The 144,179-nt window shown below is 43.0% G+C and overlaps 3 protein-coding genes across 5 annotated transcripts; all 3 read right to left on the reverse strand.

Annotated features, from left to right (window-relative positions):
- Positions 1–13,156: 13,156 nt before the first annotated feature.
- C3H3orf52 (chromosome 3 C3orf52 homolog) lies at positions 13,157–36,156 on the reverse strand. Of its 3 annotated transcripts, none has more exons than XR_008596676.1 (7): positions 35,747–36,156; positions 33,450–33,570; positions 28,258–28,415; positions 24,305–24,375; positions 21,648–21,847; positions 19,917–20,122; positions 13,157–16,461 (listed from the first exon to the last, which is right to left on the reverse strand). XR_008596676.1 is itself a non-coding variant. In XM_054973710.1 (6 exons), exons 1-6 carry the CDS (start codon positions 35,873–35,875, stop codon positions 20,094–20,096), a joined length of 708 nt encoding a protein of 235 aa, XP_054829685.1. In that variant the 5' UTR covers positions 35,876–36,156; the 3' UTR covers positions 19,244–20,093. The 3 variants fall into 3 exon arrangements, 1 of the variants encoding a protein (XP_054829685.1); XR_008596675.1 differs by having other exon boundaries at positions 13,157–18,411; XM_054973710.1 differs by lacking the exon at positions 13,157–16,461 and having other exon boundaries at positions 19,244–20,122.
- Positions 36,157–46,982: 10,826 nt separating this feature from the next.
- Positions 46,983–83,756, reverse strand: LOC129326272 (suppressor of tumorigenicity 14 protein-like). Its single transcript, XM_054974429.1, has 15 exons — positions 83,673–83,756; positions 81,264–81,331; positions 78,512–78,708; positions 71,192–71,438; positions 70,114–70,256; positions 68,261–68,358; positions 64,517–64,629; positions 62,741–62,874; positions 58,754–58,858; positions 54,484–54,591; positions 51,828–51,947; positions 51,333–51,516; positions 49,087–49,361; positions 48,452–48,588; positions 46,983–47,141 (listed from the first exon to the last, which is right to left on the reverse strand). Exons 1-15 carry the CDS (start codon positions 83,754–83,756, stop codon positions 46,983–46,985), a joined length of 2,172 nt encoding a protein of 723 aa, XP_054830404.1.
- A 9,715-nt stretch (positions 83,757–93,471) lies between these two features.
- Positions 93,472–143,871, reverse strand: LOC129326274 (transmembrane protease serine 7-like). Its single transcript, XM_054974430.1, has 18 exons — positions 143,479–143,871; positions 128,674–128,872; positions 125,748–125,878; positions 120,883–120,950; positions 120,425–120,618; positions 119,722–119,760; positions 118,870–119,098; positions 117,676–117,806; positions 116,222–116,334; positions 109,347–109,453; positions 107,093–107,229; positions 104,738–104,845; positions 104,509–104,619; positions 103,787–103,903; positions 98,345–98,522; positions 96,790–97,058; positions 95,036–95,172; positions 93,472–93,642 (listed from the first exon to the last, which is right to left on the reverse strand). Exons 1-18 carry the CDS (start codon positions 143,869–143,871, stop codon positions 93,472–93,474), a joined length of 2,832 nt encoding a protein of 943 aa, XP_054830405.1.
- Positions 143,872–144,179: the final 308 nt, after the last annotated feature.

Raw genomic sequence — 144,179 nt, forward strand, 5'->3', positions numbered from 1 at the left:
GCATGCTGCTGCTGATCTTTCTTCATTATTTCCTATGGGGAAAAAATGAAGAGGCAGGCTTCCTTTGCCAGGGGTGGCATTTTGCATGCAAAATGCCCCCCAGCCCTCAGGGGCCCTTCTCCCACCCCTCCTCCCACCCCCCACCAAGGCTCAGCCTGCTCCCACTTGGGGGGGCCATTTCATGGCCTCCCCAAGTAGGTGCTCTAATCTCTACCACTGACAGCTGGGGGAGGCTTGTGTTGCCAGGGGTGGCATTTTGCATGCAAAATGCCCCCCCCAACCCTCTGGGGCCCTTCTCCCACCCCTCCTCCCACCCCCCACCAAGGCTCAGCCTGCTCCCACTTGGGGGGGCCATTTCATGGCCTCCCCAAGTAGGTGCTCTCAGCCCCTAAAGTCCACCCCTCACAGCCCCACACAAACCCAATTCCCCCCCAGCTGCCACACACAGACCCAAATCCCCCCAGTAGCCCCTCACAGACCCAAATCAACCCCCACCTGCCCCACACCCACCATAACCCCAGGAACAGGCTGGCCTGCCCTCCCCTTTTGGGAACCCCTAAACTCTCTTTCCCAGGGCAGTTCTGCACAGACAAGGGGTGCCACAATGGTGGCAGTGCCAAATCGTCCCTGGGAAAGAGCACCTGCCCTGGCACACAGACAACCACCCCCCTGACCCCCCCACCACCCGCAGAGAAGGCTGGCCAGCCTGCCCCATTGTTCCCTATGCTGGGAACCAACCTCCCATCAAAGAAGGGAACACAGACACACAATCATTAAGTTTAAAAAACCTTTATTTTCTCATTTTCAAATTACAAGTGGTCAACAAATCACAACATATTACACTTATTGTCCCTCATAGCACAACACAACACAATTAACTACACATCAGAGAATCTTAAACACAATTTTTTTTTTGAAATGGACAAACAGTAAAGTTTTGAACATTACAACAGGTTACATAGTGAGCGGGCACAACAGGGCATGGAAACAGAAGATGATCATAATAACTACCAGCCTAATACAACTCTCCCTCCATAACATGACTTAATGGGGGGGAACCACTGCAACAAAATCCCCCCCCAACCCTCTGGGGCCCTTCTCCCACCCTTCCTCCCATCCCCCCACCAAGGCTCAGCCTGCTCCCACTTGGGGGGGCCATTTCATGGCCTCCCCAAGTGGGTGCTCTGCTCTCATCTCTACCACTGACAGCTGGGAGAGGCTTGTCTTGCCAGGGGTGGCATTTTGCATGCCAAATGCCACCCTCACCCTCAGGGGCCCTTCTCCCACCCTTCCCCCCACCCCCCACCACATGCATTCCTTGACAATCAAGAAATCTGGAGTTAAATATAATGTGCATGTAAGTCCCTCAAAGACAGAAGCAATATGGAGGTAATGACCCATTTGATTTCCACAACCTCAGACACAATTAGGGATCCGTTTCCCCTTGGTGGGGGATCCCCCACTCTCACCTATCACCCCGAAGGGGGAAAGTCAGTGAATGAGCCTTCAAGGTACGCTCCAGGGGCTGCTGCCGTGATGTCACTGATGTCATCTGGCTGCCCTGAGAGTATGCCTGTGCTTTGCAGTGGGCTGATTTGGGCCCTACAGGCCAAAGCAGGATCCCTTGTGGCCCAAATCTGCCTGCTGTGAATTGTGCGTGCTCCCCAGCCTTGTGTGATGATCACATCACTTCCTAGAACAGACATCATCATGCCAGAGCATTGCCATTAAATGATCATACGTGTGTGAACAGACCCTAAGTATCCTGTAGGCTTCAGTGATGGTATAGTAATGTTTTCACTCACATTATAGAGAGAGAGAGAGACAGAGAAGGGGGGGAGGCACTGAACCTAGATTATTTCTTCTATTTTACTGTCCCCTTCCAAAGCCAGGGTGGCATTGGCACAATGCCCCCCTCCCCCCGGCCAGAGCCTTAGTACCAGTATGCATTGACAGGCCCATGCATCATAGTCCTTTTTGAGACCCAGCCAAGTTGTGTGCCTTTTGGAGAAAAATGTTCAAGTTGCTGGTGGGGGTATGAACAATTTTTAGATATCCACTGTAGTGCAATGGCTAGAGAGTTGGTCTAGAATCTGGCAGACTCTGATTCTGTGCCTTGTAGGCTTGATGGATGTTCTTGGCTCAGCCTAAGTAAACAATTGTGTTGTGTTTTCCAGAAGCAGTCTAGGTGATTTTGGGGCCCTGGACAAATGTTCTGGACGGGGCCCCAGAACCAGTGCCGCCCCACCACTGGCTCCTTGCCAAGGCCAAGCAATTTGGTCACCTAGGCCCCAGATAGAGTGGGCAGGAGTGCGTTGTTTCCTTCCTCCCCCCCTCCCCCCCCTCATACAACTAAGAAGGCCATCGGTGGAGTCACTCCAATGTGAGGCATGGAGCAGCTGTCTATTGTTAGCCTGGTTGTGATGAAGGTGAAACAAATCAAGGGAGAACAGCAATGTGTAAACCACTCTAGGTTCCCATGGGGGAGAAAACCGGGGCATAAGATAAACCTTTAATTTGGTGGGGAGGGGGTATATACATTTTATGTGTATGTTTCTGTATGTTTTATGCATTCAAATCACTTGTGGTGTACTTTAGAATTATATTGAGCTCCACAGTATCCCAAAAACCTTGTCCATGTATTGCAAACCGAAGTCAATCTACCACAACTAGGGTATTCTTCTTTTCCCTACTGCCTTCAATTTTTCTTAGCATTATTGTCTTTTCTAGTGAACCTTGTCTTCTCATGATGTGACATAAGCACTATCATCAATTGATATCTTCAAGGGAGAAAGCAGGCCTGATTTGGTCTGGATGCCACTTACATGTCTTTTTCGGAGTCCATGGTACATGTAAATTGAAACTTTCTTCCCACTTCACAGTGTGAATGCTTTTTCCTCCTATGAGCTTTGTCTAAATTTTACTGTACTGATACTGCTCATTTGGCCAAAAGGCCTGCCCTTGATCAATGCCACATTAAATACTTCATAATAAAAATATGTTTTTAGAACCATTTAAAAGTGTCCTTAAGTGCCATACGCTGATTTAAAAAAACATAATCTAAATGTTTGGGAACACAACCAGATATGTGAATGACTGAAATGCAGCCCAATCCCACTGCTACTTAAAATCCATTTTTGATGGAGGTCTGGATTGTCTTACATTGGTGTCATTGGGCTTGGAATCAGGAACCTGGAAGCGTTCCATGGGGGCTACAACTTTCATGCCAAGGCTAAGAGGGTGGGAACGGGATCTCTCTGGGGTGGCAAACTCTGGCCTTGGAAGTTACTGGCAATTTGGGGGTGGGACTTGTGGAAAGGAAAATCTGAGTAGGGATCTCCCCCAGAATCCATGGTCCGCATTTGCCCTCTAAAGAGATTGCCCTTGGAAGCAGCCAGTTTCTCTGTAGGGAACTACTCTCTCTAACCTGAACTCAAGCCCAACCAGGAGTTTGGCAGCCCTAGGAAAATTTCAGAAAAAGATGGCAAAGGAGGGCCAGCAACTGATAGAGGCATGGAAGCCCACACCAGGACAGTAGCAGGGGCCTACTTGGGCACAAGGGACGACCAGTGCTCTCATCCCCCATAGTCCACTCCTTACAGCCCCACACAAACCCAGTTCCCCCACCCCAGCTGCCACACACAGACCCAAATCCTCCACTCAGCCCCTCTCAGAACCAAAACCACCCTCAGCTGCCCCACACCGAGTACCCCAGGAACAGGCTGGCCAGCCTGCCCCATTGTTCCCTATGCTGGGAACCAACCTCCCATCAAAGAAGGGAACACAGACACACAATCATTAAGTTTAAAAAACCTTTATTTTCTCATTTTCAAATTACAAGTGGTCAACAAATCACAACATATCACACTTATTGTCCCTCATAGCACAACACAACACAATTAACTACACATCAGAGAATCTTAAACACAATTTTTCTTTTGAAATGGACAAACAGTAAAGTTTTGAACATTACAACAGGTTACATAGTGAGCGGGCACAACAGGGCATGGAAACAGAAGATGATCATAACTACCAGCCTAATACAACTCTCCCTCCATTAAACGACTTAATGGGGGGGAACCACTGCAACAGGGTCCAGCAGAACCTATGTCATTTCCTGTGGCTGTGCTTTCAGTTCAGACACACAAAGCTGAACTGGGCACTTCCAAGGCACTGGACAATGGTATTTCTGGAGCAGTTCTGCAGAGGTCTCCCCCCACCCCCACACCAGCCTCAGAATTTACCTGGGAACGTCTGCGAGAGATCATCATTGGCCGGTGCCCATCCACCACTCTTCCCGCATCCCCCAACCATGCAAACCCAACATTAACATCAATTTTTTTTTTTAAACATGAACATTCAATCAACTTTTAAAAAACATAATCACAACATTTTTTTTTGGTTTTTTTTCCTTTTTTTTACATGAACAGAACATCAACTTTTAAAAAACATAATCACAACATTTTTTTGGGTTTTTTTTTTTTACATGAACATTCAATCAACTTTTAAAAAACATAATCACAACATTTTTTTTTGGTTTTTTTTCCTTTTTTTTACATGAACAGAACATCAACTTTCAAAAAACAGTACAACAATTCTTCCACAATTTTTTTTAACAAGGATTTCATCTGATAAAAACACCTAAGCAATCCCTATCTAACCTGTTTCTCCCTCCAGTAGCAATCCATGTTTCTGGGGCATTATTTTTCATAATAAATTTGGTCCCACAGGGTATGTCTCAGTGATGGGAGATGTTTTGAATACCCTGGGGGGGGGCTTTCAAATTGCTGGGTGTTTTCCCTTTGCCACTGGTTCCTAACCACCCTCCCTCTACTGGCCGGTTTTAACTGTATATACAGGGTTTTATACAGGGGAGAGCGCGATTCCAAAGGATTGGACTCATAGAGGATGCAGGCCACAAGTTGGGCTCACCTCAGTCACTCTCGAAGTCCAGTCCTGAGAAATCGAAGAGGCGAGAGTTGACCTTCAGGAAGGTCAACTGCTCGACTCTCCATGGGAGAAGGCGAGTGCGATGTGGGCCGACAATGTCGCCCGCATGTGAAAAGACGCGCTCGCTCTCCACGCTCGTCGGAGGGCATGAGAGCAGCCGCTGCGCCTCGAGGGAGAGGTCCGGCCAGACCGACTCCTTCCTGGCCCAGTAGCTGAGCGGATCGGTGGAGAGCGACTCGCAGGGCTCCGCGAGGTAGTCCCTGACCATCGCCTCCGCCGGATCCTCTCTCACGGTCCTCACGACCCCAGAGGGGACGAGGGCCCACCGGAGCATCTCCATCTCCATCGGCACTCCGGTGGTGGCCTCGGGGGGGGCCTGCGCAGAGGGGGCGTCAGAGGGACCCGCACGGCAGGGCCCCTCTTGCGTCCCCCCTGTCGACAGGCGTCCCCTCTTGGCCTGCCTGCGCCTCACCCAAGAGCAGAGCCCGTCTCTGGCTTGGGTGAGGTTCCCGTCCCGCTCGGCGAAAGTGCCCTTTATGCGCGGGTCACACATGGTCGTCAACATGTATGACTCTTCCTTAGTGAGAGGAGTTAGCCTGGCAGCTATGCCCTGCTGCAGCCTTCTCACTAATGCGCGCACCGCTGGAACAAGGTCAGCACGGGGCGCGACCCGGTCTGCAAGGGTGGCCAGATTCCTCTGGAGCGTGTGCACCAGGGGAATGACCAGACCGAGGGTCGCCGTGTCTGACGAGACCGCCACAGTGAAGTCCTTGAAGGGCTTCAGGACCTCCACTGTCTGGGTGATGGTGAGCCAATCCTCCCGGTTGAACTCACCCACCTGACTCGCACCGCGGTTCTCGGAGAGCCACGCGTGGAGTGCGGCCTGCTGCTCCACCAAGCGCTCAAGCATGGCGCAGGTGGAGTTCCAGCGAGTGCTGACGTCAGTGATCAGAGCGTGCTCTGGCACACCTGTCCTGACCTGTGTCTGGCGCAGTTCGTGCGTGGCCTTCACGCTGCGCGAGAAGTGACCCGTGAGCCTCCGACATTTCTGGACAAGTAACTGGAGTTCACGGGTCCGGGTATCCACGGGTTCCTTCGAGGAGCCCAACCCCAGCGCATCTCTCACCACTAGGTGAAGCTTGTGAGCAGCACAGTAGACGCTCTCTCGGCTCACTAGATGCGCCGCTGCCCTCATGTTCTTGCCACCGTCCGTCACCATGCATCCCACGGTGGCGGGTCCCTGGCCTATCCACTCGTCCAACTGTCTCCTTAAGGTGGCAGCGATGTTCTCCGCCGTGTGGGACACGTCGAGCACCTCGGCGTGAAGCAAGGCCTTGCAGTAGCCGGCCTGGCGGTCTCGCATCCTTCCCTGTCTAGCTGTGCTAGGCACCTCCCCCCGGCCCCCACCCAGAACCGACTCGGGTTCCCACCAGTGAGCAGTAAGCGAGAGGTACGCTTGCTGCACACTTGGGCAGGTCCAGATGTCCGATGTGAAGTGCACAGTTCTCCCGGCAACCCGGGACAGCTGTGCCTTCACATGATCCCTGGCAGCCCTGTAAAACGAGGGCACCACCGATCTGCTCAACGACGTGCGAGCAGGGACGGCGTACCAGGGAAAGCAATCTTGGAGCAGCCCTGAGAAGCCGAAGTCTTCAACTACGGAATACGGTTGCCCATCCACTGCTATCATGTTGACGATGTGGCGCGTGATGCGCCTGCTCGCCCTCCGGATCCCCTCTCTGGGCACACTAGCGCCCTGCATACCAAGCATCTCCGGGAGAGAGGCTTGGCGTCCCTTTCCTGCAGGTACCCTTGGGGGGAGAGCACCAGAGGAGCCTGCCTCCTTCTGGCTAGCTGGCGGCCGTGCGGCGCCACTCGAACCCTCCTCCCGAAGAAGCACCGCCTGGTGGTGCCTCTTCATATGGTACCTCATCCCAGACGTGGAGAGATGCCACACATCTTTGCCACGGCTGACGCGCTGCCTACAATGCAGGCACAGGGCTGCTCGGGGATCCTCCGTTGCCTGGAAGTGCTTCCAGATTTCGGAGGAAAAGGGCATCCCACGCTTCCCAGGAGAAGCGTGTTCGGGACCACCCTGCGGCACCTCCTGTGAGGTGCTCTGGCCGGACACACCGTGTCCCACTCTCGGCCGGGCAAGTGGGGATGGACGAGGCTGAAGGGGCAGAGATGTGGGCTCTTCCACCACAGTCTCTGCCTCTTCCTCCCGCGTCCTCTCCTCCTGCACAGCCGCGAGAGGCCTGCTGCTGGCCTCAGAGGAAACTGGGGTGGACCGCCCCAGGGGGGGTCTCACGGGCAGTTCCTCCAACATCCTCCGGGTTCCTGGGGTGAGCGGGAGCGCAGGGAAAGTCATGTGCTCCGCGCCCATCCCAGGAGACACCACATGCTGCCCCTCCTCCAGCAGCTGGCTCGCAACCACTGGAGGAGGAGGAGCCTCAGCAGCAGGCCCCTGCCCAGTGCCAGCCCCTGCCTCACGCACCCGGGTTGGGGGTGGCCCTCCAGCAGCTGCCTCAGGAAAGAGAGTCTTGCGAACCCTCTTCCTGTCACCAGAAGCCAGGCTGGTGAACGGCAGCAGCGCAGGGGAGGGCCTCCTCCGCTCAGATGGAGGGGCTGCCGCAGCAGTCCCCCTCCCCCTCCCCTCCTCCCCTCTAGATTTCTCCCTAGCCTTTCCCCCGGGGCCCCTCTCTGCTTTCCTCTCCGACATACTTTCCCCTCCCAAATTCAACCCTAACTAATCAGAAAAGATTTAGAAAACAAAGGTCAACTTTGTTTTCAAGACCTAACTAACCTGCTCTAAATCTGTGCTTCTAGTGGCTCTGTGACTTGGAGATGAACAATCAAGTGCCTTTTTAAGCAACCCTATTTATGTCAGGGAACCTGAGCCTGCCAATCAGCTGAATTCCTCTGGAATTGAGCTGGCCCTAAACCCCAATAACAGGTGACAAAGCCTTAAACACTCACACACTAGTATGCCCGGGCCGGCCTGGCACCACCACGGGTGCCAGAGATGGGCGGTGGAACCCTAGTTATGGGGGCACTAATGGGAAGCCTATTGACAGCTATTACAAATTTTTATATATATATATATATATATATATATATATATAGAATTCAAACCTAACACTCACTCACTAATGCTTTCCCTGCTGAGTCCCTATTTAGTTTTTTAAAAAAAACTAGGCTCGGTTTCCCTAATAATTATGTTGAGGGCAATTATCCACTGATCACCTACCAACTGGCCTACCTACCTAAGAGACACTATTTAGCGGGACCGATGTATCTGTGGTATGTCGGTGTGGGGTGTGGATGTGGTGTTTTGAAGATGAGCCTCCCCCCTCCCAAGCTAGCAAGAACCCACCCCCAAGGCCACCCAAATGTGAACCCGGACTCGCTCACAGTAACACCAGTCCTGCAGTCCAGCGATGTTCAGGCGGTCTTGCAGCTGGTCCTCCTCTCCTCCACGATGCTGTCAAGAAAATTGGAAATGTTAGCAGAGTCAACACCACACGCCGCACACGCAACCCCCAAAATTCAAGGCCCCGTTGCACAAGCCAAGTCAGCCCCCCCCCCTTAAAGGCTAGGGCCAACCAGCAGCAAAACAAAACACATCCACCCAGCAGAGCTTCTGGCCTGTGCAGGCCAAAAGCTGGCACACTCATTTTTTAGTCCTGTGAAACAGTAGTTCAAGCCCACCCCACACTCAAACTTGAAAAATGAAACATGAAAGAAAGCAGGCACTGCGATCAATGCTGGCCCCCCTAACCCCCAAACAATATCCTCTTGCCCAACCAGAAAATGCTCCCCCCAGCCCAAGCCATAAAGACAGAGCCAAAGCATATGCTCGCAGGTAGCCACAGCAGCAGACATAAGCTCAAAAACCAAATTTAACAACAACCCTACCAGTCCACCAGTGCAGATGTCCAGCAATGTTGATCCTCCACGCAGAGATCTGCAGGCCGATGTCCACCAACTGCAGTCCAGTCCAGAAGAGGTCCACCAACGATAAACAACCTGAATGTGAAGCAAAACAGTGAGTGCCAGGCCAGCAAACGGGAAGGGTTACCAAAGCCGGAGCAGCAGGCCTGTGTGTGGGCTGAAGGCTGGCACAGTTGATCAGGACGGAGCCTGTTGGGAATCCTTGCAAGCAGGGGACCAGACACAGAAAAGCAAGCCACACCATTCCAGATTGTGGAGCACAACTGTGAGTGCCAGGCCAGCAACCAAAAAGGGTTACCTTGGCCAAAGCAGCATACCTGTGTGTGGCCCACAGGCTGGCACAGTTGATCAGGACGGAGCCTGTTGGGAATCCTTGCAAGCAGGGGACCAGACACAGAAAAGCAAGCCACACCATTCCAGATTGTGGAGCACAACTGTGAGAGCCAGCCAGAAGAAAGGCTTCTGGCCTGTGTAGGCCCAAAGCTGGCACACTCTGGTTTTAATCTTAAAACAGTGGATCAAGCTTAAAGAAGGCAAGCACAACAACCAATGCTGAACCCCCCCCCCCACCATCAAACATTGTCTGCCCAACCTGTCCCCCAGGCCATACCTGTGTGTGGCCCACAGGCTGGCACAGTTGATCAGGACGGAGCCTGTTGGGAATCCTTGCAAGCAGGGGACCAGACACAGAAAAGCAAGCCACACCATTCCAGATTGTGAAGCACAACTGTGAGAGCCAGCCAGAAGAAAGGCTTCTGGCCTGTGTAGGCCCAAAGCTAGCACACTCTTGTTTTAATCTTAAAACAGTGGATCAAGCTTAAAGAAGGCAAGCACAACAACCAATGCTGAACCCCCCCCCCCCACCATCAAACATTGTCTGCCCAACCTGTCCCCCAGGCCATACCTGTGTGTGGCCCACAGGCTGGCACAGTTGATCAGGGCGGAGCCTGTTGGGAATCCTTGCAAGCAGGGGACCAGACACAGAAAAGCAAGCCACACCATTCCAGATTGTGAAGCACAACTGTGAGAGCCAGCCAGAAGAAAGGCTTCTGGCCTGTGTAGGCCCAAAGCTAGCACACTCTTGTTTTAATCTTAAAACAGTGGATCAAGCTTAAAGAAGGCAAGCACAACAACCAATGCTGAACCCCCCCCCCCACCATCAAACATTGTCTGCCCAACCTGTCCCCCAGGCCATACCTGTGTGTGGCCCACAGGCTGGCACAGTTGATCAGGACGGAGCCTGTTGGGAATCCTTGCAAGCAGGGGACCAGACACAGAAAAGCAAGCCACACCATTCCAGATTGTGGAGCACAACTGTGAGAGCCAGCCAGAAGAAAGGCTTCTGGCCTGTGTAGGCCCAAAGCTGGCACACTCTGGTTTTAATCTTAAAACAGTGGATCAAGCTTAAAGAAGGCAAGCACAACAACCAATGCTGAACCCCCCCCCCCACCATCAAACATTGTCTGCCCAACCTGTCCCCCAGGCCATACCTGTGTGTGGCCCACAGGCTGGCACAGTTGATCAGGACGGAGCCTGTTGGGAATCCTTGCAAGCAGGGGACCAGACACAGAAAAGCAAGCCACACCATTCCAGATTGTGAAGCACAACTGTGAGAGCCAGCCAGAAGAAAGGCTTCTGGCCTGTGTAGGCCCAAAGCTAGCACACTCTTGTTTTAATCTTAAAACAGTGGATCAAGCTTAAAGAAGGCAAGCACAACAACCAATGCTGAACCCCCCCCCCCCACCATCAAACATTGTCTGCCCAACCTGTCCCCCAGGCCATACCTGTGTGTGGCCCACAGGCTGGCACAGTTGATCAGGACGGAGCCTGTTGGGAATCCTTGCAAGCAGGGGACCAGACACAGAAAAGCAAGCCACACCATTCCAGATTGTGAAGCACAACTGTGAGAGCCAGCCAGAAGAAAGGCTTCTGGCCTGTGTAGGCCCAAAGCTGGCACACTCTTGTTTTAATCTTAAAACAGTGGATCAAGCTTAAAGAAGGCAAGCACAACCACCAATGCTGAACCCCCCCCCCCCACCATCAAACATTGTCTGCCCAACCTGTCCCCCAGGCCATACCTGTGTGTGGCCCACAGGCTGGCACAGTTGATCAGGACGGAGCCTGTTGGGAATCCTTGCAAGCAGGGGACCAGACACAGAAAAGCAAGCCACACCATTCCAGATTGTGGAGCACAACTGTGAGTGCCAGGCCAGCAACCAAAAAGGGTTACCTTGGCCAAAGCAGCATACCTGTGTGTGGCCCACAGGCTGGCACAGTTGATCAGGACGGAGCCTGTTGGGAATCCTTGCAAGCAGGGGACCAGACACAGAAAAGCAAGCCACACCATTCCAGATTGAGAAGCACAACTGTGAGAGCCAGCCAGAAGAAAGGCTTCTGGCCTGTGTAGGTCCAAAGCTGGCACACTCTTGTTTTAATCTTAAAACAGTGGATCAAGCTTAAAGAAGGCAAGCACAACAACCAATGCTGAACCCCCCCCCCCCCCACCATCAAACATTGTCTGCCCAACCTGTCCCCCAGGCCATACCTGTGTGTGGCCCACAGGCTGGCACAGTTGATCAGGACGGAGCCTGTTGGGAATCCTTGCAAGCAGGGGACCAGACACAGAAAAGCAAGCCACACCATTCCAGATTGTGAAGCACAACTGTGAGAGCCAGCCAGAAGAAAGGCTTCTGGCCTGTGTAGGCCCAAAGCTGGCACACTCTTGTTTTAATCTTAAAACAGTGGATCAAGCTTAAAGAAGGCAAGCACAACAACCAATGCTGAACCCCCCCCCCCCCACCATCAAACATTGTCTGCCCAACCTGTCCCCCAGGCCATACCTGTGTGTGGCCCACAGGCTGGCACAGTTGATCAGGACGGAGCCTGTTGGGAATCCTTGCAAGCAGGGGACCAGACACAGAAAAGCAAGCCACACCATTCCAGATTGTGAAGCACAACTGTGAGAGCCAGCCAGAAGAAAGGCTTCTGGCCTGTGTAGGCCCAAAGCTAGCACACTCTTGTTTTAATCTTAAAACAGTGGATCAAGCTTAAAGAAGGCAAGCACAACAACCAATGCTGAACCCCCCCCCCCCACCATCAAACATTGTCTGCCCAACCTGTCCCCCAGGCCATACCTGTGTGTGGCCCACAGGCTGGCACAGTTGATCAGGACGGAGCCTGTTGGGAATCCTTGCAAGCAGGGGACCAGACACAGAAAAGCAAGCCACACCATTCCAGATTGTGAAGCACAACTGTGAGAGCCAGCCAGAAGAAAGGCTTCTGGCCTGTGTAGGCCCAAAGCTGGCACACTCTTGTTTTAATCTTAAAACAGTGGATCAAGCTTAAAGAAGGCAAGCACAACAACCAATGCTGAAACCCCCACCCCACCATTAAACATTGTCTGCCCAACCTGTCCCCCAGGCCATGCCAAGAATAAACTGCAACACCTTTTTGCAGAGGCAGGCCACAGCAGCACATTGCCCAGCATCAAAAAAATTTACAAAAATTTTAAAAAGGCCTACCAGGTGTCCTCTCAGGATGTCCAGCACAGTTGATCCTCCAGGCAGATGTCCTCCAGGCTCCAGGTGCAGTCTCTCTTCTTCTCCTCTCTCGGTCACAGCTCAGCAGCAGCAGCAACAGAAGTGTTCCAGACAGTCTTGCTCCAAATTTAAATCCCCTGCTGCAGCCTCAGCCAAAGATTTAAATCTATTGGCTGGCATGAGAATGCAGCAGTGGGATTGGTGACTCCTAAAGTCCCCACTCCCCTGCCTTTCCCCACCCACACTCCAAGAGCCACCCTCCTCCTGCTCCCCCCCCCTACCTGTTAGTTTTGGCGGGAATCTCTGCTGCTTTGCAAATGCAAAGTGCAATGCAATGCTTGCACCTTGCATTTGCAAGGCAAAGCAGGATTCCCTATCCTCCTTTGCAAGAGGGGTGGGGGGTGACAGAAGGAGTGAGTGATTCACTCCTTCTCCCCCCTCCCCTCTTCTAAGAGCCTGCAGGAAGCCTTTGCTTCCAGCAGGATTTTGCTAGCCGCTTGCTAAGGCAAACGGCTAGCAAAAACAAAATGGCGATTCTCGAATGCCGAAAGAATGCCGAAAGAATCCCGAAACGTTTCGGGTTTTTCTTTCGGCAATCCCGAAACGTTTCGGCATTCCCCGAAACGTTTCGGGATTCCTGAAGAATGCCGAAACACTTTTGTTTCGGCATTCTTTCGGCATTCTGAATGCCGAAACGCACATCCCTATTCATCAGTAAAATGGCTGAAAGCAAATTGAAACTGAACCCAGACAGGACAGAAGTGATGCTGGTTGGGAAGGCAGAGATCTTGAAGGAGAGTTTGTGGTGCATTCTGCAGTAATTCCATTGGCAACCCAGTTACTGAGCTCAATTCAAAGTTTTGACTATGACATACAAAGCCCTTCATGGCCTTGGTTCCTCATATGTGCAGGATGGCCTCTCTATGCTCCACCATGGCAGCTTCACTCATCTGAGCAGGGCCTTCTGCAAGTACCACATGGGCAAAATCAATAGCTGCCCATACACATACTTTCTCTGTGATAGCCCCCACCTTATGGAATGGCCTGTCTGAAGAGGTCAGAAAAGCTTCCACTCTCCTGACTTCCTGCAAACTATGCAAGACTGAATTATTCAGGAGGGGTTTTTTTTAGATAAGGGTGTCCTGTAAGACAATGACTCAGAAAAATTCTTTGGAAAAGGGACAGGGATCATATTTCCTGCCGCTGTAAGTATACTCCTACTGGGTATTTCCTGTTGCTGCAAGTATACTCCTACTGGGTAGTTTCCATGTTGTTTAATATGTCATATCAAATTACTAATGTTTTGTTTTAGCATTGTTTGCAGCTCTGGATTCAGATGTATGCTTGTTTTTCAAATGTCTGCAATCCATACCCTTTTATATTTTTTATTGAATGTCCCAGCCACTAATTGTATTAACTTATACTGTGTAATTCACCTTGAATCTCATTGAGAAAGTAGAATGTGTGTGTATGTATATATGCATGTATAAACAAACAAACAAATGAACAAACAAATAAACAAATAAATCCTATACAGAATTACTCCAGTCTTGAAATTAATGGATTCAGATTGAAATAACTCTGCAAATGGTTGCATTTTACGGGACATGAAGATTTGTAACTGACAACTTAAACCACATTGCCAAGATAATGGAGGTTTTAGTTTAAACTTGTATTTTAAAACAATTACCTCCTGCCTTACCTGCTAAGCGCTCAGGATGACTAACAACATATGTGTAAAAACATCTTTCTTTCAAAATCCATTAACCCAAAGAACACAGCAATCAAATAGAACGATTAAAAAAAAAATCCTGTGAAACATAGAGCTCATGTCTACAGCAGTGGAACTCCTACAGAAAAAGCAAGGGAGCAGGTAAGGGCTAGTTACATTCTCAAGGAAGGCACAGTTAGCAGGTTTGAGCCTGAAGAGCACAGTTTATGTCCTTCAACTGAATTACATGTTTCGTTATTAATAAAGCAGCTACATTACTGCTTCAGCGTTTGCTGAACCATAATACATAGATACACTTAACCCACATTCTTAATAAGATAATCTGATGATATGAATTTAACCAAGTCTCATCAGTTTCAATTTTCTTTAGAGATATTTGCAATACACAAAGTCAGACTGATTAACAGGAAGGAGGAATCAGTCAAATATATTCAATGGTGCATTTTACATTCTCTACTGTCTTACACCATCTTTTTCCTCTTTAAAATGTTAGGCAGAATCATGTTTGGAGGTTGAAGAAGTAGGAGTATAAACAGAAGTTTGAGGTTGTCTTGATGACTCATGAATTCTATGTAACCTTAAGATTCTCCATTCCAAAAAGAAACTTCACAGTATAAGGAAGAGACAACCCCTGTTCATTGGCCCATTACAAGAATTTACAGCAAATGTTGCCTATTTTGAGAATTATGTAAACATCCGTGTCGGTTCATGAAGTTCTGCTGCTCTTCAGTGCCTAGCAACTTCAAGAGACTTTCCTTGAATGAAGGCTGTGTAAGAGAGTTCTGAACAGATTACATGTTTAGTGCACATAAGGCCAGCCACAACTGCCACAAAAGCACATAAATTAGGATGGTAAGATGGCTGTGCTTTGCTTGTGAATGTGTTGATTACAATTCATTGTGATATCATTGCAGTGCTGGAAACTTACTTGCAATTTTTTTTGTCTCAAAGTGCATAAATGTTAGCGGTTGATTTCTTTCTTACCAGGACGACACAGAGGACAAAGCCTCTACCTACCCCACTGAAATATGCTATGCCACCATTGACCACACCTACAAAGGAAGCATCCCCAGGATAAAGAAAAGCACTGAGACTGAGTATGCAAGTATTGTCATTTCTCCCAGAACTACAGCTTCTCCCAGCCTTCAGGACAACAGTGACCATGATTATGTGTTCATAAATTAAGAACTGCTTTCCTTCACCACTTTTGTTTTCAGGCCCAGGATGCTAAATGCCCACCATTTCAAATAAACTCGGAATTGTCTCGCTCAGACAAGAAAAACGGTATATTTTTAATATAATAAAATCATTGTACACATAGTTCCCAAATGGCTGCAGCTTTTCCAGAAGTATGCTAGCAAGTTCTTTGTGGGTGTGTGTGGCAATTTCATGTGTGCGTGTTCAAAAACACTTTATGGCCCACAGCCATAGAGCCTTGCACAAAGTGCTAGTTTAAATTAGTGTTAGTGCAGCTCGCAGGGAGCGGCTAGGAAGCAGACACTTGCTGTAGTGATGGTCGCAATATAATCCTGTCAGTAGACTGTAAATCAGGAGAATTAGGCTATTAGTCATTGCTATCTGCTGCAATGGTTCTCAGGGATTATCTCCCTAACAGAGCATATTTGTCCTACATAATTCACATTGTGGGATAAATAATGAGTGAGTAATCTCAAGCAGGTCTGCTCCAAAGATCCCATTTTGTTCAATGAGTCTTATTCCCGGGAAAGTATTCTTAGGATTGCACCTGAAGCATCACAATAACCAATAAATAGCTAAATAGAGCATATCATTTTTAGTAATTTTTTTGTATATAAGATACTAAACATAATGCATTGGATGTCATGTTTGAAAAGTCCATTTCCAACAATACATCTGCATCTTTTAAAAGAATTTTTTAGTATGTTCTCAGTCAGAAGTACACAATTCAGCTATAATAATACCCCATAATAACTACAAACCAAGTTGTCACCAACACGCTGATGACGCCCAGCTTTGTATCTCATTATCCAGGCCTCCAGAATAGGGTTGCTAGCTCCAGTTTAGGAAACTCTCACTGTCAGGGGTTGGAGTTTGGGAAAGAGAGGGAGCTCAGCAGAGCTTATGATGCTATAGATTCCACCCACCCAAGTGGCCATTTCCTCCAGGGGAATCAGTATCTGTAGCCTGGTGATAAGTTTTAATTCTTGGAGAACTCCAGGCTCCCCCTGGAGGTTGCTGCCCACACGGAGAAGCTCCAGGCCATTGTCTCAAGTCTTGATCAAGTAGCTGAGGGTAAACAAATTGAATCTAGAGGCAAGACAAAGGTGATGCTGGTTAGAAAGGCAGAATGTTTGGCTTGTTTCCATGGAGGATCATGAGGAGATTGAACCCAGCCTTGTTAAAGGACAAGCCCATCAGTGCTATTGCTAGGAGTACCTTTTATCAATCACATCTAGCTCATATGGTGGCCCCTTCTCTAAATTCTGCTGGCCTGGCTTCACTGATCTGTGCTACATCCAGATCAGACTATTGTGCATGCTCTACATTTGGCTGCCGTTGAAGATGTCTTAGGGCCAAGCATGTTAGTGCAGGTTTTTAAAGAGTTCCCTGCAGCTAGACAGGAACTTTAGAGAATAGCTGTTAAAAAAATAAAGGAGAGTACAAACAGCCTCAGCCTCAGAATGCCTCAAGCTGTTTCCCCATGTCAAAATAGCAGGGGAGGGAAGTTTTTTTCCCTATTCTGTGCATGTGGAGCAGTAAAAACAGGCAGGGGGCAGGGGCTTCCCTCATGCTATTGTAACTCAGGGAAATGGCTTTGAGAGTGGAGGAGGAGCCTCTCCTCCCCCTTTGGAGGCATTCTGAGGCCATTTGTGCTCTCCTATATTTTTTAACAGCCATTTACTGTGGAAAACCTGCATGTCCAGAGAGACCCTTAGAAGCATCAATTGATACAAAATACTGCAGCGAGGCTTGTCTTTGGGTTAACTGCTCAGAACACTGAACACTGAACTCCAGGGCTGTGGCAATGACACTGGCTAGTAGGGTTGCTAACTCTGGTCTGGAAAATTCCTGGAGATTTGGGAGCAGAGACTGTGAGGACAGAGTACGAGGAAGGACAGGGAGCTCAGCAGGGACATGATGCCATAAAGTCCATCCTCTGAAGCTGCCACTTCCTCCAGGGAATTAATCTCTGTATTCTGAAGATTCCCAAAAAATTCCAGGTCTCACTTGGAGGTTGGCAATCCTACTGACTACTTATTTGCCTCTAGGGCCAATTCAAAGAGCAGTTTATTACCCTTAGAGCCTTTGGCTCCTCATACTTACCAACATGAATCACCTATTAACTTGCATGCTCAAGTTAAGCTTCCTCCTTAAGGGTTGCCTCTGCCAGCTGCTGCCAGCCACCACCTCTTGCCACAGCTCACCTGGCTGGTGGGGGGAGGGTCAGGAACCTGGACAACTCTGTGCGCTCTGCCTGAGATTTACACAGCCCAATTGTGTGCACATGCTCCTGTGTTGCCAGAAAATGATGTCATTTCTTGCACAATGCAGAAGCAGCAGGTTATGTTGGGAGCCAATTTTCTAAAAATCAACTCCAAACACTAAGTTTGGGGCTGATTTTTGAGAATTTGCCCCTGGCACAACCCATCAGAAATGACATTACATTAGATATTACATCATTTTCATTTGCGTGGGAGTGTGCCGTAAATGCCCACCACCACCTTCAATCCCCTGGATTTGCCCCCAGAAGACCTGGCAACCCTGGTAACCTCCCGTATGACTGTCCGCATGGCTACAGGAAGAACTATGGTTGCATTCCTTCAGATGGGGTTTAGAGAATTCTCTTTGGAGAAAATGGCTACTTTAGAGGGTGGGCTCTATGGCATTATACCCCTTTGAGGTCCTTCCCCTCCCCAAATCCTGCTCTTCCAAGGCTTTACCTCCAAATCTCCAGGAATTTCTCAGTTTGGAGCTGGCAACTCTTGCTATTGCCCATGGTGGGCCCAGTGCTTTGAAATGGCCTGCCAGCATGAGGGAGGTGGTTGCCTTCACTTGCTACATTAGGAAGGCATGTGAAGCAGTCTTGTTCCAGAGATCATTCGGTGGAGGATCATCATCAGTTCAGGCTGTGAGTATACTGTTCCTTGCATGTTTTAAATTAGTAATTAGTGAGTTTTAATCTATTTTAATTTTGTTCATTGGCCTTTATAGTTTGTGTCCTTGAAACTTGGTTGCTGATTATTAGCTGCCTTGAGTCTGAGGAGATAAGGCAGAATAGAAATGCTTTAAATCAATAAATAATATCTTGTAAAAAAATTTTAAAATTCTGTCAAGGTATAACAGTAGTTAAGATTGTGAAAGAGTCAGACCTCTAGAAAGTTGCTGCCAGTTAAAATAGATATTGCTGGGCTAAATTAATAGTATTATTATCACTACTCACATTTTTATCCCATTCTTTCTCACCTTTTCACATTTTATGTAACTACTACCCTGTGATGTAGATTAGGCTGAGGTCCAAACTACACATTTGGGTTTTTAATAAGATGGGTCCAGGTTCCCTGCAGCCACACAGCAGCTGTGGAGAAAAGATTTTTTTTTAAATTAAGAAGAGCCTAAAGGGGTTCAGAACACTTGAGGGAGGAAGGGCTCTTGCCTCCTCCCCCAAGCTGTTTTCTCACATAGAAACAACCCTGGGAGGGGGGTATTGCCTTATTTTTGATATTCTATGTATAATACTCCACTTGGAGCAGCAAAAAGAGGAAATAACTCCCCCCCCCCAGCACTTTTTCTGCATGGCAGGAAACCTTCCTTCCCCTGAAGTGGTGTTCTGAGTCCATTCCCAGCAGCTGTAGGAAACTTGAGTTGGATACGGGGAATCAGATCCAACTCATTAAAAGCCTGAACATGTAGTTTGGCCCTCAGATATGATAACTTGCCCAGTATTTTACAGTGTGTTTCCTGGCAGAATGGTCAGATCTCCCAGTCCTAGTAAGGCACTCTACTACGCTGTTACTACCAATAGTCTGACAGAAAATTACTGCATGCTCCATTAGTTATATATAATCATATAAAAACAGTGACATTCAAGAACTTTCTGCATAAACATTTTACTATGCAACAGGTACACATCTTTTTCTTATATACTCTACACTGTTTAGCAGCACAGTGAAAAACTTTGAAACAGCCGATTAACTGAAGCACTAAAAAAGTTCCAATGTATGGACTTTCATTCAGAATAGGCCTCACAGTACTAAGTAATATCTTGACTCTTGTCTGTTTCCTAGAATTCTCCTCTCGTAAAGGTATTGCAAAGATCTTCTAATATCTTTTAGAGTGTAACAAATAACCAGCATTAATTGTGGACTAATAGTTGTACAATGATTCTCTGCACTTAAAGTGATGTCTACCTTGGCAGAATAGCCAAAATGATGGGACCTCAGCTTTTGTTCAGGATGGGAAACAGGAAATACCTCTATACACAGCACATCGTTCATTTATGGAATTCACTGATTCACTGATAATTCATGGCTAGTAGCTTAGATGGTTTTAAAGGAGAATTAAGTTCAAGGAAGAGAAGTATAGGTAAGTACAACATCCATGATAAGAAGCACTATGCCACCAAACACCAGCTAGAGGGTGAGGGCTATTGCTTCTATTTGTTTTACAGGGACATCTAGTTGGCCACTTAATGAAACAGGATTCTGGACTAAATGGGCCATTGATCTGTTCAACCAATGTTCTTCTTAAGTTCTTATTCATACCAGTGACAGCTTGAATTTTCTTTCACATGGCTACCACAGCAGTTTACAGAAAGAGGACTGAGTGCATTTTGTAAATCAGTCAGATGGAACTGTTTCTTAGCATGAAACATTTCAGGCTCCATAGCTGGACATTCTTCCTAGGCTATTCTAGAGTGCCGTAGTTAGTCCATGTACAATTCACCCGTCTGTATTGATAGCCTGTATTGCTTTAGAAACAAATTGGGGGTGGGGGGAAGAAGAGAAAAAGAAAAGTTTATTAAACTAATTAGAATGATTTAAACAAATTCATACTAACAAATTCATACTTAACTAGTAATGAGTTCCTTAAAGATACAAGTGTGTTGTGTTGTGTTGTGTTGTGTGTATATATTGCAATGTGCATAATGCCACAGATTAGGAGAATGTAGGTTCTGCACCATGGAACTGAAATCAACAATTTCTTGTTCATATACAGGATTATGAGGTTTATAGACTTCAATATTTGAGCAAGTTAAATGAGTGATTACTAAGGGCCAAGCTACGAATGACACTTGAACGGCAAGTGTATTTCTCCCTGTTCACTTGCTCTCCACTAAATCCACTTGCTGTTCAAGTGTTATTCGTCACTTGTAGCTTGGCCCTAATTCCATTAAATAACATGAATAAAATTACTGTTGTTCTATTATAGAACAGAAAAGAACCATAATATTCCAAGGATCTACATACAGAAATGAAGTATTTTTAACAGCAAGGGCTTCGTTATATTTCAGTAAATACACTAACGTTTCTTTAAACATGGCTCTTTAACCTTGTCAGGTTCTGCCTTTGGCATCGCCCTGTGAGGCACCTGCATGCTTGACTTTGGACCAAGGGTGCTATCAGGGATTATGCAGGCTCCCACTCTGTGGAAGGAGGGGGGTATACCTCACCCTCGCACTCTCTCAATCCTCTTGCAGGCCTGCTCAATCTGACAGAGTCCTGGCTGCCTTCCATGACAGCTGGCCCCTTCCCTGCTCCAAACTTACTCTTCCTTCTCCCCCTTCATCTTCCTTCTACTGTTCCTCCCTAAACTGCTACACAACCCACCCCGCCCTTTTCTTCCTTCACCCATTCCCTGCTCCACCTGTCAGACACGCCCCCCTCCTGCACCCTAGCCACGTTCCTGGCTGACTCAGGCAGCCACACCTGGTTTTGCTCTGCTGACTGCCCTGGGCAGTCACACCTGTGCCTCCTTGGCTGTCTGCCAAGCTTTTCCTGTAGAGTGCCTCAGGCAGCCCCACCTGGGGTTGTTTTGCTCCCTGCTTCACCTGGACCAGGCTACTGCCTTCTAGCTGGCCTGCAGGCTGGGGTGTGGCTCTGTGCTGCTTTGGCTGCCTCTCTTCCCTGGCTGGTAAGACTGCTGGCTGACTGCTCTTGCTTCCTGCACCTCATCAGGTCTACTCCCCTCCTGGGGGTCCTCACTTTCCCTGCCTGGCTCCCTGGCACTCCACCAGAGGGTGAGGCTAGCTGGCTTCCACCTGCCTCACCTGACTCTCTGAGGCTTGGGTGCTTCTCTGCCCTCCTGTGGCTGGGATGCCTCCTTCCCCCCTTCAGTTGTTGGTCTGTTCTGATCCTGAGTGCCCATTAGGGTGGCTGGGTGACTGTCCCCCAACTGCCTCCCGTCCCCTCCTCCTGTAAGTCCGAGGGCTGAGCCTCAGATCCCGCACAAATCTATTTAAAAATGTTTAATTATTCATTGAATGTGGCACTTACATGAAACTGAAAGAGAAGTTGGATCAAGTGTCAAATGAGTACATCCAGTTACATCTACTCCATAAATTTCCTCCTGGTCATAAATATTTTGCCTTAAAACGTCCTTCACAAATGTCTCACTCATCACATACTTCATGAACTCTTCAGTTTCAGGTGGTACTGAGAACTCCAGCTCAAAGGACACAGTTTTGTTTTCATCACTGAAAGGAAGAATTGAGCATAGCAGCCAAATACAGAGATCCCCCCTTTAAAACTAATGGACTATTTACAGATTTATATATAAATATTTATGTAAGATCTTTTTAAAACATGCACCTAAAATAAGGCTGCAAAGCCATGCCTGGTAACTAATGGGAGGGTTTGGGGGTGAAGGCATGGTGGGGACATCAGCTGCATTTCTATGTCATTTATGAGGAAAACTTAGAAGTGTCTTATGGCAGCTCTAGGAATTGAGGGGAACTCTATGGTATAACCCATAGTTTCTAGAGATTCTTAGAGATACCCTATGGCACTTCTGGGTTTCCCTAAGAAGTCATGTAGAAATGCAGCCAACATTGTTGCCACCACTCAGAGTGGTGCCACCACTCAGAGGTGTGGCAGGCAATGAGGGCTGCAAGTAGAAGGCCTCCTGCTATAATGGGAGGCCTGGCAGCCCTAAATCTAAACTTTGGATATGAAGTTTGGACATGATAAATGTGTTTCTTTGTACAGTTCTGCTTTACTGGGGAACACACATCACATTCAGCAAAGAGGGAATGGGGATTACTTGCTCCAACATCTGGATTGGAAGGAGCAAAAAAGTGGTTCAGAGGAAGCAGGGGGTGGGTAGACAAGAGGTGGAAGAGATGGTGACATTGATGGGAGGGCAGGACAAGAAGTTCTTGCCTCCAAAATCTGCTGCATGAGGCTACACAAGGCTACTGCCTCAGTAGATCTCATTATAGAACCAGCCCCGGTTATTCTGCATACAAGGCAGAGGCTTGAATACTACCACTCCTTTTTTTTCCCTTCCTCTTACAGAAGAAGTTCTTCCATAGTGGAAAGGTCCATAGTGGGAAACTAGATGCCGCTAGGAGAGCTACATGCATGGCAGGAAGAGAGCAGCCTCCTTTGCTGTTATCTGCAGCAAATCATATTCTGAAGTACATGAAGATTATATCATCTTATAGTTCTCTGGGTCTGAAAAGGCAGAGATTCTACGTGCATAAGAAAGATTAGATATATGATCTGAGGCAGCTATTATCTTTCTTCCTAAATGACTTTTTAAGAAATCACTCACATCACATCTCAAATATATTTTAATCAATGCATGGTTCTCCAGCAAAGGACATTTCATAAACAAAGGTTGATTTTCTACAATTTCTTGAAAAAATTTCCTGTACTACTCCCATGTAGGACCTGTGCACCAGGGGGATGTCTGCTAGCATACTGAAGCAACTTTTAAAAAATAAATATTCCACCAGCAGTGTGCTTTCACAGCTGAGATGTGCAGGCAACTAAGCAACCTTAACAGCAATAATTTTGAAAATGTTTAGAAAGGGTCAGGATATGATTATACAAACTAAACAAATAATAATAACAACAACATTTGATTTATATACCGCCCTTCAGGATGTCTTAACACCCACTCAGAGTGGTTTACAAAGTATGTTATTATTATCCCCACAACAAAACACCCTGTGAAGTGGGTGAGGCTGAAAGAGCTCCAAGAAGCTGTGACTGACCCAAGGTCACTCAGCTGGCTTCAAGTGGAGGAGTGGGGAATCAAACCCAGTTCTCCAGATTAGAGTCCCACGCTCTTAACCACTACTCCAAACCACTACACCAAACTGTGACTGAGTGGATGGAACAGGTACCATACCGGGAGAGGGACTGCCTCTCCCCATATGTACCCCAGAGAGCCCTTAGATCTGCAGGCAAATACCTACTGGTGGTCCCTGGCCCCAGGGAGGCTCGGCTGGCCTCGACCAGGGCCAGAATGTTTTCCATCCTGGCCCCAACTTGGTGGAACTCTCAGTTCCACCACTCAGGCCCACCAAGATCTTATATCTTTTTGGCAGGCCTGTAAGACAAAGATGTTCCACCAGGCATATGGCTGAGGCCAGCACTGGATCCATCTAAGTAACCTTCCTGCTGGTCTCCTACCAGTAGGGGGTCTATATGGTCCACCTGCCCCTCCCATGTGTTGGGGAGTTAGACTTCACCAACCCACACCTCTGCCCTCTTTCCCCTTGTGTATGGTGTGCAGGGAAAGGGGTAAGAGCCCCCATCCAGGATACTGAAATTTATGCTCCTATGTCAAGATATGATTTTATTGTCCTACTGTTTTATCTGTTGTAATTTATCCATTGCTGTACCCCGCCCCGAGGCCGCTTTGTGTGGGGGGCAGGCTATAAGTGTAATCAATCAATCAACCAACCGCTGTCACTGCAATCTTAAGAACACTTTTCTGGGAGTAAGCTCTGTTGAGTAAACATAAGTAGAATTCTGAGTACACCCGCTTAGGATTGCTCATAATGACAACTACTGTCCAGTGACAAATTATAGCAACATTTTCTCTGCAAGACTACCAAAATGCAGTTTCTTCCTTTAATATTTTATGTGAGCCAAGTATTCTAAATTACATAAAAAAGCATGAAGCTATTTTCTGTTCTTACCTGAAGGAAATAACTTCAGCAGAAATAAAATAGCGCCTAAGAGCAGGTGAATAATTGTATACATCTGTGAGCTTGAGGGGAAAAAAACACAATTATTCCCACATATTTCACAGCATGAAAACAGCTATCTAGTACACACCGTAGTTATTGTTATAGAAGTTTTACCCTATAGAATTAATTCTAAGCACATCCCAGCCTGCACAAGTGGACCTTTAGTACCTGATATACTGTGCAATTGGCTCCAGTGTTTTATCTTCTTTGGCTGGGATGTTCAAACTATTTTAGCAGAAATTCAAAGCCTTATATACATCAGAGTTTCTTCATAGGTTTTATTGCTGACTGCAAGTCCTTATCTTAAACTACTTCTCAGAAGACAAAAATAGGACTACCCAAGAATCATCTTGTATCCTGCATCAAAATATCAGCTTTTTTCAAAGAGAGAGAGGGAGGGAGGAGAAAGAGAGAGAGATTGGTTTACATCCAGAGAGGGAGCTGTGTCAGTTTATCGCAGCAGAAAGTCCAGTGGCATCTTAAAGATTAACACTGTTTATTCTAGCGCTGGCTTTCGTGAGTCAGAGCTAAGTTCATCAGAAGAAGTTATGAAGAGAGCTCTAAATTACAAAAGCTTTATGCTGAAACATTCTTTATTAGTCTTTAACGTGGTACTATTGGACTTCTGTTTTAAAAGATTGTTTTGTAATATATTTTGTCTAACTAGGGAGAATGGAGTTTTTTCACATGAGTTCCTCCCCCCCACCCCCCCATTGCTTCTAGTCCCATACTGTTTTGGTTTATTCCTTGATTTCCATACACTTTGTTGTGCCTTTAGTTTTTGTTTCATTTTTGGTTTTATTTTTTCCCTGTTTGCCCCTTCCCTGTTTCTTTTGAGACCATTTTACCCCAGTCTTTTTCTGGAAGCTGAGTCTGTCATCTTTGTTCTTCAAGTGTAACGTTTCTTCCAGTTTTCTTTGTCTCACCCATTCCCACCCGCCTCCAATTCATTTTTCAATGTTTTGACTCTCATCATGGTCAAACCACTCTCTCTCCTCCCCACTGCATCCTGAAGATGGGTGGTTCCATTTTTGATTTTTTTAAAAAAAACAACCTTTATATTGATATGGAAATATAAACAGGGACAAAAATTGTTTAGCAGGTTCTCTGAATTCCCAGCTTTCCTTTTTTTCCAAAGTAAGTCTTTAGCACCTTCTCTTGCAGAGATATGCCTTTTTCCTTATATCTCTGTGAGGGAAAGTGTTAGAGACTTTTTAAAAAAATGAAAACTGGGGATGCAAATAACCTGCTAAACATATAATTACAACAGTATGTTGACATAGTAACACTGAAGTGCCTATTTAAATAAAAATGGAAAAGCCCTGGTGACCCAGGAGAGGAGGGTGGCCACTTCTGGCACCAGAAGAACAGTTTGAAAGGGGCATAACTCTTCACATATGGTTCTTAAAGTGATGGGTGTCAGAGTTGCTCCTCTTTTAGGCTTCACTATACAAAGATAGGTAGGCATGAGGGGCTCACATCAACCCTCCCCAACAGCCAGCTGCTGCCCACTGCCTTGAAATGCTATCCTCCCCTCCACACACACCCAGCTGCCTTGTGTGTTTTAATGGCCCTCTTTCTCTCTTTCCCTGATTGTGTGTTCATTTTAAATGTCTTATTTTATTCAACAATTGCATGCACAAATTTTTTTAAAGGGTGTATGTATATGCTGTGATGCCACCAATGACAACAGCACCCAGTCTTGAAAATCCTGATTACAGGAACAAACTTCCTCGAGAGGTGGTGAGCTCTCCCTCTTTGGAGGTTTTTAAGCAGAGGCTAGATGGCCATCTGACAGCAATGCTGATTCTGTGAACCTAGGCAGATCATGAGAGAGAGGGCAGGAAGGGTTACATCAGTGCTTAGTTCTCATGGCCCTTTATTTCATGCCCAGAGTAATGCCAATTGCCACATTGGGGTCAGGAAGCAGTTTTCCCCAGGCCAGTTTAGCTAGAGATCCTGATGATGTTTTGCCACCTTCTGGGCATGGAGCAGGGGTCACTAGGGGTGTGAGGGGAGGGGTTGTGAATTTCCTGCATTGTGCAGGGGATTGAACTAAATGACCCTGGAAATCCCTTCCAACCCTATGATTCTATGATTCTATAAGGGACGTGCAGAAGAAAATAAACTGATTCCACAACTGTAAAAATGAAGAGAGAGAGCAGTCATGTGAAGCAACTGTGCCCAAACTGATTCCATTCTTGTGGATTGACTGTCAAGAAAACAGAAATAAATCAAGCATGTGGAAAAGCCCCAGGTGGTCTCCCTTCAGAGGGAGAATTATTTTGTGACAGAATTATTTTGTGAGTGAAGAACTGGGTGGAAAATCAGTCTTTGTGACTGGGTGTGTGAATGTCCCTTGCAAAATATGTAACTATTCTGAAACCACCAAACTTGTGAACCCATTCCAAAACCACACTTATCAATACTTTGCAACTGTTATGTATATATATTTATAAATAAATTCAGTTTCTGTAAACAAAATGCCTGTTCCATCTGGACTATCGGATCCCTTTTTCACCTTACGCACTGACCACTCTAGCCTACTACCATCCGTAACAAAGCCTTCTCATAATATAGGACAAACAGAAGAAGTCTAAGGAGAAAGCCTTTAGTAGCAGCAAAATCCTTTTGGGAACAATGAGGAAGACAGGGAGGCGGCAATACACAGGTTACATACGGGAGAGGGATGCCAAAGGGAAGGTGTTCTCAGGGTAAAAAAAAACCCTGTGTAAAGTAGAGAGAGAATACCTGAAGTAGGCTGGCAACCTTAACTGTACCATTGAGCCGTGGCCTCTCATCCAATGCTATAGGTGAACGCACCATTTTTAAGGACATGCCAGGCTCTGTTCTGAGAGCATCCAGTAGTGTTGATGGGCTGGTATCACACCATCATACAGGTCTCGTGAACCCACCAATTTGCCTCATAAAACCATTGTGACATAGTAATATATGTTTGCTGGTTGGTTCAGATGCAGCCTTGACTACAAGTATAACACTTAGCATTAGGATTAACTAGGGTTAAACAAGAGTAGATATAAGATGGCCATATATCTCCCTGGATTTTTTTTCTTTCATAAAAAAATAATGGAAGGATTCCAAATTGGATTGAGGTCACAGGGGTAGGTTTCTTGTGTGCCATCAACCCCTTTAGGTGTTGCTATTTGTCCCATGGGGGAGAGGGACATACAGGATCCATGTGGATTTCTCATGAGGCAATTTGCTCTTTAAATCAGAAAATAGCACGGGGAGTTGTTAATCTCCCTCCAGTGTTGTGGTCCTAATCTAGTTCATCTGGAATCCATTAAATATCCTCCCTGTTGGAAGATGATTTGCATATTTCCTTTATCTCTTCTAGGTTGTCCCTTTATACATCTATGATTGGGGAGATTAGCTAAACACTTTGCTGGTATAAATGAAATAAGCCACTCTTCTGGCTTTCTACAAAACTATGCAAAATTGACCAATAGGGCTTTTTATTCGAATAGGAGGGCTGTACTGTAAGGAAGCGGTCTCAAAGAGATGCTTTAGTAGAGAGATGGGGACTCAGGATTTTATTACTGTGTACTTTCTGTTGGAGTGATCCTGCTAGGTGGTTTTTACATTGTTTAATATGTCAGTCTTAGAACTGCTTATACTCTGTTTCAGAGTTTCTTCAAGTCTGTCTTGGATCTCTGCTTGTTTTAAATCTTTACAAATTTGCATTTATGTACCCTATTACATTGTTATTGAAATATTTTTGAAATTGTCTGCACTGACTCACGATATGTAATCTGCCTTGAATCTCTATGAGAAAGGTAGGCTATAAATAATGTAAATAAATAAAATTAAAACCTTAAAACACACACTCACATACATATATATGTTATAGACAAACCTCTCTAAGTAGTTTATGAACTTACCCTTTTACTTAGATTCTCAGAAAGCAAGTGATATGCTGGTTCTGAGAGAATCCAATCAGAACTGACACACTGAATTTTTAAAATTCCAGAGAAATTATGATGATTGCCATTTGCTATTGATTTGAGATCCCAGTATTCATCTTCATCTATATAAATCTCTAAAATAAAAAAGTATTTCATTATTGATGATGTTCTCAGGCTCAGTATATTTTTTCAGCTGCAGGTGATTCTACATACCATGCTTAGTGAACATCTATGACCCTGTGCACCTGGTGCGTCTTTTTTAGCATAGTAAGTAAACATCCAATGCTGTTATTATTATTATTATTTTATCAGATTCATGCACAACACATTTGGACTGCTGACTGTTACAGAATGCAAAATGTCAAATTGAAACTGCTCACAAATGTAACGGTAGAGATGACAGTAAGCAAGTTGTGTATCTTGTGAAAGATTTATATTCCTTTCCCTTGGATGGTCCCTCCCTCCTATTGAGAAAGCAGATCCACAAACTAGGCCTTACTCCTTGAGGCTGAAGTAGCCAATATTGGAAATTTTTCATCTTCTCTATCAGTTGTATCTATTGTTGTCATAACAATGAGCTAATAAAAAACATTAATAATGATAATAACAATAATGAGTGCCAGTATGGTGCAGGGGCTAGAGTGAGTAGAATGGGCAATCCAGGTTCAATTCCTCACTCTGCCATGAAAGCTTGCTGTGTAACCTCTGGTCAATCCAATACTCTTGTGAGGAAAAATGAAGGAGAGGGGGATAATGTAAGCTGATTTGGGTCCCCACTGGGGAGAAAGGCAATGTATAAGTGAAATAAAATAAATACAAATAAGCTCACAGGGTTATTACTACAACATGGTTTACATGTGGTTCCCCTTTAAAAAGTGTTGGGATTTACAGTTAAATGCAAATACTGCTCTGACTTTTCCCCTAAGAAATGGACACTGGATTCACTGGCTGCCTGTTGGTTACCAGGCTCATTTTGTTTTGGCATTTCGTTATAAAGTTGCTTGGGTTCATCATAGCAACCATACCACCACAGATTCTATTTTGCCTGAGTCCAGTGGTGCTCACAGAAGTGAAATGTCTGATTCCCCCTTCCCTCTGCAGCCTGCTGCGCCCCTAAAATCATGTCTGTCAGGGTTGGCACAGAGTTCAACAGACACCAAGCCTCTTTTCTGCCAACAGAAGTGCTTTCATAGAATCATAGAGTTGGAAGGGGCCATACAGACCATCTAGTCCAACCCCCTGCCCAGTGCAGGATCAGCCTAAAGCATCTCTGACAAATATTCATCCAGCCTCTTCTTGAAAACTGTCAGTGAAGGGGAGCTCACCACCTTCCTAGGCAGCTGATTCCACTTTTGAACTACTCTCACTGTGAAAAGGTTCTTCCTAATATCCAGCCGGGACCTTTGTGCATGTAATTTAAGCCCATTGTTTCGGGTCCTACCCTCTGCTGCTAACTGGAACAGCTTCCTGCCCTCCTCCAAATGACAGCCTTTCAAATACTTAAAGAGAGCAATCATGTCCCTCCTCAATCTCCTCTTCTCCAAACTAAACATTCCCAAGGCCCTCAGCCTTTCCTCGTAGGGCTCAGTCTCCAAACCCCTGATCATCCTCGTCGCTCTCCTCTGCACCCTCTCGATTTTGTCCACATCCTCTTTGAAGTGAGGCCTCCAGAACTGCACACAATACTCCAGGTGTGGCCTGACCAAGGCAGTATAGAGAGGGGCTATGACCTCCTGCGATTTCGATGCTATGGCCCCTTTGATACAACCCAGGATTGAATTGGCCTTTTTTGCCACTGCATCACACTGACTGCTCATATTTAGTTTACAGTCCACTCCTACCCCAAGATCTCTTTCACATATACTGTTACCAGAACTGCTCTTTTTGATGGGGAATTAGCTTGCAGTCTAGATTTAATGGGGATCTTAACCAATTTATACCAGGGTCCCTCTCCAGACACTCATGTAATAAAGAGGCAGACTAAATGACAATAAAACGTGTCTTTACTAAATAGTGTTGCGTACGCCTAAGTTAGCACACACATACAAGAAACATACAAGATCTAGGAAATACAGAGTAAGAAAATAGAGACAGTTGCATTAGCAGGGTAGCCCACTTGAGAACGACGGAACTGGGTATACTCACCAAGTCACAGTGTGGAGCAAAGACGTAGCAGTGAGCAATGTTCCCTCTAAGCTTTGCAGTGTTGTGAGCTAAAAATCTACTTTGTGAGCAGAAACAACAACTTTTATTAAAGTTTTGAGTGCACCTCCTTTAAAAAAAATTACAATCAAATTGTTTTGATTACAACCAAAACAATTTAACAATAAAAGCCATTAGGTGAAAGGGCCACAAAAATCAGAGTATGCTTATGTATAAAAATGGATATGTCCATGCTGGTTACAAAGGGGTAGTTGTATTAGTCTATTGCTACAAAATAAAGCAGACACGCAATGGCACCTTAAAGACTAGCACGTTTATTTCAAGATGAGCTTTTGTGAGTCAATGCTTACTTCTTCAGCCTCCTTCTGCACCAAGGCCAAGTTAAATGATGCCTTCACCATGGTGGCGGCTGAGACACTACCTCCTCTCTTCAGCTCTCTGGGGCTGAGGGGATCCTAGCGATTTCAGGCTGCATGGGTCAGGCCAGACCCGATCACTCAGCTCTGCTCTGTTCCCCAGCTAGAGAGCCAGCAGTGGCTGGAGGCGCTCTCTGGCACCACCCTGGGGGCCAAACCAGCCACAGCCAGGAAGGGAGGAGAGAGGTGGGATGAGGCTCCATCCCTGCTCCATCCCTGTAGGGCTCACCTACAGATGCTGGCTGACTGGGAGGGCGGGGATGCCTGAGGGTTAGATTCTGTGAGCTACATCTGAGAAGCTGTGAGCGGAGAAGTCAGAATCTGTGAGCGATTGCTCACGTGCTCACATTAGCGGGAACACTGGCAGTGAGATGAGGTGGTCTAATGCCTGCACTAGATCCACAGAGAGAGTGATGGCAAGGGGTCTGGATAGGAATGGTATGCGCACCGTGTGGCCTGGGAGGCCAGCTTAAATACCCCAAAACGTACCCTTGGGCTGGTGCAGTTCCCAGTGGTTCTCATGGGTGAAACAAAGGTTTTAATGGCTATACAACTACCCTAGATGGGCCACTTTAGAATCTGATTGTTATTGTGACACCTCGGGAAGAGGGGACAAAGGAGGGAGGGGGAATGCCAGGTGGGCTGAATGGATGTTCCAGGACACTGGGGTTGGTCGCAATGTCATCAGGTCTGGAATGCGGAGGCTGCTTTGAGATGCGTCCATTAAGTGCTTAGGATGGCCGGCACTTAGCTTCCGTTCCGGGGTGGCTATCAAGATATGCAGAGCAGGGCGAGGTTGGCCACTGCAGACGTGGTTGGCTCGCTTCTCCGAAATGGCTTCTCGAAGCAGGCTGCTTCAGCTGGTCTTCTGGCTGCCTGGGAACATGGCTGCCGGCTGGGCATGACTGGGGCTTGCTAGCAGGCTGCCCAGTAGAGAGGGCAAGCTTGGTGACCGGCCCATGGGAGGCTCCTAGCGGGAGCTGACCAGGGGGTGCCTGGCCAGGCTCGCTGGGGGTCTCCCCAGCGGGCACCTGGCTGCTAACAGCATGGCTCTGGGCCCAGGTGAGGCAAACGCCCATGGAGGCAGTGAACAGTAGGCAACACAGTCCATAGCAGAGATAGGAGCAGCCCGGTGTAGGTAATCCGTAGCACAGAGTGTAGGCAGGAAACAGACATGTGTAGTAGAGTCCAGACACGCAGGAAAGTCAGGATACAGGCATGGGCAATGCTGCCCAGAAAGAGAGTCTTTAGTGTAGCTTTAAACAGCAACGCAACAAACTGACACAGTTCATTGCAGGCCTCAGAATGGGAGAGAGGGGCTCCTTGGCAACATACTACTGCACAAAAGTGTATCCTCCATCCAGAATTTGTGCTTCCCATTTTTCATCAGTGCAAATCACTCTCAGAATCTGTCTCTCACTTTTATATGTGGTGAAGCCTTGCTCTAAGGGGAGCTAAAAATAGATCTGATTTATCTCAGCTGATTCCAAAAAGGTAATTCACAGATGGTCAAAGATCAGCTTCCATAAGTGAGAATTACAGACATTTAAATGCGAGAGAGAGAATTCAAAGAACATCCCCAGCTGTTAGTGAGGGCATGGGTCAGGGCTTTTTTAAAAAGTGGCGGTACTACAACATTGAATTACTCTCTTAGAGATACCTTCAGCGCTTATACTGGTTTGGATGATATATGAAAACTCCCTTTCAGGCAAACTTTTTGGAACTGACACTGATTTCTTATTTTTTTTAATTGGATTGGATTTTATTTATTTAATTAGTTACTTACTTCATTTATATCCCACCCTTCTCCCTAATGACACCCAAAGTGGCTTACATAATTCTCCTCCATTTTATCATCACAACAACCCTATGAGGTAGATTAGGCTGATAGTGAGTAATGACCTGTGGCAAAGTTGGGACTCAATCCTCTACCTCACATTAATGATGTTGATTTGATATTGTTTTATGCGATTAACTTTAGCTGGATTTAGGTTATAGTGGAAAGCAGTTCTCCCTTTCCTAATATCTCTCTGATATTTTGTTAGACTGGGACCAGCATATGTTCCCCAGAGGGCACTCTCTTTGGCCGAAAAACAACTGCTAGTGATCCCTGGCCCCAAGGATGCTTGTCCAGCCTCAACCAGAACCAGGGCCTTTTCGGTCCTGGCACCAACCTGGTGGAACTCTCTTGTCTGTTGAAGTTAGGGCCCATCGAAATTTGCTATCCTTCCACTGGGCCTGTAAGATCAAGATGTTCTGCCAGGTGTATGGCTGAGGTCAGGGCAGTGGCAGGTTTGATGTTTTCTGCCAGTTCCCACCTAATGGGATATTTTGGCCAGGTTACTGCAATATGGGCTGCCACTTACAGTTCTATGTTCACTGAATTTTATACTCGCAAATGTGATTTTATTGTGATATATGAATATGATATGTGATGTTATCTGCTCTGAGCCCACTTTTGGAGAGAGTGGAATATAAATAAATAAATAAATAAATAAATAAATAAATAAATAAATAAATAAATAAATAAATAAATAAATAAATAAATAAATAAATAAATAAATAAAATATATGAAGTAGAATACATACCTGAATAAAAAATTAAACTTATAATAATCACAAGAATCAACAACAGGAAAGCTGAAGTTATAACCATCCACAGTTTGCATTTCCAAAAAATGATCTCCGAACAAGAGCGTGAGGTAGCTGTCTTTTAATCACACAAAGAATAAAAGAGAAAATCCATTAGTAAGTAATGTGATTGTGTGGAATAGAACAGTATAAGTGAGTGAGTGAGTGAATCTGTTAGAAGTAATAAAACACCATGACATTATGAATCTCACTATTCATGTCACAGGCAACAGCCATTGGGAGAACAAAGAACTTTTCTCTAAAATCATCAAGAGGTAGAGGAAAATGGAGAAAAGACAAAACAACAGGGAAGAAAAAGATGAACTCGGTTTTAGTAAAAGTCATTAAATTTTCCTTGATACTGACTGTACTAATCTCACACTGTGTAATCCGCCTTGAGTCTCAGTGGGAAAGGAGGACAATAAATTTCATAAATAAATTTAAAAAGTGGGAAATGGAGAAAGTGCAGATATAATAGGAATAAATAGGGACAAAAAAATTCAGCTGCTGATTGTCAGCATAAGATTGACAATTTAAAGCATAAATAGGCAAGCAAGAAGGAGAATATAAAGAATGGTCCTTGGCTCTTTGCCTACGGCTCACAGCCTGGAAACCTTTTATAGGCAGCCTAGTGAAGCAACACTGCCAAGGAGATAACTACTTGTTTTGTTTATTTAAATTATACTGTTTAATCTGTTCTGGAACTTTCTGTAAATTTAAATAAATAAAAGTCTGGATCCTAACTGTTACACCTGAGCTAACTGTTACACCTTAGGTAAACATCCTTGTTAAACCAGGGCCCTTTTCACACTGCTTACCTGCTGCCACAACGTCGTGAAATATCACGCCAAAAATACGGAAGATAGTGTCTTCTCACGAGAGTTTTACACGATGTCCTGCAAAACTCTCGCAAGAAGATGCTATCTTCCGTGTTTTTTGCGCTATATTTTGCGACATTGCGGCTGCAAGTAAGCAGTGTGAAAAGGGCCCAAATCAGAAAGGCTGTATAACACATACAGAATTTCTTAAATCAACAACTTCTTTCGTTGATAACGGATGGAATAGATTACATAGTTTCAGGTGAAAGCAGCTGCCGGATCCTCTGAAGTGAAGTTTCTCAGTGGATACTTAAATATGCAACATGAGCTTATGAACTTCAATGAACTTATGTGCTTATGAATGTACCTCCATATTGTGCATTTTTTCTTTAAATCAATAATAATGGGAGGGTACAAAGACTATAGACATTTTAAAGTAATCATAATTCGCCTGAATCTCATTGGCAGAGCGCTCTGAAGAATAGGGGACATATTATAAAAAGGGGATAAGAGGACACAGAGGCAGCCAAATGTTTCTAACAACTGCAATAAGATTGGTGTAGAAACACATTCTTTGAGTAATGATAGACTCTTAAAGTAGTGATTTTCAGACTGGCAAGTCAGGATCAAACATGGGTTTCAACTATCTCACAAATTAAGTTGTGATACTTGGGAAACAGGGTAAATTACAACAGAAAAAGCATTAATAGAAAGCCTAAGAAAACAGGTATGTCTTGAACTGGCACCAAAACTGTAGCATAGTGCCAGCCTATGGGTATGTAAAGTCTTGTCTTGTGTGTGGACATCCCAGAAGTGAATCAGTTGCCAATGTAAATCCTGTAGCATGGGTAAAACATGCACTCTGTAATTTATAGCTGATAGTAATTTTTGCTGCTTCTGTTTGAACAAACGGAAGCTTCTACATTGTCATAAAAGACTGCATAAGGAAGGTCTGCAACCAACAAAAGCTGGCCAAAGTTAGACTACACCACAGTGATCTGAGCCTTCAGAGATAAAAATGTACCTAATAGCACTCCCCAAGCAGGGAACCTGTTTGTTCACAGAGAGTATAGTTTCTCATTTGTATGATATTCTCTGTTATCAAGTACAAGGTACATTCACACTAGTAACTTGGTACAGGTAATGAGAACATACGTATTGTAGATGCTGGTTGTACAGTGCAATCCCTAAGCAGAGTTATACCTTTGAAATTCATTCAAGTCCATAGGCTTAAAACAGTGTGTCTCTGCTTGGGAGGACAGCACTGACAGACAAGCATGCAGGTTCAGTTTCAAGGTGAACATTCTCCAACTAGGTATTTTTGAAACCCAAGCACCTCCAATTAAATCCTTTATTCCAATAAAATTATTTCAATGAAATTAATCATTATCTAACATTATTGTTATACTAACACGCCTTTTTTAAAAAGTGACTTACCTCAGAAATTCTTGTGACTCCATGATTGAGAGGCTCATCAACACCAGGTCCACTTTCTTCCTCTTTTTCTTCCCTTAGATCACATAACTCCATGTTTTCCACTTCTTGTTCAGGAACCTGGCCATTCATTACTTCCAGTTCTCAGAAGAGACGTTTCCAATGCAGGGTCATTTAAGCAGGAAAAAACAACTTCCTCTGTGTTTTCGGTTCCAGTCATGTGTCTGCTGATAACACATAAAGCCAAGGAGTTCCCATTCAGGCAGCTATTCTCATGAATTAGGCAATGTGATGAAATCCTTATAAAAGAAGACGTAGACTTTGAAAGAAAATCAGTCCATAATGTTAGCAAATCCTAGTATGTCTAGAACCGGGAAACACCAAGTCTCATACTCAAATTGGGTAAGGCTTGATTTTCCAGTTTGTTTACCTTACTGTGCCTGCCCTCTGTAGACCTCACCAGGTGACTTAACCTGAGGCAACCCAACCCTTTATGAAGTAATGAAAGCGCATTTCTTCCTTGGCACGGAATAAAAATCTCTGACACAGATAATGGTACTGTATATAAAAGAATTCAATGCATCTAATAAAAAGCAGGGATTACAAATTAAAGCTGGAGAAAGATTAAATTAAAAAGCATCTCTTGTTTAACTATAAGTAATTGTTCAATTAATGGCTGAATTAATCATATCAGCTTTGCCTGTCAGCCAAGAAAATCTTAAAAGTCTTATTAAAGTTTGATGATTAATTCCTCCAAAGAATTTTTTAAATGCAGACTTGGAGCTCTAGTGAACTCATTGAGAAGCGTCAAAACTGAGTTCAGAATGCCATCTAGATTTGAGCTTTTTAATGCTGCAAAAATTTGATATAAACGATTGGAAACACATTGTGTTTATCTGGAAAATGTCATTGATGAGTCCAAAATTTTATGTATTTAACATGCACAACTAAGTACTCCAGCTTGGGGAATATATGCATATATCTCCAGCTAGGTGAGGAACTGGGCACACAAATTATGGTTGAATGAGTGCATTTCCTGATCTTCTTGTCTGTGCACATATTAGAAAATAAACATGAAGACACTAATCAGATATTCAGAAGGAATGGGAAAATGTTGGATTCAGTCTTCTCTCTTCATCCATTCCAAACAGCAGAGAGGCTTGACTTCCAACTGCCTGTTAGTGCTATGCATACATGCATTTGGATCAGAGCAGAACAGGCTGCACAAATCTTGATATTAGAAAATTATTTGTTTTTATTTCGATTTTTGAAAAAGTTGAGATGCATTGTATAGTTTTAGGAACTTACATTGTACATATTTCAGACTACCATTTTAAAAACTCTTTATCTTGATTGTTTACAATGACGTTTCCAAGTATCCTTTGTGAATATGTTCAGGAGTACAAACTCAGATCCCTGAGAGTCTTGTCACCACCTTAAAGTAGAATGTCTCACAATACATGACAGGTGTGCTAGTGAACTGAGTGAATGCATATTTGTTCACTCACTCAGTTATCATGTGCAAATGCACACTGAGATGTAAATCATGCCCAGGGTAATGCCAATCGCCACCTTGGAGTCAGGTAGCAATTTTCCCCAGGCCAGTTCAGCTAGGGATCCTAGCAGCATTTTGCCATCTTCTGGGCATGGAGCAAGGGTCACTGGGTGTGTGTAGGGAAAGGGGAGGTAGTTGTGAATTTCCTGCATTGTGCAGGGGATTGGACTAGATGACCCTGGAGGTCCCTTCTAACCCTATGATTCTATGAAAAGAGAGCTACAGACATATCTTGCTGTAGTCTAAAAGCTTCATAGCCCTGAGTTGTTTGCAGAATTTCTAGCTCCTATACCATGCCCATATCCCAAAGCTGGTCTTTAGAGTTTTGAAAGTAATTTAAAAAAGAAAATGGGAGTCTAAATTGCGTAAGAACAATTTAAAATAAACTTAGATAAAAATAAAGCAATGTAAACTGGCAATGATTTTTCCATGAAGCTGCTCTCATATCAAGTCCCTCAAACTGCTCAAAGTCCGGAGCATTTCAAAAGTGATCTGGAAATCAGAGGAAACATTTTTTGAACAGAAAGAATGAGTGTGAATGGAACAAACATGCCTCCACATCCCTTTGCATGGGACCTTTGATCTTATGCTCTGAGATTCAGCGTGGGAAACAAACATTAGAACTTAAAATATGGCGAATGTAGAAAACAACACTACCTCTAATAAGACCAATAACACACAGCCACTCACCATTAGCAGTTTAAATTGGGTTGACCAAAAAGAAACCCAACACATTCTCATATGAATCAACATGTATTCCTTTTTTAATGCTTTTTTAAAATCAAACGGCACAGAATACCTTTGGCCTTCATTTAAAGGGCATATACCCAAACAGAGAAGAGTTTCAAAAAGGTTTTCTGGTGTTTGTCATCATTCAGTAAGACTAAAATTGCATATGCATTGCAAAGCATAAGATGGTCAAAATGTGGCTGATGGCCATGCAAGACTGCTGATTTCAATTGACTTAGAAACCCAATATAAATTCATCTGAAACGGCAGTGCTGCTTTTCACATGGGAAGAACAAAAGTAGGAGAGGAGCTGTCAACCATTTTAAGTAATGTGTGAATCTGGTATTCCTCTCTGCACACCCTTGCTGATGTAATTTGATGGTCCTGGAAAAGGGGAGGATCTGCTGCCACTGTGGGTAAGCTGATGGAACTGGGTTGGAATGGAAAACACTTCAAGATACCTATCGGCTCCAACAAGAGGCTTGGACATGGGGGGAGGGATAGAAAGAGAAAGCACAGCTACGGGGGACAGGGGTGCATGGACCTTTCCCCCTCCCTAATCTTCCCACACCTCTCCCTTGATGTCACAGTCTCTTTCTCACACTCTCCCTTCCCCCCCATGAGTCTCCTATTTTTCTCTTGGTGGTGTGGTCTCTCTCTTCCTTCCTCCCCCCACTCACCACTTCCTATTTTTTCTTGACAGCACTGTCTTTCTCCCCCCCCCCTTCTTGTCTAGCTGCAACCTCTTCTTATGATGCTGCCATTACATTGTAGAATTGCTTACTGGAGTTGCTAGGCAACCCCTAAAATGGCAGCTGAAATCTCTCAATATTATATTGCAGTATCTCTCTCTTTTTAAAAAACAAAACAAAACTTTTACATCTCAAATCATCTTTTTAATAAAGATCTTTTTCTGCAAAGCTGGGAATTTCCCTGAGTTTGTTGAAAAACTTTCATTCTCTGTACATGACCATAATCTGCAGATTTAATAACCTGCATCTAGGGCCATGTTCAGAATTAGATATAACAAGCTGGATACCTGCAAGGATTTGCAAGGGGCATCTCATTTTCCACTCCTCTACTATTTCTTCTTTCCTTTCCCTAAAAGTCCCCACAGCCTCTCCCTTTTCCTGCCTCCTTCTCTCCATCCCAACCATCAGCCAAACTGAGAGCCAAGCTACAAGTGATGCCTTACACAGGTTGGACACTTGTAAGCTTCCCTCAAGTTTTGATGGGAAATGTAGGCGTCCTGGTTTTACAGCTTGGCTCTCCATTACAGCTGCAAGACCAGGATGCCTACATTTCCCATCAAAACTTGAGGGAAGCTGACAAGTGTCCAACCTGTGTAAGGCGTCACTTGTAGCTTGGCTCTAACTTTATCTTCATCCCTGTCTTCAGCTTTCCCTTCCCCTGGCGTCTTCTACCTGGCCTATTTGCACAGTGCCAGCTGCTAGGTCAGGCCTGGTTGTACAGTGGGGAGCCTACAATGACTTGCAAGGGATACTTAATTTTCCCCTGTGTCCTCTTCACCACACTATTTCCATTTTCCTTCTTCCTGGTAGCCCCCATATCCTCATCTTTTCCTACTTTCTTCCACCAACCTACCTTTGTCTGTACCCTATCCTTGTCTAAATTTATTATTTAGTTCATTTATACCCCACCTTTCCCTACAATGGGATCACAAAGTAGCTTATATCATTGTCCTCTCATGTATTTTATCCTCACAACAACCCTGTGAGGTAAGTTAGGCTGATAATGAGTAACTGGCCCAAGTTACCTTGTGAGCTTCCATGGTAAAGTAGGGATCCAGACTAGGATCTCCCAAATCCTATTCTGAAACACTAACCACTATATAACACTGGCTTTTGGGGGTGGCTGCTGTTGGAAAGTAGCAAGCCGTCAGTACTGGGTGAGCCATGCAAATCAAATGGTAAGTCACCTGGTGGTTGCTGCCAGGCTTGGCCACAATGAGACATGCCAGTGACTGGAAAGGCCCTTTCCCCCTCCACCTGCCTTTTACTGACAGAAACCAAGGCTTGAAGTCAGGCAGTGTTGATATGGTTGCCTGTCACCAGTTACTGAGGACATTCATTTCTTAAATCTACAGGTGCCGTGCTGCTTCTATTATTGGAAGGGGTTAAGGACCCACTGTATTTTTTTTAAAAAAAGATTTCCAGTTTTCTGCAAACCTGGGGCATTTTTTAGCTTTCTAGAAAGATCAGACTTGTTCATGACTAGACATGGGCACGAACCAAAAAAATTTAATGAATCCGCGGTTCGTGGTTTGGTGCTGATGGCGATCCCGAAGTCGCGAACCGCAACGGACATTTCCCGTTGCTGAACCGGTTCGCAGTTTGCGGTTTGTGGTGCTCAGAATGGCCCCCATTGCACTTAGAAAGCCCATATTCACAGGGAGTGTATAGCAGGCTCTCCTCCAGCCAGCACCCAAGTTTGGTCAAGATTGCAATAGGGATCTTGGAGTTATACCCTCTCCAATCCGAGGCCCCCAGGAAACTCCCACAAAAATCCAAGCTCAATTATACTCTCTCTGTCTCTCCCCAAAGGCTAGCAAGTAGCAAGCAACAGCTCTCACACTCCACTGCTCACTGAAAGTGAAAGCCAGCCCAGGAGCGCAGTGGTTTTTATAAGATGAGGTCCCATAGAGCAACACAGGAGGTCTGTGTTTGGCCGTCAGAGCTGCCTATCAGGGTTTGCAGGGATGAGATTGGAGTGCCCGTGGCTACAGAACACCCCTCCCCCCTCCCTCCCCCAGTTGTCTTCTCCCAACTTGTAACCACTTGGCAGCTCTATGGTTGGAAGGAAGACCTGCCGATCAAGGTAAGCTGAGCTTCGATTCGGGTTTCCAGGGTGACAGAAGGAGCACAGACAGAGTTCAGGCATTCCCCTGGCTCGGTTTCCAGGGAAATTGATTGATGGCACCTGACTGTCTGGCTTCCCGAACCACAGCCAAACACACTGAACCAGGCTTCTTCCGAATGCTGGTTCGTTTGCCATGGACAATCACGAACTGCTGGATTGTGATCACGTGATTGCCCATTTCATGGGTTTTTGACGTTTGTAATGCGGTTCGTGCCCATGTCTATTCATGACTCCAGTCTCCAGATTTAAGTATCTTCAGATATGGCCACCTTGAGAATTAGATATATTGATGATGATTTGTTGGAGTCTATTCACCTTGATATCTCTACAGAGAAAGAGAGAGAGGATTGTGTATTATGTGGAGTTCACATTTGGCCTGAATCACAGAAGGTGCTTTCCATGTAAAAGTACCATCAACTGTAATCAAGTAACTCCCTAGTTACATTCTTTCATAAAGGTACACACATTTTCAATCATGAGGATATAAGTAATATTGATACTTGGAAAGGAAGACATTATTACCTTTCATCTTAGTGCTGAAAGTACATCTGAAACTTGATGTTCACTTCAGATCTACCTTCTTTTCAGGCATGCCTGGATCATGAGCTTGTATATTTTAATGAATTTTCTCTTTCTTTTTTTTTAAAGAAGTATTCGTCAGCCTTCTAGACCTACTTGACTACTTTAAGAAAACTCTAGCTATGATTATAACAACACAGTTGTGTTAATAAGGAAGCTACCAAAGACAATCAATCATTAACTAAATTCTTGTGCAAGTCACCCACTAAAGTCCAGAGGTCAGACATTCCCCATATGAAAAAATTCAGACTTGCTTTTTCACATACCTGTGTAGTGTTTTAATCAGTTTCTATTGCTGCTATTGCTCTGAAAACAAACATACAACTCCCCATTTTGCACTTTGCTCTTTCTGAAGCTTAGGAAATTCCAGATACAATCTCTTAAAGGGTTCTTATGGGAAAAGAGTACTGGAGATGCCTGCACCTGCAAGGCATTCTGCAGGAGAAGGCCAGAACACAGCCCCTTTAATCAAGAAGCCACTAGAACTTCAGGAAAACTGTAGTTCTTAACTTGTGTGTATTCCGTCATGGAGCAAATGAGCACATTACTTGAGGGGCTAACAGCTGATAGGCAGAGTATGAAGATTAAAATTAAAAAAGTACCTGGTATGTTTATTTGTACTATCTATTTATTTGAATACTGAAACCCAGCAGACACTCAGACCAACCATGATAGCGCTAATCTTTTGTTCCTCAAAAGTAAGAACACATCCTTCCAGTTCCCACAGGCTGCAGCATTCTGTAACAGGGGAGTTTGCAAGTAACTTTAGAGTGTGTTACCACAGTCTAACCTCGAGATGACTGTAGCATTTTTGCCAGTCATCTAGCACTGAAAACTCAAACAGTAAAAGTGCTGCTTCCAGAATTGATCCTGGCAGGGCAAGACTTGAGAGAACATCAAGTGAGCACCAGTGCTCATTAACCAAACAATTTTACCTAGCAAGTTGCACACAAGCCTAGAACAATGATGATCAACACAATCATGGTTTTTGCAACAATTGTGCCCTGTGTGGCTTGGGACCCATTCCTTTCTGCCTCCAAGAAGTATTTCAACAAACAGATATAGGAGCTATAGACTTTCACTCCTAGCCTCCAGTTGCTCACCTTCCCACTGTCTGGCAATCCCAGGACTCTGCATGTATGCTGCCAGGAGCAAGCTTAATTAAAAAAAATCCTTTTTTTTGTTCACCTTGGAATAATCATAGATAGTCATTTGGGTTGGGATTAGTACTGATAGGACCTAGGGATATTCCTGGAGATCTGGGGATTGGAATCTTGGGAGTTCTCTAGGCCTCATTTGGAAGTTGGCAACCCTATAGCCCGTCTGCCTTTGATCAGCCCTCCTTTCCATTTAATTGGAACAGAAACTCGAGTGTGTGCATGTGTCCTTGTGGAAGTGAGAGTTAAGAGGGTTATCTGTTCTCTGACTGAACCATTCTCAGTTCTCTGACTGAACCATTTTCCCAGTAGAGATGTAAAAACTGAGTGGATGGTCTGTAAACAGGTTTAATCCAAGAGAGATATACCCAAAAGGAAGAGAAGGTAGATGGTATAGCCCTATCTTGTCAGATCATAGAAGCTAAGTGGGGTCAGTACTAGGGCGACTGACCACCAAGTAGAGGAAGGCACTGGCAAACCACCTCTGCTTCTCACTTGCCCTGAAAGCCCCCTGCTAGGGTTGCTATAAGCAGATTGTGACTTGAAGGCACTGGAACACACACTCATTCTCAAAAACCAGAGATCATGTTTTTAAAACTTTATTAGCTAAGCATATTCTAGAAAGCACAGATATTTGGGAAATATCTATAAACAGGTGAAACAATGCATAACACTTGTAGGATTGAAAATGCATTTGCTAAATAGATTTACTTATAATGTCTAAACAGCCTCTAAGAGAGGGATCACTTCTGCCCATCCAAGAACTGCTGATAAGAGCTTTACCCCACTGATGGGTCTTCCCTCTAAGAATATAAGAAAAGCCCTTCTGGATCAGACCAAGTATCCATCTAGTCCAGCATCCTTTTTCACATACTGGGCAACCAGCTGCCCTGGAGGACCAAGCAAGGCAGAGAAGGCAAGTCTTCTACCAGTCGTCTAATGCTGGTTTTCAAAGGTTTTCCACAGTAAATATGGAGATTCCCTAGTTTGGTGTTCTCTTCATAGGACAATCAAAACTTGGAGTTTTAATGATAGTATGTAGTACTTTATAATTTTGATGACAGTTGAATCATGTAACGTGCTTTAAGTTGTATTGTGATCCGCCCTGAGCCCGCTGATGTGGGGAGGGCGGAGTATAAATCCAATAAATTAAATTAAATTAAATTGGAGTACAATTTCAGTTTAGATTAAATGGGTTTGACATCCTTCACCAAAATTAGCGTTGTGGGTAAAACTGAAGTACTGAATGCAGGTGAGTGAAAGCCAGGACTATTTTATCAGGACAATGACAAGATGACCAAATGGGTGGAACTACCAAGTTTATTCTACCTCTTCTGTCCCCTATCCATAAGAGTATCAACTTTCTTCCTGAAATACAGCTTGAGGTTTTCATTTGGCCACTTAAAACAGAGGAGCATGTGTTAATTTAAATTCATATTAATCCATAATTTTAAAATTATATCAAAATCATATTAATCCATCCATATTTTAAAATCATATTAACAACCACCAAACATCCTTGTAAGCATACATAGCTTCTTCCTCTAGCATTGTACATTCCTGTAGGTAAAGTATCATGCAAGAAACAGGATGGTTGGATCCAGACTCCACATGGGCATGAATTGAAATATGAATCAAATTTTGTGACAAATCGGGCTAGTTTGTGTATCATGAAAACACAGTTTGTGGGGCTGCATTTGTCATGAAATCCATGACTTTGGGAGCCAATTAGTTTGATCTGTGAATGCTTTGTGATGCCAGACAGGTTGGCACTGATCCATTTATTCCCTAGGCATCAGAATGTCTGCAGACCTTTTGTTGCCATGGAAACCCCAATCTTAGCCCACATAACCTTGATAGGCAGCTCTCCCTGCCAACCTGAGACTCCCCATTCTGTTTTATGAGAGCGATGAGCAGGGGGGAGATGGGCCTTCTGTAGCCATGGGAACAACAATCTCATTCCTCCAAACCCTGTTAGGCAGGTCTGTCTCCTGCTTTCAGTTCCAGTAGACAGAGGGAGAGGGAGGAACTGTTGCTGGGATTTGGAGTGAGAGAGAGTGGATTTGGAAGCTTTTGGCTAGATTTGCTGCTGCTTCAAAAAAGACTGAGAGCCAAGCTACAAGTGACGCCTGACACAGGTTGGAGACATGTCAGCTTCCCTCAAGTTTTGATGGAAAATGTAGGCATCCTGGTCTTGCAGCTGTAATGGAGAGCCAAGCTGTAAAACCAGGATGCCTACATTTCTCATCAAAACGTGAGGGAAACTGACAAGTGTCCAACCTGTGTAAGGCGTCACGTAGCTTGGCTCTGAAAAGCCTCTTATTTTCTGCTCTTGTCCTTGCTGGGAAGGTTGTTGAGTGAGGGTGCCTTTTTTCCTCCACCCCACCCCAGTCTCAGAGCATTGCCTGGCTCTGGGGCATAGCTTGACAGAGGCCACTCCCTCCCCCAGAGCCCGTAGCACCTCCCAGTCAATGTATTGCAAGCTTCACCAAACTTGGAGGGTGGCTGGAGGAGAGCCTACTGAAGTCTTCCTGTGAGTTTGGCATCTCTGGGTTTGAAGGGAGCCATTGTAGGGCGAATCATGAACCCAACAAATCGTTTCACTGAACAGGACAATTTCATAAAAATTTGTGGTTCATGGTTTGTGGAATGCGATGAACCACGAAACTCAGGGTTCATTTTTTTCCTGTTTTGTGCCCATCTCTAATCCAGAATAAATTTTCCACTGGCGGAATAGAACTTTCCTGCCTCTCCTCTCCCACTACAGCTCACTGCTGTCCACAAGATGCTGTTCCTGGGGGACAAGTGACCAATAAGAAGACAAGGGTGTGGGGGTGGGGGGTTCATCAGCAGCAGTAAGAGGAATGAGTGGGATTTTCCAAATGTAGTCTGGATCTATCCCTATAATGATACTCAGATTTGTACAATAATTTTTAAATGTTTATTTGGATAAATATATCACAATGGCCCACAGTCCCAACAATGGTCCTCTTTTTCCATTACAGCTCAGCACATACAAGTCACCCTTCCCCCTCTCCAAAGGCTTCTCTTTAAATGTAAAAATGTTCTACCCTGACGTTTCATGACTCCTCCAATAGAGGGCTCCTTGTTTTGTACTGTAGCAAAGTTATTGGTATGGGTGTGTATATCAATATATACTTCATGTAATTTTTTTAAAAAATATCCTATCTAAAGAATAGCCCAGAGGCAAGGCAAATGGAAATGTATATGAATAAATTGTATTAAATAGAGGAGAGACAAAACATCTCAAACAAGATATAAATTCAAGAGAGTTTCCCGTTAGCCTGTTGCAGTCAAAAGCTTATGCTACAATAAAAAGTTAGTCTTTGAAGGGCCACAATACGTCTTGTTGTTCAGATCAAAAGAAAATGTAAAGAACAGGTGACAGCTGTTGCATGCATAACTTTGCTTGCCAATTGTTTGCAATTATGTATGTACCAGTGACCAGAGCAGCTGTACTCTATAAAAGCTTTAAAGAAGTCTAAGAGCAACAAATGAATATCCTCAGTAAAACAAATGTGTGTCCAAATGCTAGCAGAACATCCACATTTCCAATTTCATTGCTAAGCTTCTGCACGTAAATATGACAGTATGAATGCTCTGATTTTGGCAGAAGGTATTCATTAAATGTGAAGAATGACTGCTATTGCATAGCTTGTTGTACAACTTCCAAGCTACTGGTGAATGGTGCAGGGTGGCTTGATAGAGATTTGGAAACACTTGGGAAACAGAAAGAATCAAGATGAGAGAATATTAACAGTGCAGTTCTTAAGAGAGATATCTTTCTAAGCCCAATGGACTCAGAGGATATAACTCTGTTTAGGATTTGCACTGTAAATCACATAGGATTTATTATTACACAGGACACTAAAACTTCCAAAGTCCACAGCTCCCACCAAGCACACCCCTCTAGCCTTTATTTTCCATATTTTTGAAACTCTCAAAAAAGATCTTTCTGAATCCTAAAACTGTACAATCTTCAGAGGAAAAGGGGGAAACTGTGAGTATGTAAAGCAGAAGAATGTTCAAAATAGTTTCAGGTAGACAATGATGAAAGTTCTGCCCCATTCCCGAATTTCTGCAGATGGACCATCAAGGAAATCCAGAAAGATGTTACATTAATCTTTGTTTTTCTAATCCACACTATTATTTGGTAGTGCAAAATTCATTAGCATATATTTCCTGTATGTCAACCCAAAAACACCTATAATGTTTCTTCTTAACATCTTCTTTATAACATGATAGTCTGTTTTGTTTGTGAGAATTAAGGGTAAATAAAGATGCGTCTGTGCTTTCAGTTTTTCCCTCAAGCCATTTGTTACTTTGTGTATTGGCGAATCCAGTCATAAACTGCCGTGATCTTGGTATAAACTCCAGGGCGGTTTCTTCGAGCACATCCTTCACCCCAACTGACAATTCCTGTCAGGTACCATCTGTTCCCCTTTCCTAAGCAGGCTAATGGGCCTCCAGAATCACCCTAAAGGAGAAGGACAAAAGTCCAGCTATTAGAACAGAAAAACTTCATTTTTTAATTTCATCAAGGTGCTTAGTCAAATTTAGATTTATCCTCCTATTATGCATCACTATGATATCTCCCTTTAAAATATGGGGTGCTTTATCCATTTCTATACATGATAGTCCAAATCTTAAGGTTCCAATTTTGTACAAATATCTATACATTATCAGTTGATATTATCAGTTTAGGCAGCACCGTATGAATGAGGAAGGAGAGCACTGAATACTAGTGATTGGAATTGTCAAGGCTGATAGTGCTGTTATGTCTCATCCCACCATCAAAACTGTACACGACACCACTGGTGCTTCATATGACAATCCAACAAAGGGGTGCACACAAGCACTGTTGGTGCACAAAGCATCTGGTTCAGAAAGAAACTTCGTGTGGAAAACCATTGCAACATATAAATCTTCTTTACCAGAACAGGAATCATAAGTCTGAAGGTGTTTCTATGTGTCTCAGTTATTACCTCACTTTAGTCTATGGATCTGAACATAACTCCAACATTAGCAACATAAAGAAATGAGGTTCAGTTTGATTAGGCTTAGGAAATCTAGTTAATAACGAAACCAAAATAGAGATATCAGTTGGTTATCATCATAAATATCTTAGATGTAAATGCCACTGAAATCAAAGAAACATGTTTGCAAATGGATGCAGATATGTTTGTGGTAAAAAGACAGCCCAACATTTGCAGGCACCTTTTGCACAAATTATAGCTGTCTTGATATATGCAAAGGCATTCTGCAACTAACTTCAGACTGAACTCAAATGCTGCACAGAAAAATATCCTGGATTGGATCCTACTAGTTTTCTGCTGTCAAGAGTGAGCAGAGGCTCCTTTTGACCACTGAAAAGACCATGATAAGGATCTTGGGATCTACCAGGATAAAAGACATGAGGGACAGGGGATGCAGTGAAGAAACAGTTTGGTGTTTCCTCTTTATGTTTTCTTTTGCCACTCAGCCTGAGGAAAGAGATAGTGAAAGCTTACACACTACATTTTGGATGCCTCTTTTTGATTCTCTGTAGCTGCTGATTGAAGAAATATGCCACCATGTGGCAAAATAAAGGTATAACCACAAGATCCTCCCCCCTCCGCCCTCATCAAAAGGAATAAGACCTAGTTTCCTGCTATGAATGTAAGAACTGTGGAAAGAGGAATGTTAGTTATATTTTGAAAGAACTGTTGAAGCAAATCCTTTTTTAAAAACAGGCATTTGAAAATTGCTCTGTATTGTAGCCTTCTGAGATTTTATTTTCTGCTTTACCTGGCACGCATCAATACCACCGTTAAGATTTCCAGCACACAGCATCCGAGATGTGATCAGATCATCATAAAGCTTATTACAAATACTTTGATTAATTATTTTTACTTTAGCTTCTTGTAGAGCTTTTGCAAGCTGACCTAAATCAATAGAAACACGGAGTTAGTCAAATAAAACTCTTAAAATCACAAAGAGCAAGACTGAAAATCAAAAACTATCAAGATCTGCCTTGACTTACAGATCATTCCTAGTAAATGAATAAATACTTAGGCTTTAAGAAGAACTTAATTACTTTGATTTGCCTATATTTCTGCATAAAAAAAGGTTTGCAAAGCAGTTGGAAAAATTAACACATAAAATATACACTTTATTTCAAATTACTCCTTATCTTGTTACCTTCCTAATGAGCTATGAAAAACACAGCTCCAGACAACACACTGAAATTAAGGGGCTCTCTCTTTCATCACTGGGGATATGTATTTTCAGAACTACAAAAAACATTCCATCAGATCTTATTGACCTTATTTCCTCTAAAACCTTTCAACAAATCTTATTCATGAACCTCTGAATTTTTGGAGGGGCTACAAATTAGTGTCACACTTGCATTTTGCAATAAACATATCCAGAAATGAACATACTATTTTCTTTTACGGCTCCCCAGCCAGTTACATAGCAGACAGTTCCATAAATAAATAGTCTAGGACTGCTTGGTAAACATATGGGCTGTACCAGCTCATTGAAGAATACAGGTGCCTCCATTTCCAACAGGGCAATGTCATAGTCTGAGATATATTGATCATAATGTGGATGGACTATAATCCTTTTGATAGATCGCATGGCTATTTGATTATTGCTGTTTTTGTTAATGATCCTTATACCCATATATGCTGTCCAGCCAGATGCTATAGAGTATCTGAAAAACAGACAAAAAGCAGTTCTCCAAGCACTGTTCTTATGCAGTTCCCATTCATTTCAAAAGGGATTGTGCAAAATCAGTTCTCAGTGGATTGCACCTGAAGTTTATGAATACCATGAAATAATCCATCAGATAGGGCAAAGAAAAACTTCAGAAAAAGTACCATTTTGTATGGTGGTAAACAGTTAGTACTAAATGTTGATCATATCATGATTAGCTATTGATACTAACTTTACAGCACCAAGAGCTTTAAGTGAAATACACATTTTTCTTGGTAGGAATTTTATGGTCAAGGGTTACCAAGGCTACCTGCTGAGCTTATGGCAGTAGTGGCATTCAAACCAGCAGAGTGCTGATTTGCAGCTCAACCACTTAACCACTATGCTACAGCAGCTCTCATTCTTAAACAATATGCTCATTTTAAAAAGCACCCTGGTAAACAGAGGTTCTGAATGAAATGCTGAAGAGTTATGTATGACCATACTCCTTGCATTTTTGTGGTTGGCTCTGCCTATTGTGGAAGCCATTTTGTGAGTGGACCCACCACTAGGTTTGCCAGATTTCCCCTGGAAACCAGTGGGAGGTGGGGGAGTGACAGGATCTTACCAGTGTCCACATAAACAATTGTCATCCCCAGCTGATAACATCACTTCTGGTGCAATTCAGAAGTGACTGTGTTGCACTGAGGCCATTTCTTTAACACTAGGCCAAAAACATAATGTTACAGAATTGGCCCTGGCCTGACACCATGACTTCCAGTTTGTGCCAGAAGTGATGTCATTAGCCAGGGATTATGAGAGCACGCACTCCCATTTTGGCAGTCTGCCTCCTCATGCTACTCAGCAGGGGATTGGCAAGCAGAGGCAGGGATTAGTGAGAGATTCTCTATAAATCTGTGAATCCATGATGGCTACCCAACTGTCAATTTTATATTCTATCATCTCCACTAATCTCATGCAAAAATGTGAGAGAGTTCTTAAATATAATTCTGATTGAAGTTGCAGAAGAAATGTTAACTGATTTCTGCACAGTAACCCAGAGTAGGGGATTAGTTAATTAATAGAATTGACAATGAAACATATTATATATTGGAAAATTGCAGGCAACTTGTACACTTAGAGCATGTACAGATTTGAAAAGAGTTGATCCTCGAGTCAATAACAAAATAGACTTAGACTTCTGCTGGTCACAGCACTGACTGGGAAATCTCTGTGTCAATCACAAAATCAGATATTAAATTGTTATATATATATATAACCATTAAAAATTTTCACAAAATATTTGGTCAGATAAACATCTGGAAAACAAACAAGTGAACAGCTCACATCAATCAGTATTTGAACTGGAAGCTGAACCTTTTCTGGAGCAAAGTGGGGAAGAAGCAGATCTTATCTCACAGCAAAACACCCAGTGTTTGCTCCCATCCACAATTGCAACTATATACAACCTTAGCCTGTATAACTGATATTTTGCACTTCATTTTCAAAAATATGGTTGACAACCAACTACTGTTGGATGTATTCAGGGGGCCGTGGATATTCCATTATTCTGTACAAATGCATGAAAAGCATATAATTTGTTATTGACAGCTAGGACTGTAGCAGATTAATACTTCACATCCCCTCCAGTCTATGGCATGCACACCTTATGATGACTGGACATTGTCTGGTCTCTCTGCATAGTGAAAATAAACTACTTCAGCACAATATTTCAGTGATACTTAGCCATCCAAACAAATCCGTTTCACCCATCTGTGTTGCTTGGTGTAACTAACTTTCTGTGCTATGGTTTAAAAAAATCAAGTTACACTTTTCCTTCAATAAATTTAGTCTAAGTAACCCAGCTTTATAACACAGTCCATAATGTATTAATAAAATGTATACAATATTTATGTTATCTATCACCAACTTATGGAAATAGTGGGTTTTCCTTACTAGTAATAAGGGTGTTATGCTGCATAATGCCTACCTCACAGAATCAGAGTCTAGAAAGCAGTGGGCAGCAGATACTAGCCATGTATTTGAAATAATCGATGCCCCACAGATATGGCCATATGTTCCTAGCTGCAGGCTTGCTTGCCAAGGCCACTTTCCAGATCTGGCATCTTCACCACCAACAATTCTGGTTTTCTTTATCTGACTCCTTCCACATGCTATTAAAAAGGCAATGCACACATATATAATACACTTAGAAGAAGCATGAGAATAATATACAATATTTATCCACCATACTATAGCACATTGCAGTCTTTAAGATACTTACAATTCTTAACAGAGTTATATCTTTCTAAGCCTATTGACTTCAGTGTACTTAGGCAGGTGTAACTCTGCTCAGGTTCATTCTGTTACTTACAAAACTATTCCCAACACGCAAGCTCAGCATGTACCTCAGAGGAATTTAGTTTTCAGATCTGATATAGGTATATACAGACATTTCCTTTCACTTCCTTCATTAATTACATACCACAGTTCATTTCATCAGATCCATCTGCACAATCTCTTATTCCATCACATTCTGGATTCAGCTTCATTGGGCATTTCCCATTTAGGCACTTGTATGCACGCTGTGAGCAACTTTTGTATGCTGAAAGAACACGACGACAGAGAAGGAAAAGGCGAATATGTTTAATGGTGCCATCATATAGGTCATGCAGCATAATTTTACACAATGCATTTAGGAAAAAATGAACAAACTTAATAATATTGTTCACAGGTGTCCTGGCATTATGCTGGATTTTAATTAATGTTGGATTTTAATTAATATATTTTAATATTTTGTTGTTGTTATGTTTTTATTATTATTATTTTGTAAGTTGCCATGGGCAGATTCCTAAGAAGCAGCATTTAAAAAAAAGTATTTTACATAATTTTCAGAGCAATCCTAAATAGAATTATACTATTCTATGCCCAGTGCACATATGTATAACCTGGATATGAAAAAAAAGATACTGGAACCTCAGTTTTGTCACTGGGGTAGCTATATAATAATAATAATATGTTTATTGCTTTTCCGGCCGGAGCCATAAGCCATACAAACACCAACAAAATAAGAACTGTACACTTGAACATACCCAATTCACATAGACATAACTCGTCATTATCACTTTAAACTATCTAAACTCATGAAAATCTTGTTTCTTTATCACCATGGCTAAAAAGGAAGCCACTATAGCAGAGGTTTAATTGTCAGGAAAGTTATCAGACAATAACACTGAGATTGCCCAAGGAAGGAAGGGAAGCTTTTCTTTTAACATAATAGGAATAATAAATCTCTCTCTTTCCTTACTCCACTTAGGGAAAAAACTATTATGTGATCCAAGGTCTCTAACTTTCCTTGTCCACAGTCACAAACTCGTTCAGAATAAGGGAGTCCAGAGAAACGACCAGAAAGCACTCTAGAGGGGAAGGAGTTAAGTTTAGCCAATGTGAAGGCTCTGCGTTGAGCTGGAATCTTTAAAGAATAGCAATAAGATGGAATAGCCTCTGGGGGTGAAAGTCCCAGGAATAAGCCCGAACATGTACATCTGGCTCCCTGGAGAGTACTGCTGTAATAGAGATACTTTAGTTTTAATTGTATAACTCTGAGGGCCTCATTTGTCTGTAAAGATGTTATATCAATATCCAGAATTTTTAGTTTCTGGTTAATTAAATTAGTTCGGCTACTCTTATAGGTATCCTGCGAGATCAAATGTGCAAAACCTACTTTCCCTGAATTGTCCTTGTAAATTTCCTTGTTCAAGAACAGCTTAAAGGCTGTAATCCATGCTCTCTTCTCAATTGAGGGTTGGGCGAATTCCACCCTAAGTGCAGTACCTGCCGCTATCTCCCTCAAAAATGTGTGTAGAGGGGTGTCAAGGTTGTCGGATACACCTTCAATCCACACTCCACACCCATAAAGTATCCGTGGGATAACCTTAGCATTAAAAATCCTAATGGCTGCTGGTCTATGTTTTGCTCCTTTGGAGTAAAAGAATGTTTTAATTGCCATTGATGAAATGTTTGCAGCCTTCAGAGCAGCCTGAATATGTGGTTTTCATGATAGATTGTAATTAAAAGTAATACCAAGATAACTAAAGGAGGGGAGCTATATAAATTGGAAAAGTATGGCTGTTGTCAAAGGTCTTCAGTTGAAGGGCCATGTGCATCATGTACTACTTAAACTTCTTTGTCCATAACTGTACACAAGATATTGGACAATAAAAGATACATAAGGGAAGTAGCCTTATAAAAGAACTTTCATGGGAATTTTGGATTACAATTTGATTTTATTCAAGTGAGGTTCTTGCACAAGCTACTTTAAGGATGAAAATGTCTGTTTCTCATGCAGAAGCCTTTCCCCACATTTACGAATGGGGTGGTGATGGAATGTGGATATTGCTATCCAAAAGTGTCAGCGATGATGCATTGCATGGATTTCAGTGGATCATTTAAATAAGAAATTAAGCATTTCTACTTAATTGGGGAAAGAAATGGCCAGATGGAAACCAGTAAATACTATTCTTTGTATATTTTGTTTAAGGAGCACTAGAAACAGCATGATGCTGTCACATACTGGTCTTGTGAAAATGCATTAATTTAAATTTAAATATACTGTGGGCCAAACAGTAAGAGATGATGAAATTCAGTAATTTGAGCTTCAGATGAAAAAGCATTTGGTGTATATAAGGGGTGTGGTTAACTGTTCACTGCATGCTACAGAAGCACTGACAGGAAAACGGTACTAATTGAACCTGTATATTCTCTGTTGAGGTTGCAGACATATTTTTAATTGGGAAAAAAACATGGGGAGATACAGCCTATTCCAGTTCTACCACCACCACAGCCTCTCTGCAGTGCTTTTTAAAGTCAAATTAATTTCCTTGTATTTCCAGTTCCAAAAAGAAGGAATTACTGGGAGCCAATTAGGCATGTACTTCTTTAGCTTTCCTTAGCATTTGAGCTCAATTTTGGGCAATAAGGTCTTAAAAGTTCGATTCCTACATATTTGGTGTAGATACAAGAATACAGAAAAAACAATAATTCTCACCGTTCATATCCATTGGACTAGTGTATTCAGAAGCTAGAGATGCCAAGCAACTAATTGATTTCCATTATTAAAAACTAATTTGCCTCATACTTACAACAACTGTCTTCTTCGCTGTCATTCTCACAACTATCATCCCCTTTGCAGGACCTGGAATGGTGCCTACACTTCCCATTGCCACAGTTGGTCTCTATTGGATTACAATCTAAAGGGAAGGAGTATACAGTCAAGATCAACTGTTCAACAGCAAGTGTCCCCAAGATCATGTGTACTTAGAGGCATAACTTGTGAATCACTAAATGTAATGGGCCATTTCCCCTACTGCAATGATTCTCCATGTAGTTTTTCATTGCTGTAGAGGCCCTTCTGATATCACAGGATCAACATGGCAATGCTACAGCATTAAATGCATACTGCCACAGAAACTGTGATCCCTGGACAGCCTTACACCACATACTTGCATATCAGAAGGAACAAAAATGTATTTTGATTCTGTACATGGTCTCACCTCATGAACAGATATAAACGCAGGGAAGGGCTGTAGGGAAAAGTATAGTGCTTTATAGGCATGAACTTTCTGTATGACAGACCTGACAGCATGGAACAAACAGACTGCTTCCTGCCTCATTGCCACCCCTCCTTAGCCTTGTGACACTTTTAGGATCTTAGCATCCTGATTATATGTACTTCAATTTGTGACTCCAGTACTATACCTAAATAGAATGTTTGGTCATCTACACAGATTAGTTTTAGAGTTTATTTAAGTTTATTCTAGTTACTTTTCTGTAGTTATATTGCCCTGGACTTAATTGTGTATTTAACCCTTAAAGGGTAAGGAAACTGCAGCAAATCCATCTCCTTTATCCTTGGTGGTTCAGGTTATGGTATCCCACGGGACATGGGCACAAATTGAAACACGAATAAAATTTTGTGACAAATCAGGCCGATTCATGTATTGCAAAAATGCATTTCATGGGACCACATTTTTCACGAAATCCATGACTTTTGGGGCCAATCTGTTTGATTCATGAATGCTTCGTGATGCCAGGCAGGCTGGCACCAATCCATTGATTCCCTAGGCAACATAAACCCGGAATGTCTGCAGACCTTTGTTGCTGTGGAAACCCCAATCTTAGCTCACATAACCTTGATAGGCCGCTCTCCCTGCCAACCTGAGACCTCCCATTCTGTTCTATGAGTGCAATGAGCAGGGGGGAGATGGGCCCTTCCGTAGCCATGGAAACAACAATCTCATCCCTCCAAACCTTGTTAGGCAGGTCTGTCTGCCAACCAGAGAGCTCCTGTCCTGCTCTATGTGAGCGCTTCTTATATAAAGCACAACTCTGTGCTTCTTGCTTTCAGTTCCAGTAGACAGAGGGAGAAGGGGGAGCTGTTGCTGGGATTTGGAGTGAGAGAGAGTGTATTAGTGAGCTTTTGTCTGGATTTGCTGCTGCTTCAAAAGAGACTGAAAAGCCTCTTTCTTATTTTCTGCTCTTGTCCTTGCTGGAAAGGTTGTTGGGTGAGGGTGTCTTTTTTCCTCCACGCCATCCCATCCCGCCCCAGTCTCAGGGCACTGCCTGGCTCTGGGGCCTAGCTTAACTCCCTGAGAGTTTGGCATCTCTGGGTATGAAGGGGGCTGTTGTAGGGCCCCGGGATCTGACGAATCATGAACCTAATGAATCGTTTCATGAAATGGGACAATTTCGTGAAAGTTCGTGGTTCATGGAACATGATGAACCCCAAAACTCAGGGTTCGTTTCGTGCCCATCTCTATATACCACCCAACAAATGCAGTTATGCAAGCTGTGTTTCCTGCAGAGAGTATCTCTGTCACAGATACTTGCCTCTCATTAATCTCCTGGTGCTCATATTCCTTTCTCCCCTTGGATGTTTACCCATCCCCATACATCATCTTACACTCCCTAAATTTCCCACTGTATCCCTAACAGATTCACTGAGATGCATAACAAGTGTTCATAATAATCACCTTTATTAACATCTCATGCATACACATTTTAGTATCAGTAAGACACTCTAACAGATGTTGTGTATGCACAGGATGGAAGATAATAGGGAGAGAGTACATATTCCATTGTGCATTCTCACAAGAAAAAAATCAGTCAGCATGTACCTCTGCCAATCCACACCTGCTGTGAGCTGCTTCCATCATCAAATAGGAAACATTGTCTCCAGGACAGGTCACATCTTTTTATTATCACATCCACATGTACAGATACACTAGGATTTTATGATCATTAGGATAATTTAGGGTAGTGAATATTAGCAATGTTTGTCATGTATGTTTGAGAGCTTGGATCACTCTGATATGGAGTGCATCTCTGTTAACATTCCCCTCTTCTGTCATGTATTCATTATGTGTTTCCTGGTCTGTGTTTTTGCAGCCCTCCCTCTGTTTGTCTATTTTGGGAGTAATAAACCCTATTATCACACACAAGTATTACTTTTCATTCCCCAGAATAGTGTTATAGTCCCCAGTGTTGCCTATCGGACCTTGGTGTATATAGGCAAAGACCCACACTTGTAGTGTTGGTCTGTAATCTGGACATGCTCAGGGGGGACAGTCCTAGGGCCAGAGGATAGACATATGTACCCATTTAGCTAATATGCTTACTGCAGCAATTGAGTATCCACATGGCTTTTTTCTTTCACTTGTTGCCTCAGCAGCCATGGCTGCCATTTCCCCACCCACAGGCGTTCCCCCAGTTGTTTTTTTTTAATTCAGGAATAGCTCTCTGAATGCCTCTGCATTTTCAGAACCACCGAGAGCTGCAAGGAGAAACACTGCCATGTGAAAGCAGCCTTAGTTTATGTGAAATAAACTTCAACTTTTATTGACCTGTTAAACACTTGTTAGGTCTAATGATTTATATGCTAGGTTTTTTTTTTAATCAGTTGAATGGTAACTTGATTTCCTCAGATTCTAATGCCCTGAGCTCATGTTCAATATTTTTAATATTATATGCCCTCTTAAGCCCTTTTTGGACCCTCCTTTCTTGTGGACCAAATGGTGGGATAGACTAGGGTTAGAGCAGCTTTCTACAAGTGACAGGCGATTGAAATGGAGCCTACATGTGTACATGCACTGGGCTCCCTCATATAATTGGGAAAACTGGAGAAAGAAAGAGATGCACATACACATTGTCCAGGGTCTGAGTCCCAGCCCCCAGACTTGCCAGGAGGGAACAGCAGGAGGCAGCAACCCTGCCACCCCAGCCAGCAACCAGGGCCAGAACCTGCCTACTCCAGGGGGAAGGGGCAAAAGGCCAAAGCCTCAGAGGGCTGGAGGGAGCAAGGAGAGACCAACTAGTCCCACCCTCCAGGGGGAGGAGAGGGAGCTAAGCAGGCCAGAGGAAAAGAATCAAGGCAGGGGGAATAGGGGCCCAGCAGCAGCCCAAACAGAGCTCTTACCTGGAAGGAAGGAGAAGCAGCCACAGCAGCTCAGAGCCACACCCCAGCCTCCACCTCAGCTTGAAGACAGCAGCCTGGCTCAGAAGATGCTCACAACCAAACCCCTCCAGGTGGAGCTACTGAAAGCATTCTGTAGGAAGAGCTGGGCAGCCAGCCAAGGGGCCACAGCTGGGCCTACCTTCAATAATCAGCTCAGCCAGAGAGGCCTGGCAGCCAGCCAACATAACGCAGCTGTTGATGATCCAGGCAGCCCAGCCAGCTACCCCAGCTGCAGCAGCTTGAGACATCCCAGGCCAATGCTGGGAGGCCAAGGAGGGGTGTGGCCTGGCAGGCAGGACCTGCAAGGTGGGTGGGGTGCTGAGAGAAGGCCCTATAAAAGCTGGCTGGGAAGAGCCCTGAGGTGGTGGGTGTGAATGAGGAGTGATGGTGTGGAGTGAGAGCAGAGCAGAGCAGAGCAGAGCAGAGCAGAGCAGAGCAGAGCAGAGCAGAGCAGAGCAGAGCAGAGCAGAGCAGAGCAGAGCAGAGCAAGAGTGGAGGCTTGGAGAAGAGTTCTGGGAGGAGGAGATGATGGAGGATGCAAGGGGTAAGCAGGCCAGGTTGAGCAGGCCAGTGAGTGGATTCAGAGGGAGTCAGGGTGATGTATACTGCCCCTCCTTCCACAGAGCAGGGTCCTGCAACATCCCTGGTGCCCCTCTGATGTCAGGGCTGGCCCAGCCGGTGCCCCACCCAGTGGTGGCAGCGACAAGCTCTGACACACATGAACATAAAAATTTTCTGTTTCAAACTTCCAATGAAAAGCTATAGGCTAAGGCATAGAGACACTGCATGCCACCCCTCCCCACCCATACATTTAGGTCCACGGTTATGAAAATTGGAAAGGGGCTTCTCTGTACAATGTTTGAAATACCAGATTAATTAGATAATGTCCATAAACTTACCACAGTCCAATTCATCACTTCCATCTGTGCAGTCTTTCCACCCATCACACTTGCTATTTAAAGGGATGCATGATCTGTCAGGACATGTAAATTGCCTAGGACAAGCTAAGAGAACAAAAGGTTTCAGAGTATCAGTCATGTTACAATGCTGTAATGGAGCCACCTTGTCTTTGAGTCATGCCAGGGAGAAATACAATTGCTCCTAATCCTTCCACTCATGTCAGCAAAGCACATTGCTTATGCCCGTGTTGGGGTTGGAGTGGCTATTTTTATTTATTTATTTAACTTACTGTCTGCTCTACCTGCAAGCAGGCTCAGAGTGGATAACAACATAGTTTGAATCTACATTAAAATTATCATTTAAAACCATAAAAACTTAGCATGGCAGGAGGCAGGACACTTATGTGCACATGAAGCAGAATGGTTCCTGAAGACGCAGGGCCTATGCAACTCCTTAATTTGAATGGGTGATTGTCCTAATGGCCATGTTATCTCCTACCTTAAGAACTACCACTGGTTGAAATGCAGCATGGAAGAGCATGTTTGTCATATTGCCCTTTCTCAGTCAATGAGCATTCTAGAGACATGTTGTAGCTGACCTGGCTTCTGCGCTTCACTCCTCAAGCTCCTCATGTCTTTTTAAAAGGCAACCTACATACAGAGAGCCAATGACATTCCCACCCCCATGGCACACAGACTGTTAAGAAACCTGCAGAAGCAACAGCAATGACTTGTGGGAATCCCTCTATCTCTGTGAAGTTGTCACTTTTGTCCTCCCAGCATACAACAGACAAGAATGTAACTAATGCTATCTTATCCAGCATGCTAATACAGTGAAAGTTGTATATCACACAGCTGTCAAAGAACATAACTCACTGAGAATATTTAATAAACACAGTGATGATTTCAACTGTGCAACTGTTCTTCAGATGGTTAGCAGAGAACATCCCACCTTGTTACTCATAACAGCTCAAACACACAGTTCGAGGGACTCATCTTTTTCACAAATTTTGGTCTGTTTGGGTTGGTCCATTAGTCAGACATCCTGGTGCCAATCTATCAATTCTCTAGACAATGAAGGGGACATCCGCAGACCTTTTGCAGCCCTTAAAAACTTAATAGGTAGCTCTTCCTGCTGAGCAGAGAGCTCCCATTTTGCTCTATGGAGCAAGGAGCAAGAATGAACTCCTCAAGAATGAACCAGAGAGCTCCCATTCTGCAAGGGTGTGGTGGACATTCTGCAGCCAATCTTAGCCCTCAAAACCTTGATAGGCAGCTCTGCCTGCCAACCAGAGAGCTCCCATTCTGCTCTATGGAGCAAGGAGCAAAGATGAATTCCCTAGGCAATGGAGGGGTAGACATTCTGCAGCCAATCTTAGCCCTCAAAACCTTGATAGGCAGCTCTGCCTGCCAACCAGAGAGTCCCATTCTGCTCTATGGAGCAAGGAGCAAGAATGAACTCCCTAGGCAACGGAGGGGTGGACCTTCTGCAGCCAATCTTAGCCCTCAAAACCTTGATAGGCAGCTCTGTGAGCAAGGAGCAAGAATGAAATCCCTAGGCAATGGCTGGGAAGGTGTCTGTGTGTTGAGTGAGGGGGCTCTTTCCTCTATCCTTTTCTGTTTGATTTTGCCTCATTACAACTTTTTGGTGCTGCTTGCCAATGCAAGTCAATTGGCATTTGCGACTCCAGTATCTACTGGAAGTTTCCTGGGGGCAGCTGGTTTGGGGGTCTGTAACTCAGACGTCCAAAATGATATCTTGACCAAACTTGGAGGGTGGCTGGAGGAGAGGCTGCTGAAGATTCTTTGCGAGTTTGGGCTCTCTGGGTATGAAGAGGATGGAGCCAGGGCTGCTTGAAGTGGTGGACCATGGACTGATGAACCGGTCTGCGAACCAGGCTGGTTGCTCTTTTTTGCTTTGGCTCTGAAATGGCTTATAAGAGCTGGAAGACTGCCATGCGTATACATACACATTGTGACAGGCTTTCCAACATTTTATTTATGAGATTTGTAATCTGCTTCTGACAAGTTCCAAAGTGATTTATAACAAAGAAAAATTACTAAAATTGTAAAAAAATAATAATTATAACATCGAACAAAGAGCAGCAGTGAAATAACAGGCCAAGACAAATCAGGAAGATCAACTTTAACCTGTGAGTGAGTGAGTGAGTGAGTGAGTGAGTGAGTGAGTGAGTGAGTGAGTGAGTGAGTGAGTGAGTGAGTGAGTGAGTGAGTGAGTGAGTGAGTGAGTGAGTGAGTGAGTGAGTGAGTGAGTTTCGATACCTTTTTTCCAGGGCTTTTCCAAGACTTGAGTGGAATACTGGTGGAAATTAGCACAAATTTATATGTGAGTACTGGCATCTTTTTTAAACCCCAAAGCTCTGAATTTAACTATTAAAAGATAATAATCAAAAAGGTTTGCACCCCTTTTATGAAATTTATGCAATAAAGAAGCAGATTCCTTGAGGGAGGGCATTCCAGAGTTCCAGGGCAACCACTGAAAAGGCCCTGTCATGGCTCATTCTGACCCGCTTGAATGAAATTTGAAAACAGGGTGTATCCAGCTGATTCTAAATCTTGGTAAGTAGTCTGCAGAGGCAGAATTATTTTTCTAAAAGATAAGGCTCATATAATGATGAACAATTCTTTACATGTTGAAGAGACAGACTATTTACAGCTTTAATTATTAAAACCCAAGCAGTGAATATATAAGAAGTCGGTGCAATTGGTTCAATACTGATATGATTTTGCCTACTAACAGCACACCAAAATCTAGCTACAGAATTTTGAACCAGCTGACGTTTTCAAATTGTTTTTAAAGGCAGCCCCATGTAGAAGTCACTAAAGCAGGGATAACATTGGCAAGATCTTGGTCTTCCAGCATTGTTGGTGAATCAAAACAAAGCTAAAAGAAAGTATTCTAGCGTCTGGGAATTCTCTAGCAAAGCAGGGTCCGAGATCACTTCTGACCTGCAAACCTGATATTTCAGGAAACTTGTAATCCTGTTACTGGGCCTTTCTCCTTTCAGCCTGTGACTGATTCTTTCACCAGCACATCTTCTATTTTGTCTGGAATAAACTAAAGTGGATTTGTTCTCATCTGATCCATTTACATGTTAAATCATGCTAATGACACTTCCTCACCTGGAGAAGATGAAAAGGAGAACTAGTGCTGGGCATCATCTTATGCTTATGTATACAATGCTTATTGTATGCATAACTCCAGCTGACTTTGTACAGCAGTTTCATGTAGAGTGTTAAAGAGCATGGCTTTAAAAAACTGATTCTTGAGGACCATGAGGTAGAACATCACTCTTTCAAAACCATCTTCTAGAATCTTCCCCCTCAAATGAGTAGAACCACACAAAACTGTGCCTGTGACTTCCAATTCTCAGGGGCATTCCAGATACATGCCAGGAGGAATGGCATCAAAATCTCTTGAGAAATCTAGGAAAATCAGTATCCATCTGTTTCTTTTCCAGTTCAGATCATCTATAAGGGGGAAACAAGCCAGTCTCCATCCAAAGATCCAGCATAAAACTATATTAAATGGACCATCAGCTTTCAGTGAATAATATCTGGATGTAGGAAAAGTTGCCCCAAAACAACAAATACATAAATCTGCTTTGCTGTCAGCAATATCACAACTTGTTCCTTTGAGTTCTTCAGACAACTTTTCTCTGAAATTCAGAGTGAGAGTGGAATGGAATGCCTCCTAGATTTTGTCAACCTTTCATTAGTTACAAACACAATTTTTAAAAAACCTTGCATATGATCCACGTTCTCAGCCACCTCAAGAAATCTTAGAGAACTGACATTTGTTAGCATTAGCATCAAAAGCATTGTGCTCAGCAAAAAGGTCAATTATTAGAATAAATCAAATTATTACTTTGAGTAATCGTTTAACAGATCTTTGAAACAGTTCCCCAAAGCTATAGCACTAACCCCACATGAACATTGAACTAAAGTGTGCTTCTGTCCACTTACGGTCTGTGTGGCTGAATGCTCTGAATTCCATATAGAAACCCCTGTATGTGACCAGTTCATCCGAATGGAAACTGATTGCAACTGAATAGCCGTATTCCTTGATCCTGTTGCCCTCTGAAACTGGTTTACAATATCTGATCAAGATACAGAATACAAACTACAGATATATCATACTATATTTTAATAGGTCTAATCATTATGTTTAGATATGCATACATTATAAAGCCATCTCAATAACTTATTACTACCACAGATTCTATTACTTTTACCATCACTGAGATTCAAATGTTTTACTTTGAGAAGAACATAAGAAGACCAGTGGTACATCTAGTTCAGCACCCAGTTTCATACTGTGACAAAACTGTGAAGGACATGGCTTTCCCATCATGTTGCCTCCAAGCATTGGCAACTCAAAGATTCCTTATTTATAATTTTATGTAAAACCAAGAAGTTGAGATTAGAAACCTGATTGTTTATTATATTTTTAAATCTTAACTCATAACTCTCAAGGATTTCTAAATTTCTCCAGTTCATCCAGATACAATATCCCTATTCAATATTATAGGAACACATATATAACTTGTATGTATATACCTACTACATCTGTTTGTAAGAAACAGCCAATAGGCATTCACTTTACAAAGGAAACCAGGGACCAGTACCTGGATAAACGTGGAACTTTATCAAAAGTCAAATGTACATGCATTGAATGTAACATGAGAATTATTCACTGAATGTATAAAGAAAAATCATACTGAAAAATTATATTGTAATCCTCTTGAGCACCTGTGGAGGAAAGGTGGCTAATAAATGTTTTAAATAAATAAATAAAATGAATAAAGAGTACATTGTACATGGTATGTCCATGCTTTCACTGTAAATTGCAAACAGAGCTTTCTTGGTGTTTATTTTTCTGAAAAGAAAGGTGCCTACTGCCTAGCCAATTTGGAAGACAAGAGCCAATTGTGGTATAAACATTCCAATTCGACTTTGGACCAAACAACTATTAAATCATGACAAACTTGTTGACCTCAGAATTCAAGTGTATTTTCGTGTGCACAAGACTATAACCATACTCAACTCATCTACAGCAAGGAGTTCAGGGGGAGAAATCCTACTATTATCAGGTGAGCAGAGAGATTCAGGTAATAAATGAATCTCAAGAAGAGGCCTTTAGAGATTTATCATAGCTGCTCAGTGACTAGAATCACTTTGAGGAAAGAAGCTCTCAATACCATCAAACTGACTTTCAGTACTCATGTTCATATGTTAACATTTTCCTGTGTCTTTCATTTTCATGGTCATCCATGAAAATATCCCCGCCACTGGTCAGGCATAAACTGACAATCCTACACTGTATCCATTTTGTTATTGTTCTGTCTTCCATGAGAGTTATTTTGTAGTAGCACCCACAGGCTCAACACAATTGGGTATCCTTACTTTAGAAATTGTTGTGAGGTTATCCTATCTCATCTAAAGATGCATAATAGTGAGCAGTTCCCTCTTGTAGGACCACGCGTATGTTTTCCCTCCATGCCTCCCTGCACTGGTCATGACATCAGTAGAGCATTACCATAATATAGCCAGTTGCATAACTTTTAATGCCAAGTTAAAAGTTATCAAAATCAAAAACCAACAGCGCCCTTTACCTTTCCTTCCCCAGCAATGCTACAAGGAAAGCCACTGACATATTTAGTGGTTTATATGGAGGCAGAAGGGTTTTGCACAAAGGGGGGGGGAGAACTCTTGATTAACAAAGTGAACAAAATTGCTCACCTGACCCCATCAATTTCCAGCCAATCTTTATCACATTTATTGGATCCTAGAGACTGTTCTTGAACTTGTATTACAAGAAGTTTTAATAGCAATCTGTATCCAGGTAGTGGTGCCTAAGATAAAACAAATTTCTCTTTAAAAAAATAAAAGTGAAAAAAGAAAATTTATTGTAATTTCTGTTTGAATATTTCAAGAGAATCAATTTATTTCCAATTTTTTTTCCAATATTATTTCCAATATTTGTGCCTTATGGGAAATCAGTCCCATTGAACACTATAGACGTAAAATAGGCATACATATCCAAACCAGTTTTATTTATCAAGCGGCCATGAAACAATAACCAAGCAACAATACACTATTCCTTAAATCTGGGTTCACCATTATATGTACACATAGGCCAGGTTAATATTTGCAGAGCATTAGTCCTGACAAAAATTTCAGATCATCTGCATTGCATCAGTGGATGCTTCCAGCCTTGCCAATCTGCATTTGGTGGAGAGGCATAGAAAGAGGAGGCTGGCTCAGCAGGCAGGCCTTCTCTCCCTCCCTCGGATGGGTGGGGCTGAGGCAGGGCAGGCATGCTGCCTCTCCCTCTTAGAGTTGTCAGCTGTCCAGTTTTGACAAGACAACCTGGTATTTATGGTTTCTGTCTGGGAAGTCAGCCCCTTCCCACCCGAAAGCACAGAGGCTAGGGTGGGGGCTGCTTTTGCCGCCGCGGATGAAGGGAAGGCAGTTCCCTTCCCCCCGGCATACGGGTGTTTGGGGAGGGCGGAGCTAAGAGTTTATAAACTGGATCCGCCTCCTCCTCTTGGCAGCAGGACGCTGGGTTGCTCAGCCCACCCACCCTCCCTATTACAGTGCAGGCTTATCCGGTCGCTGTTTGTCAGGGCCAGGTAGGAATTTTTTCTCTTTTCCCAGTTGGCATGAAAGAGGAGAAGGGTTTTTTGCCTACCTTGCACTGTGGGATTTGTTTGGTATAATTGGTTAGTGGAGCTGTACATAGTTCGGCCACTGGCAGGTTAGGATGTTAAAATGAGTGGGCCGGTGACCCCCTTGGCAAATCCTCATTGGTGAGAAATTGGGGTCTGTCCGGAGCAGCTGGTGAGCTGTACAGTAGCCAGTGGCAAGGGCAGACTGCTGCATGGCTCCCCTGTATAAGTAAGGCCCTCCTGCTGTACGGCGAGGTGCTGCAGACTTGGAGGGGGGACCATTTGCCTGGCCACCAGGTACAGCCATTAATCGGATGGCTCACCCCCAGGGCAGTGGGGGCTCGCCCAGACAGGTCAAGGCGGAGGTCCGAGGTGACCCCAGCGCTTGACCTGTACCGCTAGTTAGCTAGATCCTTTGCCGTAGTGACAAGTTATGTTGTAATCAATAAAGTGGCCCAATTTTAATCCCAAGCTTTGTGTCTGCCTTTCATTTCAACTGAGGGGGCAAATAAATTGAGGAACAAACAGACATGCATGGAATTTTCTAATTAAAAGTTCCAAGAAACAGGCAGTTCTAAAGGGACATAATTGGAGGGGGAAGCTTAAGGGTTAAAATAGAAAGGAAATGAAAGTATACAGGAGGAAAACAAGAAGTCAAACTAGAGCTTGGCTGTGGGCTGGTGGAAATCAAACTGTAGCTGATGCTGGCATTTCTATCATTCTCTACCTGGGAGGAGAAAATGAACTCCCAGTTTCTCCTCCTCCCTTAAAAGGTTGGGTACAATTTTATCGTCCAAGTCTCCAGCCAGTCCCCTGTGCTGCAAGCCATGTGGCTCTCTGCCATTCTGCAAAGTGGGCAGTTACTTTTGCTCATTCAGGTTTTGTTTGTCCCCTTTCCCCTTGGGGAACTTCTTTGCCTGCCCTACTTCTCCCACCACCTCCAAGCTGGCTGCCTCTTCTGGCGCCCATCTTTCTCTCACTTTCTCTCTCTCAATGGGATGCAGCTGCAAAAAAGAACTGGGGTGGAGAGTCCAAGCAATCACTGGGAGCAGGTATGATGAAGACCCTAAATTCCCATGGTGCCCTATAACAGCTCAACCATGATAATATTCCTGGCTGACAAAACTGTGGGGGGGAGGGGGGAGGTTCACTACTCCCAAATCAGTATAACAGTTGTCAAAACCCCTTCAGGTGACATTTTTGCCCAGAACTAATCTTATTTTTCCCATTCTGCCCTTATCTCCCTCCCTCCCTTTGCTTTCCCCCTACAGTTTCTGCTGCCCTCCTTCCAGAGGTAATGAGGGTGGCCTGGAGGCTGGGGTCACTTTGGCTTATACGTAAATATGTATTTACTTTGTTTATATCCCAGTTTTCTCCCCAATAAGGAGCCAAAGTGGCTTATAACTAGAGATGGGCACGAACAGCAATACAAACTAAAAAAAACCCACGAACAGCCCAATCTGCTGTTCGTGAACAAGCTGTTCGTGAAGCCCCATTCTAAACAAACAGGTGGTTGTTGCAAACCTCGTTCGTTGCTGTTCGTCAAGCCAGACTGTCTGGCACCTGCAGTCAATTCCCATGGCAACTCAGGCAGGGATTGTCTGAACTCTGTCTGAACTTCTGCTGTTGCCCTGGAAACCCCAATCTAAGCCCAATTTAGCTTGATAGGCAGGTCTTCCTTCCAAGTGTGGACTGGAGCTCCAAATGTGTTACAAGAGGAAAACACCATGGGGGAGGGGGACTCCCAGCTCTGGCTTTCAGGGAGAGACAGCTGCTGTTAAAGAGACAGGGTGAGTGCATTGGAGCTTGAATTTTCTTTGTGTGTGGTGGGATAGGGATCTACCCTTCAGGTTCCAGGGCTTCTGCCAGGCTCTGGGGCCAAGCTATTATTTATTATTGGTACCTTTCCTGCTGCCTGCTCAGGTAGGGTTTCTGGGAGTGGTGCAGTAGGGATCTACCCCTTCAAGTTCCAGGGCTGCTGCCAGGCTCTGGGGCCAAGCTATTATTTAATATTAGTACATTTCCTGCTGCCTGCTCAGGTAGAGTTTCTGGGAGTGGTGCAGTAGGGATCTTGATGGCTGGAGGAGAGCCTGCTGGCCCCCATGAACAACGACCAACGAACATATTTATGACAGGATCACGTTCCTCAGTGTTCATTGTTCGTGGATGGCAATGAACAACGAACACCATGTTTGGGTTTTTTTTCTGTTCATGCCCATGTCTACTTACAACATTCTCCCCTAATCCATCATATCATAATAACTCCATAAGGTAGGTTAAAATTGGGTGGAAACAAAGGAGATGTGGGGAGGCATCTTGATTTTTTGTCCAGAATTACTAGGGGGAGCTGCCTGTCAGCATTGGTGTGGCATGAAGCACAAACAGCAGCACTGAAACATTGTGGCCCGTCTCTTTTTCTGCCTTCTGCTCGGTGGGCTTGTCAAGCCATCTGGTCCCTTCATGGTTGACAAATTTTTATCAATTATGTTCACACTATTTTTGATGAATCCATCTGGTATGAATGCATTTTTTATTAATCCTCCTCCCTGGGGGGTGGGGGCATGGTCAAGGTGGGCTGGTTGGGGCTCTTGGGCTGTTTTTCCATCCCAGTCTGCCTCTGATCTGAATGCTAACAACAATCTGGGCTTCCTGTGTTCATGTTGGCCTGTTACAGGGCCCATTTCCATCTACCTCACTGATGATGATCATATGTGTATAAAACAGATCTTTCATTTTGACTTACACAAAAATTATTCTTTTTCTAGTGTACAATAAGTTATTTCCTTTCTCCGCTGCTACATTTTAGAGTACGTACCCTAATAATCCAGTGGCAGTCAATATTAGGTGGATAGTAGCTTGGATAATAAGGAGAAGTCACAGTCCCATTCCAAGAGATGTAATGGCCACCACATACTAAGAGAAGAAAAAACAATAGCTTTTATTATTTTTTCCCTTGTTCTTTTAGAAATCATGGGCAGAAGAACGGACTGTAACTCTTTCTGTTGTAATTACAGGTATAAGAATATTATCCTTATGTTCCCTTTTATAATTCTCACAGTGCAATCCTAAGCAGAGTTTTATCCTTCTAGATAGGGATTCCAGGTCCACTTGTGGAGGTGGGGGATCCCCTGCTCTCACCCTCCGCCCCCTCCACTACTCACTTGGCCAGCAGGGGGAGGCAGGAGGACAGGCCTCCTACGGTTTGCTCCTAGGCCTTGCGTGGCAACATCATGTCCCAGGAGTGATGTCATAGCGCCTCCCCAGGAGTGCTCCTGCGTTCCTCAGAGGGGCCAATTTGGGGCCCGCTGTAAAGCACAGGAGTGCCCCCATGGCCTGTGCGCCATTCTGGGAGTGTGTGCACATAATGCACACACATGAACATCCCGAGAAAAGTAAGTGCCGAGTCCCTCCCATCTTGCTGGAAGGGTAAAGAGACCTGGCAGCCCTACTTCTAAGTCAACAAAAGTCAGTAGGTTTAGAAGGCTGGTTAGGATTGTAGTGTAAATAGTTTGCATTCATAAATGCCATTTCATTAATTCTGTGTGAAAGAAGCTGTGTCGTAGACCCCACAGCAGAAATAATATGTACTATTTATTTAGAACATTTCAAGTATCAGAGCACTTCATATATATTGTCTCACCAATCCATTCTTCACTCATTGGTGAAACATATTTCTCCTATATATTTCTTTGCACATACAGATTGAACCTGTTAACAGGATCTTCTCTTGTGCTAGCTCTCTGTGAACACATCAGAGTAGACAGGGGACTTTAAATCAGAGCAGACTTGGAACTCTAGAACCCTAAAACTTTTATTCAAGAGCAGCATTTTCCTGTTACTTCCTTATTCAAGTACAATTGAATTGAAGTACACAGTACAATTTTCAGGAAAATAAGTAACACTTTCTAAAAGGTTTAAATGAAAGAGAAAATGTAACATTTCACATATGTGCATTGCCCTGTGCAGTAAAAACTTTGTTATCCGGCACTTGACCTATGCTGACAATATTGTTATAACAATGTCATAGAAATCTGATACTTCTTTTTAAAGAAGTTCCTAAACTGATGTAACATCAGGTCTGAAATCTTGGGAGCATCCCTTCACATCTTACCTTGACACCTATATACAGAAGTGGGCTTCATGACAGGGAGAAGGAAAAAGAAGGCAGATCATTAAACAGAGAGAGGATTCTTGCCATGGAAGTAGCAGGTGGCTGGTCTTTCTCTTGAGCCAGCCCAAGAGGAGAAAATCAAGGCACTATTGGTCAGACCAAAATGATTCCTTGGAACCAGAGCAATGCCTCCTCGTGTGTAAGGGCCTGCTTTTGATTAAAGACCTAGCCATGAGATCTATTTGTCAGTGAGGCAAGAGTGCAGATAGCAGAAGCCACAAGTTAAAAGATAGAGGAAAAGACGGACCAAAGTTCAATAGACAACAAGTATATGGTTACAATTATGCTTGTGTTATTCAGCTGCTGGATTGCAACCCATACCTGCATTAAATCTCTAATATCCTTATATATGTTAAGAAAAAATCAGTGGATGCATACTTTATCTCTGTTTTAATCCAAAAAGATATTCCAAACAGCTCACAACTGCATATGAATTAGCAAAAATAATTCAGCAGCATGAATGCATAAACAATGCCTTTGTCAGTCTAACTACATACCAATTTTAGGAACAGCTTGGAAATAAGCTTTCAGTACACTGCTGTCTTTTCTTCGGTCCAGTGAGAAAGTAACCAACATTACATTGCTCGATGAAGTTAAGTGTATAAATGGGGAGGTCCAGGCCCCAGACATTCCACACCATCTGAAACACATTCGGGCCAATTACAGCTTGTGAGTTATTTGACTGTGCATTTTCATAAACTGCAGATGTTTTTGTTCATTTGCTAAAATTTATATGGTGCTTTTGGATTAGAGCCAGAATGAGATTTTGTACAAGTTTGAAATCTGGAAAATCATAGGGATAATAACAACATATTGTGCTTGAACATGTTGATATTGCATTATACTAGCTCTGTACACATATGCAAAACTATTGTAATTCATGTTTCATAGTGGTGGATGAGTATTGTTAGTTATCAAGCTACTGGATACTTGAACTTACTGTTCTGCCTTGCCTTCTACCCGGAGGAAACCATGATGATCAAACCATTGGAACACCACTGCGACAGCCCCTCTGCCAGAGAGGACCCTTACATTCCCCGTTCCTTAGCCACAGACATTTCCTACATGGCAGGCAGATGAGTGGGCAATGACATCAGCTGTCAGAATCTCCACAGCAGCTGGATGCTTAAAACCTCAAGAGGTAGGAGCTGGGCATGTGTGCCAGAAGAAGAGAGCACATGGTGGTGGGGATGTAGAAGTCTGCCCTCTTGATGATGCCAGTTAACTGAGTTTTTCAGACAGTCAAATGCCAGGTAACAAATTTTTACTGTACAAGGCAATACAGAACTGTGAGTCTGTGACTAGTAGCCCTGCCACAAGCTGCATAGATGTAAAAGCAAGTAACACATCAATTATAAATAGATCTCAAAGGAAATTCATATTATAAGATAGCAGAGGAAAATTCATATTATAAGCACATTATTTTTGAACCTCACAGTATCACCTCTTTTAAATGAAGATGTAGAGTATGAATGTGATTATGTCTTTTACCATTGTGTTATGATGATCAATGAATGTTCAGGATTTAGTATATTCTTTATGTCCCATGCAGTTTACTTTTCTTTATGTCCCTACCTTGTAATTATCTTGTTCTGCAGAGGAAGAAGGAAATCATAGGCAGATAGCCTGTGAGATGCACAGCTCCCAGGAGATATCCCATGCACAGTAACCACGACCAGCCTCACCACATAATCAGCTGGGACTCGCAGCCTCCACTGGTAAAAAGATTTCTTGGGATTCATCAATGTCAATGTTCTGTTATTACCAGGCTTTGCATAAAGGTCAAAAGCCACTGGTAGACAAAACAAAAACAGATCAATGACTGCAAAGTAGTAAAGAGAATAAATTTTTAAAAGAAATTAATCCAGGCCCTGTCAGCCCAGATCCCAGGGAACAAATGTCTACATCACAAAAGACAGGCTTGTCCATCTCATCAGAAAAGGACTGGCTGTGAGCCAGCTCTGTGCTACGTTCTCACCCTATGAAGTTGTCCCCCCTTGGGAGAAGGCAGAGGCATAAAGGCTGTGGAAAAGGAGCTCCTTTATGCAACTGATTTGTGCCTGGAAGACTTGAATTTCTCAGTGTGCAGCCAGCACCTTTCACCAGCTAATTCAATGCAAAACAGCTCTAAGTGAACCAGCTAATGGAGAAAGCAAGTGAACCACATCAGTTTTAAGTGGACATACAATAATACACAGTTTGGGACAATTAATCTTTCATCCAGTGCAGTCCTTAAGACCTTTCTTCAGTAGTGAGTCTCTTTGAGCTCGGTGATTCACAGTGCTGTCCTAAGTAGGTCTACTTAAGGCTATTCAATGGGGCTTATTCCTATGAAATTGTTCATAGGGTTGTGCTGTTACAGTGCATTCCTAAAGTAGAGTTACATCCCTCTAAACCCATTGACTCAAATTGACTCAAAAGGGTATAATTCTGATTCGGTTTCGTTTTCTCGGCCATGTCGGACGCTCCTCTCCGCAGGTCTGGGAGGAAGCGCCTGAGCACCCTGACCGGGAGGCTGATCTGCGAAGATTAGCCCCCAGGACTCCCAGTGAGGGAGGCAGGGTCCGGGACGCTGCGGGAAGAGCCCCCCGAAAATCAATGCGGGGGGTAAATTGCCCGTTTGTCCCTATGGAGGCCGGCAGACGTGCGCGGCGCCTCGAGTGCTGCCGGGCCATGGAAAATGGCAAAGAGCAGAACTAGGCGGAAGCCTGTAAGTAAGCGAATCCCTTCTGTTATTACAAGCGCACGCGAAGGAGTGGTGGGATCTGAAGCTAAGAAGACTCATTCTTCCCCCTCACTGAGTTTCAGAATCCGGCTGGCGGTCCCCCCCCCCTAAAATGGCAGCGAAAAAACAGAGTCCCGCTTTGGGCAAGTCAATCTCGGCTGCCCTGCAGGGGAAAGGAGAGTCACTCGAGGAATTGGTGAAGAGGTCGGTTATCGAAGCCATAAAACCCTTTGTTGACAAGCTGAATGAAACAGATCAAAGGGTGGGCTTAACTGAGAGCGAAGTGAAAACCGTTAAGGAAGTAGTGGGGGGGGGCAGAGAAGTCTGCTCGGGAAAGTGCGTCACTCGTGAAGGCTACGAATAAAGAGTTAAAGCTGGTGGAGAACCAGCGGATCGGGCTACAAGTGGAACGAACACAGACAATTTTGCGCCTCCAGAACGTGAAAGAGGAGGAAAATGAGGATTTATGGGGTCTGGTCTCGGAACTATTGGCGACACCCGCAAAGGCAACTAAAGAAGAGGTTAAAAGCGCCATTTTGGAAGTCTGTCAGGCTTCTTCAAAATATGCAACGAAGCATCAGCTGCCTCGCGAGATCATCATCGATTTTTCATCTAAAAGGACCCGAGACACTATCCTATACAACTCATACAATGCGGATCTGGACTTTTTGGGCAATAAAGTCAAGATACTGAAAGACGTCCCATTTTTAGTTCGGAAAAGAAGATTTAAGTATAAAAAGCTCACAGCTCTTCTGAGGGAACGTGGAATAAAGTACAAATGGCTATTTCCGGAAGGTATCTGGTTCAGTTACAAAGATCAAGCTTACAAGATAATATCAGAAGATCAACTAAGGGATTTTGAGGACAAAAATCCGGAATTTCAGCAAGACACCAAGCAAGAAGAAAAGGCGAAGTCTGAGGGGGGGGGGGGAGGAAACGAGCACTGCGGCTGCAGTTGCTCAGAGAGAATTGCGTCCAGGACCCAGGAGGGGGAGGAAGACTTAATTTGAATTGTAATTTGTATTTTGCAAGGTCAACCACTCCATCAATATTATACAAAGCTTAAATTTTTTTTAATAATGGCAGTATGAAGGGAAAGCATTCTGTGTAGTGTAGTGTTGTTATATGTTGTTGGTTTTTTTTTCCTTTCCTTCCCTTGCTCCCCTTCCTTTCCTCTGTATTGTTAGTTAATGTAGTTAATAAAAAGAATTTTAAAAAGGGGGTATAATTCTGTTTAGAATGGCCAGGTTAGTCTGTACTACAGTAAATTTACTTGGAACTGAAGTCTGGCAGTAATTCTCAAAATTAAACTTTCTGCTTATTCTTAATACTTCTACTGTCTCTGACCAGCATCATTCTCACTACAGCTACATGAACTCAAACTTTACAGATGATGAGCAGAAGCTGACTTATCTAAGGCAGTTCAGGATTGTTTATGGTAAAATGCCCTTCTCACTTCACTAAACACAACCATCTCTCTCAAAGCTTTTATCAAATAATAAACCATGTCAGCCTAAGTGATGTAAATCTAATTTTGTTTAAAGGTCAAAAACAGACTGTAGCCCTGTCTGTGGCATTAAATAATTGCTCTTTCAAGATATTGCCTCGTTTATTATAGCTATCTTGTAGCAAACTGCTCACAAAAGATCCACTGTTAAGATCATGCCCTAATCTTTTAACTACATATCAGAACTACATTTCCACCATAGGAAAACTCTATGCTGCAATGCTTTTCAAAAAGCTTAGATCCTGGGTCAAAGGAAATAATATTCTGGGGAATGAACAGGCTGGTTTTAAGAAAGGAGAGAGTACCATCGATCATTGCCACATACTCCGGAGTTTGGTAGACAAATATACAAGCTCTGGAGAAGGCATGCTGGCAACTGCCTTCATGGATTTTAAATCAGCATTTGACACAATCTCCAGGCCCCTCTTATGGCTGAAGAAGTATAGCATTGAATCACGTCTTCTTTACCTAATGCACTACACAACTATCCTACTGCCCAGGTTAGATAGATCTTGTCTCCTGAGGAATGCTTCCGTACATATCTAAATTCTGATCCTTTTGTATGCTGACGATGCAGTGATAATATCCAGATCAGTTGTGGGGCTCTGCAAATTGATTAAAAACATTGAGGTTTGTCTATTAATGTAGTGAAATCCAAGGTCATGATATTTAGTAAAAGGAAAAGCACAAAAATCTTCAGATGGTATATAGTAGGCCAATCTATGAAACAGGTTAACCAATTTAAATACCTGGGAATCCATTCTGAAGCATCCCTTGCATGGAAAACCCATTTGGATTTGACAAGGAATACTGGTGGACAATTGTAAAATATTTTTATACAGTGGGAGATGAATTTGTCCCCTTGGCCTTAAAGGTATATAATGCCAAGTTTCTAAATCAATTTTTGTATAGTGCAGAAATCTGGATTCAGGCTGTTTCTGAGAGAATGGATTACATCCAGTATGATTTTTTCTGACACTTATTGGTTACTCCCAGATGTGTTTTGGGAGAGCTAAATTGGGTAAAATATCAATGGAAGCTAAGGTCCAGGTGGCGTGGTAACTATCAGATGCAAAGGACTCCGTTACTCTTTCTGTGGTAAAATATATAGGGGCACTAATTAAATATCAGAGACATGATATTAAGTAAGGTTCTTCCCATTTTAATTTCTGCTTAAGGCAATAGCCATAGGAGCAGTATTAGACCGACCGACCGACCGACCGACAGACAGACCGACAGACCGACAGACAGACAGATATTGGAAGACATGACATTGTTTTCCCAGACAGGAGGAGCTTCTGGTTCTTATCTGTGATGAATAATGAGAAGGGAGAATGGTACTTTTGAGCCTTTCATCGCTATGTAGGAAACGGTCATGTTCACAGGAGCAGCATTCCTTGCAGGACTGTGATACATATAAGACAACTGCTAGGTAATTGACAGTCCAGTCCTAAACACCCTTCTAAACCCATGGGTGTAACTCTGCTTGGGTTGCTATGTAACACACGCCAAAGAAAATTAATTGTACCTAACTGAAGTAACTGGAGTGTGCAATTAAAATGCTATTATCAACTACATGGAGGAGGAGGAATTGGATATCTCCCCACAATATTTTTCCTGCCTCCATTGTTTTCCCAACCTGCAATGGTCCCAGGCATGTACTATCTGGCCCTTTGGGGAAACTCCAATATGTATACTGGATCATCTTAGGTCAAGAAAATGGCAGGTGGAGGCTGAAGCCCCTTTCCCATGAGCACCACAGTCACAATCCAAATCAGGCACCACACACAGAGGAATGGAGGAGAACCTGAAAGTCATACACAGGTGTTACCCAGATCCAACCTGGGAGAATTCCCAAATGTTACATTGGGAAAATGGCAGTAGAAGAAAAGGCCAAACCCTATTGCTACAGAGCTGTGACACAATCTGATTTGGATCACTATCCCTCCTTAGGTGTCTGTAAACAGCTGAGTTCTTCAGATCTCACAGATCTCCAGCTAGGGTTGTGAATTGGACTTTGGGAAGAGTGTGGGGAGGGGAGGGAGCTCATCAGGAATGTGATGCCAGAGTTTACCCTTCAAAGTTGGCATTTCCTCCAGGAGAACAAATCTCTGTCATTTGGTGATCAGTTGTAATTCTGGGACAACTCCAGGCCCCACCTGGAGGTTGGCGACTCTATCTCTAGCCATCACATCTAGTTGAGCCATGACCCATTCTCTGAAATGGGCATAGTTGTATACACAGTCATCCCCAATGCAACTAAAGATCACATGCAAGTGGAAAATATTTTCCATGTGTGTATCCCTAGCCGGATGGAAAAATTTCTGTGAAATAGCTACAGTAAAAGTGATTCTAAAGCCCAACCTAGGAATTGAGCTGTGCATGCATAGCCCTAGTAAGGTACTTCTTAGCAACACCTATCAGTTGTTTAGGATGGGAAGGGAAGCTTCATCCCCCCCCTGCCCCCAACTATCCCTGTTCCTCTGAACAGCTGCCAGCATGTTATGTAAGGGTAACAACCGTATGAGTTTGGATCTGCTCACTAGGTCTTGCATACAATAGACTCTATTTGGCAGATTTATACAACTTCTGCCAGGGCTTGTGCTTTCACCATTGCAGCTCCTGTTTCATGCCAAAGGAAGCATGTAAAGGACCAGCATTGACAACCTTCTCTTAGGTTTGTAAGATGATTCTTTTTAAAAGAGCTCTCCAGTATACTTGGGACTGGGTGCTTCTGTTGTTGTTGTTGTGATGCTTAGATTGGATGCTTGGATGTTTCTTGGATCACATTTCAATATGTTTTTTTTATCTCTTGACTAGTGTAAACTGCGTTGAATTTGGGAAAGTCAGGATAGGAACAATAAATAAATAAGCAGACAGAATCTAGAATAGAACGGCTAGGATAAGGCATGGAAGTATTTATCTAACCTGTTAATTCATTGTTTCACTTTTTGTGCTTAAAAAAAAGTAATGTTTGTAGCCTCCTTGTTTGAATATACATTGTACCACCACAAAACCAGAAACAAAGTATCTCTGGATTCAAACATATATTCTTAAATATGAGCACTAAAGAAAGGTGAAATAACTGATTGAAATCAGTTATTTAAATTGCTTGAATCACCAATTATTTAAATTGCTTGATGGAAGCTGTAAAATAATAGTATTTATGTCATTTTTTCCAAAGGCAAGTGATCATTTGTTCATATTCATATAATACAGCTAGTCCCTGACTTGGACAGCCCAGGTAAGCATGATCTCATCAGATCTCAGAAGCTAAGCAAGGTCAGCCTTGGTTAGTAATTGGATGGGAGGCCTCCAGTGAAGACCAGGATTGCAGAGGCAGGCAATGGCAAACCACCTCTGATAGTCTTTTGCCATGAAAACCCCATCAGGGGTCACCATAAGTCAATTCTGACTTGAGGGCTGTCCCCTCCACAACACTGCTGAGAATTGCACTCTCAGGCTTCTCCATCTTCCACCTGATCAGCACCATTCCTTGCCTTCAGAATCTTGCAAAGGAGATCTGAAGCTTTGAGTCTCACTACACAAGACCTCTTACATGAGGATGCTCAAGTGAAGGGAGACGCAATGTTAGCTGGGAAGCATTGTTTAAGAAGAGGCTGTATCAATTTCCCCTCTCTACAGAGCCAGCAAAGATTGCTGCTCAGAGGGTTTGTAATTTCCTTTTTGCTCCCCAAAGGCTCTGCCATCTCCTCTCTGGAAGGCGAAGAGGAAATTAACAAACCTCTAAGAAGTGACCTTTGCCAACACTGTAGGGAGGAGAAATTGACAGAGCCTTCGCCTCTGTCTTTTTAAACTAAGCTTCCCAACTAACATTGCATGTCTCTACGCTTGAATATTCTTGTGTAAGAGGTCTCATGTAGAAAAACAGTTATGAGGCCTTAAAGAAAAACCCACCAGAAATGGATACATTGTGAGCAGAGTTTGCTCACCAAGTTGCACTTAGACTTGCATATAGAAGTTAAATATTTTAGCTGAGAACCAAGGTAAAGGTAAATTAATAGTTTTTTGCTATTGGGACTGAGTTTAACCTTTCTAGATTGGTACTGCCTTGCTTCTTTAAAAAATGGATTCCCAAATTCTTAAACTGACCAAATTTTCCTGTATCTTGGGCCTTTCAACCACACCCTGGGACTTGTGGGTGAAATATGATTGCTGAGTCAGATCAGTGAATCATGAAGATTCCTCCTCATTGCTCTCTATTGGTACCAAAGGAATGCGGAAAATTATTACAGAGACTATTTGATTAGTCTGGAACTTGTGCCTGAGGGGAAAATCATCACAAATCCTCCAGCACAAGCACTGATTATATGTATGCAAGTTTCATAGGGGTGCTTGAGTATTCCATTAATTTCAATTACTCACGATAAGGAGTAGATTTCTGGTACATTGTACCCTTTGGGTGCAGCCTTCAAGTCAATTGGAAAGAATGAAGTAAATGAAGGTTGTATAGGAACATTCTTTGGTATACTGTTGGAGATATAGAAAATAAGTACAATAAAATAAATTAGCTCTTACCTGACTTTAGCATCACATCATAGTCCATAGAATCTGAAACTACAAATGATTAATAGTCAGCAAAGTTGGTTAGATTTGTTTATTAAATTTTGAAACACTGAAAGAATATCAGATCTCCCATTACCAAAAAGTTCCATTGTAATGATATCAATATCTTCTTCAAGAGAAAATGTTTCAGCTGAACTATTAATCTTTTGGGGTGTCCTTTTACTAATAATTTGTTTTTGCTTCACTGAGATTACATTTTTAATAGTAAGAACAATCTCTTGTGGGGCCCAAAAGGTGCTCCAGTAGTATGCTCGAAGGCCAGTTTTTCCTTCACTAGAAGAAGAAAGAATGACAGAATAAGGCTTAGGTATAGTATTAGATTTGATTGTAACTACTTGTATCTATTAGACTATGAACATCAGTAAAATTCATTGTTAAAACTGTTCTGAACGGTCCTCAAAAACAGAAAGAAGTACACCGAGATGATTCACATTTTATGGAGTACAGAGGTTAAGTCTGATGTTCCCACTCCTTTTTCTGTTTAACTGGCAGACAAGTTGTGGTGAATTCGCCTTAGTTCTCCTCCAGGAATGCCAGTTCCCCCCCAAGCCCAAACTGGGGAATCAGAGACATGGGGGCAACAAGTACTCACCTGCACAAATGTGTGAAGCATGTGCATGTTGGTCTGCTTCCCCCTTTCCAGATGCCTTCTCCCCCAGATGGCTGGGCGAGCAGTGGGGGGGGACTGGGGGGGGGACCTGGCAGTCCTGGCTCACATGGGCAGTACCCAGTTGGGATCATAACTGTGGCACACTGCAGAAGAGGCTTCAGCCTTTTGCCCTGTATGATTTTCCTGATTTGAAACACCCCCGGGGGCACTGTTTGACTTGCTGGGTAAATTCTAAGTATACATATAGATTTCTGCAACTGGCCAAATTATGCACACCAAGGACCAGTACAGGTCAGGAAAATTAGCAGGGGAGAAAAATGAAAACTCTTCTCCATGCACAATGCAGTTGCGATCCAGGTTAGGCCCTGTACATGTGGGAACTGACAAGAACCCACATCTGACTTCACATCAAACACAAGGTGGGTTCCCCAGACCAAACCTGTATGCTCCATAATGTAAGAATCAGCATATATTGGAATCTGATCAATCATGAGTTGATTACCACATTCAAACTGCAACTATAAAAATTATTAACTAATGCACAATAATACCCTGATCACAGTAGTCTCTTTTTTCCTTCTCTCCAAGACAGTTCCTATGAATATACTAAACCATGTACAAAATGTACATGTACAAAATGGTCATATACCTGGACCTATGTGAGTGACGAACTGTGGTTGTAACTAATTTGCTCTATTCATTTTATTTATTTAAATTATTTCTAGCTGAACCACTCTTGAGACTGCAGGCAAAAGATAGTTAAAAACAATAAAGCGCATCAAGATAATGGTTCTGTTGCATCTTGGCAGCAGCTCTTTTGAAAGGGATTTTCAGATGTGTCCCAGGCAGCGCCCATGTCAATAAGTGTCAGAACAGTCCAAAGATCTATTTGCTATGCTCATAGTCCTTAAACAGCAAACTCATGGAGGTCTTATTTACTCAGAAGGAGTTATGTGAATTATCCCTTTTAGCAACTCTACTCAGATTATAATCAAGATTCGAAGTATGAAGGGATGACTATAATTATCACATTGCAAAGGTAGCCTTTGAATATATCCTCGCATTTCTATAACACAGTGCTCTTTTAAAATTCTTTTCTCACCCATGTTTTAAAGATTGTTTCATTTCTTCTTCTATGTTGAGGAGGTTTATACTGGTATGTGGAAAACCACAGTTGTAAAAACTTACAATTCCTAAACCTTGTAAGCATCAGCAATAATTTACACACACCGTAAGCTTGGTTTTTTTCATACAAGCACATTTTTTTCTTATCTGATAACCCGTGCAAACCCAAGATAATTAAAACGCAATCCCGATCCGAAACACACTTATTTGGAAGTGTTTCACCACTTTTACTCAGACCTTTTTTTTAAGCTACATTTCTCTGATCCAGCTAAAATTAGAGTTCCACTGAAATCAGTGGAAGAAAAAATTGTGATTAATTTAAGTCTCACTGCCTTCAATGAGAGGGGCTAATTTCATCTGGATAATGAGCATGTTTAGGATTACAGCATATTCAGAAACAAACCTAAAGTACGGGTGAAATTTCTGTTCTCCCTGGAATTTTTTTTCTAATTTGTAACACCAGTGGCAAAATGGGTTGCGAAAATGGACTGGTGCAAGCTGAGCCAAAGATGGTGGCAATGGACATAGGTTTATCCATTGCCCCATAAGGTGGCACACAGCAACTCAGGGGGCATCAGTGGGGTGCAAGGGGCATAGTGGATGAGCCTGTGCCAACCACATCAAATGCTGGTCAGGTCCAAGTGGACTGGTCCTGCAGAGCTACCAGTGCAACTAAGGCTGACCCTGTGCCAGGCTGTCAATGGAACTCTGGGGCAATGGCCCATCAAGAACTTCACCGATTTAGAGGGCTAATCCACCCCAATACAGAACACAAAAAGCCATCAAAAGCTGACAGATAAGACATTGCACTGAGAGCTAGTTTGGTGTAGTGGTTAAGAGAATGGAACTCTAATCTGGAGAACCAGGTTTGATTCCCATCTCTCCCCTTGAAGCCAGCTGGGTGACCTTGGGTCAGTCACAGCTTCTAGGAGCTCTCTCAGCCCCACCCACCTCACAGGGTGTTTTGTTGTGGGGATAGCACTGACATACTTTGTAAACTGCTCTGAGTGGGTGTTAAATCATCCTGAAGGGTGGTGTATAAATCAAATGTTATTATTATGTTATTAAAGAGACTTAATAGAAAATTACTTACCTAAAGGCAGCAATAACTGATTTCATGTAATAATTCCCTAAGGCAGAAGACCCATATAATTCTGCAAACTGATAGTTAAACAATTAGAAAGCTAAATATAAAGAACAGAAAAAAATCCTGTTAAGTTTAAGTGTGGTCATATCATTTTCTGACGTATTACGCTGTATTAAAGATAATATTTGGTTTTGTGTCTAGCTCAAGTAACCTGACAAAGTAAGTGACTCTCTTATCAGTTGAAAGGGTTCAATTTCAATATAACATTTCTCTTAAATCTGATAATATTTTACTAGGCAGCATCACAGTGATTCTTCAGTAAGCAGAAGATGCTGAAAGGAAAAAAAAATCAGTATGAATTTAGGCTACTTAAGATCTCTGTCATTTATGGCTTCCAATCAGATCATATGCAGCTCATGTCAGCCATGCACAAAGCAGCTTTGAGACCCACGAATCATTCACTTGGGAAATGGAAGCGAACAGAGAGATGCTTTGTATTTCCAAGCCTTCTGTTAGCATGCATTAATCTCACAAATGGAACAAACTTTGGAGAGAAGTGCAAGAAAGAAAGGATCGTTAAACTGGATGACACAATCACTCTGCTTTAAATATAAATTAATAATAAAAAACTTTACACATGGAGAAATGCAAAACAATACTAAGTTTCTGGGTCAAAGAAGCTACTGATCCACTTATTTAACAATTCACAGAATCAGACAACTTTTTAATTTGGGACAGGACAAGATATTTTGCTGCCTATGACATAAACCAAAATGGTAAAAACATAATAACACACATTTGCAGCCTTTCAATGGTATCCTAAAGTCTCCTCCTGCCGGAAAGGGACAGCTTTGGCTATGCCCAATGGTAGGGCCAGCCCTGGAAATCTCCCTAAGGATTCTTTCAATTTCCCAGCCATCCCTTCCCCTATTTTACTGAGCATTTGTCTTCAGTAACTAAACACACAGACACAAACAACAACAACAAAAATCCCTCATCATTCTAGTTCTTACAATGTGTCTCAATTACAGTAATAATTAAAGGGAATTTTAGGAAAACTTACATAATTCTGGACAGCTTCAGCTTGCAGCAAAAACCTATGTGACTTGGGATGTGTCAGGTCACTTGTGTAGGTCAGGTTAGGAATATCTACACTTCCACCAATATAGATGAAGCAGAATGCTGGAGCTGAAATTAGCAAACATTTAAAAACAATTTTTCACTGCTCAAATAAGTTTGCTTGAAAACTCATATGGTAACTTGCCTCGTATAGGAAATCCCTTTTTAAAAAATCCTAATTAATACACAACTTTCATTTCAAATTTGATTTTCATTACCAACATTCCTTGGCATGTGGCCATATTTACTATTTCGGTTGAAATAAATATTTCATGTGTGCAGATGAAAATAAGACTATTAATAATCTTCTTGTCATTGGATTTTTCCCACTTTCCCCGTGCAGTTCTCTGTACACCTCAGAAGACCTTCATAAACAAAATCTACTGGTTGCATGAATTCATTCCATTTCAAGAATTTGCTATTCAGCACAATATTATCTGGAAATCAAGGAGCATAAAAATATTTTCCTTAGTTTCATCAAATTGTAAACATTAATCTCTTAATATTATGGATTTTGACTGCATGGTTTCTAGCAGTTCAGAGACTTATAAAGATGTCTGGGGGGGAACAATGAAGAATGGTACTTATTTCTTATATAGCATAGAAAAAACACCACGTGTGTACCCCAGGTTCCAAAGATACCAACTCACCCCACTTCTCAATGCAGCAGCCCTTTGCATTGGTTGCACACCAGATTTTAATGGGAAAGTGTTTCAGCCCCTAGACAGCTGTTACTAGAGGATCAGCTAAGGGAATAAAGTTATGACGTTTGAACAGATCTTTTTTTTTAAAAAAAAGACACTCCATTTGACTTTTTAATAAACACTTATGCTGAACGTTGTAGAGTACTGAAATCTCGGAATTCTAAGTTAAGAAATCTTAAAAAGAAATCAGCTTTTAAATGATCTGTCTGAAAAGCAATCTTCAAATGTTTATTGAAAATCAAGTTCAAGAAATGAAACTTACGTAATGTATAATACAGGACCAACAGAACTACTGTGACAGTCAAGGAAATCACAGGTAAAATGCCTAACAGCCATCTTTTCCATAAACATATGCTCATTTTTTTGGCAAAAGAATGCTTTAGGTAAAGAATTTCTTCTCCTGGAGATAGGCTATGAGGAAGAGACAGACCCTGTTAAACAACAAAAAGGAAAGACAGAAAAATTAGCCGCTCTTGTAAAGCAAAATGAGATGACCGTTGCTCATCTGACCCAACATTTATTATCACATCATTCATAAGCAATTTCCCGATGAGAATGTTTGTGCTCTAGCAAGCGAGCTGCAATTTCTTACCAGTCCAGAGAGATATTCGGAATCATTCGGAGTAGGTATGCTGAATACAGCAGAGACCTGCCTGGTGGGGGAAGGCCTCCTCATGATGCTTTTCTGATTTATTCTGCCCAGTTCTTAACTTCAAAACCCTGAAAGAAACTCAGACATCTTTCTAAGCAACATCAATCAAAACAGATGTCTTTGTTCCCCCTATTGTTGTTCCTGATTCTTTGCCATACAACTAAACTGCCTCCTGACTAACAGTTAGTAGGTGGGAAGGAAATATAAGTCATCCCCCCCTGTAACTCTTTGTTTTCCAAACTGAACTGGTACAATCAGGGAAAAACACAAATGGAATGAAATATCCATTGAGAGCCAGGCTCTCCTTTAAGAATACATACGCAAAACAAACGTTTGACCACTCATTGCAAAAACCATGGAAACAAAACTTATATTCATATCAAAGCTGTTATGGGTAAGATGTGAAACATTTTTTTTTATTAAAAAAGGTATAAGGAGCAAATCATAACAATTATTGAGAAAACCTGAATTACATTTAAAGTAATTTTAAAATGCATAAGCAATGGCAACAAAATCCATTCAAGTCAGTTTCAAGAAGAAGGATTTTGTTACAGCACGCTTGAATGGTCTTGTATAGTTGATTTTTTCAGTCTTAGTTTTTTCTGCTATAGAATGCCTAATTATCTGGCTGTTTGGGATGTATTATATAATACAGGTTAAAAAAAATTTAAAAACCCAAACCCTATCACTTTAAACATGATATCATTTTACAAACAAAAATGAAACATCTCACTACCATTAAAAGTGCATTTTTAACCTTAATCTTGTCAGATCTCAGAAGATAAGCAGGGTTGGCCTTGGTTAGTAATTGGGTACCAACTAAGATTAGGGTCACAGAGGTAGGCAATGGCAAACCACCTCTGTTAGTCTCTTGCCATGAAAACTCTGCCAGGGGTCACCATAAGTCAGCTATGACTTGAGGGCACTCTCCCCTCCACTCCATCATCTTGGATATACAGCACCAATCTTCTGCTGTTAGCACTTTAAAATATGTCTGTGCACACATGCAGCTTTTATAATGGAGGTTTGTTTAATAATGAGTTAAACACTTTCACATACAGATATAATAGTAGTAGTACAACAACAACAACAACAACTGTGCTTATATACCACTCTTCTAGACAGATTAATGCCTCAACCAGAGCGGTGAACAAGTTATTATTATTATTATTATTATCCCTACAATGCATCTGGGGAGTTGGGGCTGAGAGGAGTGATATGTGCCTTGATCCAACAACCTGAATCCAGAATCTTTACCCAAGGACTCCTCCATTAAGTGGCAACTTCAGACACACTTACTGGTTTAGAAGGGAATAGGACAGCCTGCAGATGCAGGACAGTCTGGGTGAGGGCAATAGCATGTGATCCTGTATATGTGCTTGCACGTTCTCGCATATACATTGGGTTCAACCCAAAGACTCCTTTCTTTTCTTCCCCTTTTACTGGAGGAAGATTTCACTTTGCAAAAACTACTTTTGGTCTCACAGAATTTCTTTGCATGCAAGTGAAGGCACAAATTTTGCCAATTCTCCTCTCCTGCAGTGGCCCCAAATGACCCTAGCAGTGCAGCTCCTGAGGATGGAGATGTCCAGGAATAGGGCAAATCAGAAGTTTCCTACAGGAAAGAAGAACTGCCTAAAATGGCTGCTCCTCGCACATGCAAAATTCAAAGCTGGAAACAGGTTCTGAAACCACTATTTAAATGTTTGCCAGTTGGGTTAAGAGTGGCAGGACTCTAATCTGGAGAACCAGGTTTGATTCCCCACTCCTCCGCTTGAAGCCAGCTGGGTGACCTTGGATCAATCACAGCTTCTAGGAGCTCTCTCAGCCCCACCCACCTCACAGGGTGATTGTCGGACTCGTGAGGATAATAAATAACACACTTTGTAAACTGCTCTGAGTGGGCATTACATTGTCCTGATAAATCAAATGTTGTTGCTGTTGTTACCATTATTATTATTAAAAAGCAGTTTGACATACAGTGAAGTGTTAATGCATTAGAAGCTGGGTGCTTCTAATTTCCAAAATGTACTAGATCACCAATTTGAGTAACTCTATAAGTCCTTTGAATTTGACATAGTTTAGGGCTTCAGCATGACCCTTATAAATACCCATGGAAAAAGTAATCTGTCCAAGAAGAACTGACGTTTTACTTTGGGGACCATTTCAGGGACATTTGTCTAAATATTCCGTGTCACTGAAGTTTTCTAATGGCTTTAGCAGGATGAAGTGTCCCAGTTGCTTTGATAGCAAAGCATAATTTATAATCCACAGTGAACTAAAAGATGGATCGAAGGTACACCCATCTTTCCAAACAAAATTCTTCTTTCACTCTGCAGCGATTGTATATTTACTACCAGATATAAACCGATATAGAAATTACACATCATTCTGAGTACCTTTCTGATTAGAATCATGCATTTTGCTGGCCAAGCAGACATTTCCCATCATGCCCTGAGACTTTAAAGATGAACATATAAGCACTAATGTATCTTCTCTATTCTGTTTGGTATCAAAAGCTCACAGTGGTTTACACCATTTTAAAACCAAAAAACTTGTTCCTAATCAATCAAAACAACAGCAACATTCGTTTAGGGCTCATTGGGGCTTTTGTACTCAGTCAATAGGGTTGCGCTGTAAGGAAATGGTTCAGAGAGATGCTTTGGTAAAAGGACAGGGACTAGAGACTACACTACTACTGGGTACAGTCTGTTGATGTAGATATGCTAGATATGCTCCTACTGGGTAGTTTCTATGTTGTTTAATAGGTCACATCAAATTATTTATGTTTTGCTTCAGCATTGTTTCATCTCTGCATTCCTGTATTTGAATTTATGCTTCTTTCCAAATTTCTGCTATGAATACCATATTGTATTTTTAATTGACTTTGCCAGCTGTTGATTGTATTGACTTACACTGTGTAATCCGCCTTGAGTCTTAGTGGAAAAGGTGGACTGTAAACAAATTCACATGTATAACACTGATTTCTTGACACTGTATCACCAACAGTTGAATGAAGTAATTCCATTGGAAAGTATCATTTCTGTCAGTTTTGTTATATATATATATGGTTATTCATTCACACCTTCAGTTATCATTTGATGCTGCAGTCATGTGTCTGCAAACCAGGACCATTAAGCTCTATGGTCAAATGAGTGAATGAGTACCACCGTATCTGAACTGGAATTAAGGCACGATTGAACCTACTGTTGTTTCCAGAATATGTTGTAGAACAGTAATACCCAATGTGTGATGGCATGGGTGACTCATCAAGCCTTGGACATCGGAGGGCACTGAATGTCTCTCTGTGTGCATGTGTTACTCTCTTGTGAAGTAAGCTGCTTCTCGTTGTCTACGGTGGGAAAGCCTCCTGATTCCTCCTCTGTTTCTGGTTTCTCTTAGGATATTCTTTCTTCTTGCCTCATGGGCTTCTAAAGGGGGAGCTCCTGCCAAGAAGGCCACATCCATACACCCACATCCAGCCTCAATTCTGCATAAAGTGCCCATGGTAATAAGGAAAGTGATTTTTTTAGACTAGGACTCTTTCTTTCTACTCCAAGATATTGCTGTGAATGGAATCTACTTCAGTAAACTATAAATCCTATATTTTCTACAATTCAATTGTCTAAGAATTAAGTACTGCATGTTGGTGAAAACGTTTCTGAAAGAGTAACTCTGCTATCACTCTGCTATCAAATGAAATATAATTACTTCTAATAATGTGGACCCCACCAGTGTGTTGCTTGGTACCCACTTGTTTCTTCAAGTTGTGGGGATAAAATCCAAATGGTCTCAGCAAGGAGTTTTAGGTCACTCCCTATTGACTATTAAAGTTGCAGAACTCATGTTGATCAGGAACGTTACCACCACGTACCCTAGAGATGGCTATAGATGCAGACTTTTTATGTCTCTGTAATAGTGGAAGGAGGTATATTCCTGGAGTGGTGCCAGTTTTTAATCTGAAAGTGGCACCCATTATTCTTTATAGCTCACCTATTTGGATTAAAGTTATCTCTGATAATATTGACCAACCCTTAGCACAACTTCTTAGGAAAATTTTGAATATCCTCTATTGTGTGTCTAATGTTGTATTGCAGGCAGAATTTGGACATCTATCCTTGGAAACAAGAGTGTGGCTATATGCCTTTAAACTGATATTAAAATTGCTTTATGCTGAAGATGATTTGTTAGATGCTCTAAATCAGAATTTCTACAAATTGAATTGAATGAAAGCCCTGGATGAGAAATTGATGATAGTTGGAATATTGATAGACTAGCAGCAAAGCCCGTTGTGGGGAAAAATACAATGGGCTCTAGAAAGGGGAGGGTGGGAAGGCAGGCATTCACTCCTCCATCACTTATTCCAGCTGGTGAAGGAGTGGGTGGGCATTGTCATCTGCTCCATGCCTGATCTTCCTGATCTCAGCCATGTGAAGTGGTGGTGGGCTTTGCTACCTGCTCCATGCCTGACACATCCCAGGTAAAGGGGGAGCATTGCCTCCTGTTCTGCACCTGACTACGGCTGGGTGAAAGGGGGCAGGCATTGCCGCCTTCTCTGAGCCTGATCCCAGGTGGGTGAAGAGGGGTGGGAATTACCACCTGCTTCCCACTGGGTGAAGGGAGGAACAGGCATTGCCTCCTGCTCTGCACCTGATCCTGACAGGTGAAGGTGGGTGGCAGGCTTTACTACCTACTCTGCTCCTGATCCCAGACAGGTTAAGGGGGTGCGGGCATTGCCACCTGCTCTGCTCCTGATTCTGGCAGGTTGAAGGGGGGAGAGGCATTGCTGCATGCTTGGCTCCTGACTCCAGCAGGGTGAAGACAGGGTGGGCATTGCTGCCTGCTCAATAGCTAATTCTGATAGGTTGAAAAGGGCAGGCATTGCCACCTGCTCTGTTCCTTATCCCAGCTGGGTGAAGGGAAGAAGGGCATTGCCTCCTGCTCTACACCTCATCCCAGCCAGGTGAAGGCACAAGGTGGGCATTGCCACCTGCTCCACTCCTGATCCCAAATGGGTGATGGTGGGGGGTGGGCATTGTCACCTGCTCCACCACAAATACCAGCTGGGTTAAGGCAGGGGAGGGCATTGCCACCTGCTCCTAATACCAGCTGGGTTAAGGCGGGGGATGGGCATTGCCAGCTGCTCCACTTTTAATACCAGCTGGGTTAAGGCAGGGGGGCATTGTCACCTGCTCCATTCCTGATCTCAGTCAGGTGAAGGAGAGCGGGCATTGCCATCTGATCTGCTCCTGATCCCAGCTGGGTTAAGGTTGGGGTGGGCATTGCCACTTGCTCCACTCCTAATAGCTGCTGGGTTAAGGAAGTGGGTGGGCAAAGCCACCTGCTCTGCTTTTGATCCCAGCTGGGTGAAGCGGAGATGGGCATTGTCAAGTGCTCTGCTCCTAATACCAGCTGTGTTAAGGTTGGGGGTGGCATTGCCACCTGTTCTGTAATTAATATCAGCTATGTTAAGGTGGGATGGGAAATTCCAAGTATAATAACAATGAGGTAAAGTGGTCCCAAATACACACTGAACAAAGGAGGAAATTCCTAAGAGACCACTAATACAATAAAGAAGATTGTCTCAGTATAAATAAATACAATTTATAGGTCAAACCAAGTGTGGCAATATTTTGGTCAAAACATATGTAATAATATAATATCCTTCTACTACAATTGAGCAATGGTTTGTTCATATCACAACCAGAGCCTGTGGAGAAATCACATTACTAATCAATTATCACAATGTCCCTTTCAGGTAAGTATCAATCATCTGTTGATTTCAATAATTGTCTCTTTGATATGTTTTTCTGGTTTTAGGCAGGATTTCCGCTGATATCCAACGATGGGTGAGTATGCTCCAGGAGGAAAAATTCCCAAATCTCCTGGGCAGTTGGCAACGGGTACGCCAGCTCTTTAGACAGCCCATTTCGCAGTTTCTTTTTCAAGCCAAGAATTCTACTGCCTACAATATGATAAATAATCTATTTACAACAGATGTGCTACACAAAATTACAATGAATCATAATAAAGTTACAGTAAATATATAATTCAAAATGCAAGGTTTCCTTTACTTACTCCTTTCTTCCTGGTCTTTTTATGTGAGGCAATGGTGATTCCCTATGCCATTTTCTCTGAGTACTGCCCAACCATATCATAGTCACAAATACAGGTTATCGGCTAATTAGAGGGATGATTAGAATGACAGTGCAAAACCAAGTTAAAGCAACAGTGCATTATATTGTAATTCACAAAAATTAGTTGACAACCTATAAATTGTATTTGTTTAGACTGAGACAATTTTCTTTATTGTATTAGTGGTCTCTTAGGAATTTCCTCCTTTGTTCAGGGATGGGAAATTCCACCTGCTCTGCTCCTAATACCAGTTGGATTAAGGCAGGGGGTGGGCATTGCCATCTGTTCCACTCCTAATACCAGCTGGGTTAAGGTGGGGGTGGGCATTGCCATCTGCTCTGCTCTTAATAAGAGCTGGATTAAGGCAGGGGGCAGGCATTGCCACCTGCTCTACTCCTGATCCCAGCTGGCTGAAGGTGAGTGGGCATTGCTACCTGCTCTGCTCCTACTACCAGCTGGGTTAAGGCAGGGGGTGGGCATTGCCACCTGCTCCCCTCCTAATACTAGCTGGGTTAAGGTGGGGGGCATTGCCAACTGCTGCGGTCCTGATCCCTACTGATTCAAAGGGGGTGAGCATTGCCACCTGCTCCGCTCCTAATACCGGCTGGGTTAAGGTGGGGAGAGTGTATTGCCATCTGCTCTGCTCCTAATACCACCATGCCATGTTTTTTGGAGGGACGTGGTGCCTTGCCTAGGCTTCCCTCCATGGCAGTGCCCACTGGTGGTACACCAGGGTATAAAGTGAGTTGTCTGAAATACACTTACTCAATTATATAGTAAAATGATATTTTTGAGATGGACAAATCCAAAGGATTTTCTCTGATTAAAAACGTGTCCTAGAAATCGATTATAGCAGATTGATTTCGAGAGCCTGCAGAGTTTGTTCACCTGTATCTTTTGGTCTCCCCCCCCCCCCAAATCAATACCCCCTTTATGTACTATCTTACCATCCCATGACACTGTAATGCTGTCTTGTTTGCAATATTGAATATAATACCCACAATGGTTTTGTTGTGGAGATTTCTGAATAGGCCCTATTCCGACAGAATTTGCCCTTGTGGCCTTAATAGGATCCATACATCCTTTCAATCCTTGCTTGAATGTATGCTCTTTAAAAATATAAGGAATTATTATATTAACAGCACAATCCTCTGCAGAGTAACTCCAGTTTAAGCCCATTGAAATCAATGGGCTTAGACTGGCGTAACTCTGCAGAGGATTGCACTGTTAAGTCTTACATTAACCAACCATCCCCTTATACTCCAGAAGCCCTGGCTCTTCTGCTTAGTGATAAGGATCCTAAATTTACCTTAGCAATTGCAAACTATGTCTCAGTCCTTTTCGCCCTTGCATCCAAAGAATAAGGAGTAAATATTTTCCACTGCTCCTCGGGGAATAAAAGGAAAGGAAAAAACCACACCATTGCAAATATGATAGCATTCACTACCATAGCTCAAACTTCCAAAAGTGCACCCAGGATGAACAAGTCTAGAGAGACACCTGCCCTAGGATGCACTGGAAACAGTTGGTACACTTACACCTTGTTGATGATCTACACTGGGGCTCTGCTTCCAAGTTTTGACCTGGAAAATTCAGAATCAGGAAGCTGGTGTGCTTGTGTGGGAACTAACTCTTTCCTCATTCATATGAATATCAATCAGGCAAAGAGCAATTGAACAAGTGAGAGATCCAATATTGAATATTGTTTTAATGTTTTAAATGTTCTAATGCCTGATGTTTGCCACTTTGAGGACTCTATTTGCGTGGAAAGGCAGAATATAAATGCTTTAAATAATAATAAATAAATAAAAATGAGGTTTTCATTCACATTTTTCACGCTACCTCGCTGTTATACTAAGATGCTTTCTCATGAGTAAATTTAGAGCACTGATTACTTTAAATATATTAGAAAACACTACTTATATCCATATTTATTACCTGACTGTTTTTCTTCCTCCAATTGTGGTTTTCCACCCTTTTTTTCTGGTCTTTTGGGATATATCGTGCTCCTTTGCATAAGCAAGTGTACTTGGATGAGTGGAAACAAAACAAGGGGAGACTTGCCCCTTTTCTTTTTATATGTGACCTCTTCTCCTGCATTTTTATCTCATGGCCAAACTACATATTACTTTATAGGATGGGTTGGGTTGGGGTTTCTACAACCTTATCTGTAAGCAGTTAGTCACATATCACACTGATGGGAACTAATTTCCCAAGCTTATAAGGCCTGAATTCAGATTGGGACTGCAGTATAAGGCAAGAAAGGGCTTCAGCCTTTCCCCCATGCCATGTCTCCAATCCAAAAGACGTTCAGGTATTATTTGCCACATATAACTCATTAGTACACAGGCCGTTTCAAAACCTCAGGTTGGAAAATGATGTAGAAGGCTGAATGAGGCCCCTTCCCTCCCCATGCCATGGTCCAGTACAATCTCCAATGTGCTTAGGAAATCAGTTCCTATCAGCTTGACATGATGTAACTGATTGCTTTCAGGTCAGGCTGGGGTAACCCGGACACAGCCCATCAAACAGCATAATGTGTAGTTTGGCCTTCAGTAAACATTGGATTTTTAACCCATAGGGGTTTAAAAAAATATGCAGAGATAATTGTTGCTATGTATGTCTATTTTATCCTGTTTCTATTTCTCCAACGAGTCCATACTGACATGTACAGTTTATCTGTCCTTCTCCAAACCTTCCTATTTTGTTACACCTGTGTTAGATAAGTTAGGCTGAAACACAATGTCTTGTCCAAAGCCACACAATGAGTTTCATGAAAAAGGGGAAATTTGAACATGAGTCTCTCCAGTCTTTGGCTGACAACCTATCCACTAGCTTTCATTTTAATTTCTACTTTTCATTCCAAGATAGTATCTATTTTGGCCTTCATACTGGGACAGATCAGTGTTCTCCCATTGGCTGAAGTTCTCCAAGGTCTGAGTCACAAGCTTTTGCCTGAACTGAATCTTTTAACTGAAAACACAAGGTACCTGGTTATATGTAAAGCATGCTGCATATTGATTATGTCTAACTATATATAATTTGAATAACATAGATAATATTATTCTTTTATCATAAAATTCAATTTATTTCCCAAATATTTTCTGAAATAATCGTGGAAAATATATTGGTTGGATCCTACAAATGGTTTCCACTGATGGAGGGAGGCTGACATTTACCAATTCCCCCTCCTGCAGCAGACTTCCGATTCTCCTTTTATGCTATTTCTGGGGTTCCCCTGGCACACGGGAGCCACATTTGGGAGTCATTTGGGGCTTCAGTGGGCAGGGGAAGGTAAGAAAGTCACACTGCGCTGACAGAAACTTTCTGTCAGCAGATATTTTTGGCCAAAACCGAAGCCACAGAGATTAGATGTCATAAAAAATGTTTGGGTAATATTTTAGGTTAAAAGAGATAGAATCTCAGTCTTTCATAACTTCTTTTTATATGTCATTCACAATAAATACAGAGGCATACAAATTTATTTGCCAGCTGGTGGTGTGACATATGGAATGGCAAATTGAAAACAGAGCCAAATGTTTATTAAAAGTTTGATTTTAATGGAAATATTCCATAGTGGACTTGGTGTTTAATAATTGCTAAATTAAAAAACTGAAGGCACATATTTGTGGATCCATGTAGCAAAATTTGACACCCTTGTGTATACTCCAGGAAAATTTGCTCTTCCGCAGCCATAACCCCAACTCACAATGCCAATCAAAAACCACTTTCCACCACCTTTGCTTCGACATGATAGAGGGCCTCCAGAATCTCCCTTAAAAACAAACAAACAAGCATGATTTTTCAAAAGCCCATTTTGAAAACAAGTTTTAAAACAATTGTATGATTGTAACTGTTTAACGATGTTGATAAAACTACTCCTGAGTAAAAGAATAAAGGAAATGAAACTTTGTATTTGTCTAGAACACTGAGCCCCTTCCTATCAGGGCTGCCACATCTTTTTGGCATGGCTCCTGTGCATCAAATAACAGTTCAGCTGTTCTGGGGTTGAGAAAAGGGCTCACAAATAGAAATCTGCCAGTCACAAAAACTATAGAAACTCTGCTAGTTGCCCAACCTAATTCAGATAACAACTAGCAGTGCAGAAAGACATGTCTTGCAAAATATAAGCTGAAGCTGAAGAAAGGATCTACAAATATAATTGAATAAGAATGTTAACTGAGAATCTAATTCACAAAAGCACAAGCCCTTTTCAGTCATTATAGTTTGGCTAGCCAACTGCACAAAAGGTGATACTATACTACATGTAACACACATAATGCATGTGGTTGTCATTTTCCAGTTTGGGATATGTGTGATCGTAATTAACCAAGATTACTTGTGGGTATGATTTTGCACATATCAAAGATAAAAAATACATATATTTCCCCTGTTCACACAAAATGGCAACTGCACATAATCAGGAAGATTATGGGTAGCCCACATTCCTATTACACAAGGCTGAAGAGCCAAAACTAATGACTGAAAGACATACACTAACAGTACAATTCTAAAAAGACTTACACCCTTCTAAGTCCATTAAATGGCCTAGAAGGGTATACCTCTGCTTAGGATTGCACTGTCAGTGTGGGAATGACCCAAAGAAATGTCAAGGGTTATGAAACATCTGACTTTCTGTACCCTGCATATTAATAATCTCATAATCTTGATTCTGCAAGCAAATCCTCGGCAAGCATTCTGAACTTGGCTCTGGTTCATAAAAACACCAGGCAGCAAACATATGGTGGAGATAAACCACCAGATTAAACATTCTCCCATGCAAACTGAAATCCCTGAATGTAGAAAACTAGTGTCCTTGGGAGAAAGTTAAGCTATAATCAATTTTCCCTAACATCTATTTTTCTAAATATGGCAAATTTTTCTGTATGGAAGAGCCTTTAATCGTGTGTCTCAAAGTTTGGTAAAGTATGCTCAGCTCTACATAAACTTTTCCATTTTATCTACTGTATGTGATAATTAGGTCTTAACATAAACAACATATTACATTGGGCTGGACTGTTATATGCTAACTGCAGTTCATGGCCTTAATACCATTAGGTTTTGTATCAATGTTCCTCAATAGAGAACTGACTTTTTCTGCAATTACGAAATAAGCAATAAGGAATTGCTTGCTAACAAATGCTGTAGATAAGACAGCATGTACTTACTTTGCAACTATCCTTTTTCCCAGACATCACCCCAGCACACAGCATCCGTGCTGTGATAAGCCCATATGTTGAATGACATGATGTTTGGTCCACAATTTCTACTTCTGCTTTTTGTAGAATTGCCGATCCTTCATCATCTGAAAAGTAAACTTAAACTTAATAATGAAGGAAAGAAGATAATTTCTAGTGATTAATCTCCATAGAAAAGGTTTTGTACTTTAGATTACTTAATGAATTATTTAAATCCTCTAGGGAAGATAAATATTGCAAATGAGAAAGGGTGTTAGAAAGTGACCACATACTGAGTTCACAGCAGAATAACGTGTTTCAAGTGGAGTAGCAATTAGTTGAGAGTCATGCAATAATAATATGGAAACGTTTTTTATGAAACATATTCACTTGTAACTTTTAAACTGTTTACCTCTCCTGTAGCTATCCCTGCACTATCTACCTTTTCCCATGTCCTTGAGTTATTCCTCCTATGTTCTTCCCTAACTCACTCAGGCCCACAAACTCCAGGGACATCCTAATTCAAAGTCTTTAATTCGCTCTGTGCTTTAGCTGGGTTTAGGATCAGAACATGTTCACTGTCCACCGATCATCCTACAAACCACTATGCTAATCAAGCAATTTGTAGAAGTGGATATAAGAGCTGTAAGGCAAATGCAAGACTTCAACCAGAGCCTTCATATTGATTCAGAGGCATTTGCCCAATTCTGATGAGCAGCCTCCTGGTGGATCGGACCTTGCTTCTTAACTGACGGGAGAAAGGTGGGAGGCAATAATGACATTGTGTGATGTGTTGCCGTCACTTCTAGGTAAAACCCTGGGTGTGATGCCAGCATGTTAGGCAACACTCTGGACTCCACCCCCTCCCCAAACTCTCTATAGTATGACATCATTTCTCACCTTGCTCTGCCTCCTAAGCTCCCAGGGGTGCCAGACAACAACCTGGCATACCTGTGGTGTCATGAATCATCCTCAGCATAATTATGGTTCCAAGCTTTGATAACTTGGGACTTATGCTTGTTCTTGTTAGTAGGAGCTGCTTGGGGAGGAGGCATCTAGACCATTAGAGAGACAGGAAAGCGTGTTCAACTATATGCTCAGATTTTTCCACTAACAAGAGGCAGGGGTGCACCAGACATTTGAGGAGTTCCCCTCCATTTTACTGATTCCCCTCCCCCCAAAAATCTCTAATAATCCCCATCAATATCCTGTGGTATTCATTTATTTAATATATTTCCTTCATGTAATTTAACATGAAAAAACTAAAAAATGTATTTTAGTATTGGAGAGAAAAATTCTATTTGCTAAACAACATCATTTATTTTATTAGTTAAGTTTTACTGACATTAAAAAAATTACCAAGTGACCAATTCAACATTAACCCGACTACTATTATCTACCCTTTACAAGGCTGACTCAGTTATTTCTTCAAGAGAATTTTTTTTAAAAAAATGTAAATTTGCCAATTTATATCCTCATTTCTAATTTTAGCCAGGACAGATTAAGTCAATGGGATGATCTCCCAGAACCAAGCCATCTCCTCATATCTCCTCATATCTCATGAGCCTGCTTGCGGGGAGGGCGGGTTAAAAATATAATAAATAAATAAATAAAATAAATCATTTCCCATCTCTGCCTCTTGTGGTGCCTTACAGATTATAGATAGTTGATGTGCTTTAGAAAATAAGTATAATTCTGTGTTGAGGAAACCAAAATTTGATGCCCATAGTGGGAAGAAAGCTCACCTGCTTCTTGCTTTTGTCCCCAGCCTGTTACCCAGCACTTCTCCCCAGAGTGCGTTCTATGTGATGTGGGTGGTATACATATCGGCTGAATTAACCATCGCATTGTGTCACGCCATGGTGTGCTTAGCTGTAGCAGGGCAATGTCATAATCATAATTTCTACTGTTATAATATTCATGAACGATTATTCTTCGCACTGTAGAGATAAATTTGGCTTTCCCTTTAGTGCGCATTCCCAAATGAGCTATCCAGGTTCTGGGATCTGATAACCTAATCAAAAACAAATTAATGTTTAAGAATCCATAAATAATTTCTGGAACATGGCAGGAAAGCTCTAATTTTTAATGATTTTTTTAAACATAAGTCAGAGAAATCTGGACAGTAAATGTGGGTCCACCCCACATTAGGTTCCATTTCTGCCTGGCCAGCCAATACTCAAGGGTGATGTGAGGGGGACAATCGCTCATCTCATGGGATTTGTGCTGTGGGTTCTACAACATTCCATCTTGTCCCCCATGCTACTTAACCTCTGTGTGTCAAGAGGTTTGAAGTGAAGCATTGCCAGCTCTGATGATAACCAATGTCTTTTCAGCACAGTCAGGAGAGATGGAGGATGTACTGAACTAACGTCTGGCTGAAGTAATGGGTTGGATAAAGGCCAATTAGTTGAAGTTCAGTCCAGATAACAAGTTGAGGAGGCCAGACTTTTAGAAGTTTTATTCCCTTCCTCTATGCTGATGTGGGGAGGGGACAGTTAGGAGACATGAAATGTACCATTGTTCCTAGGATTTTTCCATTGTTATAAATGATAATTAATTAATTAATTTAGCTACATGGTATTTACTTTTCAGAGCAAGCCAGTCCTTAGTATAGTACTTAGACAGTGCAAGCTAGTCTATTGATTTCTCTGAACTTAGACTATATTAACTTTGCATAGGACTGATGTGCTAATGATACTGTTTTGCTTCACATCATATCATAATTACTTTTGCTGAAATAAACCAGAAGTAGCCATACAGCCATGTGCAGGCAACTGCTATGAACAAATGGTAGCCTTGTGTGTTTAAAAAAAAGAAATGTGGAAAGAAATAATATCTTAAATAAATCAATAGATTTAAGGCACCTGCAAGTATTGCATCAGGAAATATCACAGGCTGACCTATGTGACTATCCCGTTTTGGGCGACCTATCCCTTTTTTTCTGTCTGCAGCAGCTCCCCAGTTCTGTGGGGTGTGGATGGAGCCATGACTTGCAAAAAGAGCAGTTTCTTTACATGCCAGACAAATCAAAGGACCCACGAGGCATGGACAGTAAACTGCTACGGGCAGATGAGAGGAAATCAACCTCCAGGAGCAAAGTAATCTTGTGCATTGGCCCTTAGCATATGCAAAGAAAGACAAACCATTTTCCTAAATGGAGACTGGAAATTGCGTGATTGCATTGCATGGCTGACTGTAACAAATTAATGGAAGAACAGGGGACCCATTGTGCTCCATGTCTATCTCATGGCAATACCATTGATTAATGAAAGGAATGAACCCAGGCTAATGACTCACCTGTTCCCCTGAAAACAATGAGCAGCTGAGAGGAGCCATTCTTTTGATATCACTGACGCACCACAATAAGCAACTCCACCATAAAGGAGGCTGACTTGCCATGGCCATTCACCTTCTTGTGTATCCGAACCTCCAACAATCCGGTGCAGTTTATGACTGTATTTTGTACTGCCACAACCTTTAAAAGAGGAACAACAATTTAACATGTTTCTTGCTGCAGCAATGGACTGCAGTGGGCTACAGATTTTTCAGTAAATCAGAGTCTCTTTAAACAAGATGCCTCGGCACATGTTCATCAAGTGTAGGTAGATGCAATGTTAGCCGAGAAGCATAGTTTTAAAAGACAGAGCCAGCGGAGATCGCTCCTCAGAGGGTTTGTCAGTTTCATCTTTGCCTCCCTGAAGGCTCTGTCAATCACCTCTCCAGTATAAAACTGTGTAGGGTCACAACCAGAGGGCATAGATGCAGAGAAGTTAGCCGTGTTAGTCTGTGGTAGCAAAATCAAAAAGAGTCCAGTAGCACCTTTAAGACTAACCAATTTTATTTTAGCATAAGCTTTCGAGAATCAAGTTCTCTTCTTCAGATGAGGAATGGAAATGAGCTGCAGCTGGGCTTGGACTTGGAAAGGTTATAATGGACTGAAGTTTCCTTCTGGCATTTCACAGAGTCTTCACACAGCCCCAGTATATAGCAAAGTCTTTGTCCTGCCACTGGCTCTGTCTTTTTAAAGTATCCTTCCCTGCTACCATTGCATCTCCCAGCACATGTTCTTCATGTTTCCTATGTCTCGTGCAGAGAGACTTTCAGATGTAAAGTAATAATGCCTTTAAAACGCAACTGAGTATTTTTGGTTCAGTCTCAAGGGTCTAAGATAGCTGTCCCAATCCAGAATTCATGCAAAGTCTGATATCTGTTTGATGGGTGCCTGGACAGTCCCAGCAACTACCCTATCCTGATAAATCTCACCATTTTTCTTTCTGGCTGTGGTGAGTTCCAGTCTGTGTGGAGTATGGATGAAGCTATGGCATGCAAAAATGGTTCCTCTGCTCTGCAATAAAATCAAATGCCCCAAAAGCGATGTACAGAAAGCATAAAGAACTAATGGATGGAATCTCAAATTTTGTAGTGAGCATTGACCAACCAAAGAGGAGAGGAGCCCAAAGAAATAAATTACAATAGGCATGATTCAATAAGTTCATTCAGGTGCATGAGTTTGTACATTAAAATCAAGGCATCTGACTTTTGTTTTCTTTACCCCTCCCTCAAGCTTTACTCCTTTGGAAAAGATCCAGTCAAAATTTCTAAGAGCAATATTCCGTTTCCAAACAGTGCCCCCAATGCCAGCCTATGCTTAGAAACAGGTCTGTTTAGATTAGAAGCCAGGATAACTCCAGCTGCCATAAATGTCTGGCTGGGACTATGTCATAATCCCTCTGATATTACCGCTCTAATTCTCAAAGAAAGCCAGCACTCGTCTTGTCTTAAGGCTGTATACCACAAGATATCCCTGGGTTTCTCTTTCGAGTCATTGCAGATAATGCCACTTAGAAAAGTTAAGGTGATAGTTAAACAAAGAATATATGGCAAAGAAAGGCAGAATGATATTGTATGGGTCCCTAGCTACTGGGCCCCACAGAAAATAAAATATGTAGTAGCCCTGGCAGCGTATTTATCACTGGTAGAGATCCCAACACACTGCAGGGCCTACTCAGTGGCCAGATGTAACATCTTTCCATCAGTGGTAACAGAAGGCCGGTACAAAAAGGTACTATTGATAGAGCAGCTCTGCCCGTGTGGGGCAGGAAACATAGAATCGATTGATCACATATTATTACACTGTCATAGATCCAGAGGAGTTAGCCGTGTTAGTCTGTAGTAGCAAAATCAAAAAGAGTCCAGTAGCACCTTTAAGACTAACCAATTTTATTTTATTGTAGCATAAGCTTTTGAGAATCAAGTTCGGAATCAAGCCTGATCCAGTTCGGATCAGGCATCTGATGAAGAGAACTTGATTCTCGAAAGCTTATGCTACAATAAAATAAAATTGGTTAGTCTTAAAGGTGCTACTGGACTCTTTTTGATTTTATTATTACACTGTAGGTTCTATGAGGACAGCAGAGTAAAGCTTATGGCTTTATGGGCTTACAGATGAGAGAATATGCCAAAAGCTACTTTTCGACCCTAATCCACAATACATATTGAATTCTGCCAAATTTTTAGCTATAGCCCACAAGATTCACAAAGACTAATGTAGTTGGGGGGCTGGGGACTTATGAGAACGAGCATTTTTTCCCACCTTGATTTTAATCTCTCTAGAGAAGGTGGGGAATTTTAAAGTAAATCTTGTAGATAGATTTTAATGTATTTTTATAGCATGTATTTTAGTGTGTTTTTATTTATCCTGTTACTCTGGTTTTATTGTAGAGACCTGTGCTGATTATATACCGAATAAAATATCTATCTGTCTGTCTGTCTGTCTGTCTGTCTGTCTTGTTTTCTTTATATCAGGTCTGTACGTGGCATTACACACTACTTTTAAATCTCTCACCAAGCTTTAAGGGTCTTCTCAAGTGGTGTGCACAGGTGATGTTCACAGGAATGATGCCTCCTGCATGTGCAGAGAATACTACATGACACTATCCTCTGGCCAATGTCCCACTAAAGTTATCATTTTTATGCAAGCTTGTGGCTGGTAGCAATGAGAAAATACACGGGCTTGCTGGAGAAAAGCTTTTTGTGTGTGTGCAACTTTTACAACACAATTCTTAAAGATTTCTCGGGCTGGCGTATGAGAATTGGGTTGTGTGGCTCAGGTGAGTAGACATGGGCATGAACAGCATTACGAATGAAAAAAAAACACAAACAGCCCGTTCGTCCATTTGCGAACGGGCCGTTTGTGAGGTGCCATTCCAGACGAACAAGTGGTCGTCGCAAGCCTCGTTTGTTGCATTCATCCACTGTTCGTGAAGCCAGACACTCAGGCACCTTCAAACAATTGCCTCAGCAACAGAAGGAAGGACTGCCTGAACTCTGTCTGCACTCCCTCTGTCGCTCTGGACACCCCAAAGCCCAATTTAGCTTGATGGGCAGATCTTCCTTCCAAGTGTGGAGCTGGAAATTGATTACAATTGGTAACATGGGAGCAGACACCAGGGGGGAGGGAGGGAGTGTTCTGTGGCCATGGGAACTCCAATCTCATCCCTGCAAACCCTGTTAGGCAGTTCTGACTGCCAACCACAGACCTCCTGCTTTTCTCAATGAGACCTCTGGTTATAAAAGGGTATTGTGCTCCCAGTTCTGGCTTTCACTTTCAAAAAGCAGTGGAGTGGGAGAGAGCTGTTGCTAGCCTTTTGGAAGAGAGACAGGCAGAGTGCATTGGAGCTGGTATTTTTCTGTGTGGTTAGATAGGGATCTATCTCTCCACTGGTTCCAGGGCTGCTGCCAGGTTCTGGGGCCAAGCTCAGTGGGCACCTTGGCTGAGAGCTCACATTGATTATTATTAGTAGTAGTAGTATAAGTGCCTGATCTGGTCAAGCTTCTGGGTGTGCTAGGCTAGGGCTCTAGCCTCTGGTTCCAGGACTGCTGCCAGGCCCTGGGGCCAAGCTCAGTGGGCACCTCGACTGAGGGCTCATAGTGTTGTCTCCTTTTCTTTCCTCCTTCTTGTTTGCTGGCACAATGTGCGGGGGCCAAGGGTGGTTGTGAGGGGAAGTGCAAAGATTGTCCGGGTTGCCCCACAGGAAGCAGTACTGGGCAGGGCTCTGCAGCAGCAGAGACTCCCACTCCCCAAAAAACACCTGTGCAGGTTGTGGAGGAGGCCAAAGAGCTCTTGCCACTGGAGGAAGAGGAACTCTTTAAAACATTTGAGAAGGAAGAGGCTGAGGGATCCATGGAGGAATGGTTTGGGTTCGATGAAACATCCCTTCCATCCACATCCCAAACTCCTGGTGCTGTCCCTGCCTGCAATCCACCCGTGCTGCAGCCGGTAACCCTTCGCCCTCCCTCCCCAGGAACAGTTAGTGGGCCATGGTTCAAATCAGCTGTATGGAGGCACTTTTGGGCCCTTCTGAATGACCTCCATGTGGTGCCGTGTCTGTGATGCTCTGGTGTGCAGGGACAATGACCCGAAGCACCTGTCATCGATGGTCCTGACCAGGCACCTGAAGACGCACCACCCGAGCCTGTGGTCTCCGTCCTCCGAGATCCATACTGCAATCTTGACAAAACTTGGGTCATGGCTGGAGGAAAGCCTGCTGCACATTCCCTGTGAATATGGGCTCTCTAAGTGCTAAGGGGGCCACTCTAGTGCTGACGAACAACGAACAACGAACACATTCGTTAATGGGACATGTTGGTTTCCATTTGTTTGTTCGTGTTCATCGTCAGCAACAAACAACGAACAGCCTGTTCGGTTTTTTCCCCCGTTCATGCTCATGTCTACAGGAGAGCACAAGCTGGGCCTTTTGAAACTTTGGCTAGAGATGCCAGATGTTAGGGGCTGGCCTGGTTGTTAGTGATTCCATATTGGGTAAGGAGCTACCTCAGTGACTAGGGCTACTTTCACACACATTGGATAATGCACTCTCAATGCAATACAGGAATTCTTTGCAACTGGAATTTCCTGTTTCACACAGGAAAGCAACTTTGAAGTCTTGGGATGTATAGAATAATGCAAGCCATTGATAGACTAGTAGGAGTTTTCAGTTATGTTAGGATTTCAGGGCATATCAGAGCACTTGAACTATCTTTGGGTTTTAAGTGATTTGGCTAAGAACATATGCTACTGTGCATCTTCACATGAGTGAGGGAGAAGTCTATGAACTGCCAAGTGTATTGTGGAGAATTTCTACCAGAGCCAGTCCCACACCTGAACAGTCAACTTGGCCTGAAACGAAAAAGTGGCCTGCTTATTTGTCTGCTTGAGCTTTCAAATTACTACTGCTTCATACATGCATTCATATTGTATATGCACAGTTTTCTGGAATTACAGCGCATTGGAGAGCCAGTTTGTGTAGAGGTTAAGAGCAGCGGGACTCTAATTTGGAGAACTGGGTTTGATTCCCCACTCCTCCACTTGAAGCCAGCTGGGTGACCTTGGGTCAGTCACAGCTCTCTGGAGTTCTCTCAGCCCCACACACCTCACAGCATGATTGTCGTGGGGATAATAATAACATATTTTGTAAACCGCTCTAAGTGGGTGTTAAGTTGTCCTGAAGGGTGGTATATAAATCAAATGTTGTTGTTGTTGTTAGTTAGTTAAGATCCTTATTAGCTCTTCCCAGAATGCTATTTAAGTTGACATCCTCAATCATTTTAAACAATGATTTCAAAGCAAAGTAGTAATCCAATTCCACAACTTCTGGTTAATTGACATATCCATTCAAAGAATAAAAAGCTTACTTACGATAGTGAAATGATTAGGACTGTAACATAAGGCAGACTTACTACAATTGCTTTCATCGCTTCTGTCAAGGCAGTCCACTATCCCATCACATTTTGCATTTCTTTTTCTGAAGCAAATATTATTATTGCACTTAAAAGTATTGTTGGTGCAGGGAATGCCTGAAACAAACAGCCCCAAAATTAATATTCTCAGTATTCCTATCTAGTAATTTCCATCAAGTAAATAAAAATGACAATGCTTAGTCATTTCCCTCAGTTATTTGCTCATAGTACTTTCTGACAAATAAGGATGCTCCCAAATGTGACTGAAAGGACTACTGACTTGCTACTGTTACCCTATGAGGTCTCCTTGTAAATGGGGGAATTAGCAACAAGGAGAAGCAGCAAGAGGAGAGGTAACTTAAGGATCTTTTATGCCTATGTATACGATGATCCCTTCCTCTAGAAAATTCTTTTAATAAAGAAGAAGGTGTTCAATCAAAAAGGAGTTTTTATTTAAAATGCATCTCTGGGGTGTGGGGGTGTGGGGCTGCTCACTTCCAGTACTTTTCCATTTCCTGCCTAGCTAGGCAGCTTGTCTGTGTTTTAAACACATAAGGAAAGGGGCTTATCATATTGCTATATTCATAAACCTTCTTAATATCGTGAGGGCAAGTCTGACTACTAACGCTACAGGCATCTAGTGATTAAGGCAAGATTAACCATGATGGAGGGACCAACATGAGATGTGTGGAATTGCTACATATGTTGATTGTGTGTCTCACTTTCAGTGCAGCTTTGTTCATCTTGACCATCTTCGCAATCACTTATTCCATCACAGAAAAGGGAATGTTGCTGTGTTAAGAAGCTGGTGTTACAGTTTTGTTTGGACACGTCTAAAATGAATAAGGAAGGGAACATCAGCAAATCTCAAGTGGAGCCATAACAGACATGAATTTAAAAAATAATTCCATCTTTGTGGGTTTTTTTCTTTTCACATGAGCAAGTACTAACCACAAAAGAGCTCATCACTTTCATCAAAGCAGTCATTGATCCCATCACAGCGCTGAGCCTGGCGAACACACAATCCAGTGTAGCATTCAAAAGATCCAAGTGGACAGGCTAAAGGCAAGACAGGGAAGAGGTGTAAGTTCTAGATTTCCAAGCAATTCTCTCTATTAGGATGTATCACAACTTGCCTAGATGCTGTCCCACATGTCCTTCATTGAAATTAATGTGAGCAATGCAAGATACTCCCATTTACCTCTATGGGACTCACACAAGCAAACTTCTGCAGGTGCTACCTCACACATGGGCAAAACCAACAGTTTGCCCTACACGTGCATTCTCTGTGGTGGTCCCTACCTTATGGAACAGCCTACCTGAAGAGGAAAGCTCCCACTCTCCTGGCTTTCCACAAAATGTGCAATTATTCAAGAGGGCTTTTTACTCCAATAGGAGGGCTGTACTGTAAGGAAGTGGTCCCCAAAGGTAAGCATAAGTAAAGGAACAGGGACTGTAGACTTTATTACTATGCACTGTTTGCTGCTGTAAGTATGATCTTACTGGATAGTTTCTACGTTGTTTAAAATGTCAGTCTTAGAATTGCTTGTGTTCTCTTTTAGCAGTTCGTCAACTTTGTATTGGATTTTAGATCTCTGCAAATTTGCATTTATATACCCTATTACATTATTTATTGAAAGACTTTTGAAATTGACTGTATTAGTGCACATGGAATGATCAGCCTTGAGTCTCAATGAGAAAGGTGGACTACAAATAATGTAAATAAAATAAATACATAAAATATTTAATTAAAATATTATTTCTGGAGTTAGTCAAAAATTGAAATGAAAAATCTATCAACCCTTAACAGTGACCAGGAAAATTCTGTTAAAAGCTGGCACACAGATTTATCAAAGATGATGTGCAAAGGACATAAGGGTTTTTCCCTGCATGAAATATTCTAGAACATGGTGGAAATATGAGGCATTGTCTGCCCTGTGCCCTTAATTACAGTTTTTCTTAATTTCTTACAGGGAAGTCCAAACTTCACTAAAGAAGTATCATTGATCTATTAATGGCTTAGATCATAAAGTGCTGTTCTGTCAGTACAGCAGCAGCTCCTTCAATAGTAAGGCATTTTGCTCCCCACCATGTTCCTTTAGGTCCACTGACCCACAGTTCTGAAGGGTACAGAAGACTGAAGTGGGAGGGAGCAGGTGAAAAAATAGCCTTCCTCTAGTGTACTTCTGCACATACTGCTATGATCCAAGCCACAGACTTTTACAACTTAACATCTGGCTAGATATTGTGAGGAACATAGTTCCTTGCTTTGCAGTAAGAGGGTTCTCAAGTACATTGACCCTTTGAAATTATCTTCAAAACCCCATTGAGTTCCCTGCCTGTAATACAGAAGATGCACCCCTTTTCAGCAATGGTGTTCCACTTATAGAATAGCTCCCCAGAGATACTTCTTACCAAGCACCTTCTTGCTGTTGTTCAGACACCAAAAAATGATGGTTTTATTTGCTCATATTTTAGCAATTGATCTGTTCACTACTGCTTTTGAGATTTCAGTTAATGTTATTTTAGTTTTATCGTAATTTGAGAGTTGGAGCTTTCTTGAAACTGAATGCTAGGATATAAACATTAAAAAACTTTTTAAAGAACTAGATCCAAAGAAGCAGATGATCAGCCCTGTGTCCCAATGAAGATCTGGACCTGTTTCTTGAATCCCCTCCGTGCCACCCACAATGTCACCTGACAAACTTCTTTGGAAAGTAAGGAGTGCTTCATAAGGAATTTGTGACATGATGGGGAATGGATGGTCTGCCAATCCAAAGAAAAGGTTAAAAAATCAACTGAGCATGCCCCAGGCCTTGGGTACATCTAAAGTAACATTTTATATCCAGCTCATCATTTATATTTATTGCTCTGTCAATGTTTGCATGTATAAACATACAAAGTGCAGCACAGGAACAAATGCAGGACAAGAGAAATGACTGATGCATCCAATCAAAATCAAAACAACCTGAACAGCACAACGGAATTTTTATGTGCAGCTAGAAGAGATTTGAGAAATACAAGAATAGATCTCTCAATGACCTTCTTTTAAAAATCAATAGCAGAGGTGTGACAGAAATTTGGATTGGGTCTCAATGCTAAGTGTATGGAAAAATTAACCCCACCATCTTTTCAAGGCTATTAAACAGAACATAGGAAAAGGGAAAAAACTCTGCATTTTTAAAAACAGCCCCCACATACCAAGCAAGGCATTCCTCTACATTTTCATAATAGCTTCTGATGTTTTCATTAAAGCTACATTCAATTTTTTTCATACAATGCAAAGAAAATTAAAACTGATATTACGTTGGCTGATGTTGTAGCTTGCATATTCCACCAGAAATGGCCTCTCGGAAAGCTTGGAACTACATTGGAATTCAACATTAGCCACAAAGCTTGCAACACGGAATATTGTTTGATGATCAATGTAATAGCCACAGTACCTACAAGATGAATGGGAGTTAACATGCAATGTGTAATATCTTTCTCAATATATAACCAAGGTTATCAATCTATCTAATTCTCAACATTGTCCCATTTGTGGATACTGAAATCTGTAAATTGGGACTATGGACAGACAAGACAGATCTTTCTACAAACCTGAAAAGGCAGAAAAATCTGAAACCTAAAAAAACAAATCCCCCAAATGAAAAAGCCTGAAGGTTTTTTTAAAAAAAAAAAACAGATAAACTCAATGGCCATTGCTAGGCAACAACAGTGCTGCAAAGCCTTAGTTTCTGTCAGGAAAAGGCAGAGGGAAGGGTCAGGGCACTTTATAGAGTTGTTTTGGACTTTGAGTGAGAACTCATTGCCTCTTGCTACCATGGGACTTGCAAGAATTGGTCACTGCTGGTTACTGTTCAATTGGTTGCTGGTTGCTGTTCAACAGAAGCCCCCACCCCCCCCACCCCCGAGCCAGTGTGGTATAGTGGTTACAGACTAGGATCTTGGAGATCCAGGTCTGAATCCCCACTCTGCCATGGAAGCTCACTGGGTGACCTTGGGCCAGTCACACACTTTCCGCCTAACCTACCACACAGAGTGGTTGTAAGGGTGAAAAGGAGGAGAGGAGAACAATGTGAGCCTCAGGTTCCTGCTGTGGAAAAAGGTAAATATAAATGAAGTAAATAACAAATAAATACAGCTGGAGATGGAAAGAGATAAAAGGCAGATTGATTAATGGTAAGAAGAGAAGGAAGCAGGGAAAGGTGAGGATATGGAGGCTGGCAGGAGAAGGAAAGATGAAATAGGGGAGGGGATATAGGGGATAGTGAGGTACCCCCACACAAGTCCTTGCCAATTCTTCACTGTACAACTGGGCCAGGTTTAACTGGCATCCTCCAAGGGCCAAAGCAGCACCTCAGGGGCTTGGGGTGGGGATAGCAGGGTATTCAATTTCTGTGCACAAAGTGTTCCCATACTCTGTTATTTTCCAGTGTGATGGGGTAGCTGCAGGTCACACCTAAGCCCAATTCATTAAAAATTGCCCGTTTGGAATTGGGCTTCAGCGTGACTCACAGCTCTCCTGTCACAAAGGAAAAGGGGGAACTGCATGTCGTGCTGAAGCACAATTAATTAAACATCACCTCCAAATGGGCGATCTTAAAATTTAATTTTTTAAAGGAATTGGGCTTCCCGCACCCCGCTCCAGGGGGAGCATGGGAGCGTGCGTGTGCGCTTCATCCCCAAGGGCCTCCCCCCCTGTCATCCAGGTGAATGGGGCCAGGATGCAACAACCCTGCCCTCGATAGGGGGCTGGCAATCACACAATTTGGCAAGAGTTCTCTTAAAATACAGATCATTTGATAAACATAATTATTACCCAATGCTGATTTAGTCTTTCTTTTAAAAATGTCTATCTTCTTATGAATGTCATAAAATTTCCTGGACATGCTGCCTCCTCCACATACTAGGTCCTTCAGAGGGCCACAGCTAGATGCTGGATAAGTTCATACAAAAAAAAAGTCTTGTAGTGTTCCCCAATGACATTCCTGTGGGTGTCATGGTGTTTGCAGTCACTTCCCTAAGTGCTCACCATGTTCTTCGGGAATGTAGGCAGGGCCGTTATGAAGGCAAAACTGGTGACTGATGGCCTTCATAAAAATAAAGGGATGTTCACTTGGATCCTCCCCAATGATCACTGAAGAAGGATCCTAGATCCTGTGCAGAGCTCACACCGATCAGCAGTGAAGCAGTGGGGGCTAGGGATCACCACAGCAGTGAAACATTCCTTTCCCCACTTGGTTATCTTTGGTATGTGTGTGCACACATGTGTGTGTTATGTCCCCATTAGAGCTTCTTCTAAGTGCATGTGTATGTTTAATTCCCCATCCCTCTTCCTCTTGGGGATGCATGTGTGCATGGCTCTGTCTCCATTGGCAGCCATTTTATAGTGAAACCTGAAACCCTTCACAGACTGAAAAGGAACCATGGTAATAGATAAACATTGTTACCCTTTAGAGAACAATCCTGAACATGTGTGTTCGAATCTTACTCAGTTCTGCACAATGGGATTTAATCCCAGAAAACGATTACTAGGGTTAAACTGTTAAATACTTACATATGTTCATTAATTTTCCACCATCCATGCTCACAGCCTTTAATGCTCTTTTCACTGATTGTATAGTTACGAAATTTCAATGCTATACCAAAGTTCTTCTGAGAAGTCTGTTTGGGGAAAATACATTTCATTTTTTGACAACTAAATACTTCTCACTTTTCCTTGGATTGGATCCTTTGATTACTGGGAATCCTACGACACTGTTCCACTGAGATTTCCTTCAACAAATAAAGCCTCCAATGGAGAATGAATATTTCTAGTGAAGAAAGGCTTCCTCTGAAGAGAAAAGTTTTTCTTTGTTGAAGGAAATCTTTCTCTGTTCAAAAAAGTGGTAGAATCATGTCCTAAGATCCATCTTCATGCAAGAGAGCCATCGGATCCAACCCTTTAAGTTCAAGGTAGCTTCCATAAGAAAATGTTCATACTCAGTACCAACAATCATACAATTTGAAATGAGTAGTGGCACTTACTAACACATATTACATGTAATATCTCTTCACAGGGCCAGATCAACAGGGGGCAGGGGGGGTAGTCTGCCCCCGGCGCCGCCAAAGAGGGGGCGCCAGGTGCAGCTGCCAGCCCCAGGAGCGCTGCCAGCCCCAGGAGCGCGCCTGGGGAAAGGCGAACGGCACGGGCGGCCTCCCAGCCACCCGAGCTGCCTTTTGCCTTTCCCACAGGACAAGGGGCGGCCGGCTTGCAGCGCGCCCCTTGTCCTGGGGAAAGGCGAATGGCACGGGCGGCCTCCCAGCCACCCGCACTGCCTTTTGCCTGCCTCGGGAGGCTGGGAGGCTGCCTGCGCTGTTCGCCTTCCCCCCCCACCTCCGCGGCAAGCCGGCTGTCCCGGCGCGCCGCGGAGCTGGCGGCGGCAGCAGCGCGAGTGGCTGGGAGGCCACCCGCGCTGTTCGCCATTCCTCAGGACAAGGGGTGCACAGCAAGCTGGCCGTCCTTTGTCTTGTAGGAAAGGCAAAAGGCAACACGGGTGGCTGGGAGGCCGGCTGCGCCGTTCACCTTTCCTCAGGACAAGGGGCGCGCGGCAAGCCGGCCACCCCTTGTCTTGCGGGGCAGATGAACGGCGCGGGCAGCCTCCAAGCACTCATGCTGCCGCCACCGCCAGCTCTGTGGCGCGCCGGGACAGCCAGCTTGCTGCGGGGGCGGGGGGCTCCCCAGCGTGATGATGTCACGGGAGTGATGTCATCACGCAGCGCCAGGAGCGCGCGTGCACTATGCGCGCGCGCAGCTATCCTGACTACAGTTGCCCTGGGCGGTGGCAACCGTAGATCCGGCCCTGTCTCTTCATTCAACAAAATGTGGAATTCTTTTATTTATTCTGAATTCCTTTATTTATTTTTACTTTATTTGCACCCTACCTTTCTCCCCAGTGGGGACCCAAAGCAACTTTATAAAATGGAGGAGAGAAGAATGATGAAAGGGTAACTGTGTGTGACTGGCCCAAGATCACCCAGCAAGCTTCCATGGCACAGAGTGATTCAAAACTGGTTCTACCAGATCCTAGTCCAACACTCGAACTGCTACACTACACTCAGTCTCAAAATTGTCTTACATACCTTTCTAAAGGCCAGTAATTATGGAGCCTGGTGCACGTCCTCTGATACACTGTTTCAAAATTGTGGAGTGATACAAGAAAATACCCAGTTTTTCACAGGGATTATATGTATTAGGTACAGGGAGGGATATCCCATGGGGCAGATGCAAGAAGGTGCACAGGTTCATATAATGCAAGGGGTCTTTCAAGTACATGAACTGCAGTTTGTGAAGCACCTTAAACTGAACCTGGAAGCATGTAGGCAGCTAGTGATATTGTTTCAGAATAAATAGAATAGTGGTTGGGCTCTGTCAGTGGATGAACCACAACATTTTACCCTAGCAAATGCTCCTCAGAGTTCCTGAGGGGTCCTCCCACAAAGTGTGCATTGCAGTAATCCAGTCTAGGGGTTACAGTGCTGCAGATCGGCATAGCCTGATCAGCCAAGTGCAGAAGAGAAGCAATCTCCCGGAGATGCAACTGAAAGAGAAACTTTTGACAAGTGTGAACTAACCATTTAAAAAGCAAGGATGGCTCTAAAAGTATCCCCAAGTTGATCAACTGATTAATCTGAGATAACCTAACCCGAACTAAAATAGGCAAGCCAATCCCGTCCAGCACATCAACTTCTTCAACTATCATCACCCCAGTCTAGTCTGGATTCAGTTTGAGCATGCCGTCTGTTCTCCACCTGTAACTGCCAGAGTTTAATCAACACGAGGGTTCGCCTGAATTCTGTTTTGGAATTGGAGGGGGCGGGGAGTAACAATAAAGAAGAGGGTGCTTCTGAGCAAACTTACTCAGCTCTGATGCTCATGTCACTACATTGCAGGGAGCAAGAGGAAGACCTTCTAGGTCAGTGCTTTTAGGCAGGCTTGGGCCCCAGCATCTAAGAAACTACCCACAGCTAGCCAGTCCAGGAGCAGTTGCTGGTCTTTATGTGCCAGACCTCAAGGTGCAAGAGTGGCTGCCACAGCTGAGCTGCCAGCACATCGGAGAGCTGGTGAGAAAGGCCGTGCTGATGCAGGCCAACAGCAGGGGCAGCTTTCCATTCCCTGACAAGGAAACCTTTCATTTCCCTCTACAGCTACTTGACCAAAGGGGGAGAGAGAGAAACTCAGGCTTTGTGCTGAGATCAAAGAGCTCAGAGTCTTGCAACTTCATCTCACAGAACTCTGTGTGTGTGTGTATATGTGTGTGTGTGTGAGAGAGAGACCCATTTCTGACTAATGCTGAAGACTCCAAAGTGAAGTTGTGAAATTCTTCTACAACAGGATTTTAAATGCCATAAATAATAATAACAATGAGTATTAACAATGAGTACATTTATTTGTTCCCAGCTACATTCATGTAATAATAATAATAACAACAATATTCAATTTATACATTGTCCTTCAGGACAACTTAATGCCCACTCAGAGTGGTTTACAAAGTGTGTTATTATTATCCTCACGACAATCACCCTGTGTGGTGGGTGGGGCTGAGAGAGCTCTAGAAGAGCTGTGACTGACCCAAGGTCACCTAGCTGGCTTCAAACGGAGGAGTGGGTAATAAAACCCAGTTGTCCAGATTAGAGTCCTGCCACTCTTAACCACTACACCAAACTGAATGGACAATCTATTCCTAGGGATGTGCTTAGGAAGCACTATTCAACTGAATTAAAGTTTTTTTAAAACAAAAACTGAATAAATATGTGAATTTGAGTATTGAGAACTTAATAAATCTTTAATTTATCCCTCCAACTTTTCTCATTCTCACATCCAAAGTATAGGGTCAAATAATTCTTTCATCCACCCTTGCAATGAGGAGAAAGTGTGTCCCACACTAAGGCTAAGCAAGCAGCATAAAGATGCAATAAGAACAACATGCTTGTCTCGTGGAGAGAAGAAATGGCATGGCTGAGGGCCTGTTCACAAGAGCATTTGCAAGCTGGTTCTTCATCTGTAGTGATCTTTTTAAGAAGTCTGCATTGAATATTAAGATGGTGCAGCAGTTGTCAAGGAAATGATAGGCAATATACAAAAGGATACATAATTTAATATTGGAAATCATTGTCACAGTGGCCACTAGATTAAGAACATCAGAAGAGCCCTGCTGGATCATTCCAATGGCCCATCTAGTCCAGCATCCTGTCTTGCTAAGCAGCCAACCAATTATTATTGAGGGCCAACAACAGGGCACAGATGCTGAGGCCTTCCCCTGAAGTTGCCTCCTGGCCCTGGTATCCAGAGGTTCACTGCCTCTGAATGTGGAGATTTCCTAGTCACTGAGAGACCTGCCCTCCATGACTCTGTCTAATCCCCTTTTAAATCTGTCTATGCCAAATCTTTCTATGCCTGTGGCCATCACTACATCCTTTGGTAGTGAATTCCACATCTTCATCACTTGTTGTGTAAAGAAGTATTTCCTTTGGTCTGTCCTGAATCTATTACCCATCAGTTTCATTGCACACCCTTGAGTTCTGGTATTTTGAGAGAGAGAGAGAAAGTTCCCCTTTCTATCCTGTGCATAATTTTATAAACCTTTATCATGCCCCCTTTGTCTCTTTTCTAAACTGAAGAGTCCCAGACTCTTCAGCCTTGACCATACAACTACATTTTCCATTGTCATTAGTGCCAACATGCAACAGATGGCTGACTCCTCCCCAGCACTATCTATCAACCTATCAAGATAGCACGTGATGTCTGCAGCCTTCACACCAGGCAGGCAAGTCATCATGCTGTCAAAACACCTCTCACAGACCTCATTTCTGTACTCCTGGTTAGAAGCCCAGTTTGAAGCACTGGAAGCAAGCCCCAGGGAGCAAGGCTCCAGGAAACCTGTGTGCCTCTTGCAGACGTCTAATGAACTCTGCTTCAGAGATTCATGCATCCCCTTCAGGGAGGCGAAGAGAAAATAAACCCCCTGAGGAGTGATATTTGCAGGCTTTGTAGAGGAGGAAAATTGACAAAGCCTTCCAATCTGTCTTTTAGAACTTGGCTTCCTAGCTAACACTGCGCCTCCCTTCACTTGTGCATCCTCATGTAATTTGTCTCATTTAGAGAGACTCTGAGTCTAAAGCCTGAGCTGATGAAAGGAACAGTATATTCTTTACTTTACTTTACTTTACTTTAATTGAATTTTTATACCGCCCATCTCCCGAAGGATTCAGGGCGGTGTACAGCAAAGATAAAACATACAAATATAAAACAATAAGAATATAAAATATAAACATATTAAATAATTTAACTCAGAAACAGGACAACTCAATTAAAACACATTTAGGCCAACCCCACTTGTTGGAATAATAACGTCTTAAGGGCACAGGGAAAGGTGTGTAGGTCAGGGACCATACGTATCTCCAGGGGCAATTCATTCCAGAGGGCAGGTGCCCTGACAGAGAAGGCTCTCCCCCTGGGGGTCACCAGCCGACATTGTTTGACCGATGGCACCCTGAGGAGGCCCTCTCTGTGGGAGCGTACCGGCCTGTGGGAGGCTATCGGTAGCAGCAGGCGATCTCGTAAAAACCTAGGCCCTAAGCCATGGAACGCTCTAAAGATGGTAACCAGCACCTTGAAGCGCACCCGGAAGACCACCAGAAGCCAGTGTAGCTCACGCAGGAGAGGTGTTACATGGGCGCGCCGTGTCGCTCCCATAATCACCCGCGCAGCCGCATTCTGCACTAATTGCAGCCTCCGGGAGGTCCTCAAGGGGAGCCCCATATAGAGAGCGTTACAGTAGTCCAGACGGGAGGAAACGAGGGCATGGGTGACTGGGCGCAAGGCGTCCCGATCCAGAAAGGGACGCAACTGGTGAACCAGACGAACCTGATAAAAAGCCCCCCTGGCCACGGCCGACACATGGTCTTCTAATGACAGCCGCGCATCCAGGAGGACACCCAAGTTGCGAACCCTCTCTATGGGGGCCAAAATCTCGCCCCTAATACTCAGCGATGGAACCAGCTGGCTATAATGGGGCGCCGGAAACCACAGCCACTCAGTCTTGGAAGGGTTGAGTCTGAGCCTGCTCCTCCCCATCCAGATCCACATGGCCTCCAGGCACCGGGACATCACGTTAAGGGCATCATTGGGGTGATCCAGGGTAGAGATGTACAACTGAGTATCATCAGCATACTGATGGTACTTTACCCCAAAACCACGGATGATCTCACCCAGTGGCTTCACATAGATGTTAAACAGAAGGGGCGAGAGGACCGACCCCTGCGGCACCCCACAAGTGATGTGCCTCCGGGTCGACCTCTGCCCCCCTGTCAGCACAAACTGCGAGCGGTCGGAGAGGAAGGAGGAGAACCATCGCAACACAGTGCCCCCCACTCCCAATCCCTCCAACCGCCGTAGCATGATACCATGGTCAATGGTGTCAAAAGCCGCTGAGAGGTCTAATAGGACCAGGACAGAGGAGCAACCCCTGTCCCGAGCCCTCCAGAGATCATCAACCAATGCGACCAATGCCATTTCCGTACTGTGCCCAGGCCTGAAGCCCGACTGATACGGATCCAGGTAGACATCTTCCTCCAGGTGCTGGGGAAGTTGTTGCGCCACCACACTCTCAACAACCTTCACCACAAAACGAAGGTTGGAGACTGGACGATAGTTTGCTAATACAGCCGGATCCAGGGAAGGCTTCTTGAGGAGGGGCCTCACCAACGCCTCTTTTAGGGCCATTGGGAAGAAACCCTCTCGCAAAGAAGCGTTAATAATTCCCTGGAGCCAGCCTCGTGTGACCTCCCGGGAGGCCACCACCAGCCAGGAGGGACACGGGTCCAATAAACAAGTAGCAGCGCTAAGCCTACCCAGTATCCTATCCTTACATTGGATATGACTCACTACTCAAATCCATACTCATGTACATCTTCATTGGGGTTATCTGATACCTCCTGGGACTGTAACACTTCAGGATGCTGGTGAGAGATTGTAGTTTGAATGTGCCCATTGTGGTGCAGTGATCAGAATGCTGCACTGGAACTAAAAGGCGGGTCCAACACTTCATTCAGCCACTGGGTGACCTCGGGCCAGTCACTCTCTCTCAGCGTAATTTACCTCACAGAATCAAAGCCACCTTATAGGAATATTGGAATAAAATACAATAGATAATAATAAAAGAAGATTTTTTAAAACTTATTGGTCATGAAAAACTGGAACATTGGAAGGGGTCATATGTTTCTAAAATACTGTTTCATGTGCAGGCAGAATATTTTTAAAAAACGGGAGAAGATTCAAATACATGCTTCCCCAGTGGCAGTCCAAAAAAGAATAGAAAGGATTATAAGTGTCGTTATTTCGCATTGAACAGGATCATAGTTTCTATAATAGTTTTGGGAAAAGAGTGTTACCTGAAAATTCCATGAACAAATGCATTTTGGAGGGTAATAGCTTGGGTAATACGGACTTGTGATTCTCCCTTCCAACCCAGTACTTCCTAATGCTTGGATAGCTTTGCCACATTCTAACAACAACAAAAGATATATTATAGTATTACATAGTCCAGAAATAAACCAAGAATCAGCCCTCAAAAGAAAATCTTTTCTGTTGTAAAGTGCCTGGAGTGCCAGACATGGGGGAGAGCTGGTTAATAAGTTGAATAAATAAATAAATTCTGTGCTGTCTGATGATTACAAGCCAATATTATGAAGGAAAAAAAAGAGTAGAACTGGAAAACTGGCATCCAGAACGCAGCACATCTTGGGAAACTAATTAAATTATGAAAACGTGTCTGCAAAAATAACAATTTTTTTTTTGTTAATCTCGTTTTGTCCTCTGAACTTCTAGCTCAGGGCCTGTTTGTATGCATGGTACAGTGGTGGAGGAGGGAGAGTGTGCCTTTCTGCCCATCTGGCACAACAGCCCAACTTCCAACCCAACTGGTGTCCCACATGTCGACAAATTGCCCAATTCAGTATCAGTAGGCAATTTGGGTGGCTCAAATAATGGATTAAATCCAATATTTAACCATGAGTATTAACTCCACCTTTGGCATTTGGATATCTGGAGATACAAACAGCACACTGGATGGTTAGAGAGAGATAGAGAACTTAAAAGGAACCACAAAATGAACATTGATCAATAAAGCAAGTCAATAGAAAAACTGCTTCTTGTCTGCTTCATTACTTTGGGATGCCCTCGTCAGTATATTTAGGGACAGTTTCTTGACATGGATGTAAACAATGCATTTTTAAACCTTTCATACACTACAGACACTGCGTGTACATGCAACAACTGCTCCACCTACTGGCATGATGGAGCATGAGGCATATTTGAGGCATGAGGCACATTTGTTATCTCTGCGATGGTAAACCACTGCAATTACTGCTGTTTTACCATTTTAGTATTGCCAAGACATCTCCCATTCTAAGCATTTGTGTACTGTACTGCTTGGGTTGGAATCTGCAGATCCATTCTGCTAAATGGTGTTTTCCTTGTTTTCCTCTGATGCCAGAAGAAAGTGCCATCACTAGCAGAACGTGGGATCTAACCACTGTACTGTCACTGAAGACACCTCATAGAAGATGTACTTCTAAAAACACAATTCTTCTTAACATAACATAATGTACCCGAGCAACGCTGCTGGCTCAAGTACAGCTCTGAGTACCACAGCCCCTGAAAATCTAAAGAAATGGCTCTAGCAAGGTAGGTAATTGGTGGCAAAGAGGAAGCAGATGGAGACATAGTACACGTTTACCAGAGAAGGTTTTTAAAAACAGTATGAAATGCTTTGATAAATGAAGAATGTGTGTGAATTTCAAGTGTGGAACTCAACCTTTATTTCGCTGCTGCGAGTGTCACTCACTTTCTTGTGGAATCACTTCAAAATAGCCATGGATTTCTTTCACTTTGTGCACGTGTGTGGTCTTCAGGGTGACTAGCATCAGGTTATTTGTAGAAACAAAAGATATAAGGGAGTTGGCTGGCTCACAAATTCTGAAACAAATGGAAGACTATAATTTTTTTAACATATAAGCTGGAAATTACTAGTCATAATTACCTTTGTTAGAACAAAGGTTTTTTTTTTATCCAACTGGATACATGTGACTGTGATTTTGCTAGTAAAATAACCTTGAAGTTTTGTCTTGGAGAGTTTTTAAAAATATATATTAATACATTATTTGTCACTACAATGAAATGGGTCAATTTCTCTGCTTTATCTGCCTGCTTTGTCTATGTTAGTCTATGCATCTCACTAAAAACCCAGTAAATGAGAACCAAAACAAGTGTGATTATAAAAATATTTGTATTGAAAAGTATGCAACAATAATTATAATACAATAACCACCAGCAGCTAATCAAACACACTAAAAATAAATATAAATATAGGGTTCTTGGCTTGGATTCTAAGTTGTTGTATGTTCCATCGGTGTTAACAATAGTTCCAGTGATGGAATAGTATTTCCATTGGCAGAAGAGGGAAAGGGTATTTCTGCCAACCCCCCTCTCCTCGCTAGCCTCCAAAAAGTTCATGTGGATATACTGACCACATGAACACACTTTAGGGGCCACAGAAGTCTGCAGTGGGAGACAAGAGGCAAGGAAGATACCTTCATCTGCTTAGCTAAGCCTTTGTTATCCATTGTCTGCTGTGAATAATTCTGTGCCCAGTTCAAAATCAGCTGCAATGAATCAATGCAATGATCAATGATTTCATCCACTGTGAGCTTCTAGCAGAATCTAGTTCCAATGGGATGCCAGTCCATTTTGATTGTACCATAGTCATGGAACGGCTTCTTTGGTGATCTCCCAGTATAATTATGTTAAATGGGACTCAAGTTATTGAACTCTTGCTATTGAAATTCAAGTCTATATGCCCACCTTTCAAGAAAACAATTAACTTTTGCTATTAGTAAAGAGAAAGTTTTATTAATCATGTTATTAAAATGTGTCTGTGATGAAAAAGGGTAGGAAGGTGCCTAATTCCTGTATATGAAATTATTTTCTTCTATTAAACTGATTGTAGATCTAAAGAAATCTTATTAAAGGGCTTACCTACCGATACAGAATCTTACTTTTGATTGGCAGCAGGGAATCATAAATGGTCAAGGAGTCAGTGATGCAATTGTCTGCTTCAATCTGAATGGATGCTATAGAAAGGCGAATTAGGTGTCCCACTAATGCAATCAATTTGAAATAGCAGATCATCTTTCCTGGTGTTATAGAAAAGTCCACAGGAAAGTGCTGATGAAGACGATCTGCATACAGGTCATATATGCAATTTGTACCTGTGGAAATAGTTCATTTCCAACTCTAGTCAGTAGCACTGAGATGATTGTACTTGCAAGAAAGCCACAAATCTAGTTGTTACAGACAGATGAAAGGATATTTTCCTAAGGTCTGCAATAAAGAAAACTCGTGCTATATATATTTAAACCTTCATTCTGTGTAGTTAAAGAGGCCATGGTTTTACATTAGGGGGTCACATGCTACGAGATCATTTGTTTCTACTAACAGAATCCCACAGATGAAAGGGAGTGTGGCTCAGTAGTAAGGTATGCACTTTGCATGTAAAATATCCAAGGTTCAGTCCTTGGCATCTCCAGTCACACTCACAAGTACATGTACAACTAAATAGTAAATATCCTTCTCTGTCTGCCTCTAGCAGTAAGAACAGACAATACTGAATGTTCATACAAACAAACCATGAAATTGCAAGACATTAAGAAATACACTGTTGAGCAAAGATAAACCCCACATTTGGCATGCAAGAATCACATTGACTTCAACAGAAGGTGATACACAGATAGGAGCAAAATTAAATTTTTGCAGCACAAAATATTAGAAATAAACATTTCCCTTTTAAAGCGAAATTAGAAAACTTTTTTTAAAGATAAGCACAGTAGTATACCTGCTCCTGTTGTTGAAGAGTAGTCTGATCGGAGCCCAGCTACATGGAAGAAGAAAGACAAATGAACCTATCCATACTTTAACAAAGCTACTAATAAATTACTTCAACAGATAACCATGTGAACATAGTATTTTACTGTTTAAACTATTGATTTGGAAGAGGAAAAGAAGAACTGAGTCACATGACACTTTTATGGAAGCACACAAAGCATCTCTAAAATGACTTTTGATGGATTTTAAGCATACTGTGTTTCTTATGAATTCTCTGCAATTTAAAAATATTTTTAAGCAGTCAGGTGGTAGTGAGTCACAGTCAATCGTACTGGTGTCAAAACTTTCACAATTCCCAGTCCCCAAAAAGTGATTCCTAAAAGCTGAAACATAGGAACAGAAATTCCACATAGCATATCCTCTACGGGGCTATATAACCTCAGTCTGAATACCAATTGACTGTACACATACAGACACACATGCATGTCCCCCTCCTTCCAAAATGGCTGAACATATGGTGAGTGTGCTGATACAATGCACTGTAGCCATCATGAAGACAACCCAGATTTTAAGATCCCAATTCTCAGTCCAGTTTTTATATACAATATTTACATTGCAGGGGATACATAAAAGAATAATTGTTAAGGGTTATACTATTCTGGCATAGCAAAACACCATATACTTTGCATTCAAGATTCAGAAGAAATACCAACCACTAAGTACAATGGAGTCCATATCAACAGCCAGGCCTTGAAGGCTCCCAACTGATGTTCGATTGGTGATGCTTGTCTGAACTGAGTCCTTTAAAATAGCAGCTACACATTCTTCACAAAATACTTGTCCTTTTGCCTGTGGCACCACAAACACAATCCAGAAATGGACTAGGAGGCCGCCATGATTGTTATTACTGAAAATAGATTTTTAAAAAACAAATGACATCATAATGTTTCTTAGATCAAGACACAGAGAAAATGTTATTTAAAAGCTTTTGGAGTGCTCAAGATTCTTTACTGGGCCTGGAATTGTTTTCTGTTGGAAATTTTGCCACGTTTGATGAGGACCATATTTTCAACAAAAGAAACTCCTCGCACACAGCTGGCAAAGCCTATTTACATGAGATTACTTGTCTCAAAGAAGCACAGTGAAAAAAGAAACACAAAACATGTCCCACCTGACATCTGAGACAACGGACTGCTTATAAACTTTGGAGAAAGCAGAATGTGTATAAACGAGGTTCATCTGAAAGACAGAAGTCACAGAATGGTTTTGCAGTCCTAGAAAAGATATAATTGGGGGGGGGGAGGGACCCTTAAAGAAGATTGACTGTACAAATAGGTAACTTCATGTATAAGTGATTTAACTGTCTTTACAATCAATAACATTTACTTTAGTCCTTTCGTACAGCATTTTCATAACAGAATGACCAAAGGCAGTGCTTAGTGCAGCAATTCCCTTTTCTGGGTGAGATTTATATCTTGATAATTTAGGATGTGCTTTTTTCTTTACAAATGTCCAGGATGAGAACATTGGCTGAAGGGCTGGGGAGAGGTGAGGGTTTTCCTGTAAGTGAAGCTTCTCATCTGGGTCTAGACTTCCTGTCACTGCTCTGAAAAGAGAATTGAAATCCTTTCAGCAGGAGCAGATTGGTCTTTTAATCTTACAGAAAAGTGGGCCACTGGCCTTGGATATTGCCGGCAGCTAGGAGCAAACCAAGCAAAGCTCTAGGGGGTCTGGTAGTACCACAAGGCCATTCAACTCAGACCAAACCATCAGAGAAACCAACAGGCAAATCTGTGCTTACTGTCTTTGTTGCTGCTGGCTGAATCCAAAGTGAATAGCTTGTATCAAGCTTGTGCCTAGGCCATTTAAGCCAAGCCTTCCGTGCTCACTGGAGGTAGGGAGAGAAGGAGGAGGAGAAGGAACACAGAAGATACACAGCCCCAATTGTACTAAATACTCTATTAATTTGCATCCCTCCTAACCCCAGCTCCTTGCAATTCTAAGCATACTTATTCTAAGGCTGCAATTCTAAGCAGCCTTAGGGAGCGCCTCGCTGAGTTTAAAGGTAAGGGCAAGGCCTCCATGTTGGAACTTCAGCAGCTTGTTGGACATTTGAACTTCACGTGCAAGGCGGTGGCCCCCCAGCAGACCATTTTTGCGCAGGCTGTGTGATGCTATGTCATCACTTTGGTCCTCCCACCATTGCCTGTGCATTGACAGGGGCAGACATTGAGGTCTGGCATGAATTCCTGGGATCATTTAATGGGGTGACCTTCTGAAGGGAAGACCTGCTGATGGGTGCCAAGTTGCAGGTGTCTTCTGATGCCTCAGGGTCCACGGGCTTTGGTGTTTACTTCAGAGGGCACTTATGTGCTGACCAGTGGCCTACTGAGTGGTTGGTTAGTGATTTGGCAAGGGATCTTACATTCCTGAAGTTTTTTCCCATCCTGTTTGGATCTGGGGGACAGAACTGACCAACCATGTGGTGCACTTTTGGTGCGACAACATGGCAGTTGTTCAAGTGGTTATTTCCCTCACTTCCATGTCTGCCAAGGTAATGTGGCTGGTGAGGGCATTCACACTGAAATGCCTTCAATTAAATGTTTTGTTTAAGGCTAGGCATATTCCGGGTATTGACAACAGATTGGCGGATGCTTTGTCTCGCCAACAGATGGACCATTTTTGGAGCCTACCCCCAGGGCCGACAGTCTTCCTGCCAGAATGCCCCCAGAGCTGTGGCACCTTGGGAATCCGAAGTGAACAGAGCAACCCAGCTGGCTATTGCACCCAGCACCCAAAGGGCTTATGTGCGAGCGATAGGACAGTTTCGGGGATACAGGTTTGCAGCAGCTGTGGCCTATCCCAGCTGAGCATTTGCTGCACTTTTGTGTGGCTCAGTGAGCACGTGTGAAGAACCCACTTAAATCCACTTACTGCACAGACTACAGTGAGAAATTATGCAACACCTTATCCAGGAAACTCTTAATTCACCTCATTGGACTGATGTACAGCAAGCAACAATGGGTCAAGCAAGAGATCTCTGAACTAGACTCATCCATGAAAAACAATCCCTCTACACAAACCAGGAACTGGCAGATGTTTACCAAAACCAAGGAAACTGCATCTGACGAAGAGAACTGTGATTCTCGAAAGCTTATGCTACAATAAAGTTGGTTAGTCTTAAAGGTGCTACTGGACTCTTTTTGTTTTGGGTAGTTCCTAGGGATGAGACACAGCCTATTTCCCCTGCCAGTTTTCGGGGTTTGGGATAAGTCTGGGGATTAGTATGCAGTTCAAGTTTTGAGGTGAAACTCTTTCATGCGGCTGCACTGATGGCATTTTTGGGGGCCCTGCATGTAAGTGAGCTGGTAGTGCAGTCGCATGGGGATGTATTGCAGGCCCAGGATATCAAGTTCAGCGAGGAGTTGGTGTCAATCAGGATCAGATGATCCAAGATTGATCAGAGACAGGTTGGACTGAGCTCATTTTAGGGCCCTGCGAGGAGAAGTGTTTGTGCCCAATTAAAGCCCTCCAACGTTACGTTGTGGTGAGAGCTGATGGCCATGGGGTGTTTTTTTTTTGTCATGAGGACTTATCTCCTCTGACACGTTACCAGTTTGGGATGGTGATGACCAAGGCTTTGCACCAGTTAAATTTGGTACCCATTCCTTCCTGATTGGGGCAGCCTCCACAGCTGCGGCTATGGGATATGCGGGCACAGCCATTCAGAGGGTAGGCAGGTGGCAGTCGTCTGCCTATCATTCTTATATTCAGCCTTTGCCTTCCCTGGAGTAGTATCATGATTGATTTCTTTTCCTATGTGCGGCAGGTTGCCTGGAGAGGAAGCGGATTCTCATTGTGGTTCACAGTATGGTGTTCTGGGCGGCCGCCCATGCCAGGAAGTCACTGGTTGGATCTCAGCTTGGGCTGGGTGGCAGTGCCACAGTTGAATGGCACGGCCGGTGGGGCCTTCGGTGGTCTGGGTTACTGCCTCTTCTGTTTGGAGGTAGGGCAGGTCCTCCTCTGCCTATTGTGGTCATCCACTTGGGTGGTAATGACCTAGGGTTAATGAAAGGCAGGGCCCTATCTTTGCAGGTGATTGCTGATTTGAGAGCAATCAAAACCCATTGGCCCAGTGTTTATATATTTTGGTCCGAAATGCTCCCTCGTCGTGTTTGGAGGGAGTCTCTGGACCCCAGAGGCATGGCTCATGCTAGACGCAGGGCCAATAGGGCCATTCAAAAGGCGTTAACAGGGGGGTTAGGAATATATTTTCCTCACCCTAGGATTAAGGCCGCATTTGCCACCCTTTACAGGGATGTCAGGGTTCACCTGTCTGTAACTGGCAACGACATCTTCATAGATGACCTGTGGCAAGGGCTCAGGTTAGCACTAGGCCACCTGTGGAGTGTGGAAGCCTAAGCTGAGGCTTTGCTTTTTGCGGTGGCAAGAGAAGGTTGGGAATAGGGATTGGCCAGGTGGGGTGGGGTTTTTCACCTACCTTATGCTGAAGCAGGGGTTTGAAGCATTTGTTGGGTGGTGCCTAGTAGGTTTCACTGGAAGGAGAAAGTTGGGAATAGGGAGTGGGCCCGTGAGCACCCCTTTGGCATTTCCCCATAGGTGGAGAAAAGGGATCTGTCAGGAAGGAGAGTATGCTTTATGGCTGCCACCACCTGTCCAGACTGTCTCCAAGGAACCCCAGGAGCAAGTCCTTCCCTCATGCTGTATGGCTGAGGCTTTAGGAGCTTGATGGGGGGAACGCTTTGACTGGCCGGCTGGATCCAGGCCATTCTATGAATGGCTCAAGCCCGGGGCAATGGGGCTTGCCCAGGCAGGTCAAGGCGGAGGTCCTGGAGTGACCCTGTGGCTTGACCCGTACTGCCAGTTTGCCTTTGCCACAGTTTAGTGTTGATGTTATATTTAATAAAGCGGCCCATAGTTCCAGCCAGGAGTCATTTTGTAGAAAAAGAGCTGGAGGAACTCATTAGCATAACTCATTAGCATATGCCATGCCTCTTGCCATCGCTGGAAGTGTGTCATTAGTATAACTGATTTGCATATGCCACACCTCCTGACATCACCTATCCTGGCTGTTTTGGACCTAATCCTGGTCATTCAGGGCCGAAATTGGGCCCAAAATGACAAAAAGGGGCTGAAAAGGGGCCCAAAATGGTCAGGATCGGGCTGCTGATGAGCAGGAGAGTGATCCACTACCTGTCAGAGGCCTGATCCAGGCCATTTTGGCCCCAATCCAGTCTGAAACGGGCACCAAATGGCCAAGAGTCAGGTGGGCGGGGCCACCTGACATGTGACCTCTTTGAGGAACTGCCGGAACTGCATTCCTGTGCGTTCCCCCTTGAAATGAGCTCTGGTTCCAGCTACTGTGTCTGTCTCTTTCTTCCGACTGGGGGGGCAATGGGGTTGGCCAGTGTTTTCTAGTGTGTATCAATACATATGGATACTGAGATGTGAAAAAGGAAAAGTAAATCCAAGAAAGACCAAATAATGTATGACTCTGAGAGTGTGGTTGGTTGGTCAGATTAGGGTCCATCCAGTTTACAGACACCTATTGTATTTGGAATGCAGTTAAGACTCACGGGCATATACTAAACAATGGTCAAGTACTTTATGTTCTCTCTTGCTCCATTTTTTGTAACCTCCTGATGAGTTTTAAAAATTATTTAATGGCTGAGAGCCCTGCCTCTCATTCTCCATGTACCATTCTCATTATTGGAAGAAAAAATATCAGCAAGCCAATCTCCCTTCCCCCCATTCCCACAGCAATGCCCTAGCATGTCATAAAAACCTCTCCTAATTCAATTAATACTTTTTAAAAAGCTATGAATTCCTCTTCTCAGTGCTGAATTTTGTAATCTTAGTGCGGGAATAGATCTAGTACAATTATAATTCTAGAGAAAGGTCTATATTTATGCATCACTCACTGTCAAAATGCAAGGGTTTGCTGAATCTATATATCCAATGGATATCCATTTCACATTGTAGCAGATAACACAGCAGATCTTTTTTCTCCCTTACCACTCGCTGCACATTCCTTGCCACAGAGAGAAATTCCCTTGATTCCTTCTGCCGATACTCTGGGAGAAACTCAATATTGGCAATACGAAATAATCCAACAAAGTACAAAGCATCCTTGCTTTCAGCTTGAACTGTAAATCACATGAGGAAAGTTATGCTGTTTTCCTTTTCATAATGGAAATAATAAGTAGACAACTATCTTAAGATAATAGTTATATCCAGAAATTGAGATGATTAAAGATAGACACAGTGTTCTAAATTAAATTTACACCAGTGTTAAACTGCTCACCTGCAATTTGAACCCATCTTTGCAATTAAATTTACATATAAACAAGTCTCACAACTTTAATGCTAGATCAGCTCTTATCCCTGTCCCCATGGCTCAGGCATAGAGATGGGCACGAACCAAAATCCCCCAAACCACGTGATTCGTGGTTTGGAGTATTCCACAAAACCTCAAACCACGAACTTCCGACCTTTCCCCAGTTCGTGGTTCATTGTTCCGTGGCATTTCAACTGCCCTGCACTGGCTGCTGAAGCCAATGGGGGGCATTTGAAACAGACAGCCCCTTTCTTCTGCTGCCTGGGCAACAGGAGAACGGGGTATCAGTTTCACAGACCCCACAGAGTGCGGGGTCTGTAAAACTGACAGCCTCTACCCCATGCTGGAACTGGTGCGGGGTCTGTGAAACTGACAGCCCATTTCTGGAACCGTTTCTGGAACCGGTGCAGGGTCTGTGAAACTGACAGTTCATTTCTCCTGCTGCCTGGGCTGTCTGTTTTACAGACCCCGCACCGGTTCCAGAGTGGGGGCTGTGAAAATGACAGCCCAGGCAGTAGGAAAAGAGGCTGTCAGTTTCACAGATCCCACGCTGGTTTCAGCCCATCGCTGGGTTCAGCTGATAGGTTGAAACTGGCGTGAGGTCTGTGAAACTCCGAACCGGCCATGGAACGGCTGGAAAAATTGGTTTGTTCCAGAAAACGCATTCCCATGGAACGCATTTCGATGCAAACGAACTGGCCATTCCATATGGAATTTTGTTCCATGGTTCATTTCGTGCCCATCTCTACTCAGGCACATTAGCATGTTACCCCCAAACTCATGTACACTTGAAAAACAGTTGGACAATTGTTCCAGAGGAGGCCACAGGTAGCTGCTTTGGTATATAGCAAAATCCAAAAACAAAAGCCATGTAAGGCCATCCTAAATGTGTTATTAACAAAAAATGTTACATAACTTTTGTTTTTATTCCAGGGAATGGGAAGAGAGGGTTGGTGATGTTCCAGGCAATAGCCAATAAGTTCTTGCCTATATCAGGCTTTCTCCCAACAGTTATGATTTTTTAAATGTTACATATCTATCCCAAAGATTATATGGCAGCACTTTGTTCACATGTGATTAGAAGCTGAATTAGAAAAATAGTTCAGTCTTGAAGGAAAAGTAAAAATATATTCAGAAAAAAAATCACACAATCTGTCAACACTGCTGGGCTTTTCTATGGTGGGGCAAGGATCCTTTGGTAAGAAGGATGGGCAGCTGATGGAAAGCAGTTCTCCTTTCTGGAATTGTAGGCCCACCACCTTAAATCTCTTTAAGACTCCTAGTAGTAGAAAGTGTCATCAAGTCACAGCTGACATATGGACACCTAGAAGGGTTTTCAAGGCCAGAGACATTCAGATAATAACATTCGATATAATAACGTTCCGTTTATATACCGCCCTTCAGGATGACTTAACACCCACTCAGAGCAGTTTACAAAGTATACTATTATTATCCCCACAACAAAACACCCTGTGAGGTGGGTGGGGCTGAGAGAGCTAGAAGCTGTGACTGACCCAAAGTCACCCAGCTGGCTTCAAGTGGAGGACTGTGGAATCAAACCCAATTCTCCAGATTACAGTCCTGCGCTCTTAACACTACACCAAACTGGCAGAGATTGATTGCCTTTAGGAGGCCTGACCCTGCTTAGCTTCCATAATATGATGAGATTGAGTTAGCCTGGGCCATCCAGGTCAGGGTCTCGTCAAGTTATAATATGGGTTGTAAAGATCAGGGGAATGTTTCTCAGACTTTACAGTATGCAACGGCTTCTTTTCCCCCAGCAGATTTTTGTAAAAAGAGTTTTTAGACCTTTTTCTATAAAATCTTGTTGTGAACATACATCCAAACTGACAGCACACAGGTATATAAGATGGCCTTGCTCCAGTGTCAAAATTCTTCCTACCAAGGTAACCTGCAGGTCTTTACACATTTCAGCCTGAAATTGGTGATATATGTCATGAGGTTATTCTATAAACAATAAACCCATATTTCTTTATAAGATCACTGCTTCAGTATCTTGCTTCTGTATAAGGTTATTGGCTGAAGGAGGTTTGCATTAAAACACAGAGTACTCTAAAATAAATCCCCCTTTCCATTTTATCCCTCATCTTTAATCCAGGAAGATACAAATTCCAGCAGGATAGCTTTGTTAGTGCGGAGAAAACAAAAGTAGAATCTTTACCAGAGTATAAAGTAGAATACATTTACCAGAGTATAAGGGTTTTGTGTGTGTGTGTGTGTGTGTGTGTGTGTGTGTGTGTGTGTGTGTGTGTGTGAGAGAGAGAGAGAGAGAGAGAGAGAGAGCGCGAGAGAGCGCAAGTCCGTGAAAGATAATGTTATGATGCTGTGAGACTTTGCTTTGGTTTTAACTTTTAACCCAGAAATAGGTTAAGACAGGTGAACCAGCATGGGAGTAAAAAAAAACCTCTACACATATGTAAAACTGAGATCAAATCACTTTTTTCTAAAGCACTGTAGCATAACAGACTTTGGCAAATACTACTTCTATGGCCTTGAAAACAGAAGGTGGCTATGGGGACCCTTAAATATATGTGTAGAATACCCCATAGGAAGCATTGCCTAAACAAATATGCAAAAACTTACCAATAAAGAGCCACAGCAGTGTCCATGTTATAACTCCTATAATGAAGAGGACCACTGTAAACAGTATTATTATATTTTGAAAATTCCAGATAGACTTTCTTTTAGATTTCCTCTTTCCTTTTGTTGTGTTATTGAGTTTTCGTGCAAGCCTTTCCCACTTTGCTTCTGTTTCTGCCATTTGCAGTGATACATTTGAAACCTGATTCAAAGGAGAGAAATTACTACAAATTCACAACATTTTGTAATTCCTCTAATACCATCCTGTGCAGTCCTTCAGGTGTACTTACACTATGTGCATGCAGAGGAGTAGAATTGCTCCTGCTAGCCAGGGCCCCCAAGAGAGTGGGGCTGTGGGGACAAAATCCCCAGGGCCCAGAGGCAGCTTGAAAGCACCGAGTTGGGGCTCTCTGACAACCAACAGCACAATTCAGTTTCCCTGGATTGCTTCTGCTCACCCCTGCCCTTTTGGCTGCTGCTGGAGTGCCATGAGTATATACCTACACAGAATGAGAGACAGATGCGGGGGATTGGCTCAGCTTCCCCTGCCTGCTCCCATCCTGCATCTGCATAGCCAGCCAGCCTCACATGCTGAGCTGTGTGCCAGGAAGGCAGCATGTGCATCATGTGCTCCTTCTGCTTCATACAGTATCTACCCAGCAGCAGCCAGCCCAATTGTGGTCTCCCTACTTCTCCACCTTGCATCTGCCTTGCCAAGCTGCTTGTTCCCTGCCCCGTTTTCTCAGTGGTGTGGAATGGCTTCTCTACCCCAGGAAAAGGATTGCCATCTGGTAAATCAGCCCTGAGCTGGAAGAAGTGGAGGAGGTGGGGAGAGGGAAGAGTTCTGAATTATCTCAGGTCCCGAAGAAGAGTGTGATTAATAGATAAGGGCTGTGTAACCTCAAACTGTGATGCTGAACAGGCAAAAAGGTTTCCGTGCAGTTGCTCAGAAAGCGAATCAAGACCAAAGAAATATAGATAAGCGTTTCAAAAGCAGTAGGAGTTCTAGACAGGGTTGCCAACTGACCAAGAAAGAGGCTTGGTTTTTTCCTCTGCCTTTAATGAAAGCCTAATCTATAGAAATCAGCAAGTGGAACTTTTGACAAAACAGTGCAAACATTTATTACTGCTTCGTTCCTGCAGTTTAAACTGATGTAAAAGGCAAAGTAGGAGCCAGTAAGAAAAAAAACCTGGCAACTCTGAGATCCATTTTTAGGTTGGGGTAATTGCAGGGAGCTGGGAGAAAAGCATTTGATGTTGGCGAATAGAAAGGGGATGGATGCAGGATGGATTTGGGGTGGGAGAATCAGAGAGAGGAAGCAAGGAGGATTTCAGGTTGGAGTCTTTCCATGCATATTTATATGCAAGTAAGCTCCACCATCCTCAGTCATATTTTGAGTAACCAAGGACAGGATCTTGCTAGGCCTAAGAATAGGGAATGAGTTTGATTTTTAAAAATAAAAAATCTCACATTATCTAACTGCAAGAAGAGGATGGGATGCTCTATTACTTTCCTCCTTGGATCTCCTGTCCAAGCAGTATAGGAGGATAAGATGGACTTTTTTTATGTTTCCCCATTAAGTGTCTCTATATCTTGTCTCTCACTATATTCAGTGGGGCTTACTTCCAGCAGAAACTTGTGTCTCACATACATTTGACTTACAGTGCATCACAGTATTCTAGCTAGGTCCTTTGGCTGGGGAGTCTTACCGATTCTTCTTGCTCATTTTTTCCCTGTTGTTTGTTTCTATTGTTCACAGTGTTTAGTATGGGTGCTCCAAATGAGTTCTCCCTGTAGTCACCAAGGAGACATGTCTTGGATTATTTTAAAGCATCTGCTTCTGGAAGTGGAGGAAAGCCAAGACTCATTCTTTGTTTTAGAGAAGAGATACTTTGGGGGAAGCAGAAGGTGGTTGCTAGGCAACACACCTGTGGGTGCTATGGTGCCCATGGATGCCAGTTACAAAGACAATATACCTATTAGGCCTAATCATCTTTTCCTTTTCTGTTCCTAAGCAGAACAGTGAGACAGAGAGAGAGTGAGAGCCTGCAAAACAGATTGAAAGGAAGTTTTAAAAAAGGACCCAAAAGAATTTATCAGAACCACAAATACCTTATTGTGTAAATAAGTAAAATCTGATCTTTAACAATTCTGTAACTTTTCCTCTAATGTTCCTTACCTAATGAAAAATCATTATTCTATTCATGATAGCAGCAAGCCAATGATCAGGGTCATGTGGTAGGGGCAGATGGAATTGTTGTCCAGGGGCCCTGGTGGCTCATGGTAGCCCAGATGCTGTCCTTCCCTCAACCATCACAATTTCAGTTGAATATTTGCATACAGGTCTGCCTACTTACAGACAACGGTTTGTACTCATAGATTTGTACTCGTACGCATAGGTTTGTACTCGTAATTGAGAAGCCTACTCTTTGCAAGGGACTTATTGAATGTATGGTTGGCAACTCCAGCTTGGGAAATTCCTAAAGATTTGGAAGCAGTGGTTGGTAGGGTTGCCAAGTCCCCTTACCTTCCTGGTGGGAAGGCAGGTACCTGGTACTTACTTTCTCTGTGTTCCTCATGCATGCTCTCATGCAACGACATCACATTCGGTGACGGCACTTCCAGGGGATCTCTTCATGCAGGCACAAAAACACATGCATGCTTTGCAGCGGACCAATTTGAGCCTGTTTGAGGCCCAAATCAGCCCGCTGTGAAGCGCAGGAGCATTCCCAGGGTAGCGCAATGATGTCACTCCCAGGAAGTGATGTCACTGTGCCTGGGAGGCCTGTTCCCACACCATTTCCCCCTGCTAGCCAGGTGTGTGGAAGAATAGGGTGGGAGCAGGGAACTGGAAACCCTAGTGGTTAGGGAAAGCAGAGTTTGGGGAGTACAGTGAGTTCAGTATGGTTGCAAACAGGAGTCCCCAATGTGGTGCCCACTGGCACCTTTTCTGGAGCTCACCAAGTGTTTTTAGAAAATGGGCATGGCTGGATGGGTTTTGTGACCTGCAAGGCTTCTGATTGGACACTGGAGGTCTGATTAGCTGAACAGGTTTTTAAACAGTCACTCCAGAAACAGCTGCCACCACTGCACAAGGATTTTCCCTGCATTACTGAGTGTGTGTGCAAGAAAATATTTTTAAACAATGTGTTCATTTTAAAAGGCACCCTCTCAAACAAAGCTTCTGCCTAAAATGTTGAAAAGTTACCATCAGAGTTATGCATAATCTTACTCCCTGACATTTTGTAGTTGATTCTGCCTCCTGCAGCTGCCATTTTGTAGTTGCCCCCACCACTCTGTGTCAAACTTTCCAAAAAATTCGGGAACCATGACATTGAGTCTGATCTCCAAAGCTGCCATTTCCTGTAGGTAGGGTTACCAGGTGTCCAGTTTCTTCCCTGGACAGTCTTTTTGTTGTTGGACTGACCAGGGGAAACAGAGTTTTTAAAAAGGGACACCTGTGCACTGAGGGAGTGGCTGGACCACTACCCGACCATCTGGCTTCCTGTGTGCCAGAGGAGTGGCTGGCTATCCAGCTCACCCAGCCTCTTGCACACTAACAATGATGTAAAGATAAAGTGCCAGGCCCTCCCTGTTTTTGCGGGGGCGGGGGGAGCCATATGGCAACTCTATCAGTAGGGAAACATTTCCTGTAGGGAAACTGACTTCTGTAGTCTAGAAATCAGTTATAACTCTGGAAGAAACTCAAACTGAGTCTGGCAATCCCACACCCAGGGAACGAGTCTAGGAGCTTCAGAGTGTTCTAGAGGACTTCCTTATTGTGCCAGGAATTATGTCATTCCTGTTGTGACAAGAAAATCCTCCAGAATGTGTGTACGCTTCGCATGTGCAAAAGGTAAGTTGCCCCCACGCATGCCCCCACAATCCCTCCATCCCTTGGGTTGGGCTCTAAAGGACCTGACAGAGAGATCAGATCCCCTAGAGAAAATGGCTGCTTTGGATGGGACTCTATGGTATTACACCACTCTAAGTGGGTCTCCCACTTGCCTAGTCCATTAGGGGATAAAGTTTCTATAGGATCTGTTGGTTTTCTTGTGAGGAGAGAGTTCTGGAATGCTACAGTGCTGGGTAATCTGATATATATAAAAGGCAAGCCAAATTGGCATCAACTCACTTTTTATCCTCACGGAGGCACGCTCTGGCTTGAGGCCGCTGCAAAGTGCCCACTTGCCACTAAGTGTGCTGAATTGCAAGATGTGAGGAGAATTGCTTAGGTTGTCGATTCAGCAGGCCCCCTCCCAGCAGCAAGTGGGCGCTTCACAGCGGCCTGGAGGCCAGAGCAGGAGGGCGCTGAAAGGAGGCTTAATCAACAGCCTAAGCACTCCTCCCTGCGCCTCCCTTCAGCGCCCTCCTGCTCTTGTCTCCAGGCCACTGCAAAGCACTGACTTGCTGCTTGAAGGGGGTCCACCGAATCTGTTTGCTAGAGCCCATTGTATTTTTTCACACAACAGGTGTTGTTTCGAGTAGTCAGAATTCTAAATGCAGCTTTTCAGCTACTTGCATGCAGAAACAAAGAAATCTTTTATAATAACCAGTGCAAAGAAATAGAAGACAACAATAAAAAAGGAAAAATGAGAGATCTGTTCCACAGGATCTGAGAAATCAAAGGGAAATTCAAACCACGGCTCATGATGCTAAATGATCAACACAGAAATACAGTATCTGATCAGGAAAAAATAAAGGAAAGATAGAAAAAGTACAATGCAAAACTATACAGAAGAGATGGAAGGATGACAGATACTATTGAAGAAGAATATTTTGACAAAGAACTAGAAATCTTAGAAAGTGAAGTAAAAGCTGCACTCAAACTAATAGGGAGAAACAAAGCACCTAGTGAAGATGGAATGCCAATAGAGCTATTTCAAGCTACAGAAATTGAGTCTATCAAAGTCTTAACAAGAATCTGTCAACAAGTATGGAAAACAAAACAATGGCCACAGACTGGAAACGCTTAGTCCACATTCTAGTTCCAAAAAAGGGGATGCCAAAGCAACTATTGGACTGTGCAAGCAACGTGATGCTCCAAATTCTACAGCAAAGACTCTTACTATATATGGATAATAATAACATACTTTGGAGACTGCTTTGAGTGAATGTTAAGTTGTCCTGAAGGGCTATATTGAAATCAAATGTTTTTTATTATTATTAATAATAATAATGAGATGTTCAAGTTAGATGTTCAAGCCAGATGTTCAAGCCAGATTCAGAAAAGGAAGAGTCACTAGAAATAATGTTGCATAATTTACAATGGCTAATGGAACTTACCAGGGAATTTCAGAAGAAAATCAGACTACGTTTTATAGATTACAGCAAAGCTTTTGACTGTGTGGACATGAAAAGCTATGGACAGTGTTAAAAGAAATGGGGATGTCATAACATCTGATTGTTTTGATGCACAACCTGTACTCTAGACAAGAGAATATGGGGAAACAGAATGGTTTTGAATTGGCAAGAGTGTCAGACAAGGGTGCATGTTATCTCCCTATCTGTTCAACCTATATGCAGAACATATCACAAGGAAAGCTGGATTAGCTCTAGAAGGTGGAGTGAAAATTGGTAAAAGGAGCATTAACCATTTTGAGATACGCCGATGACACCATGTTACTGGAAGAAAATAGCAAAAACTTGAAACAACTACTGATGAAGGTTAAAGGATAAAGTGCCAAAGCAGGATTACAGCTGAACATCAACAAGACAAAAGTAATAATGACTACTGAGGAATTACACAATTGTAAAGGTGACAATGAGGAACTTGAAATGGCTCAAGATTTTCTATTCCTTGACTCAATCATCAACCAAAAGGGAGACTGCAAGCAAGAAATCAAGAAAATTGAGACTTAGAACAGCTGTGAGGGAACTAGAAATGATTCTTACAAATAAAGCTGTCTCTTTGGGGATCACAATCAACATAATCCAAACTATGGTATTTCCCATTACTATGTATGGATGTGAAAGTTGGACAGTGAAGAAAGCTTGATAGAAAGAAAATTGATTCATTTGAAATGTGGTGCTGGAGGAGAGTTTTGTGGATTTCATGGACAGCCAGAAGACAAAGATCAAATCAAGCCTGAATTCTCCCTAGAAGCTAAAATGACAAAACAGAGGCTATCGTACTTTGGCCATGAGAAGAACAGATTCTCTGAAAAAGTCAATAATGCTAGGAAAGGTAGAAGGCAGTAGGAAAAAAGAACAGTAGGAAAACGAGAAGCCATGTCCTCCAGTTTGCAAGATCTGAGTCTGTTAATGATAGGATGTTTTGGAGGTCTTTCTTTCCTAGGGTTGCCATAGGTTGGAGTCAACTTGATAGCACATAACATAACACACACACACACACACACATTTATTAATTAATATACATGCCCAGCATGAGATAACATCTAGATCCCAGATATTTCCTTCCAGAGTAAGCAACATGTTCTCAAAAGGTTTCTTCTTACCAGCCCTCTGCAAATTTCGATCTGTTTCCTTTGCTGGTTATATTTACAACTATTTAACTCCAGTATTCCCTAAGCAGGTCAGATGTGCCTTATCAGTAAGACCAACAAAACCATCAAAAGTCATTTCTGAACATTTATAAAGCTTCTTCTGGCTTTCAGTGCCAATGAAAGAACCCTTTTTAGTGTGACAAAAGCCTAGAGGTCACTGTCCATCTCCAAAAAGGATGGGTATTTAATGTATGTGTAATTGTTTAACTTGGGGCTCCTTCTTGTCAATCTTTTCTTCCTTAAAATGCCCTGTGGACTTTTGGGCCTTGTGTATAAAACCTCTTCAATCTCTTTCTTTACATTATAGAAGACTATTTGTATGAGTACTACTGGCAGAACAATTTTTTACATCACTATGTTCTCTGGAGCATCAGCACATTTAATGACTGACTGTTATGATTTAAATATCCCAAATTATTTTTTATTTCTTAGAACAATGTTTTTTTAATGCTGATTCTAATTATACAATGTAGAATTCATTCCCACTAATAAAGCAATTTAAGTATCACAGAACACTAAATTATTTAAATCCTTCTCTTCCTTTTTATCACGTCAGGTCTCCAGGATAGTTGTAGTTACTATGCCAACTAGCTGCGTGCTGTCTATATTTAGATACACTTCTGCTGTTTTTTGCACATGAGGAAAGAAAATAGTTTAATAGAAATACATCTTAGCTCCTAACAGAGATCAACTGCCATGAACTCATGTATAGTATTGTGTTTTATTCGTTATGTGTGACTAAATAACACATTATTTACACAATAAATAAACAATTCATTGGAAAATACAGTAAAATTTACTTCCATATTTATAGTGGCAGAATTCTCAGAAACAGATTTCACTTTCACATGCCAGATAAATATATGACACACTGAAAAGCATTCATGTGGAATCAGCCACAGCACTTCAATGCATGTTTAAAAAAATGTTTTTTACTTACACTTAATTCATCTTCAGGATTGCCTGTTCTGTCACTGGTTCGTTCATCCATTGTACAAAAATTCAATAAAAAAGACCAAAGGAAATTCACACCAAACACTATAAAAGTCTCAAATAAAGGACCTACTACTAAAGACTATAAGGAACTTTTGCCCAAGAGGGACTGGTAACGCTGCCCAAGCAGACCTCTGGGGATGGCATCGTTTTACACTAAGAATTTCCACTGGTAATTTCATCTGCCCAATCCTTCTGTTGCTGTGAACATTTTTTATATATATACTTGATATATATATCAAGTGGTACTTGATATATATATCCAGTACCACAAGGCCCCAAATTTGAATGCAGGAATTATTTTCATAATGATTGTTTTAATGGTTTACATTTCAAAACACATAGCAGCAATGGAAGTCTATGTGACATTAGTCTCTTGAAGCCTGGCCTTAAGAACATTGATTTGGAAATACATCTCACTGAATTCAGTGAGCTTTAAGGCCAACACAGATGTGCAGAAGGCACATTACAAGTTTACACTGACTGTCCTCAAGGGAGTCTAAACCCTTGTATACAAATCAAGAAAATTCCCCTGCAATGTTACTAGAACTTTAAAGGATAAAAGAGAAGTCATTTAAACACACACACACACACACACACACACTTTTTTAGCCTTAAAGTGCTAATAACAGAATGGGAAGGGTCCATGATCTGTGCTTTTACTTAATGATTTATGCTTCACTTTCTTTCGGCAGCCACACCTATATGGGTTTAATAATAATTTGCTCTCCCTGGTAACTCCCTGGTAAGAAAGGCATAGGGATTCTAAGAAGGAATTGTTCATATTTATTTATTTACTTGCTTCATTTATAACATACTTTCTCCCCAATGGAGATCCAAAGTGGCTAACATTCTTTTCTTCCATTTTATTCTCACAACAACCTTGTGTAGGCTAGAATGAGAGTACCGTAACTATCCCAAAGTCACCCAAAAATTCCACAGCAGAGTGAGGATTCGAACCCGGGTCTCTTAGAACCTAGTCCAGCACTCTGAACACTATACCACATTGGCTCCTTCACCAAACTATAAACTCCAGGATTCTTTGGAGGAAGCCGTGACAGTTTAAATTGTATAAAATTGATTTGCATTTAGAATGTAAACAAGCTGTAAGAAACTCATTTATTGTAAGTAAAACTGCAACATATTCAACAGGTGGACACCCAGTGATATTAACATCCTGTCTGTAACACTAGCTAAGAAAAGCTTGAAATGCTTAAAGACATTTCAAATCCAACCATAAAATAAATGCTACAGGAAAATGTTGCAATGAGGAAAGTGAACCACCTTATCCCATTTAATGCCTAAGCCAGTTATAATTTTCACTGAGAACAACACCTGCAATAGCTGTGTCTAACTTCAGGAGATCTTATTGACTTAAAATCAGTTTAGGCCCTAGCAGAAAAAGGAAGATCTATAAATACTACTATATTAAACTAATTTTGTTGTGCTATTAGCTGCCTTCAGTGTAAGGAAATAAGGCAAGATAGAAATATTGTAGCAAATAAATAATAAACTACACTAGTGGGTCAGTTTGCACAGTAATGTAAGCTTTGTATAGGAGTGAATCCAAGGCATCTGTATGTGTCCCCCATATAGAATACTACATGTGGCAAGAGTTGTGCATATTTATGACACAGACATGTGCATGTACATCTGTATGTGAGCACACCTTATACACAATTCACTTGCCTTACAAGGGTGGACTAATGGTGTGAATAGATAGTACAAACCATGCCCCATGTAACATTATACAATGGGAGTTATATGTATGAGCCAAATAGTAAAGAGTCCAGTAGCACCTTTAAGACTAACCAACTTTATTGTAGCATAAGCTTTTGAGAACCACAGCTCTTTTCATCAGATGCTACAACAAAGTTGGTTAGCCTTAAAGGTGCTACTGGACTCTACTATTTTGCTATTACAGATTAACACGGCTAACTCCTCTGGATGTATGAGCCAGAGACTCATTTTTGTGCCTTCTACAGTTCTATATATTCTATTGATGATATGAGCCCACCCATTAACTGTGAAACAATGCAAACTAACAGAATTGGGCAGCTGCTAAGGTAAAGCCAGGATAATTCTAGTCTTTCTAAAAAATGAGTAAAGATCACACCTTGAAAATTTCTGCTGACAGAAGGATTTCTGTCAGCAGAGCACAGCTTTTCCTTTTCATGCCACTGCCCCTAAATGACTTCCAAAATTCTGCTCCTGGGGGATAGAAGACCATGATGAACAGCATAGGTTGGGGAGTCAGAAGTCTGCTATGGGATAATGGAATTAGGAAAAATCCCACACGCACATGTGCAGAAATGATCAGCAAGATCCAACCCATATTCCTGAAGATGAAAGATGAGAAACCCAGGACCTCGTGGATTTACAAGAATAGTAACTTAGAACTAAGAGAAAAACTATGACACCTATGTATCAAATTGGCAGCAAAGGTAACCTTCATAACTACTTGCCAAGACCAGCTGAAAGACAAGTCTGGATTGTTCCAAAATCAGAAGGGTTACCAAAAGGGCAGAGACAGAATATTAGGCAGACCTGATGGTCAATCTGATCCTTCCATTGTGAAAACTGCCAGTTTATTCCTATCCCCTTACATCCTTCGTTCTAACTCATAAGTGGACTTTTGTCTTTTCCCACTAGATTTCATTTCTCTCCTCCACTCACTTTCAGATATATTAATCTCTCTGATGTATTCTGCATTTATGGCTGTCAAAAGAGTTAAAGATTTTTTTTGCAATTTAAATATTTGACCTTCAATCAGAGTTCATTGATTAATTAAATACAATTTTAAAAAGTGATCCGTTGGAATTATAATCCTTGTGGATCCTGACTCCATATATAACTGTCATTAACAGAACTGCTGCAACACAGCACATTTTCATAACTCAGTTCAATCCACATAATACAGAGCCACTGAACTGATCTTAGGCAGATGGGAAAATGTAGCTTGCCAGTTTCGACATTATTATTTATTTAAAAGGGTAGCTGAGCATATAGCCTGGCTAATCAGCCATTCATTTCCCGGTGGCATTTTAAGGATACAGAAAGGCAAAAATTTCTGTTAGCTAACATTTTTGCCTCATTAGCTTTTAATCAAAGCGAGCAACTAAATACACCCATCAGCCTCTCCTCCTACTAATGTGATTAGCTGCAAACTAGTATGTACAAAAACCAAAATATAACTGCCTAGCAAATAGGAAATGATTCAGCTTAATCAAATGTTACCATTTTCAGCCCTTTCCCTACAGCAACTGAAGTTTGCCATTGTTCCAATAACATTAGTAATTGTTATTTCTTATAAAATTGTTTGGGAGAGAAATCTCAGTTCCTGTCAGGGGAGCTAAATAGAAAAGAGTCCAGTAGCACCTTTAAGACTAACCAATTTTGCTGTAGCATAAGCTTTCCAGAACCACAGTTCTCTTCGTCAGATGCATGTCAGGGGAGATAACACCATAATTTTCAAAATAATGAAATCACAATAATAACACTATGCATACAAGAATAAAATGTACATATCAAGCAAAGCCTGATGGTTTGCTAAAACCAACAAAATAAGAGCATTTTTTTTAAAAAAATGACTAAAAGTAAAAATCATAAAGGGAAAGAGGAAACCAGTTACAAAATACTCCATGAGAATAAATGTTTATCTAGTGCAGGACAGATCAGAAATTTAGTCATAAGTAAACAATTGCCAAAAGGAAAACTAGGGGTGCCAGGGCCTACTTGGCATCCTGCTTGGCATCTCCTGCTCCACTCCTGTTCCATGGAGTTTTGGGAACAAAACGGGGAGGGAGAATTACCAATGCACCAACACCACGATATCACCACAATATCACAAACCTAGAAGTGACATCATTGCACTGGGGCAACACTAGGATTCAATCAAAATTCTATGGTGGTCCTCTGTCCCCACCCCTCCCTACCTCTAGCAGCATTTCAGGGAGATAAATGGGCTACAGTGAGAGGAAGGAAGGAGAAAAGTTTTGTTCTGTTGAGTGAAGTGCCTTCTGTTAATGGAAAATTTAGTCTGAATCCAAGTTGTAAACTTATAGGTCAGAATAAGAAACTAGATACACATCTCTCTCTCTTCAAAATCACTACATAGACACATCCAAATATCAATAGCTGGTTTTCTTCCCAATTATAAGGGGAAGGGGGAGAAAACTAATTACAGTTAGTGTACCTACAGCTGTACAAGCAAATGAATTTATTGTTTAACTGTGATTCAAGACAAGAGAAGGGCAGAGAAAGGAGCCTGAGCAGGGTTGCCAACAACCTATAGAAAAATGTCTTGCATCCTTAACATAAGCTTACCAGGTGACGTTACTTACCTCCATGCCATGAAAATTTTCGGCTGCCCAGCTACACATATTAAGTCTCTATGAAAAGGCTGGGTCTTTTTTTCCCCTCCAGGCCCTACTCAACGTAAAAAGGAAAATGTTTTACCTCCTTGCCTAACAGTACGGCTTGGGTTCACCTTGAATGGATGTAAATTCAGGGTAGTCAAAAGGATTTCATTATACAACATGTACTTAACATGAAACTCACTACCACGAGATGTGGTGATGACCACTAGATGAAAATTAGATCATTCATGAACGCTCTATCAATGGAGCTATTCAATGGGACTTACTCCCACAAAGCAGTTTTTGGACTCCAAACTTAATGACAAAACAGAATATCTATGTTCAGAAGCAATATTCCTTGGAATGCCAGATGCTAGAAACAAACAAATGAGAGATGGTGTCCTTTGTCTGACTCAGCAATGGTCTTCTAAGAGAGCAACCCTAAACTGGTCTACTCAGAATCGTATTCAAGTCTATTCAGCTGGGCTTGCTCAGAAAAGTATTCCTAGGATGGTACTGTAAAATTCTCATTTGCAACCCTAGCCAGAATGAAGAGACAGACACAGGCTTGGAAAAAAAGGGCCGTTTATAAGAATAACAATAACACAAACTGCGGCAAGGGCCAACTAAGCGGTACTGGTCAAGCCATGGGATCAACCCTGGACCGCTGCCGTGACCTGTCTGGGTGAGCCCCAAATCCCCGGGTGTAGGGCATCCCTGGAATGGCTGCAACCTGGCCAGCCAGGCAAATGGATCCCCCCATCAAACTCCTAATGCCCCAGCTGTACAGCATGAGGGAAAGACTTGGCTCTGGGGATCCCTGCAAGCATCTGCCCACATTATGGTAGCCGTCAGCATAACGCATGAATGGCAGACTCTGTTTCCCCACCGATGTGGAAGTGCCACTGGGTGCTCACCGGCCCGCTCCCTATTCCCCGATACACTTCTGCCACCATAAGGGCTAAGCCTCTGCTTAGGCCCTCATGCCCCACAGGTGGCTTAAAGTCAACCAAAGCCCTTGCTGCAAATAGTTGAGAAAAATCTTGTTACCCTCTGTCGACAGGTGTGCACCGTTGCCTCGGTAGAGGTGGGCAAATTCAGCCCTAATCATCGTGTGGGGTAAATATATCCTCAAGCCTTCCCCTAGAGGTTTCTTGATAGCTCTGTTAGCCTTATGTTAGGCCCCTTCAATGGCCCCTGGGTTCAAGGCCTCACGCCATACCCTCCGTTGTAACATTTCTGACCAAAAAATGAGCACGCCCGGCCACTGGCTGCCTATCACATGAAGGTCTACAGCCACCTGCAGAGACAGGGCCTTTACCTGGACCAACCCCAAGTCATTCCCACCGAGGTAGAGGACTAAGATGTGAGGGAGAGGACCCATCCTCCCCCGGAACAACAGTAGCAGGAGGCCCGGCCCCCTAAGGCCATGCCACCCTTGCCACTCAACCATGGCCACAGCACTCAGCCCCAGCTGGGATATTATTGGCATTCTCCTGGCTTAGTGGACAGCCCAGAACATCATACTGTGTCCACAAATCTGGATCCTCCACTTTCCGTGGTCTGTCCCAGCACCTAAGGAAAGAACAATTAGTATGGCCTGTTTGAAACTGTGGCAGGGGGTGGAAGTAACAACAACAACAACAACAACAACATTCAATTTCTATACCACCCTTCAGGACAACTTAATGACCACTCAGAGTGGTTTACAAAGTATGTCATTATTATCCCCACAACAAAACACCCTGTGAGGTGGGTGGGGCTGAGAGAGCTCCAGAGAACTGTGACTAGCCCAAGGTCACCCAGCTGGCTTCAAGTGGAGAAGTGGGGAATCAAACCCGGCTCTCCAGATTAGAGTCCCATGCTCTTAACCGCTACACCAAACTGGCTCTCAGGTTCGAAACGTGCCTGACCGCCACCTGCCTACTCACTGTGTCACCCGTGGGGGGTACCCCATGGCTGCTGCCATCAAGGCAGCCCCAATCCAAAAAGAATGAGTGCCAAATTTGACCCCAGATAAGCCAATCTTGCCAAGAGTCCTCTCTGTCATGGCCCAAAACTGATATTTAGTCAATGGAGTCTGACCCTCATGTCGGAACAAAGCACCCTGGCTATCCCTCCAAAGCTCGACATACTCCCTGAGAGCACTAACAAGGCAAAGCTCAGGATCAGCACAGGGGCCAAGGCGAATAGTGGTCCCCTGCTGCATCTGGTCAGTCTTGGACCATCGAATCCTGATGGCAACCTTATCCCCAACAAATTTAACATCCTGTGCCAGCAAGGCTCTACCAGTTGCATCTCTACGGGACTGGGACACCAGCTCGCTTACCCGCAGGGCCCCAAAGAATGCAATTAATGAAGAAGCATGAAACAAATTTCTTTCATAATTAGAGGAACAAACTTCTCTCCAGATAGCCCCCAACCCTTTAAGTACTGTTAGGGATATTGGCTATCTAACTTCGCCAGGTGCCCCCGCCTCCCTGGACCAGCCTTCCAGCATTTTGCAGAGCTGAAGGAAGGACCCGCGCCTTACTGGCAAAGGCAAGAACAGCCAGCTGTCACCTAATGGACTTAACTGAAAGGCCCCTTCCCCGCTGAACAACACAGAAGTGCATTAAGTGTTCCAGCAGGATAGGCCAGAGCTGCTGAAGGCCCACAAAACTCCTAAACTCGTGATACTGCCCTACCGTGTGGTCGTACGACCTCCATGTACTGGGGGCAATGGCTAGCTGTATTGCTCTGTTTGCTTCTGCCTTCCAAGCTGCCAGAGCTCCCCGGGCATCTGCGCTGGCTGACGATCAGCCTCCGGGGCAAGCTGCCAGAACCATTCCATCTGTTGGTGAGACAAAGTATCTGCCACACCATTATCTATTTCATGAATGTGTCTGACTCTCAACAAGGTGTTCAAGCAAAGGCATTTAAGAGTAAAGGCACGCACTAACTCCTTTACTCTAGGTGACTTTGAAGACAATGAGTTGACCATGTGTACCACAGCTAAGTTGTCGCACCAAAAGTGGACTGTGTGGTTAGCCAACTCCTCACTCCAGAGCCATACTGCCACTAACAAGGAAAAGAACTCCAAAAACATTAGGTCTTTAGCCAATCCCCTGGCCAGCCAGTCAGCCAGCCAATGGTCAACACACCAGTGACCTCGGAAGTATACTTCGAAGCCCAAGGACCCAGAAGCATCAGAAGTAACCTGGAGCTCAGCTTTGAGCAACAGGACCTCCCTCCAAAAAGTCACCCCATTAAATGAGTTTAGGAATTCAAACCATACTGCAAGGTCATACTGCATGCCCTTGTTGATCTTCAACCGATGATGGGGAGATCGTAAGTTCTCCATGGCATCACACAAACATCACAGGAACACCCGACCTGGGATGACTGTCCTACAAGCAAAGTTCAAGTGACCAACCAACTGCTGTAATTCCAGAAGGGTGACTTTACGCCTACCAATGAAGTCGGTCAGCCTGTTCCTAAGGTCCAGGATCTTTTCCAAAGGAAGCCTCAAGGACTGCTGGACCGTATCTAACTCAATGGCCAAAAAGGTTAAAATCTCAGATGGGCCTTCAGTCTTCTCCTGCGCAAGAGGGACATCAAACTCCTCAGCAAGCGCAATGAATCCTGCCAATAACTTGGCGCACTGGCCTG

This window comes from Eublepharis macularius, chromosome 3 (assembly GCF_028583425.1).
Source record: "Eublepharis macularius isolate TG4126 chromosome 3, MPM_Emac_v1.0, whole genome shotgun sequence".
NCBI classification, from domain to species: domain Eukaryota; kingdom Metazoa; phylum Chordata; class Lepidosauria; order Squamata; family Eublepharidae; genus Eublepharis; species Eublepharis macularius.

What these genes read in the sequence shown, in the direction of transcription:
- C3H3orf52 (XM_054973710.1), bottom strand. Translation starts at nt 35,875, where the DNA reads ATGAATGGCCAGGTTCCTGAACAAGAAGTGGAAAACATGGAGTTATGT. An exon ending in GAGTCACAAGAATTTCTGAG is followed by an intron (nt 33,571 to 35,746) that starts GTAAGTCACTTT and finishes TGTGATTAAAAG; the next exon opens with ACAGCTACCTCACGCTCTTG. An exon ending in GCTGAAGTTATTTCCTTCAG is followed by an intron (nt 21,848 to 24,304) that starts GTAAGAACAGAA and finishes TCTTCCTTTCAG; the next exon opens with TGATGAAAACAAAACTGTGT.
- LOC129326272 (XM_054974429.1), bottom strand. Translation starts at nt 83,756, where the DNA reads ATGAGGAGGCCTTCCCCCACCAGGCAGGTCTCTGCTGTATTCAGCATA. An exon ending in ATCTGATGAAATGAACTGTG is followed by an intron (nt 51,517 to 51,827) that starts GTATGTAATTAA and finishes CCTTTTTAATAG; the next exon opens with CATGTGGAAGGAGTCAGATA. An exon ending in GTGGTATTGATGCGTGCCAG is followed by an intron (nt 47,142 to 48,451) that starts GTAAAGCAGAAA and finishes CTTCTCCTTTAG; the next exon opens with GGTGATTCTGGAGGCCCATT.
- LOC129326274 (XM_054974430.1), bottom strand. Translation starts at nt 143,871, where the DNA reads ATGGAGAACTTACGATCTCCCCATCATCGGTTGAAGATCAACAAGGGC. An exon ending in AAGTGATGAGCTCTTTTGTG is followed by an intron (nt 104,620 to 104,737) that starts GTTAGTACTTGC and finishes TATTCATTTTAG; the next exon opens with ACGTGTCCAAACAAAACTGT. An exon ending in TGAACAAAGCTGCACTGAAA is followed by an intron (nt 103,904 to 104,508) that starts GTGAGACACACA and finishes TGTTTGTTTCAG; the next exon opens with GCATTCCCTGCACCAACAAT.